At 44.1% G+C, this 144,179-nt stretch overlaps 3 protein-coding genes across 10 annotated transcripts in view; all 3 read right to left on the bottom strand.

Moving 5' to 3' along the window:
• LOC145342851 (tight junction protein 2-like) overlaps positions 1-10,888 on the bottom strand; it is a 122,860-nt gene extending 111,972 nt beyond the window's left edge. Inside the window, exon 1 of the mRNA XM_080188365.1 lies at positions 10,819-10,888. The gene's annotated coding sequence lies outside the window, so the exon portion shown is untranslated. The remainder of the gene's footprint in view (positions 1-10,818) is intronic.
• A 2,520-nt stretch (positions 10,889-13,408) lies between these two features.
• On the bottom strand, positions 13,409-30,832 carry fxn (frataxin). The gene is made up of 5 exons (XM_080189595.1): positions 30,632-30,832; positions 23,609-23,697; positions 21,543-21,663; positions 18,993-19,090; positions 13,409-15,904 (listed from the first exon to the last, which is right to left on the bottom strand). The coding sequence occupies exons 1-5, from the start codon at positions 30,749-30,751 to the stop codon at positions 15,757-15,759; spliced, it is 576 nt and encodes a 191-aa protein (XP_080045721.1). The 5' UTR covers positions 30,752-30,832; the 3' UTR covers positions 13,409-15,756.
• Positions 30,833-37,948: 7,116 nt separating this feature from the next.
• On the bottom strand, positions 37,949-141,077 carry pip5k1ba (phosphatidylinositol-4-phosphate 5-kinase, type I, beta a). Of its 8 annotated transcripts, none has more exons than XM_080188356.1 (17): positions 140,837-141,077; positions 108,169-108,253; positions 106,536-106,625; positions 105,110-105,240; positions 100,561-100,678; positions 95,581-95,733; positions 90,160-90,459; positions 82,558-82,769; positions 77,093-77,176; positions 75,221-75,269; positions 71,552-71,636; positions 69,636-69,794; positions 64,240-64,384; positions 52,155-52,298; positions 50,951-51,068; positions 47,225-47,283; positions 37,949-39,190 (listed from the first exon to the last, which is right to left on the bottom strand). In XM_080188356.1, the coding sequence occupies exons 3-17, from the start codon at positions 106,623-106,625 to the stop codon at positions 39,178-39,180; spliced, it is 1,860 nt and encodes a 619-aa protein (XP_080044482.1). In that variant the 5' UTR covers positions 108,169-108,253; positions 140,837-141,077; the 3' UTR covers positions 37,949-39,177. The 8 variants fall into 8 exon arrangements, with proteins under 8 accessions (XP_080044482.1, XP_080044481.1, XP_080044484.1 ...); XM_080188355.1 differs by lacking the exon at positions 140,837-141,077 and adding an exon at positions 117,652-117,747; XM_080188358.1 differs by lacking the exon at positions 140,837-141,077 and adding an exon at positions 113,378-113,522 and having other exon boundaries at positions 47,176-47,283.
• Between the last annotated feature and the right edge of the window lie 3,102 nt (positions 141,078-144,179).

The following is a 144,179-nucleotide window of genomic DNA, read 5'->3' as shown; positions in this document are numbered from 1 at the left end:
GAGAGTTTTCCTGAACTTTCCTCTGATGTAAAACAATCACCCATTCACAGACCTTATCCGATACAAACTCGCTGAACAGATTTAGGACAAAACCAATGTTCTGAAGTGGTTTTCTGTTCGTTTTGCAATTAAGAACATAAGAACATAAGAAATAGGAGCAGGAGTAGGCCATCCAGCCCTTCGAGCCTGCCCCGCCATTCAATAAGATCATGGCTGATCTGTCGCTGCTCAGTTCCACTTTCCCGCCCTCTCCCCATAACCCTTAATCCCCTCTCCTATCAAAAACCCATCAACCTGCGTCTTAAAAATATTTAGCGAGGCAGCCTCCACCACTTCAACGGGCAGAGAATTCCAGAGATTCACCACCCTTTGAGTGAAGAAGTTCCTCCTCAACTCCGTTCTAAACCGCTCCCCTTTTATCTTGAGGCTGTGCCCCCTAATCCTATTGTCTTTTTTGAGCGGGAAGAGTCTTTCCACTAAGAGTCTTTCAATTAAAGCTTTTTAGTAATGCGATTTGCGAATTAGAATTCAGCATACCAGACTAGGCCAAGTATTACATGTGGCCTTGGAAAAGTGAGGTGAAAATAACCAAAATGAATTTTAAACTTATTTAAATGATGGTAAACTAGTGTCTGTCACAGGCGCTATGGATCAGAATTCACCTCGTTTCTCCATACCTTCCTGGGATTTAGGAAAGTGCACCAGCCAGCGTGGTGTCGGAAAGATATATAACAGGGCAGGAGGAGGGGGAGGAGGAGGAATGCAAGGCCTGTCTTAGCTCAAGTCTGTTTACAATTTATGACTCCTCAGATATTGAAGTAATCTGTGCCCAAATGCAGCAAGACCTGGGCAATATTGAGGCTTGGGCTAATAAGAGGCAGGTAACATTCGTACCACATAAGTGCCAGGCAATGACCATCTCCAACAAGAGAGGAACTAACTAACCATCTCCCCTTGACTTTCAATGACATTATCCGTGCTGAACCCTCCCTCTGCCCCTACTATTAACATCCTAGGGATTACCATTGACCACAAACTGAATTAGACTAGCCGCATAATAGATCATAGAACGCTACAGTGCAGAAAGAGGCCCTTCGGCCCATCGAGTCTGCACCGAACACAATCCCTACATATTATACCCACTAACCTCCACTATCCTGGACAATAAGGGGCAATTTCTTAGCATGGCCAATCAACCTAACCCGCACATTTTTGGACTGTGGGAGGAAACCGGAGAACCCGGAGGAAACCCACGCAGACATGAGGAGAACATGTAAACTCCACACAGACAGTGACCCGAGCCGGGAATCGAACCCAGGACCCTGGAGCTGTGAAGCAGCAGTGCTGACCACTGTGCTACCGTGCCGCGTAAGTACTAATAGAGTCTTGTGGAGAGTAACTCATCTCCTGACTCCCCAAAGCATGTCCACCATCTACAAAGCACAAGTCAGGAGTGTGATGGAATGCTCCCCACTTGCCTGGATAGGTGCAGCTCCAACATCATCAAGAAACTCAACATGATTCAGGACAAAGCAGCCCCACGTGATTCGTATCTCATCCACCACCTTAAACATTCACTCCCTCTGCCACTGATGCACAGTGGCAGCAGTGTGTGCCATCGACAAAATGCACTGCAGCAACTCACTTTTTTAACATTTTTGGCATTAGTGTGAGGATAAGGTGTTCCATTCCAGGTGTGTTTCTAGAGACACACTAAGATGCTTTTATCAAAATAAAGTTTGGTTAACAATACGTTTTAATCACAATGAATTAATTAGCTTAACTGTTACAAAGTGAAATACTTAAGCATGACAAGATACAATTCTTAACTGCTAACCTATGTTTTAGTTCCAATTTAAGCAGTATTCTTTGCATAGACTTAACCTCCTCTTCGAAACCAGTTAGCAAACAACGCAGCCTTACATGTGTTTTATTTGATAACATCTAGAGAGCTTTTTGAGCAATTCTGGAGAGAGAGAGAGAGAGGGGAGCAGAGAGAGACAGAGAGAGAGAGAGAGAGGGAGATCTCTTGATTCTTACAGGACCAAGCAGAAACTAAACTGTCTTTCCCTGCATGAGCTCAGATTAAATCAAACACCCCATTATCTAGGATCAATTATTCTCCTACATTCTCAGCATTGAGCTGCCTCCTTTGCAGACAGATTGGCACCTGGTAAACCAGAGCAGAATTTTAAACATACCTGTCAAGAAACATGCTATAAATACATTTCTCAAAGGCACAGTATATCACACAATTCATTACCTGCCTTATATAATGCTTGACAGTCAATTCATCACCTTAACAACAAATAAATGTTGGAAGAAAATGAGAAAAAGACATATGTTTTTCTTCATACTGCTCTGATTTTACCCTGAGCAGTATCCTAGAAATACATTTATAGATCCTAGAATCCCTACAGTGTAGGAGGAGGCCATTCAGCCCATTGAGTCTATACCAACTCTCCAACAGAGCAACTTACCCAGGTCCAGCCCCCTGCCCTAACCCAGTAACCCCACATATTTACTCCACTAAAACCTCTAACCTATATATTTTGGACATTAAGGAACAATTTAACATGGTAAGAATTCCCAGTGTGCCTCATTGGAGCGATTACCAGACACAATCTGATACCAAGCCAAGTGAAAAGACCCTAGTCAGGTGGGCACAAAGGGGTGAGTTGTATGGAGTGTCTTAAAAGGAGGAGAGAGAGGTGGGGAGATTTAGGGAGAGAATATTAACTCTCTGAAGGCACAGCCACTGATGGTGGAGCGATTAAAATGGGAGTACTCGAGAAACAGAATTTGGGGTGGGGGTTGGGGAAATATCAGAGGGTTGTAGAGCTGGAAGAGCTCACGGAGATGGGCAATGTTGGGGGGGGGGGCGAAGGTTAATTCCTGGATTGCCCATCCCTAGTTGCTCAAGGGCAATTGAGAGTCAACCACATTGCTGTGGCTCTGGAGTCACATGTAGGCCAGACCAGGTAAGGATGGCAGATTTCCTTCCCTAAAGAACATTAGTGAACTAGATGGGGTTTTCCAACAATCAATAATGGTTTTGTGGTCATCAGTAGATTCTAGATATTTTTTATTGAATTCAAATTCCACCATCTGCCCTGGTGGGATTTGAACCCATGTCCCCAGAACATTAACTGAGTTTCTGATTAATAGGCTAGTGATAATACCACTAGGCCATCACTGCCCTGTATGGGCACCACAAAGGGATTTTAAAACAAGGATGAGAATTTTAACATTCAGGTGTTGCCAAAATAGCTCAACAAACAGGGGAGCCCCCTCGCAACATCTGAGCATCTAAAACAGGGAGGAGAGAGTGTCCGTTCTTTCAAACACTTGCATTGAGGTTAGGAGGGTTAAAGAAAGGCCCAGATACTGTTGGACTTAATCACATTGACGAAGATAGAAGATGTTGTCTATTCAAAACAAATCCTTCGAAATGCCGTCTGGCCCAGAGGTTATTGTTCTAGGTCACTGCTAGACATTGCATTACAAAATAACCGACAAAGCCATCTGACAAATCAATACATTTAATTCAAACAAAAAGGCTGAATGACAGTTACTACTCTCTTTAATTAGGAGAGATAGGAAATCACGTTGGGTGAGAGAGAGAGAGTGGGAGAGAGTATGGAAGAGCGATAGGGAGCGAGTGATAGACAGTGAGTGTGAGAGTGTGAGAGAGAGAGAGTGTCATAGAGACATGTAAGATAATGAAGGGGCTAGACAGGGTAGAAGCAGAGAGATTATTTCCACTTAGAAAGGGAACAAGTACTAGAGGGCACAGCCTCCAAATAAGGGGGAGACAATTTAGAACAGAGTTGAGGAGGAACTTCTTCTCCCAAAGGGTAGTGAATCTTTGGAATTCTCTGCCCAATGAAGCAGTGGAGGCTATCTTGTTAAATATGTTTAAGTCACAAGTAGATAGATTTCTGATCGATAAGGGAATTAAGGGTTATGGGGAGCAGGCGGGTAAGTGAAACTGATCCACTTCAGATCAGCCATGATCTTATTGAATGGCGGGGCAGGCTAGAGGGGCTAGATGGCCTACTCCTGCTCCTATTTCTTGTGTTCTTATATTTTTATTACATTCTTATGTGTCATGGCAAAAATCAGAGTATAAATCTCATGTGGTTCTCAGTTTGCAGCTGGGAATTCAAATTCCTTTTTACAAGTTACAGTTCTCTAGAGATCATATCAATCAGTTGCAATAGTGGTGATGTTACTGTTGTGTACAATATGTTTAATTTATCCACTTATTGTTATTCTCTTTCCATTTAATTTCCCCTCCTACCTCATGTCCATCCTTCATTGAAAGGACAGATTGTTCTTCCCCAGCCGTGTTGGCTAATAAATTCATGTAAATAAACTAAATATAATTATATATCGATATAACTTATAGAAACAGCTAGTGTGACTGCACTGCAAAAACAGGTCAGAGGCTGGGAATTCTGTGGGTTGTAACTTTCCTCCTTTTCTCCTCTCAACTCTCCAAGGACAGTTTGGAGATGTGGACTGTTGTTTGATTGGGCTGGAGGGTGTTGGGTGGGGACCATGTCTCTGGGTGGGAAGGTCAGAGGGCAGTCGTCCCTCCCAGAGGCCAACTGAGGCCCTTAGGTGGCCGTTCAAATTGGTTCCTCTTGAACCTTCGGCCAATGGGAACAGTTTGTTGCTTCCTCCTGTCTACATTGAGTAGCTTCCCCTGTTCTTCTCTGAAGCCACACAGTGGATTGGTCATTGGTGATTCTTTTGTTTCTGGTCACAACACCTTTCACGTCTCAGAAACAATCTCTGAACCTTTCTGATAAAGAAACAAGCCCTGCCTCAGCCTGGCAAAGGGTCATCTCGAAATGTTAGCTCTATTCTCTCTCCACTGATGCTGCCAGACCTGCTGAGATTTTCCAGCATTTTGTCTTTGAACCATTGTGTTTAGGCTTTACAGCAGGCACGATCAGTGCCGCCCAATCACAAGGGTGCCATCTGAGCTAATTCCACCAACAAACCTTTCGTTAGAGAAGGGCTTGCTACCTCCCCTCCTTTATATTAAGATAAATCTGGATTCAGATTGAAACAAAGACTTGTACATTTCCATAAATAGATCCAACCATCTTTCCTGATTTGCCGCAACACTAGCCTTGTCCAGTTTTACTTAAGTTTGCCAGACCAATCTTGTTCCAACAATCGTAAAGAAAGACTTACATTCATGTAGCACCTTTCACATCAATGGGATGTCTCAGAATGTTTTACAGCCAATGAGTACTTTTGAAATCCAGGGCCGAGTTTTCCTGTCCCGCCTGTCACGGGGATCGTAGCAGGTGGGACACAGACCACGGGCAGGATTTTCAGGCTATACGATGGGCATAGCAAGAAAATGCTGCCCCCAAGTATCAAAGAACATAAGAACATAAGAAATAGGAGCAGGAGTAGGCCATCTAGCCCTTCGAGCCTGCCCCGCCATTCAATAAGATCATGGCTGATCTGTCGTGGCTCAGTTCCACATTCCCGCCCTCTCCCCATAACCCTTAATCCCCTCGCTTATCAAAAACCCATCAGCCCGCGTCTTAAAAATATTAAGCGAGGCAGCCTCCACCACTTCAACGGGCAGAGAATTCCAGAGATTCACCACCCTTTGAGTGAAGAAGTTCCTCCTCAATTCCGTTCTAAACCGCCCCCCCTTTATCTTGAGGCTGTGCCCCCTAGTCCTACTGTCCTTTCTGAGCGGGAAGAATCTCTCCACCTCTATCCTATCCATCCCATTCATCATCTTATATGTCTCAATGAGATCTCCCCTCATTCTTCTAAACTCTAACGAGTACAAGCCTAGTTTATTCAGCCTCTCCTCATAGCTCAACCCCCTCAACTCCGGTATCAGCCTAGTAAACCTCCTCTGCACTCCCTCCAAGGCCAAAATATCCTTGCGTAAGTGCGGCGACCAAAACTGCACACAGTACTCCAGCTGCGGCCTCACCAATGCCCTATACAGCTGCAGCAAGACCTCCCTACTTTTATATTCAATCCCCCTCGCTATGAAGGCCAGCATCCCATTCGCCTTCCTGACCACCTGCTGCACCTGCAAGCTGGGTTTTTGCGACTCATGCACAAGGACCCCGAGGTCCCTCTGCACCGTCGCATGCTGCAGTTTTTCGCCACGTAAGTAATAGTCCTTCCTACCATTATTCCTACCAAAGTGGACCACCTCGCACTTGCCAACATTAAATTCCATTTGCCAGTTCCTGGCCCATTCGCCCAGCCTATCTAGATCCTTCTGCAGACTCTCCACACGCTCCGTGCAATTTGCCGTTCCACCAATCTCGGTGTCATCAGCAAATTTCGACACCAAACACTCGGTTCCCTCCTCCAGATCATCTATATAAATGGTAAATAGCACCGACCCCTGGGGCACTCCACTAGTCACCAACCGCCAATCCGAATAGCACCCATTAACCCCCACTCTCTGCCTCCTATTTGACAACCAATCCTCTATCCACGCTAACACCCTACCCCCAACTCCATGCCCCCTTACCTTCTGCAATAACCTCTTGTGAGGTACCTTGTCAAACGCCTTCTGAAAATCAAGAAAGACCACATCCACCGGCTCTCCTCTATCCACCGCCCTAGACACATCCTCATAGAACTCCAGTAAATTTGTCAGACACGACTTCCCCTTAACGAAACCGTGCTGCGCCTGCTCTATCAAGCAATTCCCCTCAAGATGCCTCGCTATTTCCTCCTTGATGACGGATTCTAACATTTTACCTACAACAGACGTTAAACTAACGGGCCTATAATTCCCTGCCCTTTGCCTGGCACCCTTCTTAAACAACGGCGTAACATTAGCTGTTTTCCAATCTTCCGGCACTTCCCCGGAATCCAGCGACATTTGGAAAATAACCACCAAGGCATCCACTATCACCTCCGCCATTTCTTTCAGAACCCTCGAATGCATTCCATCCGGTCCTGGGGACTTGTCCACAATCAGTCCCTCCAGTCTGTCGAGCACCGCCTTTCTAGTAACAGTAATGTCATTGAGACCCTCCAGTCCTACCACCTTTCCATCGCTAACACCCGGCAAATTATTCACGTCCTCCTCCGTGAAGACCGAAACAAAAAAGTTATTCAAGACCTCAGCCATTTCCCCATCCCCTACCACTAAGTCCCCCCTCTCATCCTCTAAGGGTCCAACGTTCACCCTAGCCAGCCTCTTCCTTTTTATATATTTATAAAAACTCTTGCTATCCTTTTTTATATTAAGTGCTAGCCCAGCTTCATAGTTTCTCCTACCCTTCTTTATCAACTTCTTTGTCAATCTTCGTTGACATTTAAACCTCTCCCAATCCTCTTCTCGCCCACTACTCTTAGCTACTCTAAACGTCTCCGCTTTTAATTCAACACTTTCCTTCACCTCCTTCGTTATCCACGGCTTATTACCTCTCCTCCTACACTCCTTTTTAACCATCGGAATAAATTTCTGCTGAGCACCAAGAAAGATCTCCTTAAAGATCCTCCACTGCTCCTCAGCAGATCTACCTTCCAACGCGCTCCCCCAGTCAACATTCGTCAATTCTTCTCTCATCCTACCGTACTCCCCTCTGTTCAAACAAAGGACGCGTGTCCGGGTACCCACTTTCTCCTCCTCCACCTGCACCAGAAACTCCACCATACAATGATCACTCTCCCCAAGAGGATCCTTCACTGCAAGGTCCCTAATTCTACCCGCCTCATTACATAACACCAGATCCAAGGTAGCTCGCTCCCTCGTCGGCTCCAACACACACTGTTCAAGGAAACTATCCTGGCAGCATTCCAAGAACTCCTCTGCTTTGTTAATCCATTCTCCCACTTTGAAAGATAATATACAAATACCCCCAGCTCTCTCACTTCTTGCATTCTTTTGTAAACTGCCCCATTTCTTCCCCACCTCTCCTATTTTTCAAATAAATTGAATAAATTATGACTCTTATTAAAATGCCGCTATGATTTATCATCTGCAAGTTTCTCACAGAAATGTCCAGGAGATTAATCCCCAATTCCTGGAGACACCAAGGGGGGGGCACTGGCAAGTTGGCAACCCCACCCTGGCACTTCTGGACTTTGCCATGCCTGTTGGACCAACTTCACCCACCCACCCGACCCCATTGCCCCTGAAACCAAATCCGACCCCCAGTGATAATCAGGGCTGAGTGACCTCATGGAAGAAAATTGGCGATGATAGGGTTTTATCATTTCTGACACCAAGCAGCTGATTAGATCGCCATCTGCCGGGCAAAATCTCTTGTGACTGTGGCTGGTTCTCAGCTGAGCAGCCAATGGTCATTTTGTGGTGATGCTTTCTATCATCAAAACCCAATATCTTTTGCAAACTCGGATAAAGAGCTTCCTCAATGGCTCTGCACAAGAACTGTCTCAGCTCCCAGATGGATTAGTTAATCTCATTCAGGATGGAAGTTGTATCATTGGGTTGTCCTTGGAGTACAGAGAATTCCATTGAAGTAAGAGTGTAGAGACAGGTTGTAGGTTTAACTGGTCCATGCCAGTGCTTGAGCTCCTCATGGGTCTCCTCTCACCCTACTTCATCCAACCTCATCACCATATTCTCCTATTTCATTTCCTCCATGTGTTTATCCAGCTTCCTCTTCCTCTGCTGGGAGTCCTCTGATCACCTCAACCAGCCCTGGTGCCAGAGGGTTCTACATTCTTACCACTCAGTAAAAGTTCACCTAAATTTCCTATTGTGTTTATTTATTAGTGACTATTTCACATTTAAGGATACTGGTTTTGGTCTCGCCCACAAAAGGAAAAATCTACCTGTATTTACATCTTTTAGAATTTTAATCATTGGCACGGTGGCACAGTGGTTAGCTCTGCTGCCTCGCAGAGCCAGGGGACCGAGTTCGATTCCTGGCTTGGGTCACTGTCTGTGCAAAATCTGCACATTCTCCCCGTGTCTGCGTGAGTTTCCTCTGGGCACTCCAGTTTCCTCCCACAGTCCGAAAGACGTGTTAGGTAGGTTCATTGGCCATGCTAAATTCTCCCGCAGTATACCCGAACGCACGACTAGGGGATTTTCATAGTAACTTCATTGCAGTGTTAATGTAAGCCTACTTGTGACACTGATAAATAAACTTTAACTTTATATATACCCACACACACCTATACTATATACATAGCCATGAAGATTGAGTGATGAGTGTGGTTCATTAGCTTTTCTCTATTCTAACCTAATAGTTATTAGTACATACTACAACAACCTGCATTTACGTAGGGCTTTTAATGTAGGAAATATCCCAAAGTTCTTTGGAGGAGTGTTATCAAACACAGTTTAACACTAAGCCACTTAAGGAGACATTAGGACAGGTGATCAAAGCAGGAGCAGAAGTGGAGAGGGTTAGGGAGGGAATTCTAGAATCTAGAGCTGCAGTAGTGGAGAAATGACCAGAAGCTGGAGTTGGAGAGGATTTAGGCCTGGAGGAAATTACAGAGTTAAGGAAGGGCATATGGCATGGTGCCAAACTTTGTTTGATTAAGTTACTGTGACTTGGGAAATTTCTATTGCATTGAAGGAACTACATAAATGCAAGTTGTTGTTGCTATTAGTTGCTGGCTCCAAGGCAGCATTGGTAGATCCCTTGAACAGATTACCTGTTCCTGTTCTACTTCATACGGTGTGTGAAATGGGGAACAAAAAGAAAAGCAGCAAAACTATCTTTAAAGTGAAAGTAACTTAAACGTTGGCTCAATGTGCAAACAAACTGCTCCAACCTTTGGACCTCTCAGTGCAAGCACAAGAGTTTCAATAGGGTTTGATGTATCAATTATCCACAATGAATTACAATGTGGGATGGCCTTCACTGTAAAGACTCAAAATCGAAAAAGGACCTCTCCCCACAAAGTAAATGTTATTTCAATGACGGTTCCTCTCTCAATTGAAGGGACTGAATCTCTGATATTCATAAAAGGCAGCATTGTCAAGTGTAAATATTACACCTGCAGTTTTGCAAGTTGACCGCACATTATCCAGCGCCAATAAAAACAAACTGAACAAAACCGGTTTACATCCTGGGAAAGAGGAACAGGGTGAAAAATGCAGGAAGGACAAAGCAAAGTTTTAAGGTTGCGGATTGTGGGGTGGGAGGGGGGAGGTTTCCATGGCTCTGGCGTCTAACCGTTTCTGCTCTATAATTGGCGGAATTAAATTACCCGAGAAACCGTCAGACTTCTTGTTGAAATTCTGCTTCAGAAAGAACATCCCTGACCAGGCTAATGAAGGCTGGCACAGTGGTTAGCACTGCTGCCTCACAGCGCCAGGGACCCAGGTTCAATTCACGACTTGGGTCACTGTCTGTGTGGAGTTTGCATGTTCTCCCCGTGTCTGCGTGGGTTTCCTCCGGCTGCTCCGGTCAGAAAGGTGTGCTGGTTAGGTGGACCGGCCATGTTAAATCCTCCCTCAGTGTACCCGAACAGGCGCCGGATTAACTACATTGCAGTGTTAATGTAGGTCTACTTGTGGCACTAACAAATAACCAATGGTAGATTAGCAACACTTTCATATGCAGTCAGCACAGGCGATTTGGACAGGTGTTCAATGCGTAATAATAAATTAAAACACTCAGGTATGTTATTAGTGATTGAAGTTATGTAACAATAAGGGATGCTGAAACAGGCCCTTGCAGCAAACACATTCACTCTCTGGAATTTGACAACATTTTCCAATTGTATTTATCTCACAGATAATGCTCCAGTTGGATAACACATCACTATTAATATAAGACAAAGTGAGTGATTTATTTCTTGTCCATACATTGCACTTACCTGTACTGACAGAGCACGCACCTATACAGGTGGAAACCACTTTCGCACACTGATTATTATAAACAAGAAATGCTGCACTTTCTTAACTGCTGCGAGTTGGAGAGGTAATACTCGGAGCTGGTCTCTCTTGAATTCCGGTTTAATTCCAGGGTATTTTGTTTGGCTGGGGACCCACCCGTGTTCAGAAATAGTCCCTCTTCCTGTTTAGCAGTGAAACTGGAGTGACAGGCAGGTGACTCACAACAACTTCCTCTATGAATCATCAGGAGTTTCATTACAGATAAAGCAGCCAACAGGTAGGTTGGGCCAATCCTCTAGCTCCCTGCAGTTCGTGGCTGAACCATTTATGCTGAACTATCATCGATACTGTGTCTGCAAACATTGGATTTTCCAATGGGCACATGATGCATTCCTCCTGTAACTATTTCATAATTCCAGTTAATACCCATAAAAACTTGCTGAAAACACAGGACTACCTTTTTGTTGTGACGTTCGCTACCAAGTTACTACTAAGCCACTAAGTGGTGGGACAGTGGGTTAGCACTGCTGCCTCACAGCGCCCAGGGGCCCAGGTTCGATTCCCAGCTTGGGTCACTGTCTGTGAGGAGTCTGCACATTTTCCCCATGCCTGTCTGGGTTTCCTCCAGTTTCCTCCCAGTCCGAAAGATGTGCTGGTTAGGCTGTGCCAAATTCTCCCTCAGTGTACCTGAACAGATGCCGGAGTGTGGCGACTGGGGGATTTTCACAGTAACTTCCTTGCAATGTTAATGTAAGCCTATTTGTGACACTAATAATTAAACTTTACGCTATTTGTCATCATACTTCACTGATGCATGATACACATGGTGCCAATCTAAGCAGTGACTCAGATGTTCTTGGAAAATTAGTGGCAAGTTTAATTGCAACTGCCGTTATTAGTGCCTAAAAACATTGAAACTTGTGGCTAGGAAGTGATATACTGTGAGTTACTTTTTAAAAATCCTTTCTACAAGATGTGTTGCCAGCATTTACTGTCCTCCCTAACTGTCCCTGAGAAAGTGGTGGTGAGCCATCTTCTTGAACTGCTGCAGTCCATGTGGTGTATGTACACCCACAATGCTGTTAGGGAGGGAGCTCCAGGATTTTGTCCCAGTGACAGTGAAGGAACGTCCAATATAATTTCAAGTCAGGATGGTGAGTGGTTTGGAGGGGAACTTGCAGGTGGTGGTGTTTGCGTGTGTCTGCTGCCTTTGTCCTTCTAGATGATTCCCTGTATTAGTCTTGCAAAAACTTGCTCTCAACATCCCTGTGAGTTTCCTGAAGTTGCTCCTTTTGCTCCATTCTAAGAATATCTCCCTGCAGATATTTTGGGCATGTTGTTGGAACACTGCCAATGACATCATTTCCTGTCCTGTCTTAAAACTCAATCTGCAAGGCCCAGAAAATGAACAATTAAAATCATGAAGTCTCTTTCCTATAAAAATAGATTGTTCCTAGAGATTTTTTCCAAATAAAATCTTGCATTTTCTTTCTATATTTGATATGACCCTAATTTATCCCATTTTCTTCTGCGTTGCTGTTTCTTTCCATATTCTAAATCTCATTAATTAATGAAATTATCATCGGAGCCTCCCATTCAGAAGCTCCCAGATTCCCTGTTAGCTGTTAACAATTTGTATTTGCAGCAATTTGTTGGGGATAATAATAAAATTAAAGTAAAAGTTTATTTATTAGTTACAAGTAAGGCTCACATTAACACTGCAATGAAGTTTACTGTGAAATTCCCCTCATCGCTATACCCCGGCGCCTGTTTGGGTCAATGCATCTAACCAGCACGTCTTTCAGACAGTGGGAGGAAACCCACGCAGACATGGGGGGAAATGTGCAAAATCCACATTAACAGTGACCCAAGCTGGGGATCGAACCCAGGTCCCTTCTGCTGTAAAGCAGTAGTGCTAACCACTGTGCTACTGTGCCACCCAATATGACTTTAAGGGTGAGTAAAAATGTTCTGACAATATTCATTATGAGTTGCTCCACTCCCAGGTATTTATCCATAAGGCTTGGATCTTAGGCACAGTACTCAGAGGCTGTATATAGCTTAAAAAGCACCACTCTGTGGGCATGGGGAAGGCTAAGGAGGCAGACTTCCAGGAGCTGTCACAGCTGGTATAAGGATTGAATCTGTCCTGTTGGTGCCATTTTGCATCATACTCTAGCCATTTAGCCAACTGAGCCAGCCAACCCCTGCACTGCCGTCAGTCTAACAGCACTACAGCAGTGAATATTATTGAAATATAAATCTGAAATAGAAAATGGCACCAAAGGGCATGCGGTCATCGTCTTCAACAAGTCATGATGTGGAGATGCCAGCGTTGGACTGGGTTCTCCCCAGTGTCCTGCTTAGTATTTACCCCTCAACTAAGATTAAAAAGAGCATCTGGTCATTAATCAAATTGCTGCACCCTTCTTTGTGGGTTCAGAAGGGTACTTGTGCACAATTTCAGGCAAACCCTGAAGGTGTCTTCAGCCTTCTCACCCATTAGGCCTGGTGGATATTACATTATGTTAAAAGCAGGAAATAGTGTATGTTATTGATTATACACACACATTACAAAAATGACATGTATATTTCTGACATAATTTAAACAAATTATGATTTCCCATATACAAGTCAGGGTTTTTCATTAACAATCAGATTCTCATAAATAAATAAAGCTTTTTTCTTGCTGGGGCTTGGCCCATTTCCCACTTTATCGCAAATGACTTCCTGAAACTTACATAATTACTGCTCTAAATTTACACTGAGTAGGTAATACGCCTCCTCACAGTTCTGACTTCAAAATTCAGCCCAATAGTGGCTTGTCAGAATAGTTGTGGGTGGAAGGAATACTCGATTCTTCGCCAGCTGCTGAGGGTGGGTGTCGTCCAAGTTAACTATTACACACATTCTTCCAGGGATGTTGAGTTCTCAGTAGGGATGATGGGTGCTGTGTTTTAGTTGACAGTCCAATGTCTCTCAAGGGGAGGCAGTAAACAAAGCTTGGCTTGCCTTTTGGTTAACTCACTACAATAACGATGAAATCACAGAGGGCAAATTGTGGAAAGGGTGGAAAAGGGGGGATGGGGAGGCTTGGAAATTTCACAACCCAAAGGTGAAATAAAATGCAGAAATATTTGACAAGTCTGGCAGCACCAGTGCGGGGGGGGCGGGGGGGAGCAGAGCTGATGGGCTGAATTTTATGAGGAGGAATATTTTTCACCCCACTGGTAGAAAAGGCAGTTTGGAGCCAATTGATTCTAAAGGCGGCTAACCAACAGTGATAACACCCTGGGTGTAATTGTGGGGCATCCAGCCCTCTGGTAAAGGACATCACACCCTCAAGAGCTGCTGACCAATCAGATCGAACTCAGTAGTGGCTGCCTGTGGGACTAGAAGCAGTCCTGCGAGGATCCATAGAGAATGTTCTTGGTCAGGGAGAGATCCAGCTTCCTAGGGAGGGGATGGAGTCGCACAGGGATGCCTCTAATGGGCACAGGACACTCCCTACATGAGGTACCTCTCCCTTACTTCCTGTTTTTCACCTGAGGTGGTGAAGCAACAGGTTATCCTCCCTTTTCTTCTCCAGCTGCACATATTACTGGAACTGGGACAAAAACAGGTCCTTAACAGGCCATTATTTAGCCAGCTAAGGCCCTCAATTGGTGTGAGGGTGGTCAGCCTATATAATGCCTTACCCACCCACTCTAATAGGTTGGGAGTGGGTGGGAAGGTGGCGAGCTGGTTGTCTATTCTAAACCACACCCATCTCCCCTGCCAAATCTGCATTCTGGGCAATAAAACTCCCAATGCTTCAGATCAAAGCCCTTTCATCACCAACTGAGGACTCAGTTTAATTTTAGGATAGGCAAAATAACCAACCACAGCCAAAAAACTGGAAATCAATTCTTTAGGGGTGATTCCTTCTGTCTCATCTCTAATCATTTTGGTTTACTTCAGGTAATTGTACACCCATCCAAACAGCTCCTGTGTTAAAATTGCATCATGGTGCTGAAGGAAAAGCAACTAAAGTATTACCCTACCTTTCAAATGGTGGGTACGTTTGATACCATTTTCCCAGCAGTGATGCAAAGAGAAAATGTGTTGGCATTGAGGTGAAGAGGGGAATTTCAGTGTACAATATAGAAACCTGACTTACTGAATAAATGTGAACAATGAACACAAAGAAATAAAATAAAACTGCTGGTTTCCATGGAGCATTTGTGATTTTAATTGTTGGGTAAATTGACTATCTCAGGTTGAGAGCAGGGAGTTGGAGATGGGGTAGTAATGCTGTGTAATCAATTCTCTGTCCCACTCTCCTGTCGAGTGTGACTCCCCACCAGGAACTTAGCTTTGGGAATTTTATGCATTTGGTTTCTCTTCAATAAATCAGATCAAATTCCAATTTTAAAAAAGATTTTCCAGGTTAACCTACCAACTGGATTTGAGATTTGAACTCTGTGGCTGTAACACTGTAAAATGTGAGGAGACTGGTTAAAATTTACATGAAGCAAGTTAGCCAAACACCCAACATTACTATTGCTTGATAGATTACACATTTATAGATATTTTAAATTTAGGGAAAAAAATCTACCAAATTATTTTGGAACTTTAGTAGGCACTTAATACTATTCACAATTACTTCAGACGCAAAAATAAACTTTTATAACCCCAGTGTACAGAAACAAAATACATCCTTTCATTCATTAACTGTATTGAAGAATCTCCACTCCTTGCAATCAGGAAGATTCCGCTGCAAACAGGCAATTTACTTCAGGATAACATAGATTGATTGCAACCTTTACAGCATCCAGAACCTGTCACAGGAACAAGGCATTCACACATAATAATTACAACAGGGGTGTATCTTATTTAAAACATCTTTTTGGAAACAGTTCTTAGATTTTTCTGCTGGGTCATACATCACTGACGTCTGCGACTGAAAGTACATCCACTTTGGTCTTGAGAGTTGCAGAGAACTCCTTTGTGAGCAGGCCATGTAAACAGATTCCATCGTGAGAATAGACCCATTTCTTTCCTGTCCAGTCATATCGTTTAGGCCCACTGAAGAAAATGCACAGAAAATGATCAAATGAGAACACAAACACTTTTAATCTTTACATCTCAATGGCAGGGCCTTGGTTAAATGAACATTGTTAAACTCTCACCTAACAGACATACAAACACATTCAGTACCTGCCTGTCAGGCGGGTGGGACAGGATTTTGGTGGCAGGAAGCTGCAGCTAGGATCTCACCTGTCTGAATCAGAGAAGGGATGGAGGTGGACAACTCTGGTGAGACCTTGTGGGGAGCAGCAGACTTCACCTCTTCCAAGCCCAGAAGGGGTTTAAACAGACAAAAACTTCTAAGACTCACTATGGCCTCTCTCGGCTTCTCGCATTGTGTTCTGTTCTGCTGCCAGGCTATAGGCTTTGCATGCCAATCCTTGCACATGATTTGATTTATTATTGTCACGTGTATTGGTACACAGTGGAAAGTATTGTTTTTTGCACGCTATACAGACAAAACTACCTGTCTGCCAGATTTCAACATTGGCTTAAAGTGAAATTGCACTATCAGCAAAATATGACAAAGGCATTCCTGCATTGTGACCACAAGTTGACCCACTGTGGCATGCAGGCATAATATATAGGGGAAAAGGAAAGGAGAGAGTACAGAATATAGTGTTACAGTCACATATAGAATGCAGAGAAAGATCAGATTATTGTAATGTAGGTCCATTCAAAAGGTAGCAGGGAAGAAGCTGTTCTTGAGTTGGTTGGCACATGACCTCAGACTTTAGTATCTTTTTCCTGACAGAAAGAGGTGGAAAAGAGTATGAAATTAAGATTATGTCGTGGCGCTGATAGTGTCGTCAAGTTGCAACTTTTGAACGTTAAGTAGGACTGTGTTTTCCTCAACAACGATGATGACTCTGCGATTATGACACGTTGGAGCTGGGAGACAGCCCTTCTCCATGCACCATTCTCTCTGGGTGAGTGGCAGGGGGAAGTGGAGGGGGAGGGGGTTAGAATTCAGGCCATTACAGAGAAAGAAGTAAACATTTTCTACTAGGTTTGAGATAAGAATGGCTGCTGTATCAGGACCATGAAATGGACAAGCTTGAAGACCCTGATGAACAAGAACATTTTTTCATCTTTTTGAGTTGTTGCTGCATTTCTAATACCAAATTTCAATATTGTCATTGCTTTTAGAATCACAGAATCCCCACGGTGCACAAGAGGCCATTCGGTCCATTGAGCCTGCACCAACCACAATCCCACCCAGGCCCTATCCTTATAACCCGACATATTTACCCTGTTAATCCCCAAAGGGGCAATTTTAGCATGGTCAATCAACCTAACCCGCACATCTTTCGGGCTGTGGAAGGAAAATTGGTGCACCCGGAGGAAGCTCACACAGACATAGAGAGAACAGACTCCACACAGACAGTGACCCGAGGCTGAAACTGAACCCTCTGGCGCTGGGAGGCAGCAGTGCTGACCACCGTGCCCCCTGCAACTGACCAACTACAACTCTAGTGATAAGGACATTAAAAATAAACTGAAACAAAAATGAAAGTAATGATGCAGGCTGCTGCAAGGACTGAGGCTGATTTGGTTTCCCAACCTCACGGGGGAAATTACCTGCTTCTTTCTCATTCTGATGGTGCAGAATGAAAGGCAGATTTAAGAAAAACAGATTTAAAAGTATACATTTACTTACAATGTTTCAACTACAATAACACCCTGCCTGTTCTCCATAATAGGTATACTTGTGATCACAGTGCAAGGATCACACTTCCTTTGTCATACATTGCTGATTGGCTCAAAGTGAAATGGCACTATGCTGGAAACCAGCAGACAGCTGATGTAACTCACCTGGTGTCCCTTTGGACACAGTAAAAAGTCCGTCAACACCAGGTTAAAGTTCAATGGATTTATTTGGTAGCAGGAGCTTTTGGAGCACTACTCCTTCATTAGATGACTCACTTGATGAAGGGGCAGCCCTCCCAAAGCTCGTGATTCCAAATGAACCTGTTGGACTTTAACCTGGTGTTGTGAGTCTTCTCACTGTGTTCACCCTAGTCTAACGCCAGCAGCTCTACATCATCCCTTTAGACAGGTGAGGCACAGCTTCTGACCAATCAAGCCATGGCAATGTGTCTGTCACACATGCACAGTCATCTTAGTTTCTTACCCAATGGTTACCATTTTGAAAAGACAAAAAGATCAAAGAAAGGTACAAGTTGGGGTTAGCTGGTAGAAGATGAGAGGCGAGGATATTGACAATCACTTTGGCAGAGCCAGCTCGAGCTTCAATGTGTTCACGCTGACACGCAAGTTGTGAATCTGCATCCACCCTCTCATCTCATGGTCCAGTCCTTCTTCCCTGCTGCCATCAGAATTTTGAATGGACTTACCTCGCATTAAGTTGATCTTTCTCCACACCCTGCCTATGACTGTAACACTACATTCTGCGCTCTCTCCTTTCCTTCTCTATGATGGTATGTTTTGTTTGTATAACGTGTAAGAAACAATACTTTGCACTGTATACTAATATATGTGACAATAATAAATCAAATCAAATCAGACCTCTCCCTCTTTCTCCATCCCAGCCCTGCCTGCTTCACACTGAGCTTGTCTTGTGAAACCTCACCAGGCCCAGCTTTCGACCCTGTACTGTTCATCCTGGGGCTCCTGCAGACAGCAACTCCTGGACCAGCTTCCTGGCAAGAACGTGCCATACTTGATGAGCTGCATCTGCTCACTGATCATGGAGTGCTCAGGGCTGGACAGAGCCAGAGCCAGGCAATAGTAACAATATTAACAAGATGATGTGTGGTTTCCCTCCCCAGAAATTTTCTAGCAATCTCTGCAGGTGGAGCTAATCAGGCTAGAGAAGCAATCACAATTTTATTTTTTCCAAATCACTTCCAGAACACAAAAACTCCAGTGGCCAGTTTGAATGAGAAAATCACTTTTAAGGAATAATTGCTACTTCAAACAGACAAAGTGAAAGAATCTGGTGCTGAAAGGGGAGGCTGGTATACACAGTGCAGCAAAAGGGAAGGAAACATAAAAGCCCATCACCCTACTTGTGCACCACACAATTTTATTTTAAGTGCTTCATTCTGCATTCACTGTATACCTGATGGGTGATGATAACCAGATCTGTCGGTTTGGAGTCTGTTTATTAATCACGTATGTCCCCAGCTTTTCTCCCATGTTTATGGTTATCACACCATTCTGAAAAAAAGTAAAAATACAGTTGATCCGAAGAATATTTAACAAATACCAGACAATCTCCCGTGGCTTTTTCTGGAGTGAGGATGGAGTGAAGAAGTGGGGTTTGAAGACCGGGAATAATTAGAGCAGAGCTCACAGACTCAGCAACAGTTTTAAAATCAAACATTCTTTCCTGATCTTTTTTATTATTTATAATTGAATAGCAGAAACACATGGCCTTCCCAAATCTAACAATTTTGACTAACCTTCAGAAATACCGTAGATCATAAGAACATAAGAACTAGGAGCAGGAGTAGACCACCTCGAGCCATTCAGTCAGATCACGGCTGATCTTTTCATGGACTCAGCTCCACTTACCCGACCACTCACCATGATCATGGTGCACAAGTCGACCCCGTGTATAATATGGTCCTGTTTTGGACTCCAAAATGCACGTTTAAGGCAATGTTAGCGTATAAGTTAACTTCCTGTTTTTCAGCTAATAATTGCATGTTTAGAGCTATACTTGCATTAAGAGTCAGTTTCAACTTTTCAGTTCAGAAATAAATGTTTAGGGTGACAAGTCAGTGCATTGAATCAAGCAGGTGATATGGACCATGTTACCAAGATGCGCAGGAGTTTAAGACATGCACCAGATCAGACCATGCATAGTGACCAACAAACAGAAATCTTCTCACATTTTAAAACAGTGACCACCTGCATAAACAGTTCACATTTTATACTGGCATATAAGTCAACCCCTGTGTATGGAAGGTTTTTTGGAAGTTTCAAAGGTTGATACATATACTGTGAATCCATGGCAGTGACCAATTTTACCATGATGGTCATGGTGGCCGACAGCAGGAAGTCTGTAGGAGCCCACTTTGTGGGATATTTACCAGTGCCTCTGGAGCTTATTGAACCTTGGCATTTTGTTGGGGTCCCCAAGGCCAGGATTGCAATATAACCAGAGTACAAGTTAGGTTAGCCAGATGGTCATAGCTCTTAGCTTCGATCAGTTACAGGCAAAGATTTTCAATACAGCCTGACCAGCCATTCCAGCTGATTTCTGTGCTTTGGAATGCAAAGAAAGTCGGTTGTGTATCTCTCAAAACAGCAATTTAAAATGCAAATATCAATATAGACACAATGCATGTCAACATTGTGCAGGTTTTACTGTGCTGAATATACTTGATGTGGGTATGCCGGCGTTGGACTGGCGTAAACACAGTAAAAAGTCTGACAACACCAGGTTTTAGTCCAACCTATTTATTTGATAATATACTCACAAGCTTTCGAGGGACACCCTCTTCGTTCACCTGACGAAGAGGGTGTCCCTCGAAAGCTTGTGAGTATATTATCAAATAAATAGGTTGGACTAAAACCTGGTGTTGTCAGACTTTTTACTGAATATACTTGACATTGAAATGTTTTATGCAATGTCATGAAAAGAATGGTTCCACATGATTTGCTCCAGTTGAGTGGTCTCAATTGTATGACAGATGTGCTTACACATTATTAGGACAGGAGGGAAGGGATGCCCTGGCGGGGGGAGGGCGATCATGGCATTCGGGGTTAGGGAGGGCCAGAGGTCCAAGGTCTTGGAAGAGAGGGCACCCATCCCAGCTTCCTGCCTGAGATGGAGAATTTTTTCAATGTTTTCCTGCTAAAAATTGAGGCTGAATGGAAAAAGGCCACTTAAGGGCATTAACAGGTGACAGGGTGGGTTTCCTGCCATAGACACTGCCTGCCCAACCTTGGAATTGCGCCTGGGAAGAATCACATCCATGCAATCCCCCTTTTGGGGGAAGAGGAAAATGCTGCCTTTAGTTGCATCAGTAAACTGTTGCAGCTGTTTCCACAAACTAAGATTCTGGTTTCTTGAGCATCCTTGATTTTACTCAAACCACTGGTGGCCATGATTTCAGCTGCTTCAATCCTAAACTCTGGGATTCCCTCCCTAGGGCTCTCTGCCCCCTCTCCAACTTTAAAATGCCTCTTAAAAATCTCTTGACAAAGGATTTAATCACATCCCCTTATATGGCTTGGATTTTTTTTATTGCTCCCGTGAAATTCCAGGGGATGTTTTATTACGTTAAAGGTGCTAAATCAATTGGTTACTGCTATATATTTATATTTAATAATAGGCATATTGTGTTAATTAGTGATGCTGTCTGTGTGTCTATTAGTCCCAGTGTCTGGATGTCAGTATGATTACAAATGTTGAGCATCCAATACACTGAGTGAAATATTGATTAGGAACAATGAGGTCTTGGGTGCGATGAACAAGCACTGGACTTTCACTTGGCACCTTCCTACAGGCAACTGTTACAGGCTTCCTCACATCTGGCTATATTACTAGAAAATTGACAGCAGCCTGCTCCACTTGCACGGCCATCAAACAGAGTGCAAACTGAAAGATTTCATGTGCCTTAAAAGGTGATTGAAATGAGACAATGAAGTGGAGCTTTACCGCAAATGATACATCATAGTCCTTTGGAACAAAAGGCTGATCTCCAAGATCTTCAAAGAAGTCAGCTAAAAGGTCCAGTGTTTCCTCTGCAAGTTTTTCATAAGTGGCCTCATCCAGTAAACTGTGAAGAGGAAGAGTAAGGTGTTAAGCTCAGCAGTCTCTGGTAATGTTTTCTAAATAAACTTTCATTCCTATACAGAGAATGCTGTGGGGTATACCAAAATAATGAACATTTCCCTCTCCTTTCTATTCTGTAGGTTTCTTATTTCCACCTTCTGACCCATGGGGAAAAAACTGTCATTATCTGCCACCAATGTCATTATATGACTGGGTGCACGATGTTGGTTTTGAGTAGGTAAGACCGCTTTCTTCAAACCAATTAAACACACTAAAATTACATGAACAAGTTAGGAGGAATGTGCAAAACTCCTAACAGCAGGTGTCGTAGAGTCACTGCAGATTCAATGGGCCAAATGGTCTCTTCTGCACTATAAGGATTCTATGATTCCAAATACTATAGAGGAAGACATCTGCACATTTGTTTTGTGCTTCAGACCTGTTGGTAGACTGGAAGGAGAGACATTTTTTTGTATATTTCTTTGTTTGATGTCATGAATTGCTGCTCTAGGACATCTTGAATAGGGATTTCTACACACCATGAGCTTTATTCAGCTGACAAAATGTCAGCCCTGCCTCAGAGAGCAACCTGTCCCAACGTAACACTGAGAAGAGCTACAATGTTGGAGGCACTGTTCTACAGCGGATATGTTAAAGAACAGCCCTGTTTACCCTCTCAGGTGGCTATAAAAGGTTCCATGACACTATTTTGAAGATGAGAAGGGGAGTTTTCCCAAGCGTTCTGGCCAACATTTATCCCTTAATTAATAGCATCCCAAAAGAATCTGCTCATTATGATATTGTGTGTGGGAGCTTGCCGTTTACAAACTGGCTGCTCTGCTTTTTTATGTTATAATAGTGACTACACTGCAAAATTATTCATTGGCTGTAAAATGCCATCACATATCTGGAACAATGGTGTCCCACTCGACTGGATAACAGAGATGTTGGAGGAAGTTGGTCTGGTCAATCAGGTCAGAGTTTGTAGACAGGGCAGGGGGAGGAGGAAGAAGGGGGGAGAATACACTGTGGTCACAGTCATGGAGTATCGCATATATAACTTTGATTTGGGCGATTTTGGTGCTATGGCAGGGGTAAGGAATCTGATTGAGTTTCGAACAGGAAGCTGTGGGAAAGATGAGCATGGATTCAGGAGGTGATGTGCTCGAAGACTTTGAAAAGAAATTGAAGATTGGAAAAGAGGTGCTGGTTTGAAAGGCAAGGGATCAAGGATGGATTTTTTGAAGGGAGGTTGCTGACAGTATTTTTGATTGGATACACAGTACTTGAGCAAAGGAATCCATTTGTAATGTCATTTAACATGGGAGCTAGAAAGAGATGTGGGGTGGATCAGCAGTCAAGTGGGATTACAGCCAAAAAAGCAGCAGTAAGGGTAGCATGGTGGCACGTTGGTTAGCACTGCTGCCTCACAGGGTCAGGGATCTGGCTTGGCTCACTGTCTGTGTGGAGTTTGCACGTTCTCCCTATGTCTGTGTGGGTTTTCTCCGGATGCTTTGGTTTCCTCCCACAGTCTGAAAGACATGCTGGTTACGTGTATTGACATTGAGCGTGGCAACTAGGGAAATTTCACAATAACTTCACTGCAGTGTCAATGTAAGCCTTACTTATGACTAATCAATAAACTTTAAAAGATCTCATGGACAAGAGGAACAAAGACTTGAATTGTTAACTTTTTGTCAGTCAAACCCTCTCTGTGTGAGACTGATAGCTATATCAGAAATATGTCAATGGAATGCAGATCACAAAATATACTGAAGCCGTACTAAACGTGAAGGTTTCGTTACTGAGGTACAAGAGAAATGCATGAGCAAACATCAACACATTCAGTTGCATCAGGGAACGTGAAACACAGAGCCACGTCAGTTATTCGCAGCACACAATCGTATACAGCGCACACCCACACACAACCCTTTGTCACTTCAGGATACCTTGGATTTTCCATTCTTCTCAAAGGTGAGGAATGAATCTCTTTTCTTTGGAACGTCAAGCATCTTAATGAACATAAATGCGGGAAACTCTAGAAAAGATAAGGACATGATTGAATTGTGACTTGGATGAATAAAGATAGGTTGACATCCTTAAAACAAAATTTTTCCAATCAATAACTTTAGCAAAAATAAAGTCAGTGCATCTGTAAAACAAGCTTTCATGCAAATATGTCGCTAAAGTGACCAGCCTAAGAGGAATTCCTTTCCTGCATTCTAACTGGCCATTTTAATATTAAATATAAAGAAGATTCTTGTTAAATCCTCCAAGCTCCATAAATTATAACTTGTAAAGCTATCTAGATTTATTATTACAGATTAAAAATTATTTGAAATAATTGGTCAGTGGGTACGTATACTGGCCCAATGTGATATCACATTGCAGGTATCTCTCAGGTTTGACATCTGGCCAGTGATATAGTAACTAATCTCAGTTGGGGCAGCATTGCTGAGTGAACAGTAGCAAGAACTTCAGTATCATGAGATTACAGAGTCATAAAGTCATAGAGGTTTACAGCATGGAAACAGGCCCTTCGGCCTGACCTGTCCATGCTTCTCTTTTTTAAACCCCAGGTTGGTCCCAATTGCCCGCATTTGGCCCATATCCCTCTATACCCATGTTACCCATGTAACTGTCTAAACACTTTTTAAAAGACAAAATTGTACCCGCCTCTACTACTACCACTGGCAGCTTGTTCCCGACAATCACCACCCTGTGTGTGAAACAATCTCTCCCCTCTCACCTTAAACCTATGCCCTCTAGTTTTAGCCTCCATTACCTTTGGGAAAAGATATTGACTTTCTAGCTGATCTGTGCCCCTCATTATTTTACAGAACTCTATAAGATCACCCTTCAGTGTTCTACTCTCCAGAGAAAAAAGTCTTAGTATATCAAGCCTCACCTTATAATTCAAATCATCAAGTCCCGGTAGCATCCTAATAAATCTCTCCTGCACTCTTTCTAGTTTAATAATATCCTTTCTATAATCGGGTGACCAGAATTGCACAGTATTCCAAGTGTGGCCTTAGCGATGTCTTGCACAACTTCAACAAGACCATCCCAACTCATGTATTCAATGTTCTGACCAATGAAACCACGTATGCTGAATGCCTTTTTCACCACTCTGTCCACCTATGACTCTACTTTCAAGGAGGTATGAACCTGTACCCCCTAGAATTCTTTGTTCTGTAACTCTCTCCAATGCCCTACCATTAACTGAGTAAGTCCTGTTCTGGTTCAATCTACCAAAATTCATCACCTCACATTTATCTAAATTAAACTCCATCTGCCATTCGTTAGCCCACTGGCCCAGTTGACCAAGATCCTGTCGCAATTGCGATAACCTTCTTCACTGTCACCTATGCCACCAATCTTGATGTCATCTGCATACTTACTAACTATGCCTCCTATCTTCTCATCCAAATCATTAATATAAATGACAAATAACAATGAATCCAGCACCAATTTATGAGGCACGCTGCTGGTCACAGGTCTGCAGTTTGAAAAACAACTTTCTATTATGAAGATTATGGAGAAGGAGAAAAAAATCAATAACATTAGTTGAGGTTCATGTTCTCAATTGTAAAGTACAGATGTCAGGGTATCTATGAGTCCTTGAATCATTATTTAGGCCTGTTGGGAATGGCCATCACCTATACAAGTGTACTGCAGCATAGAACACTTTAAGGAAAGTATTTTTAAAATTCATTTTACGGGATGTGGGCGTCACTGGCTAGGCCAACATCTATTGTCCATCCCTAACTGCCCTCCATTTCAGATGGCATTTGAGAGTCTACCACAGTGAAGAAATCAAAGACTTAGATTAAGAATGTGGCAATTTAAACCTTGTGAGTTAGTAAACAAATGGTTGGGTTTTGTGTTAAACACTGTTGCATGAAGATGCTGACTAAAACAGCATTATTCACAAAAATAACAAATGTTAATTGCTGACCAAATAAAGTAACTTCACTGCACTGTGAATGTAAGCCTACTTGTGACTAATAAATAAACTTTAAAACTTTTAATTTGTTAGCTTGTTGTATAGTTATACTATTTAACTAGCCCTCCTTAGGTAAATTTTCTCTTGGCGTTCTTTCATGGGCAATGTCCAACCTCCAAAAAATTGCTGAGTTTACCTCCTTAAAATATCCAGAAAAACACATCCCGCTCCGCATTGATGACTACCCTTGCTTCAACCTCCCTTTTTGCTTCAAGGTCCTTGAATGCATTTATGCCCTGATCTCATCTGCCTCTCTGTTCAAATTCCTTCAGTCAGCTTTCTGTCTTATCCACAAAACCAAGGCTGTGCTGATCAAAGAAACCAAGGACTTCCTTTGTGATTGCAATTGCAAATTATCCTTCCTCTGCCTCCCTACCTATCCCCTCGTAGGCATTCCATGCAATGGTTTCTACTCCCCTGCAAAAACTCCTGACTCCTGAACAGTTCCAACATTTTCCATTTATATTTTAGATTCCCAGCATCCACCATGTTTTATTTCTATTTTAATATTATGTTGTGGTGTGTTGGAGTAAATGCTGCCTGGATATGTGTCCCAGTCCTGTTTTGCAGGTATCTGGGAGTATAACACTCAAAGTTTAGTGGGTTGTAGCTGGGATGTATTGTGGAGTTTGGGGATAAGGAATTAACAGGAGAGGTATAATGCTATCAAATTACTGGTCTGCTGAATGAACCCAGGCAGTTTTACTTAAACAAATCCCATTGCATTGAACTTATAAATATTGTGACAGGTCAAATTTCTGGATTTTATGCACAGCAGTGAGTTCAATCCAAAAACATTCCAATTCTTCATATCCTCTTTCATGTATTCACGTCTCCACAAGTGACGTACATATGCAAAATGTGTCACACTAATGTGTCACACTCTGCCATGTGCAGGCGAAGAACCTAATAGTCAAAGGGATATGTTATTATTTTGCAGTGGGAGTAGGTTTGTACAGTGCATTTTAATTGCAGTGGTTCTATAAAGAAAGAAAACACCTACAGGAGAGATACAGGGTGGAATTTTCCCATCCCTCCTGCCACGGGAATTGTAGCAGGTGGGACATGGTCCTTACAAAGGTCTGTTGACCTTGGGTGGGATTTTCTGGTGTTGGGGCAAGTGCCGTCCATAGTGTACGTCTGTTGTGCAACTGCCTTGAGTAAAATGTCTGTGCAAAGCTCCATCTGGTGGAACATAGAGTAACTAAGGGGAAAGATGTACCACTAGTAAGAGAGTTGCTAACTGGACAACACAGATTTAAAGTAACAGACAAAAGAACCAGAGGTGACATGAATAAGACCAGCAAGTTATTATGATTTGCAATGAACTGCCTGAAAGACAGTAGGTTTCAAAATGGAATTAGATAAATACTTGAAGAGGGAAAATATGCAGAGCTATGGAGAAAAGAGCAAGGAGGGATTGGAATTAATTGGATAGCCCTTTTAAAGAACCAGCACTTGTGTGATAGGCTAGATGGCCTCCTCCTGGGTTTTATATCTGTGATGATGGCGACTTGATACCTCTGTGATGTGTTTAGTTTGTGAGACTCCCTCTGTTGGAATATTACAGTTTTCCAAGGATGATGACTTTGAAAGTGACATTTTTTGCTGCCAATTTTGAAAACTGGATCTTTTGCGTGTTTTCATATTTAGCATCAGAGTCAGGTCCAAAGTTAGAGTACGAAGAATGTTGGGTAAATTCAAAGAATAATCAGTACAGATTCCATTTTTACTTTGACCATTCCCAGAGATACAATCAAAAGATTAATGACACAGTTAAAGTAAACAAGAACTCATATTTATATAGCCCTTTTAACATAGAATAAAAATCTTCTTGGGTGCTTCACAGAGGCATAATCAGACCAAAATGGATGTCAAACTAATGCAACAGATATTAGGAGGGAGTCAAAAGTGTGGTCAAAAAGAAGGCTTTAAAGAAGAATTCTAAAACTGTGCTTAATGGGGCTCAGTGGATAGCATTCTCTGGCCTTTTAATCAGCAGATTGTGGGTTCAATCCCCACTCCAGAGACCTGAGCACAAAATCCAAATTGACACTCGTAGTGCACAACTGAGGGAATGCTCAGTGTTAAGGGTTGCTGCCCTTCAGATGAGTGGTTAAAGCAAAGCCCGTCTTCCCTCTCAGAGGGATATGAAAGATATCATAGCCACCATTTTGAAGAGTAGGCGAGTTGTTCCTCAGGATCCTGGCAGATCTATATCCCTTAATTAATCCCACAAACACAAACAAGTGTCAGTAATGTGACTGAGCCCATATTTGTAGATACTGTTGCCAAAGGGCCAAAATTCAATTGATAATTATCAAAAGGGTCTCAATCACATCTCTGAGGTTTCCACAATCACATCAATTACTTGCATTTCTCTTGCAATTTTAATGTAGCACAGAAACCATTATCAAACAGAATTTGGCACCAAACCATGTATGGAGTTTTTGGAAGGGCGACTGATAGTTAGGCCAAAGAAGTAAGCCTTTTGGAACATCATAAAAGGAAAGAAAGGTAGAGAGGCAAAGAGATTTAGAGGGGGAATTCTGAGTCTTAGGGCCCAGACAGCTGAAGGCACGGTTGTTAATGGTGGTTTGATGGAATTCAGATATGCTTGGAGCGAGAGCTGAATGACAGCAGAGATTCTGGGGGGCTGTGCAATGTTACAAATATAGGGTACAGTCAATCTCTGAATTTTGGCTTTTAAGAATTGTATATGTGCAAAGTTGACTTTTAAGTAACCACTAATTCTCCAAAATCAGCCTTGGAACATAACCACAACTATCGAGCTGTTCAGCAATATAAATAACAATCCCCTACACCAGACCAAACAACGCATCTTATAGATAATAACATTGCAGAATTCTGCAATTATGATTCAGTAGAAACTGAGTTGACCCACTTCAGCAATTGAACTCAAAAATCAAGGTTGACACTCCATTACAGTACTGAGGGAGTACTGCATTGACAGAGGATCAGTACTGAGGGAGTGCCATACTGTCAGCGGGTCAGTACTGAGAGAGTGCTGCACTGTCAGAGGATCAGCACTGAGGGAGTGCTGCACTGTCAGAGGGTCAGTATTGACGGAGTGCCGCACTGTCAGAAGGTCAGTACTCAGCGAGTGCTGTTATGTTCTATGTTCTGTCAGAGGGTCAGTACTGAGGGAGTGCTGCACTGTTGGACATGCTGTCTTTCACAAGACTTTAAGCCAAGGCCCTGCTTGCACTCTTAGCTGAATGTAAAAGATCTCACGGTGCTATTCTGAAGTAAACATAGTAAGAAGTCTCACAACACCAGGTTAAAGTTCAACAGGTTTATTTGATAACAAAAGCCACTATCTTTCGCAGTGCTTGCTGCTCCTTCGTCAGGGCATATAAAGACACAAACTCAACTTACAAAATAATGGTTGGAATGCAAGTCTTTACAGGTAATCAAGTCTCAAAGGTACAGACAATGTGAGTGGAGAGAGGGTTAAGCACAGGTTAAAGAGATATGATTCGTCTCCAGCCAGGACAGTCAGTGAGATTTTGCAAGCCCAGGCAAATCATGGCGGTTACAGATAGTGTGACATGAACCCAAGATCCCAGTTGAGGCCGTCCTCATGTGTGCAGTACTTAGCTATCAGTCTCTGTTCAGCAACTCTGCGCTGTTGTGTGTCGTGAAGGCCACCTTGGAGAACGCTCACCCGTTATATATACCCTGTTTGTGAACAGAACTCCCACTCACCTGACGAAGGAGCAGCAAGCGCTCCGAAAGCTAGTGGCTTTTGCTACCAAATAAACCTGTTGGACTTTAAACCTGGTGTTGTGAAACTCCTTACTGTGTTTACCTCAGTCCAACGCCAGCATCTCCACACCATGGCTATTCTGAAGAGCAGGGGAAATCTCCCTGGTGTCCTGATCAATATTCCTCCCTCAAACACAAATAGATAATCTGGTTATTATCACATTGCTGTTTGTATGCAAATTGGCTGCTGTGTTTCCTACATTACTAGTCCATCTACAATATTTCAAAAGCACTTCACTGGCTGTAAAAATTTGCATGTCTGGGGGCTACAAAAGGAACTGTATACACTTTACACATCTGGGAGAGATGTGAACTCCAGATGGAACGTCCCAGCTGAAAGTTGGCACGCTTGACAGTGCAGCAGTTAATCAGTACTGCACTGGCACTGTCAGTGGTGAGGTGAGGGCAACTTGACAACGAGGCAGCATTTGACCAGAATGTGACATCAAAGAGCGCCAGCAAAACCAATGTCAGCAGAGAGAACTGTCCTACGGTTACAGAGTCATATCCCACACAAAAATGGTTCAGGAAGATGGCACACCGTTACATTATCAGAAGAGTTACGGGTGGAAATAAATCTTGGCCTTGCTAGTGGCAAATACAACACATGAATCAATATGAAGTGGGTGCTAACTTTTAGGTGCGACATTAAACTGAGACCCTGCCTGCCGTCTCAGGTGAACATAATGAGCCAACATTTTGAAGGACAAGGGAGTTATGGCTGATATCTTGGCGAATATTCATCATTCAGCAGCTCACACTGCTGTTTGTGGGATCTTGTTGTGTTGGGGAATTATTTTGGGAGAGGGACTGAACAGACTCGATGGGCCCAATGGCCTTTAAGTCGGAGTTCCTGTCACATGACCTCAGGCCGCCCACATGCCCCGCCCACCAACACGCTATTGGCTATCCAAACGAACCAATCACAAGCGCCAATGTCCATGGAGTAACCAAACCGCTTTAGGAAAGGGGAAAGAGGGCGGGAGCTCCGACAGATGGACGTGTCGTTGGACCAATGGGAGAACGCCTGGCTGCGAGCAGGGGGACCAATTGGAGAGCTCCCGGCGGCGAGTGGGGGGGGACCAATGGGAGAGCCGCGCCAGGGCAGGGGGCGCGAGCCGGGGTTTAAATGCCGACCCAACGGCTGCAACGGCCGCTGGGCGCCGCCAATACTCACCCTGCTTAAAGTGCTGAGTGAGAGAGCGGAGGCGCGCTGGAATCCCGGGGCGGCCGTTACTCTGGGCTGTCTGCTCAGGTGGCGGAGGCAGAGCCGGCCGCAGTTCAGGAGGCCCGCCATTCACCAGCGGGTTGCTCCCAGCGATCACATCGGCGCTCCGCTGGCAGTGCCTGGCAGCCGGACGGCGCTTGCGTGCTCGGAGTCAAGGGGCGGGGCGGGGCGAAGGCCAGAATCACGGTGCAGGAATGTACGTGCGGGGGAGGTGGCTACGTCACGTAGAGGAGGAGGGGCGTGGCCACTAAACGTAAGGCGGAGGGGCGTGGCCACGTCGCGTATAGGCGGAAGGGCGTGCTTTAGGTGCAGTTGGCCCGCCTCCCCAGGACTACAATGCGTAGAAAGTATTCTTTCTGGTTGTAACACAGCTTGGTATGGGCTCCTGCTATACCCAAGATCGCAAGGAACTACAAAAGCCCAATCCATCACACAAACCAGCCTCCCATTCATTGACTCTGTCTACACTTCCTGCTGCCTGGGGAAAAGCAGCCAACATAATTAAGGACCCCAGGCACCCCGGACATTCTCTCTTCTTCCATTGGGAAAAAGGCACAAAAGTGTGAGGACACGTATCACCCAACAGAAGAACAGTTTCTTCCCTGCTGCTGTCAGACTTTTGAGTGGACCTACCTCGCATTAAGTTGACCTTTCTCTGCACCCTAGCTATGACTGTAACACTACATTCTGCACTCTCCCCTTTCCTTCTCCATGAACGGTATAGCAAGCAAGAAACAATACTTTTCACTGTAAATACGTGTGGCAATAATGATTCGAATCAAATCAAAATTAAGGAAGTCAATGGGAAGCTATTGAGAATGAAGAAGGGACCATTCTGGAAATGGTCAGCAGGCCAGGCAGCACCTGGGAAGGGAGAAACAGTGTTTCAGGTCTCTGACCTCGCACTATCTATTTTTGTTTCAGATTTTCAGTAGCTGCAGTGTTTCCTTCTCCCAAAGAGGAAAAAATAAGCCTGAGGTAGATGATATTCTCTTTCACTAATGAAGGAATCAGATTTAAACCCCTAAGTGCTGAAGGACACCATTTGGCCCATTGAGTCTGCAATGACTCTGACAGAGCAGCTCCCCCTCACAGATCCTATCCTTGTAATCCCATCTATTTACCCTGCTAACAACCACCCCCCAACCTACACATTTTTGGACACTAAGGGTCAATTTAGAATGGCCATTCCACCCAACCTCCACATCTATGGATTGTCGGAGGAAACCCATGCAGACACAGGGAGAGTGTGCACAGACAGTGACCCGAGGCTGGAGTTGAACCTTGGTCCCTGGCACTGTGAGGTAGCAGTGCTAACCACTGTACCATGAAAAGCATCAGGTGGAGCTAGGACCATGGTGTAAAGGCTAAAAGCAGATCTGCCATGATCTTATTGAATAGTGGAGCAGGCTTGAGGGACCGAATAGCTTGGTCCTGCCATTAATTCCTGTGGAAAATAGGAGCAGGCCATTCAGCCCTTCGGGCCTACTCTATCATTCAATATGACCATGGCTGATCCTCTCCGCAATCTAGTGCTTTCCCCATACCTCTTTTATCTAGAGCTCTATCTAATTCCTTCTTAAATATATTCAATTAAATGGCCTCCAAAGCCTCCTGTGGTAGAGAATTCCACAGGTTCACCATCCTCCGAGTGGTGAACCTGCTCATCTCAGTCTTAAATGGACTACCCGATATCCTGAGATTGTGACCCCTTGATCTAAATTCCCACCCACCCCCTCCGCCCCACTGCCTAGCCAAAGGGAACTTCATCCCTGCGCCTAGTCTGTTCAGCCCTGTCAGAGTTTTGTACATATGTTTGTACGTATGAAATTCTGATCCACATACTAATATTACATTTATATATCACCTTTCACAACCTCCCAAAGTGCTCATAGCCAATAAGTACCTTCTGAAGTGTAGTTACTGTTGCAATGTAGGAAGGGCAGCAGCCAATTTGCACATGGCAAGCTACAAATACGATAGTGACCAGATCATTTACTTTTATAATGTTGGTTGAGGGTTAAAATGGACTGAGTGCAAAGTGATCCAATCTGGAACAATTTTTAAAATTTCATTTATAGGATGTGGGCGTCGCTGGCTAGGCCAACATTTATTGCCCATCCTTATGATTGCCACTAGGATGATTCTGAGCAGTGGGCAGCCCTGTATCTGGTGGTGCTTGATAAGAAATCTTGACCCACTTCTTGCAAATCTAAGCTCCACCCAGGTGGGGTGTCTAATGAGTGTGGTTATGACTAGGCATTCTGTGCAAATGCTCCCTTATTTCTGAGATACCATCCTGTTTTAACTGCAGTCATGTATAACAAATATCCTATACATGTAACTTCACAATCTTGTGCAGCTGAGAATTATATAGTTAGTTATGTAAGTTTGTCATTTTATGTTGTAGATTTTATGACTTATTAAATTTTAGTTGAGGTTATTGCAGGTATTTGGCATTTCAAGTCTTCTGGAAACCCTACAGTGCAGAAGGAGGCCATTCAGCCCATCAAGTCTGCACAGATAACAATCCACCCAGGTCCTAGCCCCGTAACCCCCCCACACATTTACCCTGCTAATCCCTCAAATCTATGCATCCTGGACACTAAGGGGCAATTTAGCATGGCCAATCAACCCAACCCGCACATTTTTGGACTGTGGGAGGAAATTGGAGCAGCCGGAAGAAACTCACACAGAGAAAGTGCCAAATCCACAGTGACCAAAGCCAGGAATCAAACCCAGGTCCCTGGAATTGTGAAGCAGCAGTCTTAACTGCTATACTGCACAGTAATGATTGTGCAAGTTGTCTGTTGATTTATTTTCTCCATTCATTCCCCCTCTCTTCCCTGTGGGAAGGCCTATGAAGCCTAAGGGATTGAAATGGGGTCACACTGAAGAACAAGTTTGGGAAGCGCTGTTTTATGAGTGAAGTGAAATATTGCAGAGGTACTAAGCTCTGTGTTGCTGAACTAATAATGCAGAGGGCCGAGTGCATAATCCAGAGAGCAGGAGTTCAAATCCCATCATCACCTTCCAAAAATCTGAACTTGAGATTCAAGAAAATTTGTAGTTACAGGCAGATACCAATAGAAGTGACCATGACACTGTCAGGTTGCCATTAAAAGCCAACTAGTTCTCAATTATTTATAGGGGTGGAAATCTGTTACCATCTAGTTCTACAACAATGTGGTTTACTCTTAATTGCCTTCTGATGTGCTCTAGCAAGCCATTCTGTTGTGTTGGCTAACACTTGTAACCAGCCAGCTATTGTCTAATACAAAAATGGCCAAGTAAAGAAAGGGACACTAGTATCGCCTGATGGCAAATATGCCTAACTTCAGGACAGGCTGACAGTGTGCAGCTGCAAGAAAAAGTGATCTATGTTTACCTGCGACAAATGGCTTTGGTTTTACGATGGGTAATAAAGTCAGCAGGATACTAGACAATGGTTGTTTGCAAGGGGGCAGCTGTAACAACACATCCATGTTAATAAAGTCATTCTAAGTGACCAAATGGACAGAAACCAAATACAAATGGAGCCATAAGTTTGATTTCAAGTGCTAAAGTAACTTTGGCACTATCCTAGGATGATTTGCCTCTAGTACATGCTTGTTCTTGAGCCAATCTCGAAGAATGGACATTGGAGTTTTGAAGAACAAAATCAGAAGGGAGGAATCACAGAACAAAGGAACCTCAAGTCCCTCCCTCTCACCCACACACATCCTCTCTTTCCCCCCCCCTACATATATTCTCACTCACACACACACACACACACACACACACACACAAACTTTCTCTCTCTCCTCCCCGACACACATTCTCCAATCACTCAGTGAGCTTTGCTCTGGCTTGCCTGGGCTTCGCTCCAGCCTATATATGGACCCTGCTCCCTGGCACCTCTGCTCCTCACCCTGGCACCTTTTCTCTGTTTCCAGTGTCCGTGACCTTATTGTCCCTGGGCCCTGCATCCCGGAACCACTACTCGCTGCCCTGTATCCCAGCACTTCCACTCCCCTGGGTACCAGTCCCTGGGCCCCACACCCTGGAAGCTCTGTGCTGTGCCCTGAGTCCCAGCACCCCTGAGCCTTGCTCTCAGCTGGTGGCTCACTGATCCTCAGTTCTTGACTCCCCAAGGCCCAGAATCACCACCGCTGGTGGTGCTCGCTGCTCCTCCTGTCACTGATCACTTCTCGCTCACATTTGTTGTTGATGGGCTCGCTAGTGAGCCCACCAGCAGCAAACACGGGAATGAAGTGATTGGAGGAGCAGCTCCAAGCAGATTTTTCCATTCAAACCGACCTTACTGACCAGCATGCTGTAGACTGGCTCCAAAAACTATATAGAGGAACTTCAAGAGCCACGGAGAGCCCTGGGGATGCACGTTTGACAAGTCTGAGCTAGACATGCAGGAGAAAGGAATAAAAGCATTTGGTGACAGGTGCGTTGAAGTAGGGTGTGAAGTGATTGTTGCGGAGCACAAGCACTGGCAGAGGCTTGTTGGGTCAAATGGTCTGTATCCGTGCTGCAAATGTTAACAACACTCATATCCTGAGAATGAATTTAGAAAAAAGAATCTCCCAAGGCTCATACTTTCAGTGCAATGGTCCAACACACAGATTTCTCTCAAGATATCTAATTGAAGTTACCATTTTGGGTGGCATGGTGGCAGTGGTTAGCACTGCTGGCTCACAACAGCAGGGACTCTGGTTTGATTCTGGCCTCGGGCCACTGTTTATGTGGAGTTGCACATTCTCCCTGTGTCTGTGTGGGTTTCCTGCAGGTGCTCCAGTTTCCTCCCACAGAACAAAGATGTGCAGTTAAGGGGGTTGGCTATGCTACATTGACCCTTGGTATCAGGGGGGATTAGCAGGGTAAATATGTGGGGTTACAAGGATAGACCCTGGGTGGTATTATGTTCATTGAAGGCTCAGTGAGCCAAATGGCCTCCTTCTGCACTGTAGGATTCTATGATTCTTTGGGTATTCATTCAGAAGTCATTGAAAAACTAAAGAGTCTCTGCTGTTCTTGCATCATTGACAACATGTCATTATCAAGTAAGCATAAAGGCCAATTTATCATCATTTGGAATCTTGCTTCCTCTTTACGTACTTCTGTTAGTTCCACACTGCGTGGTTTTGTACGCAAGTGAATTCTAATCTCATAAGTATGCTCAGATAATTGTCTCTTAAGAATCATTAATCAGCAGAGGACATTCTTGTATCTGACAGCTCCACCAAATTGGTGTAAGGACATTATTCGTTTTGTGGGGTTCGCTTGCAAGGCAACATATTAACGATATAGCTTGTACTACCGAGCCAGGGCAGGATGAGGGTAAGTGGTGACAATGTCATGGCTACATCATCTTCGCTGACTTTGAGGATTTGGCCTTATGTTGGCTCTCAAAGCTCACACAGCTAGTCAAACTAGAGACTAGGATAAACTTACCTTATTGTAGAAAAGGTTAGTTTCCCTTGGCTTCACAATAAAACACGGCCAGACACCACTGGATTGCCTTCATCGAAGATCTTGCTTCAAATGGTCCAAAGCAGTGTAATTTCCAAAAGATGTGACCTGTCCTCAGATTGCCCCAAGGCTGCGATATGGTTCACTGTGAACCTTTTTTACCCTGTTGCAGTTGAAGAACTAGTCCAGGCATTAAAATCCAGATTCTTCCCTCTATTGGTCAAAGGGAGCACATTTTCATGCCCTGAATTGTCAAGGTATAATGGCACCTAACAATTACAGAAATGGTTTAAAGAAACTCAACACTGGGCAGAAAGTCAGTTCTGGACATAGTGAACTGGGGTTAAAGGACATATCCAAATGCCACCTTATCATTAATGTAAGCATTGAAGGGACATGATGTGGAGATGCCAGCGTTGGACTGGGGTGGGCACAGTAAGAAGTCTCACAACACCAGGTTAAATTCCAGCAGGTTTATTTGGAATCATGAGGTTTCAGAGAATAGCCCCTTCATCAGATGAATGGCGAGGTGGTTCACAAACATGGCATACGTAGACAATTGTGTCTCTGTCTATATACGCCGTGTTTGTTTAAAAGTTTATTAGTCACAAGTAAGGCTTACATTAACACTGCAATGAAGTTACTATGAAATTCCCCTAGTCCGGCACCTGTTCAGGTCAATACACCTAAATTAGCACATCTTTCAGACCATGGGAGGAAACTGCAGCATCAGATATGGGGAGAACGTGCAAACTCCACAGTGACCCAAGCCCAGAACTGAACCCAGGTCCCTGGCACTGCGAGGCAGCAGTGCTAACCACTGTGCTACTGTGCCGCCTAGAGAGTTGAACCCACCTCTCCACTCACCTGATGAAGGAGCAGTGCTCCAAAAGCTTGTGATTCCAAATAAACCTGTTGGACTTTAACCTGGTGTTGTGAGACTTCTTACTGTGCAGGGATCTAAACAGGTTAAATGAATAGGCAAAAACACAGTAGATTGAAAATGATGCAGGAAAATGTGAAGTTTTTTACTTTGGTCAGAAGAATAAAGGAGCTAAGTATTATTTAAATGGAGAAAGAATGCAGAAAGCTGCAGCACAGAGGGATTTGGGGGTCATTGTACATAAATCACAAGAAGAACTAGTATGCAAGTTCAGCAGATAATAGGGCAAGCAAATGGAATGTTGGCCTTTATTTCAAAGGGAATGGAGTATAAAAATAGTCTTGCTAAACTATATAAGACACTAGTAAGACTGCACCTGGAAGACTAACTATTTGGTCCTCTTATTTAATAAAGTATGTACTGGCATTGGAAGCAGTCCAGAGAAGACTCACTAAGTTTCTCCTGGGAGGGATTTTCTTATGAGGAGAAATTGAACCTATTCTCATTGGAGTTAAATGACAGGTGACCTTATTGAGATGTACCGGATTCTCAGGGAGCTTGACAAGTTAGATGCTGAGAGGGCCGATTTCCCTTGTGGGAGAGTCTAGGATGAGAGGGCATAATCTCAGTGTAAGGGGGTCATCCATTGAAGACAGAGATAAGGAGGAATTTCTTCTCAGTGGGTAGTGAATCTGGAGAATTCTTTACAGCAGAGGTTGGGTCATTATGTATAGTCAAGGCTGAGATAGACAGATTTTTAATCAGTAAGGGAATCATAGGTTAAGGGGGTAAGTGGCATTGAGGATTACCACATCAGACCTCAGTGAATGGTGAAGCAGACCCTGATGGGCCCAATGGTCTACTTCTGCTCCCGCATCTTGTGCGGGTTGCAAATCAGCAAATAAGTTTCTGGAATCAAGTTCGACTTTCTCTTTATTTATTCTCTGCTGGTCATTTCTTTCCAAGTGCTTTTTTTTTGAAATTAATTCAAAACATTGGTCGTGGAAACTGAAACTCAGTTTGCCTGGGATGCTGTTTAGTGCTAAACCATGTCCACCAGGGGATGCCAAACATCTCCCCTTAAACCTCTCCTCGATAGAAGAACAGCTACAGCAAGACATAATTTAAATAAACGTAGAGGACCAACAATTGTGTAACATTGAAATTATCTGAACATGATTGCTGAAAGGAATTTTGTCTTTTTTTTACAAATGATTCTAATTCAGGATGGCAGCGAAACTCGGAGTCCTATACAATCTACATACATGATATGCAGCATAAATTTCAGCAGGCCATTCAACACTTTACACTGTACATCTCAGAAGATAATTTTGTCACACAATTCCTGTACAATACTTTGAAGTGGACATCAAGTTATAGGAAGCATCTCTCAAGCCAAACTCCTTTACAATTTTAAAGATATTTATTTACAAGAGACCTTAAAGACCACCCTGAAAGGCTTCATTAAAATAGACCTTTTGTCATTTTTTTTTAAAATAGATACTGAGATGATGTACACACATTTCTGTAAACTTTTTTTTCTGTTTCAAACTGACAGGTAGGCAAAACTAGGGCTTCTAGAGTAACTGTTAATGGGAGTCATGTGCAAACTTTGCAATTCAATGCAAGTACAAAGTAGACATCTTTTCTTTCCAAAGGCTGATTAAAAGACCGCTTCTTAGGAAATTTAGCAAAATAGAACAGTTAACATTTACGCTTTTTAGGCATAAGTGTTTTTGGCATCAGAGAAAAAACTTTTTTTTTTAAACTGCCAGACACTGAAATGTATGCAATTGAAGTAACAAAATATAAATCTGGTAGAATTTCAGAACCAGTAAAAATGACACAATCTTTTCAGTTGTGGGATCACAAAAGTGGGGTGGGAGGCAGGGAGGAAATAAACTGCATTTCATATAGCAGCAAATACAGACTTGGTGCTGAAATGTAAAATGTTCCTCGTGAACCCTGTACTGTTCAATGTCGGTCAACAAAGTCCATGGCACTTGTCAGAATCCTGGTCACCGCACAGGATTCCCGTTTAAATTCTTCATTAGCCGGAGTGTACAAAGAGTCCCTCACTTCCAGGTGAAGGGAATGCTGGGGTTGGATTGAAAAAGTCTTCCCCTTGCCCAAACATTCAGCTCATTCTTCATGTTGATTTACTAGGTTTAGAAAAAAAAATCGTGAGACACTTTGAAAGGGAAATAGTCATTCTGCATAACTTTACACAGAATGAAAATGCATAGAATCAGAATCCTTGCAGAAGGTGGCCATTCGGATACACCGATAACAAATTCACAGAGGCCTTATCCACGTATTTACCCTAAGGGGCAATTTATTATGGCCAATCAACCTGACCCGCACATCTCTGGACTGTGAGAGGAAACCACAGCACCTGGAGATATGTTCTCCCTGTGTCTAGGTGGGTTTCCTCTCACAGTCCGAAAGACTTGCTGGTTAGGTGCATTGGCTGTGCTAAATTCCCCTTCAGTGTACCTGAACAGGCACCGGAGTGTGGGGATTTTCACAGTAACATCATTGCAGTGTTAGTATAAGCCTTGTGACATTAATGAATAAACATAAAACTTAACCCACGCAGACACCAGGGAGAACTTACACAATCTCCACACAGTCAGTCACCCAAGGCTGGAATTGAACCCGGGTCCTTGGCACTGTGAGGCAGCAGTGCTAACCCCTGTGGCACTCTGCTGCCTTGGGTCGCTGGCGCTGTGAGGCAGCAGTGCTAACTCACTGTGCCATGCTGCCCCGGGTCCCTGGCACTGTGAGGCAGCAGTGCTAACCACTGTGCCACCGTGCTGCCCTGGGTCCTTGGCACTGTGAGGCAGCAGTGCTAACCCACTGTGCCACTGTGCTGCCTTGGGTCCCTGGCACTGTGAGGCAGCAGTGCTAACCACTGTGCTGCCCTGGGTCCCTGGCACTGTGAGGCAGCAGTGCTAACCACTGTGCCACCGTGCTGCCTCGGGTCCCTGGCACTGTGAGGCAGCAGTGCTAACCACTGTGCTGCCCCGGGTCCCTGGCACTGTGAGGCAGCAGTGCTAACCACTGTGCCACCGTGCTGCCTCGGGTCCCTGGCACTGTGAGGCAGCAGTGCTAACCACCGTGTCACCGTACTGCCCTGGGTCCCTGGCGCTGTGAGGCAGCAGTGCTAACCACCGTGTCACCGTACTGCCCTGGGTCCTTGGCGCTGTGAGGCAGCAGTGCTAACCCACTGTGTCACCGTACTGCCCCGGGTCCCTGGCAATGTGAGGCAGCAGTGCTAACCCACTGTGTCACCGTGCTGCCCCGGGTCCCTGGCGCTGTGAGGCAGCAGTGCTAACCACTGTGTCACCGTGCTGCCTTGGGTCCTTGGCGCTGTGAGGCAGCAGTGCTAACCCACTGTGTCACCGTGCTGCCCTGGGTCCCTGGCGCTGTGAGGCAGCAGTGCTAACCACTGTGCCACCATACTGCCCTGGGTCCTTGGCGCTGTGAGGCAGCAGTGCTAACCACTGTGTCACCGTGCTGCCCTGGGTCCTTGGCGCTGTGAGGCAGCAGTGCTAACCCACTGTGCCACCGTGCTGCCCCAGGTCCCTGGCGCTGTGAGGCAGCAGTGCTAACCCACTGTGCCACCGTGCTGCCCCGGGTCCCTGGCACTGTGAGGCAGCAGTGCTAACCACTGTGTCACCGTGCTGCCCCGGGTCCCTGGCGCTGTGAGGCAGCAGTGCTAACCACTGTGCCACCGTACTGCCTTGGGTCCTTGGCGCTGTGAGGCAGCAGTGCTAACCCACCGTGTCACCCATTTGGCCTCTTTAAAATAATTCATTGTAACAGTTCAATTTGCAAACCCTTTGGCCAAGTAGTGTCAACAGGACTTGGCAATGCTGGTGTGACAAGAACAAACTTTTGTTCAAAGCCAAAGTTGAAAGGTTAGGTTTTTTTTCTAATTTTAATAAAACTCTACATATTTTGGATATCTCAAATACTGTGGTTTGTGACAAGTTACAGCTTGGCTAAAATGTGCAGCTACGATACATATAGCTGTTCTGTGCGTCTTTGTATCAATTTAAATGTATTTCTTTTATCTACTTGGTAGCTTGCTGCGGACAGAGCAAGATTAGTTGCTCCCTGACTAATGCAACATTTCCTTTGCTGGTACAGACTGTAAGAAACTTACAGTTCTGCCCTTAAAGTAACCAATTATAATTCAAAAATATTCATTTATAGACCACAAACCAGTTGACCAGAAACTCAACTGGACTCACCACATTAACACAGTGGCTACAAGAGCAGGTCAAAGGCTAGGAATACTGCAGCAAGTAACTCCCGACTCCCCAAAGCCTATCCACCACCTACAAGGCACAAGCCAGGTATGTGATGGAATACTCCCCACTTGCCTGGATGGGTGCAGCTCCAACAACATTTAAGAAGCTCGACACCATCCAGGGCAAAGCAGCCCACTTGATTGGCACCACATCTACAAACATCCACTCCCTCCCTCACCAACGCTCAATAGCAGCAGTGTGTACCATCTACAAGATGCACTGCAGCAATTCACCAAAGATCCTTAGACAGCACCTTCCAAACCCATGACCACTTCCATCTAGAAGGACAAGGGCAGCAGATACATGGGAACACCACCACCTGCAAGCTTCACTCCAAGCCACTCACCATCCTGACTTGGAAATATATTGGCCATTCCTTCGCAGTCGCTGGGTCAAAATCCTGGAATTCTCTCCCTAACGACATTGTGGGTCAACCCACACTACACGGACTGCAGTGATTCAAGAAGGCAGCTCACCATCACCGACTCAAGGGCTACTAGGGATGGGCAATAAATGCTGGCCAGCCAGTAACGTCCATGTCTCATGAATGAATTAAAAAATTACAGTAAAACATTCCTCATCACGGTCCAAATCTTCTGATCTCCGACAATCCGGAGGCCAGATGTACAATTTATAATGGCCCAGTGATATTATCCTCCAACCCAACCTCGTTGCTGAAATCCCTCACCCTTGGCACCCCTAGTCTTTGCCATTTCCACTGAAAAGGTGATTGCCTGGTTGATAAGTGACAGGAGCACAAAATTGGTCACTTCCCTTCCAGGCCAAGGTGTTCAGCTTCTGCTCACAGGTTCCTTCCCAAAGGGAAGCATCAGAGATCAGGAAGTGTGGAGTGGAAGCCATCCCGTGGAGATTCATGTTAGTGCTCTAACAGTTTTCTGTCCTAACCACATTATTCTCAGAACGCTATCTGTACAGGGGAAAACCATTTCACGCCTTGCTGCTTAAACTAATAAGAACAGATACTACACTTGACCTTAGCCAAAAGGCCAATCACATATTATATTCTGCAGCTTGCAAATGCGGCCCGTGTTTGGAACCTCGATTATGACTTGCCACATTTTGGCAAAATGCTCACAGTCATTCTGCATCGGTGTTTAACAAGGATAAGCAGAGGTGTGTACTGCTTGTGTTATCTTAGTGTGGGAGAAAGGGGTGGAGGGGGTGGAGGGGAGCAGAATACTATCTGGATGGGGATACAGTGGCCAGTATTCTGCAGTCTCGTTCATTCTGCTGCCGTCAGTGAGCACGGAGAATTTGGCACTCAGCTAAATCTCCATTCACTGCGGCGGGACTGGAGAATCTCGGCCACGGGCGAGGTCGGAGAATAACGGCCCGAGTCAGGTTGATCTCAAATTCATGAACCAAAATGCAATCAGAAAGACTCAAAACGGAAGATGACCTTCAAAGGTTTTGCACAAGGGGCTAGCTTTGGGAAGTCATCGATTGGCCGTAGAACAGATGGTAAATGGGGATACGTTTCAGTTATTGGGAAGACACAGTTTAGGAGCTTTGACAAAGGGTCACCTGGGTCAGCTCTTTTCTCTCCTTACAGATGCTGCCAGACCTGCTGAGATTTTCCAGCACTTTCTCTTTTCAGATTCCAACACCCGCAGTAATTTGATTTTATAAAGTACAGGTTTATGTAAAAAAAACCAGGCTGGCTCCCATGCGTGCAGAGATGCAGCAATGTTTACATGTTTTGGACATAATGGCAAGGCTGAGACCACTTCACCTCCCTGATCAATCCCTGCAACTAATGTACGGGCAGATTGTTATCTCAGTAAACAAGAGTCCATTCTGATGTAAAACTGGGATACAGGTGATATGAATGTGGAGTCGGATTCCTCATTTTTCAAGCCTTTGAGGTGGAATCCAACAGGCAAGTTATTTCCACCTGTATATTCTTGTTTATGTTAAACAACCAGTTTGGATTGTTCTCACACATGCTGGCTCATGATGAATGAGGGTATATTGCCTTACACTGAAATAGTTCACTCATAGCAGAATATCGCTAGGCGTAAACACAGTGTTGAAGGCACCACGAGAAACTTCATTCCAGCCTTGGAGGTGACCAGACAGGTTTTCAAAATTTATCAGTGTTGTACTCAAAACATCAAAAGCATAATTACCTCACAGTCTTAAATTACAGAACATGGTCCGGAATGCGATAGACACATTTTTAGTCTCTTTTGCTGTCCACTTTGGTTGGGTTTGCTCATGATGATCTAAAGATTCAGCTGTTGCATTAGGAGAACCGTACTCTTTCATAAGAACCAGCCAATCCTCTCCTCCTACCATCCAGGACAAAGCAGCCCGCTTGATTGGAACCACATCTACAACCTCTCCCCCTACCGTGCACTCTGATGACCTGACTGACCATTGAGTCAGTTTAGCTCAGTTGGCTGGACAGTTGGTTAGCAATGCAGAGTGACAGCAGGGGTTCAATTCCCACATCGGCTAAGGTCATTCATGAAGGTCCCACCTTCTCAACCTCGCCCCTCGCCTGAGGTGTGGTGATCCTCAGGTTAAATCACCACCTTTGACGGGGAGAGCGGCTTATGGTCATCTGGGACAATGGAGACTTTACCTTTCACAAATGAACTCTGCAGAGCTGCAGGATTATTGGAAACAGCTCAGAAACATTTGCCTTTTCAATCCATGAGTGAACACAGGCTAAAAACACTGATCATCTGCTCCAAAGGTGCATTATTGGTGACTCAGTAAACATTTGACTAGAAGGTGCGACTATTAATGATCCTCCCAATTATTAACCATCAGTATAATTTGTCCACCGCTCTACTGGTCTCAAATTCTTTACATCATTCATGGCTTTAACTTTGCACACAAAACGTTCTTGATTTTAACTCAGACAAATGCTCTCAAGGTTGAGCTTCTTGGGTGCAAAGTCCTCAGACACTGATAACTTCTAGCCCAGAGCCTCAAAGCATTTCATGTTACGACATGTACATTGGCCAAAGACCACTTCCAGTCTTCATTTTATGGACTTGCTGAGTTGGAATTTTAATTTAATTTGCTCTCTTAAAAAAACGCAGTTGTGCAATGACAAATCCTTCGCTCTCTTGTTCAGGTGAGCAGAAAGATCAGCAGCAAAGGAGGAAAAGAAAACCTGTGCTTTTGGAAAATCGTCATGGGATCCCTATGTAGACGGAGGCCATTCAGCCCATTAAGTCTGCACCAACCACAATTCCACCCAGGTCCTATTCCTGTAACCCTTTACGTTTACCCTGTTAATTCAAAAAGCACTAAAGGGCAATTTAGCATGGCCAATCAGCCTAACCCACACATCTTTGGACCGTGGGAGGAAACTGGAGCATCCGGAGGAAACCCACACAGACATGGGGAGAATGTGCAAACTCCAAATTCAAATGGAATGCCAAACTGAGCCTCCGCCGCCCCTATAGGGTGGAAGAAAAAGATTCCAGGGCCATTATTTTGAGGAGGAGCAAGGAGTTGGCCAGTGTTTACCCCTCAGCCAACATCACCTAAGATGACCTTAGCATATGGGCAACAGGGTGACACAGTGGTTAGCACTGCTGCTTCACAATTCCAGGGGACCTGGGTTCAATTCCTAGCTTGGGTCACTGTTTGTGGAGTTTGCACATTCTCCCCGTGTCTGCGAGGGTTTTCTCCGGGTGCTCCAGTTTCCTCACACAGTCCAAAGATGTGTGGCTTAGTTTGATTGGCTATGCTAAATTGCCCCTTAGCGTCAGGGGATTAGCAGGGTTACGGGGATAGGGCCAGGGTGGGATTGTTGTTGGTGTAGACTTGATGGGCCGAACAGTCTCCTGCACTGTGGGAATTCTATGATTATCCCATTGTTGTTCGTGGGATCTTGCTGTGCACAACATTCACTGTCATTTCCTGTAATGCAGCACGTTCCATCATTAGCCGAGGGGTGTATGGGATATCCTGAGGCAGGAGCTACAGAAATGCCAGCAGTTTTATTTTCTTTCAGCGAAATCACACAGCAGGAATGATGACAATGCTTCAGACATCAATCCACAGCCGTGGGGGCGACAATGTCACTTCTTTCCAGAGCCACCAGAGGCAAGTTTAAATATTCTAATGGAGTTTGTTTCCCGTCGGCACTCCCTGTGTACCAGCACTGAAATATTACTCCAACAGCCAACAAGGAAGTGACCTCGCTGTTGTGTGAAAACCCATATATTGCCCTCGTAAATCTCACCGCCCAAACAGCAAACCATAGCACACCTGAAGGCATTTAGTTATCTTAAAGAATTAGGCTGTCTGGAGAAGGATTACGCCAAGTTTCTGTGGAAACCTGGTTGCTTGACATAGATTCCACCTTAACTCCTACTGTCATACCAATGATCTGTTACATCCAGATTTCTGCAGCTCCTTGCAGGGAAGGGCTGTTTGATAAAATACCTAATGGAGACTCTCAGATTAGAATCTTATCTCACCTAGCCATCAGAGGTCGGATATGGCACAATTTGTGTTGATTTACACAATTTTTCATTCGTGGTGGCACAGTGGTTAGCACTGCTGCCTCACAGCACTGGGGACCCGAGTTCGATTCCCGGCTTGGGTGACTGCCTGGCGGAGTTTGCACATTCTCCCCATGTCTGCGTGGGTACTCCAGTTTCCTCCCACACTTGAAAGATATACGGGTTAGATTGATTGGCCATAATAAATTGACCCTTTGTGTCAGGAGGATTACACAGTGTTCTGGGGATAGGACCTAGGTGGGATTGTTATTGGTGCAGGCTTGATGGGTCGAATGGCCTCTTCTGCACTGAAGGGATTCTGTGATTTACTGCACTATAATACCTACATCAACTGGGATACTCAGTGCGTTACTAAACTAGTTTCAACTGGTTAGACGGCGAGGAATCTAGTAAGAATAGTATGTTCATCTTTAACGTAAGGGTGTTGGAGTAAGGTTACTGCAATTGTATGGGGCTTTAGGGAGACCACATCTGGAGGACTGCATACAAATCCTGGGTTCCAAGGAAGGTTACACTGTGAAATGGAAGTCCATTAGATTGCTTCCTGGGAGGTCCAATGGAGGAGAGATTGAGTAGAATGGGCCTATACTCTTTGGAGTTTTGAAAAATGAGAGGTGATCTTATTGAAATGTACAAATATATTTAAAAATCTTTGATAACTTGATGGTGGAGCAAGCTGCCAGAGGTAATAGTAGAGGCAGGTACAATTTTATATCTTAAAAAGCATTTAGACAGTTACATGGGTATAGAGGGACAATTGGGATTCACTTAGAGGTTTAAAAAAAAAGGGCGGCGTGGACAAATGGATGTAAAAGATCCCATGATGTTATTTAGACTCAGAGTAGGAGAGTTTCCTCAATACCCTGGCAAGTATTTACCGTTTGAGCAATGTCACTAAAGCAGATTCTCTCCTCATTATCTCAGTGCTGTCTGTGGGAGCTTGCTGTGTGTAAATTGGCCGCTGTGTCTCCTACGTACAGCTACATGCATGCTAGGAATGGGTTAACTGCAACCTTCCACTTTAGACCTTATTTGTGTGTTAATTGTTTAATAGTACTCACCGGGATATAGAAAGGGGTTAGAGGTGGCACAGGGTGTTGGGTGTGTGGAGTTGTAACAGAGAATAAAGTGAGTTTGTGAAGAAATTGGACTTGCAACATCTTTTATTGCTGGACTGCAACTGAGAGGCTTAACAACGCACGCTAAGGAATGCGAGCCTTTTCTAGGTGGAAGAACGAAGGGAAATAAAATCAAGTAAATCCAGGAACACAAACTGATGAAGCAAATTAAAAGAACAAAACAGAACTGATGAATTACCATAAAATCCAAATTCTAACTCTCACCAGTGCACAAATCACTCCCTTACTTTAGGGTCGATGCTTCAGTATAATTCCAAGGAATCACATTCATGTTTAAACTGCTCCCCTATATTTACAGGACATAAAAACATGCATGAAGATGCGACTTATACATACATCAGATTTCATGCTGCGTAAAAACATGCGGAATTATTCACCGCTTTGAGAAATCATTCATTCGATTCGTTTTAAGAAAATCAAGAGGTTGCAGAGCGCACATCTTCATGCAATTTTCAATCAATCTGCTTTCAATCGCATCAAATTATCATGCAGAAAGAAAAAACGGTTTCTGAACATTTTCTGGGGCCTCCTACGTTATTTCCCACTTCTTCTTAAAACGGACACTTCTGAACGTGGTACCATTTTGAACACAAACATGACCCGATATTCCCCGATGACAAGGTAAACTCTACCAGCATCAATTCGCATTGGCATTAGCAGAAAGGCAACCTCGGCACAGAGACAGGAGAAGCCTGGTGAACTACTCGGTGAGATCACGGCTCAGCTATGACCTAACCCATTCATGACCTCTAACCTCAGCCCCTTCGGCTAACAAAATCTATCACTCTCAGGTTTACAACTGATTCACTGTCGTTTGTCAGAGGGGGTTTTAACTTCCATCTGTGTGTAAAAGTGATTCCTAATCTCACTCCCGAGAGGCCAGCTCTAATTTTCAAACTATCCCCAACCCTCGACCCCAACAGCACAGAAAGTAAATTCTCTCTATCTACCCTATCTTTTCTCTTAACACTTTAAACTTCGATGAAACAGTGGATAAAAGCAAATTACTGCAGAAGCTGGAATCTGAAACCAAAAGAGAAAATGACAGAGGGTCATCTGGACTCAAAACGTCAGCTCTTTTCTCTCCCTGCAGATGGTGCCGGACTTGCTGAGATTTTCCAGCATTCTCTCTTCTGGGTGGCACAGTGGTTAGCACTGCTGCTTGACAGCTCCAGGGACCTGGGTTTGTTTCCTGGCTTGGGTCACTGTCTGTGTGGAGTTTGCACATTCTCCCCGTGTCTGTCTGGGTTTCCTCTGAGTGCTCCAGCTTCCTCCCATAGTCCAAACATGTGTGGGTCAGGTTGATTGGCCATGCTAAAGTTGCCCCTTAGGGTCCTGAGATGCGTAGGTTAGAGGGATTCGTGGGTAAAATATGTTGTGATTTGGGGGTAGGGCCTGGGTGGGATTGTGGTTGGTGCAGACCCGATGGGCTGAATGGCCTCTTTCTGCACTGTAGGGTTTCTATGATAAAGTGGCTGAACTGCGAGTGAGTGGGTTCTGTCCATCTGTACTAGCTATCTCTCTCTCTCTCTCACTTTAAAAACTCATCTAGCTCGAGTTCCATTCCGATTTCCATTCATTTCCTGCTTTATTTCTGGTTGGTTTAGCTCAGCTGGATGGATGGCTGGTTCATGACACACAGCGACGCCAACAGCGCTGGTTCAATTCCCGTACCGGCCCAGATCATTTATGAAGGCCCCGTCTTCTCAACCTTGCCCCTCACCTGAGGTATGGTAACCCTCGGGTTAAATCACTACCAGTAAGCTCTCTCGCAAAAAAGGGGGGAAAGCAGCTTGTGTAACAAAAACAGCAAATGCTGGAAAATCTCAGGTCTAACAGCATCTGTGGGGAGAGAATCGAGCCAACGTTTTGAGTCTGGGTGACCCTTCGTCAGAACAACCTAGGGTCCTCTTGGATTTTTGACAACTTTCATTAATTTCTGGTTGGCTGGAGAGATAATGGATGACAGAAACTTACTCTTCATCCAGGTATTGTTGTTTGCCACCTGGAGATGCATATAGCACAGAGCTTGTCCTTTCATTCTGATCAGAGAATAGCATTTAGAGACAAGTGCAGTGAGTAAGACCTATGAATGTACACTCACACATTCAAATGAATGGTGAAAGAGACATTTGATTCCCAATGTGCCACTGGTTTTTAACCATACTGAAATACCATTATTTGAAACACTTTTCCATCCAAATTTATAAAAGTAAGATTTTTTTTACTAGTATCACAAGTAAGGCTTATATTAACACTACAATGAAGTTACTGTGAAATTCCTCTAGTTGTCACACTCTGCCGTCTATTCCAGTACACTAAGAGAGAATTTAGCATGGCCAACGCACCTAACCAGCACGGCGTTCAGACTGTGGGAGGAAACTGGAGCAAACCGGAGCAAACCCACGCAGACACGGGGAGAACGTGCAGACTCTGCACAGACAGTGACCCAAGCTAGGAATTGAACCCATTTCCGTAAGACATACGAGCAGAAGTAGGCCACTAGGCCTATCGAGTCTGCCCCGCCATTCAATCATGGCTGGTATTTTTCTCGCCCCCATTCTCCTGCCTTTTCCCCATAACCCCCGATTCCCAGGTCCCTGGCACCACGAGACACCACTATGCCACCACACTGCATGGTGTGGCTTCCATCCAGCATACTTCTGACAGCACTTTGAAAGATGCACGGCAAATACTAATTTCCACGCAAACTCTATCACTGGGTATGCGTGCTTTGTGTGTCCAGCTTCGGTTCGGCGGGTTACACACTTCTCTGAGCCAGAAGGTCACGGGATCAGAGACTGGAGTGCATAATTTAGTCCAAAACTTCCAGTGAAGCAGTACAACACTCTCAGTGGTGCCATCTTTTCGATGGAACACTAAACACAGGCCTCTTTGCCCTGTTCAGGTGAACGTTAAATGATCTCATTGGCACTATCTCAGAGAAGAACAGGGGGAATTCTTCATGGTGCCCTGGTCAATATTTATTCTTCGACCATCACTGATACAAGCTGCATCTCATTGCTGCTCGTGGGATCTTGCTGTGCTTCCTACAGTGGCTATAATTCCGAAGTGCTTTGGGACAGCCTGAGATTGCTAACGGTGCTACATAAATGCATGCTCTATTTCTAGTCATACACAATTTTCTTTTAATCTGATTAATAAGACTGAGGTCGGGTCTGTTTGCAGGACAATAGCAACAGCTGTTTACTCTCCAGTCAGCGTTCAGCACTTGCTTTGCGTTAAGGCTGTTGAACGCTCAGTAAAACAATAATTTTACAGGATAACACGTTGCATCCAAAGGTCATTTGTAATTGATGAGCCTTCAAAACAGACACAGTACAACACAGAGTGAAATAAAATCAAACGTGACCAGAACTGCACTAAATTTCTTACAGGCTCCTTCTCAACTCATCCTGAGCTTTTCATATTTGTGGATTTGAAAAAAAAACTTTGACACTGTATTTAACCATAAGTTATGTGTGGTTCTGTCAGCCCCCATCTCTCCTCCCCCCACCCCATCCACCCATTCACCATCTGCCTCACAAACGGGGTCAGGATACGCGGGGGCATTAGTAGCGAGTTGCCAAAGTGCCCACATTGGCACTGATCCAAAATTGTTAGATTCTTTTGCCAAGTTAACAGCAAAGGACATCTCCTCAAATTGACCCACCCGTCTTTTAGTTCAGCTTTCATAAACAGGAGGAGACTAAACAGCGTACGTGCCATTCACCTTAATTAATACTTCGTAAAGAAATATCGTTTGATTAAATAACAAGTTCAGTGATTTTCAACAAGCCACTGATCAATCTGAATTAAAAAGAAAAATACTTTTGATAATTGTCAGGATTGCATTTGTGATTCAATCACATGATTGGAATAGAGCAATCGCAACAGTAAAGCAGCCACCTGACTGGCTGGTGAATACACGGACCCTGTGAACAGCTACTTACCAAGTGAATGTCAAATTCTGAATCATCATCATTTTCCATCTCTAGTGTGCTTTGCTCCAACGTTAGACAGATTGCACTGTCTTCCAAAGTGACGGTGGAGCTCGTCGGATTCTCTTCCCTGAAATCGCAATTTAAGAAATAATTAATAAAGGAAATTTACCAATAACATCTCTTTGTGGTAATGTGTGAAGCAAAGGATTTTTTTAAAAACGTACTTAATAAACCATTGCATTTGATGTTGAATGAATATCAGCGTTGGCTCTCAGCAGGACAGAGATGCAATCACCATCTGTAAGTTTAGGTTTATTTACTGGTGTCACAAGTAGGCTTACATTAACACTGCAATGAAGTTACTGTGAAAATCCCCGAGTCGCCACACTCTGACGCCTGTTTGGGTACAAAGAGGAAGAATTTAGCATGGCCAATGCACCTAACCAGCATGTCTTTCGGAAATTGGAGCACCCGGAGGAAACCCACGCAGACACGGAGAGAATGTGCAAACTCCGCACAGACAGTGACCCAAGCCGGGAATCGAACCCAGGACCCTGACGCTGAGAGGCAGCAGTGCTAACCACTGTGCCTGTCCATGAGGGAAATGTCAGGAGTGGGATATTGGAATAACTGGGAAAATGAGAAAGGGCAAGAGTAGAGGTAGGTTTTAAATGCAAAAAAAAATTAAGTCGTCAAAATATTTTCCAACGCAGGAAATTATATTGGGGATGAGGATGAGAAACAATTCAATTTAAAAATCTCAAGCAAAATAAGTAGGATAGTGGTGTATATTAGTAAGATGTTGTTTGAGACTTTTTAAAAATAGTATCTTGTTTTAAAGACATAACTAATATTTTCACTTAAATATAGGATACATCTGGTTAAAAGCTGGAATATGTGAATTTAAATAGGACTGTGTTTAAATGAGATGGGCACAGTATGAAGTTTTACAACACCAGATTGAAGTCCACCAGGTTTATTTGGTAGCACAAGCTTTTGGAGCACTGCTCCTTCATCAGGTGAGGAAGCAGATGAAGGAGCAGTGCTCCGAAAGCTCATGCTACCAAATAAACCTGTTGGACTTTAACCTGAGACTTCTTACTGTGCCCACCCCAGTCCAGTGTCGGCAACTCCACACCATAAATGAGCTGCATTAGGCCAGATACCTGGTTAAGAAGAAAAGACACATACAACCCTTAACATATCGACTCACTGGGAAAGACTCCAATTATGCACTAAGGATAACGACAACATGGGCGGGATTCTCCAGTCCCGCTGCAGTGAGCGTAGATTTGGCCGAGTGCCGAATTCTCCATTCCCGCTGGCAGCTGGGCAAGAACGGCCAGAGAATTCCAGCCTGTAATTTAACACGAGTAAAGGGAACTTTCACAACCATCACACCAAAGTGCAACACCAGCATTTAAACTGTGTTTGTTACTTCATGAGGAAGATGATATACATTTCCCAAAATATTATACACATTTCCTGAGAGTCCAACCACTGCAAGTTGCTGCTATTGAAATTTGCTGATTTGCAACAAGTTAGCTAACACTAGGTGGGGGAATTTGATGCAAAATGCTTGCCTGCACACATTTTTAAAAGGAATTATTGGATGCCATGGAAGACGGCGGTACAGAAATTGCATCACGGATGACAGTGGAAATACATTCATTTCAGGTGGACTTCCTTGGGCCACTTTCTCAGCCACCAACTACACCCGGTTGGTGGGGATTTTTCCTATCGATGAGCTCTCCTCTTGTACGACCAACACAAGGATCACACAGCCACTCTTTCACTCTGGATTCTAATTCAAAGTCAACACAAAAAAAAACCCCAAAAAGAATTGCATCACTTGCTCATTTCAGGAAGCCTTCGACGGTTTTTGAATAGCTCTTCGTCTGAGTGGGGACACAAGATTTTGTTCGAAACTAGTCTTCTTTATCTCTTAACTGAATGGTCGAGTCTGCAAACTCTACCACTTCATTACTCTCTCCAAGTAGCGAACGCTGAAATCCAACAGACGATCCTTTGTAGCACTGCAGCTGTTGCTTTGCAAACAAGCACAGCATCGAGAATTTCTCTTTTGGTATCAACACCAAATTAATGCCAAATCTTGTGTGTGTAATTGTAAGTCACGAGCAAATAGATACAATGGGGAATTACCACTGCAAATCGGAAAGGAGTTACTATGACTTAATAAATGTAACGGCGAAAATGGAATGGCGGGGGGGGGAAGCTACAAACCCTTTTAGGATTGATTTTGCAAAGAAGCTACGGTATTCATATGTAAAATATCATCTCCAACAAAAGATGTACACATATTCAACCGGTGCCACATCAATTTTTAACAGGATGTCAAAGTGCTTAGTTTCTCAGCTGTTCTTTTGAACAAAAGAGTTTGAGATTGTTCCGGTGTTCACAAGAAGGCAGAAACCTCCTGAAAGTGGTGTGCAATGCTTTGAGAACATTTCCCTCAAATAACCCACATTGAATAAATTCCCAGGTTGAAAAAGCGTGGTTTAACCTTCTATTAAAATCTTCATGCTTTAAGGAATAAGCAACTATTTAGACAGCAGTTTCTTAAAGTTAAAAAATAACGTAAGGGAATCAAACAGTGATGTTCTTTCCTCAAGAACACAGTAAAGAGAAAAGTATCACTAATTATTGTGACATTTTGTATCTTTGCCCCATTTCCAAGTCAACAGTTACAAATACTGTGGCTACAAGACGTTAGAAGCTGGGAATTCTGCAGTAACTCACCTCTCCAAAGCACGTTGCTGGTAAACTGGTGCGACAACAATAATCTGTCCCTCAATGTCAACAAAATGAAGGAGATTGTCATCGACTTCAAGAAGCGTAAAGGAGAACATGCTCCTCTCTACATCAACGGGGATGAAGTAGAAAGGGTCGAGAGCTTCAAGTTGTTAGGTGTCCAGCTCACCAACAACCTATCCTGGTCCCCCCATGCCAACACTATAGTTAAGAAAGCCCACCAACACCTCTACTTTCTCAGAAGACTAAAGGAAATTGGCATGTCAGCTACAACTCTCACCAACTTTTACAGATGCACCATAGAAAGCTCTCTTTCTGGTTGTATCACAGCTTGGTATGGGCTCCTGCTCTGCCCAAGACCGCAAGGAACTACAAAAGGTCATGAATGTAGCACAATCCATCACGCAAACCAGTCTCTCATCCATTGACTCTGTCTATACTTCCCGCTGCCTTGGCAAAGCAGCCAGCATAATTAAGGACCCCACGCACCCCGGACATTCTCTCTTCCACCGGGAAAAAGATACAAATGTCTGAGGTCATGTACCAACTGACTCAAGAACAGTTTCTTCCCTGCTGCCATCAGACTTTTGAATGGACTTACTTTGTATCAAGTCTTCCTCTACACCCTAACTATGATTGTAACTCTACATTCTGCACCCTTTCCTTTTCTATGAACGGTATGTTTTGTCTGTGCAGCGCACAAGAATCAATATTGACACGTATGAACATAGTGAAAAGTAATGAATCAAATCAAATCAAGGCACGTCAGGAGTGTGATGGAACGCTCTTTAGTTGCCTGAATGAATGCAGCTCCAAAAGCACTCAAAAGGCCCCACACCATTCAGAATTAAGCAGCCCTGCTTGATTGTCACCCCATCCAATACTTTGAATGTTCTTGTCCTCCACACTGATGCACTGTTGCAGTGTGTGTAACATCTACAAGACGCAGAGCAGCAACTCGCTAAGGCTCCTTCAACAGCATCTTCCCAAACCACAACATCTACTACCTGGAAAGACAGGGACAGCAAACATATATGGAAACCACCTAGTGCAAGTTCCCCTCCAATCACACACCATCCTGCGTTGGATAGATCTTGACATTCCTTCACTGTCGCTGGGTCCAGTTGCTGGAATTCCATCCCTAACAGCACTGTGGGCGTACCTACACCACATAGATTGCAGTGGGTCAAGAGATCAGCTCATCACCACCTACTGAAGGGCAATTAGGGATTGGCAAAGAATGCTGGTCTAGTCAGCGACATCCAGATTCCATGAACAAATGAGTAAAAGTGGCACAATAGAAATGGATAGACTTTAGAAAGTAGATATATTTTTATTGGTAAAGAGAGAGAATTCAGTTGGTAGAGGGAGCAGATATAAAATGACAGCACAGAAGTCCATTCAGCCCATCGTACTTGTGGCAGGTATGTCTGGAGATTAGCATCGACTTTACATTAAAGTGCGAAAACATTACAGATAGTTAAAATTGGAAGGTGAAGGAAACGTTGGCACGTTGGCATGGAGCAAGACTCAAAATTCACAATGTAGGAAGGTAGGTTAGTGTGCACTGCAAACAACTTTCAGTAAACGCAAGACATTTTGGAGCCAGAAATACTCCTGCTACAACAACCTTCCTGTGGTGGAAGACAGCTGCTCAAGGCTTGTTTAGGTGATAAGACCTGGAGACGTCAAGTCTTGGCTCAGAATCTCAGCAATTACTAATTTGCCTGGGGGGGATCTGGAGCTGGAGGAACATCCATCTGCACCAAACCCTCCTTCAGGGAAGCAAATCTGGCATCCTGACCTCACCCGCAGGAGACTCCATACCCACAGTTATGAGGTTGACTCTTAAAAGCCCTCTGAAATTGTCTAGCAAGCCACTCACATATTGCGTAGGGTAGGGTAAGAATTGTTGGCCATGCCAGTGATGCCCACGCCAGTGATGCCCACATCCCGTAAATGAATAAAACAAAAAAAAAGCTCTTCCATCTGATGTTGAACAGGGAGATTTCCCCATTTCCAGTCTCTACCACCCAGTGCACTTGAAGACCCAGTCTGAACCCATTGTGCAGGTAGTTTGAACAATGGAGAGGGGTTGAAGATAGCTGGGGTGGGGTGGGATCTGGGCCCTTTTGATTGGAGCAGAAGTCAGGTAAACTAAGTGCTGTTTTGTCCATGCACAATTCTCAGTCTATACTGGATGATTCCATTGGTGGAATTGGTATGTGTCCTGACCCTGAGTACTCCAACATGCTCGTACATCCATAGAATCCCTACAGTGCAGGAGGCGGCCATTTGGCCCATCAAGTCTGCACCAACCACAATCCCACCTAGCCCCTATCCCTGTAGCCCCAGGTATTTGCCCTGCTAATCCCCCTGACTCAAAAGGGGCAATTTATCATGGTCAATCAACCTAACCAGCACTTCTTCGGACTGAGAGGGGAAACCGGAGCACCTGGAGGAGACCCACACAGACACGGGGAGAACGCACAGACTCCACACAGAAGTGACCCAGGGCTGGAATTAAATCCGAGTCCCTGGCACTGTGAGGCAGCAGTGCTAACCACTATGCTGCCCCTCAGAGTGTCTGGGACTCTTATTGGGCCCAACAAAACGAAACAGGTTCTGGCCTTCTCAAAGCAGCTCTTGGTGAAGTGATTGGTCACTGTGAGGACACTTGCCTTCCAGGAAAGAGGTCACTTTTGTCCTTAATCGTGTGTTCTTCTGTCGAGCCCCGGAACGTAGCCACAGTGCAGTAAAGATTTACTAGGATGCTACCGGAAGTTATGAGGCTGGATAGACTAGGACGTTTTCCCTGGAGCACAGGAGGCTGAGGGGTGATCTTATAGAGGTCTATAAAATAATGAGGGGGCACAGAACAGCTAGATAGTCAATATTTTTACCCAAAGTTAGGGGAGTCTAAAACTAGAGGGCATAGGTTTAAGGTGAGAGGAGAGAGATACAAAAGTGTCCAGAGGGGCAATTTTTTCCACACAGAGGGTGGTGAGTGTCTGGAACGAGCTGCCAAAAGTAGGAGTAGAGGCAGGTACAATTTTATCTTTTAAAAAGCATTTAGATAGTTACATGGGTACGATGGGTATAGAGAGATATGGACCAAATGTGGGCAATTGGGATTAGTTTAAAGATTTTAAAAAAGGGCGAACATGAACAAGTTGGGCCGAAGGGCCTGTTTCCATGCTGTAAATCTCTATGATTCTATAACATGAATTTGCCACTCAACCCCTCCATCCAATGTGTTCCGCCATTCAACTAGAATAAGGCCAATCAGTATCGTCAGAGTTTCACATTGTCAAGTGACCTAAGCACCAGAGCTTCTTGGGTAAGTATGTTTCTGATTTTTACCATCTACCTGTGGGGGATCCTGTAGTTCCTCAACCCTGCCCTTTAACAGCTCTCTGATGCCCCGGTGGCGGTAACATTGGCACGCACAACTTAGTTAACAGCGAGAATCCTCACTGCATTAAGGTGCTGAAATGTCACTGTTCCGCAGCGGAATTGTGAACTTTCAGCCTCTCTATCAAATAGAGTGGGGCCTTTTACTAAACAAAAGGCACTGTACAGATGCCAGTTTCTCCAGCTGGCGTGCCAACACTTACTCAGTTGCTATGTACTGAATGGAGTTGCAATCTTTGTTGCTATGAGAAGTCCGGAGGTCACGAGGAATCCTGTATAAATGCTGCTCTTTCTAACCTCCACAGAGTGGAGGAAATCTGTAGGGGAATTCCAGGTGGGAAATCCCTGCTAACATTACTACCACAGAAGGGGATAAAGAAAACAGGATACCATAGCTTTCGTCCCGAAGGGCTTAATGACAGTGGGGAGAAAGGTTTCGGCAAGGGCACTGGAGCGTGGCACTCTGTGCTCATCATATTTCCATAGTGGTCTTAGCACCCAGCAACTCTGAATGCTTCCCTTTCCCATCCATATAAAGTGGCATGGGCAACACGACGACACAGTGGTTAGCACCGCTGCCTCTCAGCATCAAGGACCCAGGTTCGATTCCAGGCTTGGGTTACTGTCTGCGTGGAGTTTGCACGTTCGCCCCGTGGGTTTCCTCCAGGTATTATGGTTTCCTCCCACAGTCTGAAAGACGTGCTGGTGAGCTGCATTGGCCATCCAAAATTCTCCCCTCAGTGTATCCGAACAGGTGTTGGAGTGTGGCAACAAGGGGGATTTTCACAGTAATTTCATTGCAGTGTTAAGGTAAGCCTACGTGATGCTAATAAACAAAAAAACAAGTGGGGGCAAAATGTTTGGGAGTGGCATATAACATGCATGATGAGTATCTAACATGCATAATGAGTATCTTGATGTTATTTGCATGCACCTGGCTTGAGCTGATGGATCCTGCTTCCAGCAATTAAAATCTCAATTAGAAAACTTGGGCACATTGAGGCCGGGCAGGGTTCTGTCCTAATGGCCTTCTGACTAATTGTCTGATCAGCAATGCCTCACTTTATGCTCAGATGTTGGGTCTTCTCAATTGGGTAGCAGTGTTGCAATAGAGGCAAAATGTTATGCCAAGATTGCAAGCGGAACAAATCCATCTTTATTTGTCTTTCAGATGCTTTCTTCCCCTGAACTGAGCAAAAACATTGGAGATCTAATTTGAGCATTAACCCACATGAGCATTCCTCAACCATTTTACAGATCGCAACAAAGAAGCTGTCAACAAAAGTTTATTGCAATTAAAAATGGTACTTTGTCTTCAAAGCAAGGAAACTCGGTCATGTTTGTGGCAATGACACTTGTCATATTCCCAAGGGTAGGTAGTGAAACAAGGTAGAGTAAAATGTACAGGACTGGTTATCCAGATTACTCAATTAATTACACATTTATCTGTTAATAAATACATTTTTAAAATAAATAAATCAGTACTACCCGATTGGTGTAAAAACCCATCTGATGCAACACAATCTGATTGGATACTAAACTTTCACAAAGGGAACTCGCAATCACATGGACAACAAAAACTAGCCTTCCTGTGAATGAATAAAACCAATAACTTGTGGGCAGCACAGCGCCAGGGTCCCGGGTTCAATTCCCAGCTTGGGTCACTGTCTGCATGGAGTTTGCACCTTCTCCCCATGTCTGCGTGGGTTTCCTCAGGCTGCTCTGGTTTCCTCCCACTGTCCAAAGATGTGAGGGTTAGGTGGATTGGCCATGCTAAATTGACCCTAGTGTCAGGGGAATAAGCAGGGTAAATTTGTGAGGTTATGGGGATGGAGCCTGGGTGGGATTGTGATTGGTACAGACTCAATGGGCCGAACGGCTTCCTTCAGTAGGGATTCTACACAGCATCTTTAATACAGGAAAACATCCCAAAGCTTTCCTCCAGAGCTTCATTAGGTAAAAGTCACCTTGGAACTAGAGGAGGAGGCGATCTAAAGGGGACAGATTTGAAGGAATGTAGAGTTCCTGGAAGGCACAGATAGGGTTGACAGTCAGAATCTTTTTCCCAGAGTTGAAATGTCTAATATTAAGAGGTGTGCACTTGAGGCGAGAGGGGAAAGTTCAAAGGAGATGTGTGGGGCACTTTTTTTTAAACAGAGTGGTAGGTGTCTGGAACGCACTGCCACAGGTGGAGGGAGCTATGACAGAGGTGTTTAAAGGGCTTTTAAATAAGCACGTGAATATGCAAGGAAGAGAGGGATATAGATCAAGGGCAGGCAGAAAGGATTAGTTTTATTTGGGGTGATGTTCAACACAACATCATGGACTGAAGAGCCTGTTTCTGTGCTGTATTCTGTTATAGGGCTGAAGGAGGTTACATACATAGGAAGGGGTGACAGTACAATGGAGGGATATGAAAAAGAAAACAAAAATGTGAAAATTTAAGCATAGCTGGACTGGGAACCAGCGTCGGTCAGTGAATAAAGACTGAAGAGTGAATGGGACTTGGCACAAAGATAATGGATATGCAGTAACCTCCTGTGGGATAGATCATTCTGATCTTTAAGGCAAGACTTTCAGTTTTTGTTTATCAAGGTTCTCCCCTCTCAAAGTAAAAATATATCCTTTAAATAAAAGGAATATCACCACACAATCCCTTTATTGCCAAATGTAGCAATGCAGCCACGTCACTTGATTCTTAACATGAGCATCACTGGCAAGGCTAGCATTTATTGCTTGCTCTCTAGTTGTCCAAATGGGCTGCTGGACCACTCCAGGGGACAGTTAAGAGTTGGGACTGAAAGCGCATCGAGGCTCAATGATACAAGACTGTAAGTAGATTTTGTAAAGAATAGCAAATAAACAGAAAGTACATTTGGTTTTCTGGGTTTTAATCTTGCTTTGCAAAGACAGCTATTCTTCATCCTTCCATTCACACCTCCTCTACACACATCTTTTGTTTCTCTGTTTGTTCCATCATTACGCTTTGGCTTCGCACCACAACTCTTTCATCAGTTGATCTCTTCTGTCCCATCACAAACTTTCCCTTTTGTTCTTTCTACATCCCCTGTTTCACTTCATCAGAACCTTGGATATCTCTAACTTTCTCAGTTCTGATAAAAGGTCATCAACTTGAAAAGCGGACTCTGTTTCTCTCTTTGCCGATGCTGCCTGGTTTATTGAGTATTTTCAGCATTTTCTGTTCTTATATTCAAACAAAAAATGAACTTGTAACTCTCAAATCATCAAAGGTGGAACAATAACTCCCATTCTCTGTATTAGTCTGATCGCGTAGCTACTGCATCACCGTATCCTTTTGTGTCATGATCTAAGTTATAAGAAGCCTATCTTGAAAGTTGGGAGAAACTTCAAGTGCGTTCAACCTTGAATTCCCTTTAATGATGGGAATCTTCACAATATAATGATGCCCTTAAAAGTTTATTTATTAGTGTCACAAGTAGGCTTACATTAACACTGCAATGAAGTTACTGTGAAAATCCCCTAGTTGCCACATTCCGGTGCCTGTCCGGATACACCGAGGGAGAATTTAGAATGGCCAATACACCTAACCAGCACGTCTTTCAGACTATGGGAGGAAACTGGAACACACAGAAGAAACCCATACAAACGCAGGAGGAAACGTGTAGACTCTGCACAGTCACCCAAGCTAGGAATCGAACCTGGTCCCTGGCACTGTAAGGCAGCAGAACTAACAACTGTGCCACCTATTTGTGAAGATTCATATTTTTAAAAAAAATCAGAATCACACGGACAATAATAACAACAACTTGCATTGAAACAGTTCCTTTAATGTAGTCAAACATCCCAAATAGCTTCACAGGAGTAATCCTCAGACACAATTTGATCCTAAACCGTATGAGATATTAGGACAGGTGACTAAAAGTTTCACCAGAGTGCTAGGTTTTATAGAATGTCATATAAAACTGCACTGGTACCCATGCAATCAGGGGTAGTAATGGTGTATATCCTTTCTGACTTGTGCAGAGTCTGAAGTGGGATTATAGTATTGGAAATTGGGTCACAAATCAGCGTGATCTCAGTGAATTTTAGAATAGGCTCGAGGGGCTGAATAAACTCTTCCTGTTCCCGCTGATCCTAATTGGAGAAGCCCTAACTTTCCCTGGTGACTTTAGCAGGTCTCCAATGGGAAGTACCGCAACTTTATCCCCGTCGCGTCAGTGTGAATGCTGAGCCGATTGGCGAGGTTCTGGAGTCTTGTGGAGGAGCAGGACAATTCAGGCATCTACTTACTGTCCAGATTGCTCCTTGCTAACTGTGAGTTTCACTGCTAACCTTAAATGCATTTTTGTCAAATTCTCTCAATGGACTTGAATTGCAGAAAGAAAATAAAATTGGGTCCCTGCAGGTTAAACCCAGAGTACCAGGACGTCAAGCAATTAGATTTTTTAAAATGCAGAACATAAACTTAATGTTAACTGTTTCTCCGTTAACACTGAATGAAGTAACCTGGAACATATGCATAAGAAGTACAAAAGTCTCGCAATTTAAATGGCTTTTAATTTTAAATAAAAATCCTGCAGCAACTGTAAAGGAATATAACGGAACAGACACTTAATCATAGAACAAATACTGAAGAATTCCGAGCACAGTTGTAAAAAGCTTATACCATATGTGCAAAACACTTTCACCCCTAAGGATAATACATTAAAAGTCAATTAGTACTCACATTTCTCTCTTTAAAAAAAACTGTTCAATGCCTGACAGTTGGAGTCTGTTTATGAACTAATTGATTTGAGGAACTTTAATTAATTACCTGTTCTGACAGCTTTGTAAACTGAATATTCAAATGCTGGAAATGTGGCAAAGGAATGCTGGTGAATCCCAGTTTTAACTGTCATACAAGCTTCTTCCACTTCAGAAAGAATCATAAAATATAAATTGCTCTCCAGTGTTTATTAGCTGTCTGCTCAACCATCTTGACAGTATCCATCCTGGAGCAATAGGAAGAGTGGGAAAGCTTTGATACAATGATATATCTGTTGGGTTTCCCTTTTGCAAGAATGGAGGGTACTAATTCTTTACGTTTGGTGCTAACTAGACATTGATGAATATTCACCCAGCATTAGGACCAGGATTAGTAGATAGAAGAGTCCCATATCTACCATCTTTGTTTGCCTATTGGAGATCAAACCCAACAACTGAGTCAACACCAAACTCTGAAGGACAGTCTACCATTGGTGGAAAATTAATTGTCATTCAAATTTTCCATTGCACTTATCCACATTTCCGACTTTATAATTTCTTCAACCTTCCATCACGAACCCACCCTTTGTGGTCTGCAGGTTTTCTCCCCCACTTTGTACTAAAGGAAGGCGAAGTTCAAGTATCCTCATGCTGGTGAGTGTAAAGTTAACTGAAGTTAGATAAAAGCCCGAGTCAATAGAAGCAAATCACAAACGTCTCACGGCTGTGTCAATTTGCGGACCTGGGGCAACAATACACAACAGGATTCGTTCACATGATTTCCAGAGCTCTCGGAATTCCAGCTCCTTCAAAGGAAGGGAAGGGAACACTTGGAGGATGGATTCTTCAGCTTGCTCTCTGGGCTTTGGCAGACAGGTTCCTTAATCCCAGGATTACCTTCCATATAAATAAGAATTCCCAATCTTCCCCAGACACTATGCATTTTGGTTCAAGATTTTGAGAGCCTTCAATGAGGATTTGGGCTAATTGATTCAGGATGGTTGGGTCCCATCCAGTGTTTAGCAGATACGTTCTAGAATAGGCTAGTCTTTTCTTTGTCCTTCCCCACCTCCATCAATCTGTTTCTCGTGACAATCTGTGCCCAATTCTTCACACCTGAAGAATCACAGGTGTGTTTTGTATTACTCAGATCGGTGCTCAAGCCAGTGCCAGCTCCAACCGAAATACTCATGTCAATAATCATAACATGATTTCCAAACATGCACTGAGGACTTGGAGTGGAGTAAATCTTCCCCTGCGATACCATAATACATGCCTAACCTGCGATCAACAACACAGATTGTGCCTCTGTGGCTTTACATATCCTACACCAAACACCACTGTGGGACCTGACCAAGTGAAAAACAATTAGATTCTAAATGAAGAGCACTTGTGTACAACCACAATAACCAGTGCTCTAATCAGAGATGTATTTGCTATATTCAAAACTAGGTTTCAGAAGTGAAAGAATGGAGTTAAATCACTGTGTCAGCCAGTGTCTTAGTGTTTCATATCACAGAGCTGCATCACAGTCCCGGTAGCTTCACTGCTAACCTGTATTTTCAGCATGCAGAACCTGGATAGTGGATGGTAAATGTGCCATATTCTTTAAAACAGAAATGCATTTGGCAAGTAAGCACAAAGCACGCTACGGGTTGTGAAATTAGCATTGTGCACTTCCTCAGTAAGTGACTTGTCAATGTTATAAGCAACCCAGCAGCTCCAATAGAATTCACGACATTGTGCGGCATCTTATACATTAGTGTTTGCCAGTGCTCCAATTAAGCTTGAAAGAAAAAAAGCTGCAAGACATAGAATACAGGCCAACGCCAAACTAAACCGGTTTTCTGGGGAGAGGAACATTATTAACAATCCAGGATGCAAGTCCTGAAAAGTTCTTGTTGACATAGTTAACATGTAAACTATTGACTTTCAGGTTCTTACGAGCGCACATCTCCAAGGGCACTTCCAGAACAATGAAATACACTTTACACTTCCCAACTGCTGCCAACTTTCAATCTCAAGGGAACAGGAACGGCAGACGTAACAAAGCCAGGGATAAAATGTAGTGATCTACTTCCTATTCCCTTATCAGCAAGAGGGATGAATATATCACAGCATTACATATATTCCCCGTAAAATTTTATATCAATTTGGTGTTTTGAAACATGTAGGATAGTCCACATCTCTAACAAAGCCAAAATTGATCCATGTTAAACCGTCTGGTTATACTTGTACAGACACATTGGTGAAAATACTCTAAACCAACCCAGCATTTGAGGGTTCAACATCAAAGTAACACCAGGAAATTTTGTTTTAATACTTTACGATCTGTAAAGTTCAATCCTCAAGAGCAGGAATACTCAACAAAGTAATAGGAGTCGTACTTGTGTGAAGAGTTTGCAGTTCCTTCAGATGGAGTCTGTTCATTCATAAATAATGACGTTGACGAAAGTGTTGTTGCTAAGGAGGCTGCTTCAAATAGAGACGTCGTACTGGGGAGCAGGTCCGGTCGTCTGCGATACCCTATTGCTGCAATAAAGAAAATAAAAGGTCCAACTTACTCTAAAGATTTCAAAAAGAGAGACTATTAAAATATCCAATGAGCCTGATGTATGAACTTGTTTCAAATAAGTCTCTGTAATCTCCTCCACCTCTCCCCACCTCTGTAATAATCTCCATCTTGCACCCCTCCCGTCTCTGTAACATTCGTCACCTCCCACACCTCTCCCCGTGTCTGTAACTGCCTCCACCCCTCCCCGTGTCTGTCACCGCCTCTACCTCTCCCCATCTCTGTAATAATCTTTACCTCGCACCCCTCCCGTCTCTGTAACATTCGTCACCTCCCACACCTCTCCCCGTGTCTGTCACCGCCTCCACCTCTCCCCATCTCTGTAATAAGCTCCATCTCGCACCCGTCCCATCTCTCCACCTCCCACACCTCTCCCCGCGTCCGTAACTGCCTCCAGTCCCCAAGATCCAGCAAGATTTCTACCATGCTCCAACATTGGTGCTTTTGCATTCACAATTTCCTTCCCTCTTCCAATAGTGGGTGTACCTTCAGCCGCCGAAACCTCAACCTCTGGAATTCCCTCCTTAAACCTCACTCTCCTCCTTCAAAATGCTCCTTAAAATCAACTAAAGATCCTTAGATACTCAAGATTTTCAGAAGACATTTGATAAGATGCTTCATCAAAGAAAATGAAAGCTCATGGTGTAGTGGATAACATATTGGCATTAAATAAAGATTGGCTGGCTAACAGGAAATGGAGAGTAGGCATAAATGGGTCTTTTTCTGGTTGGCAGTGTCATTTTTGCTGGATATGGAGTGATCTGCCCAAAGACCATCTTGAGAGGGCAATGCATAGAATCCCTACAGTGCAGAAGGAGGCCATTCAGCCCATCGAGACCGCACTGACAACAATCCCTCCAGGCTCTATTCCTGTAACCTCACATATTTATCCTGCAAATCTCCCTGACACTAGGGTAAATTTAGCATGGCCAATCAACCTAACCCCATCTTTGGAGTGTGGGAGGAAACCGGAGCTCCCGGACGAAACCCATGCAGACACAGGAAGAATGTGCAAATTCCACACAGGCCAGAATTGAACTCAGGTCCCTGGCGCTGTGAGGCAGCAGTGCTAACCACTGTGTCACCCCATGGAGTGTGGAGCGAGTAAGACTGCAATAAATATCCATGTTCCCTGGTGCCTGTCTGTGGAGTGAGATCTTGATATTCACCCCAGTAGCAAAGAATGTAACAGGTAGGATGTGATAAGTGTGTGCACAGGGATTGGCGCTGGAACCTCAACTTTTTACAATTTATATGAATGATTTGGATGAAGGAACTGATGGGTATCATTACTAAATTTGCTGATGACACAGAGAGGGGCAGGAAAATGAATCCAGAAGAGGACATAAAGAGGCTACAAAAGGGAAATCAAGGTTAAGTGAGTGAGCAAAGATCTGGCAAATGGAATATAATGTGGGAATATGTATAATTTTCTATTTTGGCAGGATCAATGAGAAAGGAGCACATTATCTAAATGGTGAGAAATTGCAGTGCTCTAAGATGCAGAGGAATCTGGGTGCCCTAGTGCATGAATCACAAAAGGTCAGCACACAAGTCCACCGACCCACCTTGGTTCCACACCCTTGCCGAATACAAATCCATCAATCTCAGTTCTAAAAATTTCCAGTTGATCCCTAGCCTTAACAGCATTTTTTAGGGAGGGTGTTCTAGATTTTCACTACTGCTTGATTGAAGAGTGATGGCCCCCTGGGAAATTAAAGGGGAAGGCATGGCCTAGTGGTACAATCGCTGGACTAGTAATCCAGAAACTCAGTTAATGTTCTGGGGATCTGGGTTCGAATCCCACCACAGCGGATGGTGGAATTTGAATTCGATTTTGGGGGTGGCACAGTGATGAGCACCGTTGCCTCACAGCGCAGCGGCCCAGGTTCAATTCCGGCCTCAGGTCACCAACTGTGTGGATTCTGCACTTTCTCCCCCCATCCTCTGGTGCCTTCCCACACTCCAAAGATGTGCAGGTAAGGTTGATTGGCCATGCTAAGCGTCAGGAGATTAGCAGGGTAAATAGGCGGGGGTTATGGGAATAGGGCTTGGGTGGAATTATGGTCGGTGCAGACTTGATGGGTCAAATGGCCTCCTTCTGCACTGTTGGGATTCTATGGATAAAGCTTTGTGGATTATGTTATAGATTTAGCAGGTTAATGCAGAGAGTTGCGGGAGAATGGAATACTCTGGCCCTGGTGAAACAACTGCATCTTCTGTCTGACTAACAGACGGATGTTTTAAGAACATATGAATAGGGTAGGAATAGAGGGATATGGTCCCCAGAAGGATAGGGGATTTTAATTAATTCGGGCAGCATGGTCAGTGCAGGCTTGGAGGGCTGAAGGGCCAGTTCCTGTGCTGTAATTTTCTTTGTTCTCTGAATTGGAACAGTGGGGGAGACGATAGGTGCAGTGGGAGTAGTTTTGGATTCGTACACATACATAAACTGCTGAATGGTGTCCAAACACACCCAGCAGTCGCTACTGTGCCATCTGGATCCTTTTAACGAACAAAAAGGCAGCACAGCTAATTTTAATTGCACAATGACACAGTACAAGCGCGCACCGAAATAGCAACAGTAAAATAAAAATAAACGTCTATTATTTAAGGCACGTCTGCTGACCAAAGTCTTTCAAGTGCAGTTTGTCATCAAATCTTTACAGCGTGCAGAGGAGACAGACTGAAAGCAAAAGAGTGAGAGGCAGCATGAGGATCGGAAAGAATTACGCAGCGAGTTGTTGTGATGTGGAATGCGATAGTGGCAGCCAGAATTGAACCTGGGCCCCTGCGCTGTGAGGCAGCAGTGCTAACCAGTGTGCCACCCCCCTGAAATGATAGTGGAAGCAGATTCAAAAGACAAATTAAATAGGAAGAATTGGGAGGTTTTTGGGGCTTGAGCAGGGGGCATCTGGACTAATTAGATTCCTAGAGTTACATTTTTCCTCCAACCATAAAGGTCCAATGCCCAACAACATGGGAGAGTTCTTTCAGGTCCATTTTCCATTTAGCCTCCTGAAAAACGAGAAGAAAGAATTTTCCGCTCCGGGAGAAAGCCAATGGATTTTCGGCTGCCTCTTCCCACCAAGGGCAGAACTTGACAATCCTAAACTAATTTCAGTTTGAGGTCTGTTGTAGGTAAAATGAGACTGTTAGTGAGTCAAAATAGAGTGGGTTTTATTTCAAAACTCTGGGGTGTATTCCAGAATTTTGGGAGAAGCAGGGACTACCAAACTTCTCACAGAACACAAACACAAGTGGGCATTTATACATCATGAGTCTCAGTGTCAATCACGACACAAGTTTCCCATTCCGGCCAGAACTCCGGGTCTCCCTTCCTTGGTTGTGATGCAGCCCCAGATTTAATCACAATTTACTGTCCAGCTGCCGTCATGACACAGGCTTAAAGCAGTCACGTTTCAAAACCCCTTCTGCAGCAGTACTGGCACCCCTGTCTTTGAAATTACTTGTGTGATCGTGGCTGTCCCAGCAGGACTCTTCCTGTTAAAAGCCGGTATCGCGATCTGCCATCAGCAGCTGTCAAAAGCCGGAATCGAAAACTACCATCTGTGTAACGATGTCCAACTAACACACAGGTAAGATGTGCAAAGTCTACAAAGTAACAGCCACATGAAACTAACTGTCCTTGTAAAAATGAAAGTTAAAGCATGTAATACTTGAACAAATAACTTATATTACTGCCAGAAGCACTTAAGCAATATAAACTTGAGAAGATCAGTCATGATAAAGGGTTATGTTTGTGACATATTCTAGGTACAAAATCTATTAACCCTTTCCCTACTTCAGGTGATTACTACACACACTCAGCCGTGTACAGCTTCTGGCCTCATCCAATACCATGGAAATCTTTGAAAAGACTTAGCTCATTTACAAGCTCAGTCAGATTACATGTTAGGTGTTCAAGCAGAAAATGTTTACGAACAAATGGATTAAAGAGGTTACACGTCCTAGAGTGCCCCATTGTCAGAGAAAGAAAATCATTCATACAGGGCTATTCCACATTGGATATGCTTGGAACTATCCTATGTTTAAATAAACAAAGGGAATTTTGATTTAAAAGCTTATAAAATATTTTGAGGTGAAGCTTGCCATGTTCCCAGAAAAGGAAATGCTGAATCTAAATTCTGTTTGCAAAGAAGATTAACTAGTTAATCTTCCATTTACAAGGGGAGAGTAGCTGCATATCAGTCTTAGAACTCCCAATAACAAATATTGGGCTGTAACTTCCCACTGTCAGACTTGGGGGGGATGGGGTGGGCGGTGTAGGGGTACCCTATAGATGCGCTGGGGAATCCCTCTCTGAACATCTCAGATAAGCACTTGCACAACAATTGTCCAGAAGCACCCTGACCTCATAGGACACCTGCCCCCTCCCAACCCGCTTGGATACCACCACCACCACTTCCTTCCACCACCATTTTCCTTGGACACTGACCATCTCCCTGGCCTGTCATGTTCAATCAGACTGTTGGACTTTTACTTTCAAACTGCTCGACAGCAACCAGTGCAATAAAAAAAGGCGGCGTAACGTCATAGAGATTTACAGCATGGAAACAGACCCTTCAGCCCAACTTGTCCACGTTACCCTTATTTTTTCAACCACTAAGCTAGTGACAATTGCTCGCATTTGGCCCATATCTCTCTATACCCATCTTACCCATGTAACTGTCTAAATGCTTTTTAAAAAGACAAAATTGAACCTGCCTCTACTACTACCTCTGACAGCTTGTTCCAGACACTCACCATCCTCTGTGTGAAAAAATTGCCCCTCTGGATACTTCTGTATCTCTCCCCTCTCACCTTAAACCTATGCTCTCTAGTTTTAGACTCCCCTACCTCTGGGGGAAGATATTGATTATCCAGCTGATCTATGCCCTTCTTTATTTTGTAGACCTTTATAAAATCACACCTCAGTCTCCAATGCTCCAGAGAAAAAAGTCTCAGTCTATCCAGCCTCTCCTTATAACTCAATCCATCATGGTCTCATTCAAGACAAATGTCTTAGACTTTGACACTTGGTGTTGGAGACAGCTACGCTGCCTAGATTTTACCCCGAGACTGGACGAGACAGGTACCGGAGAAACTTGGTGCAAATAAGCGGATACAGCAGTGGCAATGCGACACTGATCATCATTGAGGAAATTAGCACACCACATCACTAATTTAAACCCAAGCGCAATGCCTCACCTTCTCCATCAAGGCTACAATAACTCCTGGTTCCAGATAGCAGCTCATTCTTGCTCTCAGTCGCATCCAGTATTGGTCCAGAGGACATAACCTCCTGTCCTATGTATTTAATAGCCGGAATGGAGTTACGAGCTTTCTTCGAAGGAGACGGCCGCAAAGCTGTGGAAGTGAAAACAGGACAACTCAACAATTCCATTTGAAAGACAACTTAAAATAAATAAATTAATCCCACAATAAGGCAGCACTGAATACTTTCCTCTTGGAGAGGAGGCAGCAGTTGGTTCTCATTGCTTTAAAAGTTTTATTAGTGTCATAAGTAGGCTTACATTAACACTTCAATGAAGTTACTGTGAAAATCCCCTAGTCGGTGCACTCTGGCGCCTGTTCGGATACACTGAGGGAGAGTTTATTATATTAGGTTGAATGGTAATCCCCTTAGTGTCTCATTATGTGTAGGTTAGGGAATTAGCGGGGTAAGGGTTATGGGGATAGTGCAGGGGTTGGGGAGGGCTGGACAAGATGCCCTGATGGAGAATCAGTACAGGCTTGATGGGCCAAATGGCCTGATTCTGTGCTTCATGTTTCAATTCACACGGTCTGGAACCCTTACTGTGTATCCATATTCAGGGCAAATCTGCTTCAAGGACTACAGCTTCATCGAGTTATTTATTTAGTGAGATAAAACCAACTTCTTTTAAACTGTAATGTATTCCTCACACTCCTCCCAGGTTGCACAGACCAGACTGCATTCCCTGATATAGGTCAGGTCTCGTCAATTGATACAAATATTCACCATCATCGTTCTTTCAGGGATCCACATATCACCTGCCTCCATTTACCCTTCTTTTTCAGCCAGTCATCAGCGGAGAGTGAAACAGAGAGAACGGTTCAAGTCCAATATGCCTCTTCTTCAGAAGATAATCCCTCACTCCACTCGCACTCTGTACCTGGAAAGACTTGGTTACCTGAAAAGACTCACATTCCAACTAAAACCTACCTCTCCACTCACCTGATGAAGGGGCAGTGCTTCCAAAGTTCGTGATTCCAAATAAACCTGTTAGACTTTTAACCTGGTATTGTGAGACTTCTTAAGGAGTCTCGCAATTCTAAAGTATGTGCCTCTTCTTTAGAGCCAAGTTCCAGCTCTGAAGAGTCACATTGGACTCAAATCATTAACCGCTCATTCTTCTCTCCACACAGATGCTGCCTGACCTGCTGAGATTTTCCAGCACTTGTTTTTCTTTCAGATCTCCAGCATCTGCAGTATTTTGGTTTTATTTTACGGATTTAAGGTAAGTAACCAGAGGAAAAATAAGAAGAATTTGTTTTCACGCAGTGAATTTTAGAACCCTACAGTGCAGAAAGAGGCCCTTCGGCCCATCGAGTCTGCACCGAACACAATCCCACCCAGGCCCTACCCCCATATCCCTACATATTTTACCCGCTATCCCTCTAACCTAAGCATCCTAGTACACTAAGGGGCAATTTTAGCATGGTCAATCAACCTAACCCGCACATCTTTGGACTGTGGGAGGAAATCGGAGCACCTGGAGGAAACCCACACAGACACGACAGTGACCCGAGCCGGGAATCGAACCCAGGTCCCTGGAGTTGTGAAGCAGCAGTGCTAACCACTGTGCCACCCAGTGAGGTGTGATGAACCAGACTGTGAGAAGCTGGTGGAAGCAGAATGGATAAGTAGCTGACAAGCTAGAACTTCCATGTCTATGAAGAAGGAAAAGAGTGGGACTGACTGGATAGCTCTTTCACAGAGCTAGCACAGCCACGATGGGCCAATTGGCCTCCCCTCGCGTTAGCTGGTTCTATAAAAATGCACGCAAATATATTCAGTACTTGTCAGCATATTAAAACAGGGAAGACAACAGTGAAACATCAAATATTTTCCTGATACTCACATAAGGTCTTCTTAAATACTCGACTACTCATGAACTTCAAAAACCGATCAGCGTAGAATCCTGGTCTATGGACCGATACAGAATCCTGTGGAAAGATAAAAGAGATTTATAAATAATGAAGCACAAACGCCCCACCACAATACGGCTCAGCGAGACTGTCCCCAGAAACTGTGGCAAAGGAACGGATTGCACGGGGCTCCAAGTAGATGTTGGCCAGTTTTATCTTCCTTGACATTCGTTTAGGGATGTTCTATCAGGGGGGCAAACTGCACAAAGTCACTCCTTGCAGTCTGCACGGCACTGGGGATGTACTCAGCCATTGCGAAAGCCTCCTGAATTGGCCAGTGACCATAAAGTAAGTTGTCTTACCACAGCCCACTTTTCCCCAATTTGATAGAGCTCAGCAATGGTGCAAACTGGGGCAGCACGGTGGCACAGTGGTTAGCACTGCCATCTCACAGCGCCAGGGACCCGGGTTCAATTCCCGGTTTGGGTCACTGTCTGTGTGGAGTTTGCACATTCTCCCCATGTCTGCGTGGGTTTCCTCCGGGTGCTCCAGTTTCCTCCCACAGTCTGAAAGACGTGCTGGTTAGGTGCATTGGCCATGCTAAATTCTCCCTCAGTGTAACCCAAACAGGTGTGGAGACTAGAGGATTTTTTTTTTACAGTAACTTCATTGCAGTGTTAATGTAAGCCTACTTCTGACTAATAATAAACTTTTAACTTTTAAAATTGGACACTTGCCTTCCTACCCTTTAGGATCCCTACAGTGCAGGAGGTGGCCATTCGGCCCATCGGGTCTACTCTACTGTTTGTGCTGCAGTGCGCTCTGTCAAAGAACTGTCACATCTGAATGGGTAAATTCCCATGCTAAGAACTAGAGTTGAGAGATGTAGTACTGTGAATTACTTTTAATGGTATTCCTAAACAAATGACATCAATAAATAGCATTAATACTCTGGCAGGGAAGGCGGTGACCTAGTGGTACTATGGCTAAATTATTAATCCAGAAACTCAGCTAATGTTCTGGGGACCCGGGTTCGAATCCCACCACGGCAGATAACGGAATTTGAATTCAGTTTTTAAAAATCTGGAATTAAGAATCTACTGATGACCACGAAACCATTGCTGCTCGTCGGAAAAACCCATCTGGTTCTCTAATGTCCTTTTAGGGAAGGAAATCTGCTGTCCTTACCCGGTCTGGCCTACATGTGACTCCAGAGCCACAGCAATGTGGTTGACTCACAACTGCTCTCGGGTAACTAGAGATGGGGAATAAATACTGGCCCAGCCAGCAAAGCCCATGTCCCAGGAATGAATTAAAATAAAACAGTCTTCCATTCTCAAACTGACGTTGCCCAAGAAAATGTTTCTAATCTCAGTGTCATCACCAGTACTGACTGGGATCAATTCGCCTGTTTCTGAATCTCAATCTCCTTTATTTGAACCGAAGAGTGAGGTTAAAAACCTAGTTACAACTTGCTAGATGACATTCCGGATAATATCACTGTCAAACATTGTCACATTCAATCTGCCTTTAAATAGATGATGCAGAATGCTTTCCACTGAAGCACTAGCTATCCAATATAGGCGGCACGGTGGCACAGTGGTTAGCACTGCTGCATCACAGCTCCAGGGACCGTGGTTCAATTCCCAGCTTGGGTCACTTGTCCGTGCGGAGACTGCACGTCCTCCCCGTGTCTGCGTGGGTTTCCACCGGGTGCTCCCGTTTCCTTCCACAGTCCAAAGATATGCGGGTTAGGTGGATTGGCCATGCTAAATTGCCCCATAGTATCCCGGGGTGTGTAGGCTAGCGGGATTAACAGGGTAAATATGTGGAGTGACAGGGATAGGGCCTAGGTGGGATTGTTGCTGGTGCAGACTCAATGGGCCGAATGGCTTCCTTCTGCACAGTAGGAATACTATTGATCCTATACTTGGAACACCAGAATGGAACATTTATTGGACAATCGGTTTATTTTAAATGGACAAACACTGAAGCTTCCTAACAGTGAGCGCAGTATTTATAACATAGTGCTGAAGGGGTTGATTATTTGAAGGAAAATGATGACGAATAGAATGGAAGATCCCATTTGATACTCAAACCAAATCTTCACCAGAATCTTTTGGAAATATGATTTGATTTATTATTGTCACATGTATCAACGTACCGTGAAAGGTATTGTTTCTTGTGCACTAGACAAAGCAGAAAGGAGAGAGTGCTGAGGGTAGTGTTACAGTCATAGCTAGGGTGTAGAGAAAGAGCAACTTAATGCGAAGTAGGCCCATTCAAAAGTCTGACAGCAGCAGGGAAGAAGCTGTTCTTGAGTCGCTTGGTACGTGACCTCAGACTTTTATATCTTTTTCCCAAAGAAAGAAGGTGGAAGAGAGAATGTCCGGGACGCATGGGGTCCTTAATTATGCTGGCTGCTTTGCTGAGACAGCGGGAAGTGTAGACAGTGTCAATGGATGGGGGGCTGGTTTGTGTGATGGATTGGGCTGCACTCGTGACCTTTTGTAGTTCCTTGTGGTCTTCAGCAGAGCAGGAGCCCGTACCAAGCTGTGATGGAACCAGAAAGAATGCTTTCTATGGTGCATCTGTAAAAGTTGGTGAGTGTCGTAGCTGACATGCCAAATTTTCTTAGCCTTCTGAGAAAGTAGAGGCGTTGGTGGGCTTTCTTAACTGATAGATGGTGACTGGCCATAATAAGAGAAATTAAAAAAAAAGACAGGATGGCCCTGAGTCACTGTCTGTGTGAAGTTTGCACATTCCCCTCGTGTCTGTGTGGGTTTCCTCCAGGTGCTCTGGTTTTCTTCCACACTCCAAAGATGTGTGGGTTTGGTTGATTGGCCATGCTAATTTAACCCTAGCTTTGGGGGGATTAGTAGGGTGAATATGTGGGGCTACGGGAATAGGGTCTGGGTGGAATTATGATCGGTGCAAACTCGGTAGGCTGAATGGCCTCCTTCTATAATGCAGGGATTCTACGATTTGACATTCTAAACAACTGAAGACAGCAATCATCACAAAACTGCAATCCTACAAAGACTGCAAATCAGAAAACAGCGAACAGGATGATGTAACCATGAACACGTTGAAAACATTCACACACCAGGACTAACTAGAGCTCAAACCATGTCACCTTGCATGATATCCTTCACAAACAACAAGCAATTTTCTCACAGCTTATAAAAGGACAGTCAATAATAAATCCAATATGGAATTCAGGAGAAACCTCTTCACCCAGAGAGTGGGGAGAATGTGGAACTTGCTGCTACTGTGAGTGGTTGAGATGATCAGTTGTTGTGTTTAAGGGAAGCTAGATGGAGACTTGAGAGAGAAAGGAATAGAAGGATACGCTGAGAGGATTAAATAAGTAGGGGTAAGAGGAAAGTCAGGAGACTATGGACAACTTAGGGTGAAGTATATGTTCTAAATCTGCAGCCCTGGTGGTATGAGTGCAGGTACTGCTCAGCGAATGATCACTTTTGTACCCTTACTAACTTACACAGAATTACAATGATGGAAATATGCTGAGTGTTTCCTTCAACTCTCTTGCTCCCCTTTGGGGCATTATCCTTTTGTCTCTGCTATTAAATACATTTAGTAATTACAACCGTTCACTTAATGCTACTTTAGTCATAAAGATAAATGAAATATAAACATACGCCATCATAGACAAGAGCTTTCCAAGAGTGTTCCAGCTTCTTAATGAACCTGTTTGGAGAAGAAATTAATTAGTTAAGTACTTAAAAGCTGAAATTAATTGCAGCTATGAACTGCTGCTTCGAATAAATAAATTAAAAGGTTTACTACGCTGCGGTAGAGATTTATCATTGAAATATTGCAACTTAAAAACATGAACAATAAATTTACTTTTCTGAAAAGGAGACGTTCACAGAATCCCAACAGTGCAGAAGGAGGCCATTCAGCCTATCGAGTTTGCACCGATCACAATTCCACACAGACCCTACTGAGGAAACCGGAGCACCTGGAGGAAACCCACACAGACACGAGGAGAACATGCAGTATCTGCAGACTGTGACCCGAGGCCAGAATTGAACCTGGGTCCCTGTAAAGCAGCAATGCTAACAATTGTGCCACCATGCTGTCCAATTTCTGTGCGAAAGATGACATCAGCTTTATAGAGCCTTAGTTAAGCCACACTTGGAATATAGTGTTCAATTCTGGTCACCACACTACCAGAAGGATGTGGAGGCTTTGGAGAGGGTACAGGAAAGATTTACCAGGATGTTGCCCGACATGGAGGGCATTAGCTATGAGGAGAGGTTGGAGAAACTTGGTTTGTTCTCACTGGAATGATGGAGGTTGAGTGGTGACCTGATAGAAGTCTACAAGATTATGAGAGGCATGGACAGAGTGGATAGTCAGAAGCTTTTTCCCAGGGTGGAAGAGTTAAATACTAGGGGGCACAGGTTTAAGATGGGAGGGGCAAGGTTTAAAGGAGATGTACAGGGCAAGTTTTTTTTTACACAGAGGGTGGTGGCTGCCTGGAATTCACTGTCGGGGAGCTCATGGAAGCAGATACGGTAGTGACTTTTAAGGGACACCTTGACAAATATATTAATAGGATGGGAATAGAGAAGAAATGTGGTCCTCAAAAGAGTAGGGGGCTTTACTACAATCAGGCAGCATGGTCGGTGCAAACTTGGAGGGCTGAATGGCCTGTTCCTGTGCTGTGATTTTCTTTGTTCTTTGTATGAAACAGCCTCCCAGTCTAGTCTGTGTTTCCCTATCTTTGACCCTAACATTGGCATTTCCCTTTGTTACTGTTGCCTGGTGAATTCTCACTATTGGCTGCACCCGGGTTTGTGAGACTAAAATGTTCAACTCAGCCCCACTTAGCAGGTTTGAGCTGAAGACTGGGGGAGTGATCTAAACCGGTTTGCCCCCAGATCCCCACTAAACCAGGCCAAGAAATCTCAGCAAATCAGCTCCATCAGGGATTTCTATTTCTTATCGGCTGGATTTGTCTGGGATGAACTTGTATGGATCTCACTGTCCTGTCACAGTCAGAACCCCAGCGTCTGAGAGTGTTGGCAATTTCAAGTAGGTGTGCAAATGAAATGAAAACATTCGTTCACTTGGGTGACTCAGTGGTTCGCACTGCTGCCTCTAAGGGCAAGGGATCCAGGTTTGATTCCCGGCTTGGGTCACTGTGTGTGCGTGGAGATTCTGTGATTCAATCTCCAGGATATTCACCAGTCTGTGGTCGATTAAGGAAAAGCTTGGATATTTCTGTCGTAAACCATTTAAAATTAGAAGGATCCAAGACCTTAATAACCAACGTGGGCCTGGGTGAAGGAATAGGAAAGAGGAAGTACTGAATCAGAGCCTAAACTTTCAGGTTTCAATTCAACGTCCATCCCCATTTTGGCAAACAAAACCTTCAAGACATCAATAGCTAACTTGTAGCTGTGCTGTGTACGCAATCCTCACTTTCACTCATGTAAATGGCCAGGCTGGGACAATGGAAACACAAATCCCACAGAAAATAATTCTACGCATGCAGTCAATACCTGTAAGACTGTAGGATATCGATAATGGCCATGTAAAGTAGAAGTCTTTCTCCTTTACTGTTTTTGGCTGGTATTCCACCCATCCTGCAACAAAAGAAGAAGAATAAGTAACAGGAAAAGATAAATAATAGCTGCAATTATTTGACAGAGGAGGTGGACGGGGAAATAAAACAGACATTTTTTTACTTTGCCCATATCAAACTAGTCAACGGATTCACATCTCAGAGGATTTTCCTGTACTGATGGTCAGACTTGGTGTATAACAGGCTGGCTGGATCATAAATCAGAAAATCCCTATTGTGCAGAAGGAGGCCACTCAGCCCATCAATTCTCCACCAGCTCTCTGACAAAGCATCTCATCCAGGTGCTCTCTCCTGCCCTATCCCTGTAACCCCACACACTTACTGCGGCTAATCCACCTAACCTACACATCTTTGGACACTGAAGGGCGATTTAGCAAGGCCAATCTATCTGATTCAAGCCAAGGATTTACCAAATTAGAATCATGTTTTATCACCATCTCTAGTCTAGAGAGGCAGTAAAGAAATTGCATTGATATGGTGCCTTTCACAACCACAAGGTAACTCAGAACTTTTTTTTACAACCAATGTATTCGATACTCTGATGTAGGAATTGCTTACTTATTGCCTACTCAAACTTACTCACTCTCACTCACAATTGGAGTTAGTCTCCAGGAATTCTTGGCCCAACAACTGATTCACCAGGAACGTACTGAACTCAGGGTTAAATTGTCAATACCCATTTGATTGTACAAAACTGGAGAGTTGCAGGAAAAAAATACTTTTTTTTTAAGCATTTGTCATCCTGTACTCATCAGGTCATTCACAATCATCGCCACACCCACAAGCCCCAATCTATCACTCCCCTTCTCCTTCTTGGGGATTGAGCCCTAGGGTCCCCCACTGAGTGGGCTTGAAAAAGGAAGAAATTCTTCGGAGATCCTGTTATTAAAGCCAGCAGAATGTCTGTGTCCCTGACCTTGCTGCCAATAACAAGACCAATGAGTGGATGCACTGAGCTAAGAAGTGAACACAAAGTAAAGCAGCAACAGCTGCTCCAAAGTGAAATAGGTTTACTGTGCTGGCTAAACTAAAGAAAATATATATCCAAAAAAAAACAGCACATTTTTCCATTCATTTAATCTCCGTGTACAACTGCATTATTCTAACATAATATATGAACGTCAGCTTAAATCGCTTTGAACTCCCAGTCCCATCTTGATTTTAATTAAGACACTTTGGCAAAATCAAACAGCCTATTCCACATAATTGTCTTGAAAGCAGCAAGACTTGAACAGCAGGTTTGGTGTAAAGATTCGCATTCTAATCAGCATTCTGTAAACTGTCTGTGCTTTATATGCTCTGTCTGAGGCCAGAACTCTCCATTCACCTGACGAAGGGACTAACCCGAAAGCTTGTGCGTTTACTATCAAATAAATCGGTTGGACTAAAAACCTGGTGTTGTCAGACTTTTTACTTGATTGGTAAGAGCCAGGAGAAGCTCTTTGTCGAACAGCCCATGACAGAGATGCAGTTAAAAGAAAGTTAATGAGTAAAAGTGAATTCATCCCATCAACCCTTTCGATCCAAAAATTTAACCAACCTAACCTTGAACTGCCTTCTGAAATATCCAATTACATTCAGCATGAACGATTGAGACAGACTAATAAACTAAAATGTTTATCATCTTTGTGTCATAAACTTTTGAAAAACATCATCTTTGTGTCATAAACTTTTGAAAATCATTTGTAACATATAAACTTGTGAAAAAAAAGTTTATATGTTACAAATGTACTTTTTCTTTCAACTGATTGTTTAAGCAATATTTCGGACTCAGCTTATCTACACCATTAGATACTTGATATGTTCCCCCACTTAAATACGTCACATATCTTCCACTTCAACTCTACCCTAAACTCTCTAATCTCTCTCGTAGCTCATCGTCCTCAGATAGGAATCATTTGTGTTTGCCTTTTAGAAAGGCTTTCTGAGATAACACTCTCACATCAGGAACTGTGAAGTCCTTAATCAGCTAAACAATAGTGAGATATATACCACAATTTATCGAGCAATAGGTTGGAAATCAGTCTAAGTAATGCCAGGGCAGCACAAAGTTTATTTAAGAATATAGTTAACATGTATAGAAAGCAAATTATCAATACTTTTTTTTATATCAATTACAAGCAAAAACTAACAAAGAAAATACCCACAATAATGCATTAACACTGAATTGAATGTTAAAACTGTTCCAACAAACCAAAACCTCTCATAAACAAAGCCCTTTTCACAGGTTTAACGCAGCACAGATTAACATTTCACTTGACTGGAATTGAGTCTTCGAAACCTGCACTTTCCTTCCGGAAGGCAAAGCGTGAGATAACCAGCAGATTTTCCAAATATAACAAGGAGACGGAGAGAGAGAGAGAGAGAGACAGAGAGAGGGAGAGAGACTTCAGCTTCTTTCTTGCTCGATGTCCCTGTTAAAACTGAAAGCTAAACTGCAGTCTCAGAACTCTAAAATCTGAAATCTTCAACTCGCTGGAAAGAAAACAAAAATCCTACAACATTTGACCTTTACTCTTAATGATGCAGGATCCTAAAACTAATCCCAGAGTTAATACAAACAACCCTATTTACCAATTTGGCTGCCTGGGTTCCCCCCCACCCAGCCCCGAGTGCTCGAGTTTCCTCCCACACTCCAAAGACGTGTGGGTCAGGTGGATTAACCGTGCTAAATTGTCCCTTACTGTCTCAAGATACGTAGATTAGATGGTTTAGCCAAGGGAAATGTGTGGGGTTGCAGGAATAGGGTGGAGGAGAGGGCCTGGGTAAGACACTCTGTCAGTCAGACTGTTGGTAAGACTCAGTGGGCCGAATGGTCTCTTCTGCACTGTAGGGATTCTATGATTTTATAAAGCAAAAGCAACAAAACTTGTCTGAAAACCAGAGGTGAACCATTTGAAAATAATGGACGACAAAAACGAAGTTGTTAAACTGGACTTAACCATGGGAGACAGTGCGAGGGGACCAATTGAGTCAGATCCTAATATCAGCAGGAAATGAGCTGAAGTCCCATTCAAGATCCTGAATTTCCCTGAAAATGTAGATTTCTGCAACGCCACAGTTTAGATGCCAGTGTAGGTGCCAAGGATTGAGGGAATTTGAGTGTGAGTGAGCGATGCCTGCTTTTGCACCAGGCCCAAACATCCTCAAATCTTTTGTATTCATTCCAGGGAACAGTTTTCAAAATCCTGTTCTGACAAAAGGTCATCCAGACATGAAACATTGGCTCTAATCTCTCTGCACACAGATCTGCTGAGATTTTCCAGTATTACTTGTTTTTATTTCAGATTCCAGCATCTGCAGTATTTTGCCTTTATCCAAAATCCTCTGGAGTTCATCGACACAGCAACATTCCCTGCAAAAGTATAGAATAGAAACCCCACAGAGCAGGAGGACATTCAGCCCATCATGTCTGCATCGATGACAATCCCACCCAGGCCTTATCTCCAAATCCCTACATATTTAACCTACTAATCCCCCTGAAACCAAGGAGTAATTTAGCATGGCCAATCACCTAACCTGCGTATCTTTGGAGTGTGGGAGGAAACTGGAGGAAACCCACATAGACATGGGGAGAATGTGCAAACTCTGCACGGTTGGTGATCCGAGGCTGGAATTGAACCCAGGACCCTGGCGCTGAGAGGCAGCAGTGCTAATCACCGTGCCACCTAGTTTATATAACAATCCAAACTTTACACTAGCAGAAAATCTATGCCAAAAATTTTAGTTTCCATGGAACCCAGAATCATATTTGTGGTCTGTAACAGCAATTCACATTATTCTTATTTCTCATCAAGACCCAAAAATTAATTTTCTATACTATTATGTATTGTTATGGTCACCAGGATGATCCGCATTACTTAAGGCAAACCTTTAACTTGACCTCTTGTTATTCAAGCAGACAATTGTATGACTCCAGTCGAGATTAACTCAGTGCAGACAAACATTAAACCAGAGGATTTCTGGTTGGTGTTTGAATTGAGGTTTTCATTCTCGGAAGGTGGGCATTCCCAGCCAGGCTAGTGTTTCTTTATTTTTTATTCTTCATGGGGCAGCATTTATTGCCCATCCCTAGTTGCCCTTGAGAAATGGTGGTGAGCTGCTTTGCTGAGCAACTGAGGGTCTTGCTTGGCCATTTCAGAGGGCACTTGAGAGTCAACCACATTGCTGTGGCTCTGGAGTCACAGGTAGTCCGGACCAGGTAGGGGTGGCAGATTTCCTTCCCTAAAGGACATTGTTGAAATAGATGGATTTTTCCAACAATTGACAATGATTTCATGGTCATCAGTAGATTCTTAATTCCAGATATTTTTTATTGAATTCAAATTCCAACAATCTCCATGGCGGGATTCGAACCCAAGTCCCCAGAATATTAGTTGAGTTCCTGAATTATTTATCTAGCGATAACACCACTGGGTCATGGCCTACTCATTGCCAATTAATGGCTACCCCCCAAGGTCTACCATCTTGGTATGGAGGGGAGGTCCTATGAGGAGAGACTGAGGGATTTGAGGTTGTTTTTGTTAGAAAGAAGGCGGCTAAGAGGAGACCTTATTGAAACATATAAGATGATTAGAGGTTTAGATAGGGTGGACAGTGATAGCCTTTTTCCTCGGATGGAGAAAGCTAGCACGAGGGGGCATAGCTTTAAATTAAGGGGTGGTAGTTATAGGACGGACGTCAGAGGTAGGTTCTTTACCCAGAGGGTGGTGAGGGATTGGAATGCCCTGCCTGCTGCAGTTGTAAATGCACCTAGTTTGGGGGCGTTTAAGAGATCCGTGGATAGCTTTATGGATGGAAAGGGATTGGTTTAGGTTAGGGTCATTGCTTTTTAATTGGTCGGTGCAACATCGTGGGCCGAAGGGCCTGTTCTGCGCTGTAATGTTCTATGTTCTATCTTCTTGCCGTCTGCTAGAACGGTCTGGTTTGCTAGAACTCTTCATTGGGCAGTTAGGCATCAAAGTCAACCACATTGGTGAAAAACTGGAGTTACATCTGGCACCAACTTCAGGGTCACCTTATGAAGAAAAGAAAAAGCATATTTCCCAAACTAGGAATAAAAATCAAGTTCTCAAAAATGGCCACTGAGGGATTTGAAATTGATAAAGCTGGAATTTAAATGAGCAGCTAGTTTCTTTTCTTCCCCCTTTCTCTTTGACCAGTGCAAACGGAGTGGGCTGAATTGCCTCTTTCTGTGCTGTAACTTTTCTTTAGTCAATGGTTAGCCCATTAACAAAGCATAATCATTCCATTCCTGTGTGCCTGTCTTCAGATGGAAAGCGAAGCAGTTATGTTACTACCCCATGACCCATCTGTGTATAAATTGGTTTCACCGAGGAGAATATTGGCCAAAACACAGAAGAAGATTTTGACAGGACTTACATATCATCCGTTCCAACAGATTCCCCCGATTTTGTCGCGCCCTGTATAGATTCCAAGGCTGTGGAGTACAAGACCTTCTGCGCTCCGGGGCGTTTCCCATCCGAGGCTGTCTGGAGGTTCTCTGCTTCCTTCTGTTTCTCTCGGATCGCCAGGTCCAAGTTATGGATTCCCAACAGCAGGCTGTAGTCCATGATTTTGAAACTCTCCAACACCTGATGGCATAAACATGCCCAGTTATCATCGAGCTGCGTGCGGGAGGAATCGATAGTTATTTCAAGTTTGGACACATTCACTGAGTCACCCAAATCATTGGCTTCGGGATATTGCTAGTGTTGTGGTTCAGGTTAGAAATTCCAAAGTACTTAATGGAGACCGCATGAAGATTAAGCCTTGCAACGTGCCTTTGGCTCGGATGAGCATGATGTAATTAATTTCAGGTATGATTCAGGGGCGGCACGGTGGTTAGCACTGCTGTCTCTCAGCACCAGGGACCCGGGTTCAATTCCAGCCTTGGGTCACTGTCTGTGTGGAATTTGAACGTTCTCCCTGTGTTTGCAGGGATTTCCCCCCCCGGTGCTCTGGTTTCCTCCCACTCTCCAAAGATGAGTAGGTTCGGTGGATTGGCCATGCTAAATGAATCCTTAGCGTCCTGGGATGTGATAGGTTAGAGTGATTAGCAGGGTAACTAAACGGGGATAGGGCCTGAGTGGAACTGTTGTCGGTGCTGACTCAATGGGCCGAATGGCATCCTTCTGCACAACAGTGTTTTTATGAACTCTCTAGAGCGCTTTTATCAAACAAAGTTTATTTAAGAATATAGTTAACATGTATAGAAAGTTAGCAATACCTTTCATCAATTACAAATAAAAAAACAGAAAGAAAACACCCATAACAACACTGAATTGAATGTTAAAGCTGTTGCAGCAAACCAAAACCTCTCATAAACAAAACCCTTTACACATGCTTAACACAGCATAGATTAAAATCTCACTTGACTGGAATTGAATTTTTTGAAGCCTTCATTTTCCTTCCAGAAGGTAAAATGTTGCTGTGAGATAACCAACAGAATTTCCAAATAGAAGAGAGAGAGAGAGAGAGAGAGAGAGGGAGACTTCAGCTTCTTTCTTGCTCGATGTCCCTGCTAAAACTAAAAAACTCGTGCAGTCTCAGAACTCTCAAAACTGAAACCTTCAACTCACTGGAAAGAAAAACAAAATGTCCCAAAACACATGACCTTTTCTCCTAACAATGCAGGATCATAAAACTAATCCCAGAGTTAAAACAAACAACCCCATTTACCAATTAAGAAGCAATAAAAGGACTCATCATAAGTTCATAAGATAAAGGAGCAAAATTAGGCCATACAGCCCATCGCGTCTGCTCCACCATTCGATCATGGCTGATATGCTCCTCATCCCCATTTTCCTGCCTTCTCCCCATAACCCTTCAACCCATTACCATTTAAAAATCTGTCTAACTCCTCCTTAAATTTACTCACTGTCCCAGCATCCACCGCACTTTGGAATAGCGAATTCCACAGATTCACAACCCTCTGGGAGAAGTAGCTTCTCCTCAACTCTATTCTAAATTTGTTACCACTTACCCTAAGACTATGACCTCTCGTCCTAGAATGCCCCACGAGAGGAAGCATCCGTTCCACCTGTACTTTACCCAAACCTTTTAACATCTTGTATACCTCAATTTGATCTCCCCTCATTCTTCTAAATTGAAACTACCTAAACGGCCTAAACTGTTCAATCTCTCTTCATACAACAAACCCCTCATCTCTGGAATCAATCGAGTGAACCTCCTCTGAACTGCCTCCAATGCCACTCAAATAAGGGGACCAAAACTGTGCATGATACTCCAGCTGTGGCCTCACCAATGCCGTGTATAGTTGCAACAACACTTCCTTACCCCTATATTCCATTCCTTCAGCTTTAAATGCCAACACTCCATTCACCTTTTTTTTATTATCTGCTATGCTGCACGCTAGTTTTCTGTGACTTGTGAACGAGGACACCCAGATCCCTTTGCACCTCTGATAAATAACATCACAATCACCTCAAAACTTCAATATTTCTGTTAACAAGTCACAAAACAAATTCACGCATTAGATTCCTTCCCCTCCTGTCCAACACCATGCCCTAAGTGGGGATTAGCGACTGTGGTCTTCCTTCAATTGGCCCATGATTACGCTTGTCAAAGTGCTGCAGTGGTTTGCCGATGCCTTGTGCAGCATGGCCGATCGGGAATATCTCCCTCTCTTACCGCCAAGTTTACTGGAAAGATTTACAGGCTGATGATTCACCCAAACAGTCACATTATGAACAGATCTCCTGCAGCCATCGGGTCCTGAATGCAGAGCTTTAGGTCCAGAGACAAGGACATCACAACCCCCTGGGCCTCAAGACCTCCTAACCATTGTTGGATTTTCCCAACAACTTCCTAGAGGGCAGATTCTCCTCTTTTGGAATAGCGTGTACTATATTGCCAGAGTTGGGACTAATAAATGTAGATCACCATCCCAACTTCTTTGCTGTTGTCTCTCTGCTGGAATGCACGGATAGATTTTAAGGTCACCATCAGTGCCAGCTTTTTTGCCCAGTTTAATTTATCCCTCTAAGTCATCTGCTGAATTATAGAATCCCCACTGTGCAAAGGAGGATGTTCGGCTTCTTGAATCTGCACCAACTCGCCAACAGAATACCTTAGAAATCCTCTCCCCTGCCCTATCCTTGTAACCTCGCACATTTCCCATGGCCAATCCATCTAGCCGGCACATCTTTGGACTGAGAGAGAAAACCAGAGTACCCGGAGGAAACCCATGCAGAGGAGAACATGCAAACTCCACACCCAAGCCAGGAATTTAACCCGGGACCCTGGTGCTGTGAAGCAGCAGTGCTAATTGCTATGTTGCCTTAATTGGCGTTGCACCCCACCTCAGCTCCACTATTAATATATTCTTCCTGATGTGTGGTACCTAAAACTGAATGCAGTGACACAGATACAGCTAACCAAAGCTCTATACAACTGGTTTGTACTTCCTTGAGTATAGAAGATTGAGGGGTTTAAAGGATTTATGCAGCAAAGATGGATAATGTGGAGTTAAGTGGCAGAGCAACCATGATCTCACTGAATGATTGAACAGGCTCGAGGGAAGTGTGCCTATTATCTGATAGGATAGGGATGGAAAAATTAGTCTCTTCTGGCAGTGGTAACACCAAGGAAGGGACATTACCAAAGCATTGGTTAACCTGATCACAGAGGTGTGATCTCCAGTCTGGCCCATCTCCATCACTGTTCATGCCCCTAACGCTCTCTCTCTCTCTGTCTGTCTCTACCCCCCCCCACCCAATTATTACCTTCCATACATCCTCCTCTGGACTTTGTTGCTCTCTCCCAGGCACTTGCTATTAGTGTATGGAAGGTAATAAATCAGTAAGGGACACAAAGCTGAAGAGGAATTAGGTACAGTGCAGGAGAAGCGATGATATTAACTGTGGCTACAATTGCAAGAGGTACTTCATAGAATCCCTACAGTAAGAGAGGCCATTTGGCCCATCGAGCCTGCACCGACAATCCCACCCGATCCTATAACTCCATGTATTTATCCTGCAATCCCCCCAAAACTAGAGTCAATTTAGCATGGCCAATCCATCTAAATCAGCAGATCTTTCAGACTGTGGGAGGAAACCAGAGTACCTGGAGGAAACCCACACAGACATGAGGAGAATGTGCAAACTCTGCACAGACAGAGACCCAAGCCAGGAATTGAACTCGGGTCCCTGGCCCTGTGCCACCATGCCTCCTCCTTTTTTACAAGTGCTTCATTGGTTATAAAATGCTTTGGCACATTGAGGATGGCAATGATGAAGAGGGATAATGTAATCTTTTTGCCAGGGGTAAAAGGAGCAAAATTAGCACGTCAGGCAAGGGAAAGAGCAGAAAGCTGGAGAATGTAAAACTGCCGTGGTGAAAGAGTTTGTTGTGCTCAAGTTAGACCACACAGAACACACAAACTCAAAAAACCTTCATAAAACAAATATCGAAACCTGCATTTCTGCCTGGAATACTATGTTCAAAAAAGTGTGACTGTTTCTTGAACATTCCTTTAAGCTCCTTTTAAACAGGGAAGCAATTGTTCCGAGCAGACAAGAACTCTTTCCCTCTCCTCCCACTTTCCAAGACCTGAACCTGTTGCAGTGTTAAAACAATCACTGCCTTCTCAATTCATTCCACTGGCATCACCTTTCACAAAGAAACCCACCACGGGTCACTAAACATGGAGTATGAACAGACTAATGTACCAACACCTACACATTTTTCATTCAAATATGTAAACAAATCAAGTGGATTGTACTTTCAGGGACATGGAGTAGATTTTGCATTCCCCTCTCATTGTTCAGCTGTGGGGTAAGAGTGTCGCTGGCTGGGTCAGCATTTATTACCCATCCCTACTCGCCCTCGAGAGGGTGGTCGTGAGTCGTCTTCTTGAACCGCTGCACTCCCTGAGGGTAGGTATACCCACAGTGCTGTTAGGGAGGACGTTCCGGATTTTGACACAGCGATAGCGCAAGAACGGCCAATATATTTCCAATTGTTTAATTGTCCACCACCATTCGTGACTGGATGTGGCAGGACTGCAGAGTTTAAGTTAAGATTAAGTTAGTTTATTTTTGTCACAAGTAGGTTTACATTAACACTGCAATGAAGTTGCTGTGAAAATGCCCTAGGCACCACACTCCTGCGCCTGTTTGGGTACACTGAGGGAGAATTTAGCATGACCAGCACATCTTTTGGACTGTGGGAGGCATCCAGAAGAAACCCATGCAGACATGGGAAGAATGTGCAAACTGGGAATCGAACCTGGGTTCCTGGCGCTGTGAGGCAGCACTGCTAACTACTATACTGCCGTGCTGCCCCACGATTTAGTAGTTATTGTTTCTGTTCTGCAGGGAAGATGAATCACTTGCAATCTTATAATGCCTTTCACAACCTCGGGACAGCCAATATACTGACTTTCAAACACAGTCACAATCGCAATGGAGGCATTTTTCAGAATTTGTTTCCTTCAACATGTTTATCTATTAATTATGAAGATGATTGGAAGGAAACACTACTTGACAGTCACTGTTTAACAATAAGGGGTTGCCCATTTACAGAGTGTAAAAGTACCCCACTTCAGAGACCCCTTAGTAAAGACAGAAAGGTGTTCATTAATAACAGTTGATCAGCAGACTCTCTGCGGCAGGGCTCCCTATACACTTACTGCCGAACAGAGCTCCACCCGTGAGATCCCCATTCTGAGACCCAACTGGTCTCCCAATCCAGGTGACCCTCAATCTGCTGTGCTGCCCTTAAAGGGACAATCACCACATTCTCTGAGAGGGCTGTCTCTCTCTCCGGAACGCTCTTCCTGAAAAGGCGGTGGAAGCAGAGTCTTTAAATAGTCTTCAAAAAGTGGATAGATTGGTGGGCAGCAAAAGGGGGTGGTGATCGGGGAGAGGGCTGGGGTGGGCAGGTTGTGGATCAGAGGTGACTATCAGATCAACCATGGTTTTATTAAATGGCAGGGTGGGTTCGAAGGGCCACATGGTCTACTCCTGCTCATGTGCGTCTGTTGTAAGAACCGCCCAGCAGTCATTGAGAATGTTCCCTTTCGAATTAGCTGAGAGAAGACAGGATGGTGCAAGGATGGGCCTGTTGACCAACCAATGGCAGGCGTATTGAGGTGGGGCCATGGGAGTGAAGGGTTCCAACCCACTCCTCGTGTGTCCAGGAATTGATGACTAATCTCCAGAATAAATGCTGGGAGTGGCACCCAGGAGAAGAACGATAGGGACATTAAGAAGTGATTTTCCATTATCTCTTCATCACCTTCATTTATTGGTTAGATCAACAGGCAGGGGGTGGGGGCAGCAAGGAGGGCTGAGTTGGGCGACTGATGGCAGGAGTGTGGGACGGGGGGGGTACAAGACAGTTAAAGTCAGGAGGTTATGTAATGAAACCACCAGGAATACATGCAGCCCCGTATTGCACTAACGACACACGTAACAATTTCAAATGAAAGATTAGGGAGCAGGATGTTAATTTTAACTTTCACCGGGTTAGTTAGGGTCATACAGTCCCAACAGTACAGAAGAAGCCATTTGGCCCATCCAGTCTGTACCAACCACAATCCCACCCAGGCCCTATTCCCTCATTTACCCTGCTAATCCCCCTCACATTGGGGTCAATTGAGCAAGGCCGGTCAACCTAATCTACATATCTCTGGACAGTGGGAGGAAACCAGAGCACCCAGAGGAAACCCATGCAGACATGGGGAGAAAGTGCAAACTCCACACAGACAGTGACCCAAGTTGGAATCGAATCCGGGTCTCTGGCACTGTGAGGCAGCAGTGCTAACCACTGTGCCACCATGTCACCCCTCCCAAGAACATGGAAAATACATTAGCTTTGAACTTGCTATTATGTTGACGAATGGAAACGGGTCAAGTCAATTGGTTTTTTGTTACATCAGACTCAGTTTTCATTTCCTTATTGGTGGAAGAAGGTTAAAAATCAGCCCATTTAGTTTTTGGAAACTGAGAAACTCAGATATCCCTCTGGATAGAACAAGGAACTTAGTAAGGATTGAGTTACAAAGCTTTCATATCTGACTGGTCTTAATTTTAGACAAACCCCTTTCCTTCCTACACCTTGAACATTACCTGTGTTTAAATTCTTAATGGCCCAGGTTTTGCAGTGGGGGTAATGTCAAAATCATTAGTATTTGTAGTCATTACTCCTTTGAAATTGTCAGGAAGTTCTGGATCCTGTACATGCGCAGAGTAACATGCCGTCAGCTGTTTGCTTTTACAAAAAGGTGGACAGACTGGAACTTCCACTCTCAGATTCACTGCAAAAATCTTTGAAAAATGTATGACTTGTTGAATGAAGTATAGACTAGTTTTTAAGTGTACAAAGTTCAGAACTACTGTTAACAGCTTCACTGACTCTGAAAGAATAGTTTTATATCTGTTGAGTTGAATTTTTCCATTGCAAGCAATTCCATGTTTTTAAATATTAAAAAAACCTGGTTATTTTAAACCTAGGTTAGGTGCATTGGCTGTGCTAAATAGTCCCTCAGTGTACCTGAACAGGTGCTGGAGTGTAGCAACTAGGGGATTTTCATAGCAAACTTCATTGCAGTGTGAATGTATGCATACTTGTGACTAATAAATAAATAAAACTTCTCCCAATGTCCAAAGCCCAATCATTTATGTTGTTACCTGTTAAAAAAAATAAAATTAAAATCGTGAAATGCCAGTGGCTTTTACTTCCTGGTTTCCTGTCTGTGAAAATCCTTCAATGCGATTGGCTGCTTACCTTTCCTGATGGTATTAGGATGCCTGGAGGTCCCATTGACTTGGCCAGATAGTTCTATTGACGCTGACCACAAACTCTGGGCTAACATATCTTACTGAAGTTGAGCACAGTGCGGATACATCAATGTTAAAACCTCCTCACATTTTGGCCAATTCATATTGTCCCAAGATGTACAACATGCTTTCTGATGACAAACAGCAACACCAGTAAGTGTGTTAAGTTTCTACGTACCCGACAATCTCTCTCAAGTGTTTTAATCAACGCATTATATGTTTCAGCATCAAAAAAAAGGCCATCGGGTGTCTCCTGTATAAAGTCCAAGTCCTTGAATGTGGGTATATCTTTTTCTCGCTCCTTTCTTGAGGCTCTCCGTTTGTACGTCGACCCTTTCAAGTCGTACTTGTGATGCATCCTCACGCAACGTGGCAACACATTATTCATAACCACAATTCTTATGTTAGTGCCTCCCGACTGCATACAGTACAAGCCGTAAAACTTTGGCAAAAGTGTCCTAGGATTCTGGTTTAAATTCTGCAAAGAGAAACACTGATTAAAGGACCACGGCTGCACAGGGTGGCATACAATGATCAAAGGCAAGTCCAGCACTCACATAACAATCAATGAGACCAATAAAGTTTATTTTAATTGAGTGCAGGCTTGAAACTTGACGTAAAATTCATTATAAATTAGGTATAAACGTACTCCCAAGAACATGGAAGGTACATTAGCTTTGAACCTGCTGTCATGTTGACTAATTAAATCTGGACTCTTGCCTACAACAATAGTGGAGACTGGCCTCATTATAAAATGCACGTTTGTATGGATTATCCATTAACCATGTGATAGTTAGTGCTACATCTATCTTCAGCAAAAGCCTTTCAAGTTTTTTTCTCTGGATTTTGTCTGGAATTGCATTTGGCTCAGCTGCCTTTGAATGCACCTCCTCAAACGCTGATTTCTACTTAGACTCAAAAGATCTTTCATTTCTTTTTCTGTAAATTATTGATCCGGTGACAAGGCTCCAACTCTGCTCCCTGAGCCAGAACTTCAGACTTGCGATGACAGAACAGAACGCACGGCTTACAAATATCTTCGAGAAGTGCGTCAGATTCAATCAGTTGCCTACTTGAAGTGCTATAGTCTTGGCATGAGGTAGATGTGTCCACCATTTTATTCATAGCCAAAAATGAACGACTGGTAAATAAAGATGGAGAGAAACATAACTCTTAGCAAAGGAAAAGCGGAGATGAACGATGCAGAAGTGCAAGGCTCAAAGTGCTCTCGGTGTGTGGAGCTTTATAAATATGTTTCAACAAATACAGGTATGTTGTTAAGAAGACATATGGAGCTAGCAGATGGATATAGATAGATTGAGAGAGTGAGCAAAAATCTGGCAGATGGGGTACATTGTGGGAACGTGTGGAGTTGTTCACTTTAGCGGGAAATTTTTTTTTACTTAAATGGAGGATGGCCGCAGAATGTCGAGGTGCAGAGGGATCTGGGTGTTCTAGTGCATGAGTCACAAGGAGTTAGTGTGCAGGTGCAGCATGTAATCAAGAAGGCAAATGGGCTGTCATCCTTTATTGCAAGAGGAATTGAACATATTATGCTTCAGTTACACAGGGCAATTGTGAAACTGCATCTCGAATACTGTGCACAGTTTTGGTCTCCTTAGTTAAGGAAGGATATAAATGAATTGGAAGCAGTTTAGAGATTTATTAGATTGATATCCATCGAGTGGGTTGTTTTTTGAGGGAAGGTTGGAAAGGCTGGGTTTGTTTCTATTAGAGTTTAGAAGAGTGAGGGGTGATTTGATTGAAGCATACAAGATCCTGAAGGGTGTTGACAGGGTAGATATGGAAAGGATGTTTACTCTTTGCATGGGGAATGTGCAATTCAACACAAACAGATCATCTTATTGAATGATGGGACAGGGCCAAGGGGCCGAACAGGCTGCGTTTGCTCTTATTTGGTACGTGACAAACTGGGAGCTGCACTTCCATTAAAGAAAGAAGCCACGATTGAAGAGAAAGTAACTGAATGTTTAGATGCATTGCAGGATTGACAGAGGATGTCATGGTACGGCTAGATTTCTGCTTCCAGGAGAAACTCTGCTGACCTTCAACAATGCGATGGGTATTTAAACAATTGACTAATCCCCCAGATAGGTTTATTCAGCTCCACCTCTCAACAGTCGAAATTAAAATGGAGAGATCTGTGCTCCTCAATAACTTCTAGAATCATAGAAATGCTACAGGAGGCCATTTCGGCTCATTGAGTCTGCACAGACCACAATCTCACCCAGGCCCTGTTCCCATAAAGCCATGCATTTACCCTGCTAATCCCCCTGTCAATTTAGTGTGGCCAAATCAACCTAACCCACACATCTTTGGACTGTGGGGGGAAACCGGAGCACCCGGAGGAAACCCATGCAGTTACAGGGAGAATGTGCAAACTCCGCACAGACAGTGACCCGAGGCTGGAGTCGAACCCGGGTCCCTGGCGCTGTGAGGCAGCAACGCTAACCACTGTGCTGCCATGCCGCCCATTCTGGGGAAACAGCTCAAAATCCAAAGATCTGAATTCCCCGGGTTCAATCCTCATTCAGAATTAGCTGCTTTTGTCAGGAGACTGTTGCTAGGGCAATTGTATTAGGGATGGAACATTGGCCGAGAGTTTGTACCAATGGTTATCTCACCCATTGAAAGGTGTAGGTGTGGACTTGGGACAAGGACAGAAATATTCCCTTGAATAGCTTGTGGAAATTGACCATCAAGAGTCTTCCAGAAACAGCAGCCACTGGGGCAAGGAAGGATATTGGTAGGCAAAAAGTAAAAATATTATCCCTACGATACCAAAACCAACATGTTCCACTTACACAATCCCAAATGTTAATGTGCAGAAAATCTCAGCCAAAAACATGCACATTGTAGAGGAAACAGATAGTATTTTCCTTCAGTTCTATAACTCCAGAGTCACCTCAACTGCGCAAAGGTCTTTACTGGGAAAATATTAGGTTTGATTAATTTCAACTTGAGGTTAATTTAAACTATGAAATAGAATCCATTCACCCCTGCCCCGTTTCCCCCAGTGGGCGGCACAGTGTAACACTGGTTAGCTCTGCTGCCTCAGCTCCAGGGACCTGGGTTCAATTCCCAGCTTGGGTCTCACTCTGTGTGGAGTCTGCATGTTCTCCCCGTGTCTGCGTGGGTTTCCTCCGGATGCTCTGGCTTCCTCCCACAGTCCGAAAAGTGTGTGGATTGGGTTGATTGGCTAAATTGCCCCTCAGTGTCCTGGGATGCGTAACTTAGAGGGATTACGGAGATAGGGCCTGGATGGGACTGGTGTCGGTGCTGACTCAACAGGCCAAATGGCCTCCTTCTGCACAGTAGGAGATTCTATGACTTCCTTCACCAAGCAAGAGGTTTTTAAAAGGGAAGCAACGCTTGACTTTCTTGAACTCATGACAACTGCTCCACTCAAATTGCAGGTGAAGTTTGACAATTCTTCCCTTACACAGAGGCAGCTTGTTCTCCTTTGAACAGAGAAGGTTAAGAGGGGTTTTGATAGAGATGTGCAAACCTATGCAGGATTAAGGCAGATTAAACAAAGAGAAACTATTTCCACTGGCAGCAGGTTCAATGAAGCAAAAGTTGCCAGAGACCATGAGCTGCTTACTCCTTTTTGAGACAGAGCTGTCTGGTGGTGATCTAACCTGAGGATCGCCACATCTCAGGTGAGGGGCAAGGTTGAGAAGGCAGGGCCTTCACAAATAACCTCAACTGGTACGGGATTGAACCCACACTGTTGGTGTTGCTCTGCATTACTAACTAGCCGTCCAGCCAACTGACCCTCCCAATCCCAGAGACTACAAATCAGATTCAACAGGGAACTGGATAAATATTGAAGGAGGAAAAATTGGGGGACTGTGGGACCAACTGGATAGTTCTTTCGATTAGTTTTCTCCTGTGCTGCATCACTACGGCAATGCGCATAAAGGCAAATGATAAATTGAGTCATTATGACGCATTGCCACATTTTTTCATTGCAGCAAACACTCTCTGCCAAGGCTTTGCAGCCAAATGGGAACGGGACTCTGACACTGAAATGTTATGCTAAAGAATGTCGATCGGGCAACATACTAAATAGAAGCAGGGAAGCTGTTTCCACTGGTGGGCGAAACTAGAGCTAGGGGGCATAGCCTCAAAATAAGGGGCAGCAGATTTAGGACTGAGTTGAGGAGGAACTTCTTCACACAAAGGGTTGTGAATCTGTGGCATTCCCTGCCCAGTGAAGTAGTTGAGGCTACCTCAGTGAACGCTTCTAAGGCAAGGATAGATAGATTTTTAAACAGTAAAGGAATTAAGGGTTATGGTGAGCAGGCGGGTAAGTGGAACTGAGTCCACAAAGAGATCAGCCGTGATCTTATTGAATGGCGGAGCAGACTCGAGGGGTCAGATGGCCCACTCCTGCTCCTAGTTCTTATGTTCTTATACTACGCCAGGAAATTCTCATTGAATGAATCTTGTGACCTACAGAAAAAACTTTACCTATTTGCATACATCCCTCTAAAATAAGCTATTATCAGTAGGCAAAATGCACTTACTATTCAAAATAGAGAAGACATAACAGCAAATTTTGTAGTGTTGTGAAAAGATTATCTTCTGCTGATGCAAAACCATTGACACAGACTCAGCTGCCAAAGTCCCTAAGCTCTGGAATTCACTGCCTAAATCCCTCTGCCTCCAATACTCCTCTCTTCACAATGCTCCCTAAAACCTGCTTCTGCCTAAAGATGTGTAGGTTAGGTGGATTGGCCATACTAAATTGCCCTTCGTGTGAGGGGGACTAGCTAGGGTAAATGCTTGGGTTACATGGATAAGGCTTGAGGGGGGAGGGGAGGGGGGGGATTGTGGTTGGTGCAGACTCGATGGGCCAAATGGCCTCCTTCTGTACTGAAGAATTCTATGATTCTTTGACCAAGCTATTGGTCACTGGCCAAATATCTCCTTATGGTTTCAGCATCAGGTTTTGGCCAAGCAGTGCTCTGGTGAAGAACCTTGAGACATTTTGCTACATTAGAAAAGGTGCTGCCTACACATCGCAGAGGGAGGCCATTCAGTCCATCAAGGGTAATCCTGTTCATCCTCTGCCCAGCTTTTGCCCTATATCCCTGCAGTTACTTCCCCTTCTGGTATTTATTCAATTCTGTTCTGAAAGCCATTTGAATCTGTTCCACCATCAAGCATCACAAACATTGAGTTAACATAAAACATCATCCAATCAGTTTTAGAATATACTTTGCTTTTCTTAAGTTTACACGCGCACCATTTTTAATTCTAATTTGAAACAGAACAAAGAACAAGAAAATTACAGCACAGGAACAGGCCCTTCAGCCCTCCAAGCCTGCACCAACTGAACTAAAACCCCCTACCCTTCTGGGGACCATATCCCTCTATTCCCATCCTATTCATGGATTTGTCAAGATGCCCCTTAAAAGTCACTATCGTATCTACTTCCACGACCTCCCCAGCAGAGTGTTCCAGGCACCCACCACCCTCTGTGTAAAATAAAACTTGATCTGTTAAACTTGGCCATTCCAACATACTAACTGTACAAAGTTCAGGAATCCCCAAATATCTGAACTCTTACCATGTAATAACCTGGTAACAACTTCTGCAAGAACTCAGCTTCTTTATGCTGTACAGTCTTTATGATGAATTCATCATCACTTGTGACGTAAAATAAGGACCCACTGGCGCCAGGATTGGAAAGTTCGATCAGGGGTTCATTGCATAAGGAATACTGCAAAAAGACAGATTAACATGCTTAACTTACTGAAGCATTTGCAATGAGATTTCATGAGCTGAAATTTAAGTATCCTTCAAACATCTGCAATATTATTATTAATTAAAATACATCCATGAGTTGACCAAAGCACGGAATTAAAAAAAAGCATCACTCTTTAAATACAAACTGACTTTACTAGAATTAATATACAACATTGCAAAGGTCATTCAGAATAGTGCACATTTTCTAGGCTGTATGGAGGTAAGTGTATCTTTTTAAATCCAATCTACATCAAACAAGAGCAAGTTCTATTTACATAGAATCTATATATATTCTATTTACATAGATTTATACAGATATTTTTAGATATAGATACTATTTACATAGTGCAGGCGGAGGCCATTTGGCCCATCGAGCCCACACCAACAATCCCACTCTAGTCCCATCCCCATAACCCCACATATTTACAGTCTTAATTCCCCCAGATGCTAACAGGCAATTTATCATGGCCAATCAACCTAACCAGCACATCTTTGGACTGTGGGGGGAAACCAGAGCACCCAGAGGAAACCCACGCAGACATGGGGACAACATGCAAATTCCACGCAGTCACCTGAGGCTGGGATTGAGCCTGTGTCCCTGGCGCAGTGAGGCAGCAGTGCTAACCACTGTGCCATCATCTTGCCCCGTAAATTTTTAATTCCTGATTTTTATACAATTCAAATTTCACCATCTGCCATATTGGGACTTGAACCCAAGTCCCCTCAGCATTATCCAGGGTCCTTGGAATGCTAATGCAGCGACAATAGCACAATGCCATCGTCTCCCATACAACAGATATTTGTGCTACAAATTAAAATTTAAGAAAAAAAATAGACAGAATGAGTTCAAACTATATATGGTCCTAATTTGTTTTGGGACTGGTTCTAGTCTGGAATGCACATACCAGCTCAAAACAAGCCAAAGTTGACCGACAATTAATCATTCAAGGATTTGGAAAATAGTTTAAAAAGTAGCTGAACTAATTAATGTTTCAATTTTCCATACTTCCAATTTCAAAGGGCTCCCACTCAGCTTAGTGCACTCAGAGGACAGAGTAAGTAGACAAAAGGAGAATATTCCAACTTGGACTGTGATTGCTCCCTACCCTGTAATAACAATTAGGAACTCATCTCTGCTGGGGTGGACTTTTCATGTCAGGTCCTGTTAGTTAGACCATTACCCTCAGCTACAGCACATCTTGCAGTAACTTGCTGGATCTGTGGGCTGGTCACAGTGCAGGGAGGGTGATGATAAGTCCCGCAGTCTACTTTCTTCACCAACGAGGTTTAAGGATTGAGAAAGAAATAGAGGACCAATTGAGAAGGAAGTCGGGTGAATGAGTGTCAAATCAGGTATACGAAGGAAACAAGATTGCAACAAGATTAAATTGCTCCTTTTCCAGGAGGAAGAGGTGATAGACATTGCATTAATAATTCTGTAAAAGGGATCCTTGTGTTGTTAAGCGCAACTCCTGCCATAAGAATTGGCAATTAATGCACAAATCTAATGAGTCCTTAAATAACTGGGAGGTTAAGGGAGGGAGAACATTGTCAGCTGGTTAACAGCAGAGGGTATAAGTGAAAGAACTTGTGGTTCACAATTCACCAGATGTCTCTTTCTGGCTGTCACCCGCATAGCGTTTTGTGCACAAAATGTTATTTTGTCAGCAGGGCAGTACAGTGGCACAGTGGTTAGCACTGCTGCCTCACAGCGTCAGGGACTCCAGTTCAATTCCTGCCTTGGGTCACTGTTTGTGTGGAGTTTGCATGTTCTCCCCGTGTCTGTGTGGGTTTCCTCCGGTTTCCTCCCACGGTCCAAAAGACATGCTGGTTAGGGTGCATTGGCTGTGCTAAATTCTCCCTCAGTGTACCCAAACAGGCGCTGGAGTGTGGAGGCTAGGGGATTTTCACAGTAACTTCATTGCAGTGTTAATGTAAACCCACTTGTGACGTGGAGATGCTGGCGTTGGACTGGGTTGGGCACAGTAAGAAATCTCACAACACCAGGTTAAAGTCCAACAGGTTTATTTGGAATCACGAGCTTTCGGAGCATTGCCCTTCATCAGGTGATGAAAGAGCAGCACTCCCAAAACTCATTGGACTTTAACCTGATGTTGTGGGACTTCTTACTAAGCCTACTTGTGAGACTAATAAATAGACTTTAAAAAAATTCTGAGCCTAATGCACAAAGCAATTATTTTCCCATCACATCCACATGTGAAAAATAAGCAGCATCGGGGAAGATGGGGTGAGTGCCCAGAGGAGAAAGCAATGTGGCCAAATTCCCCTCCAACTCCATTTTCAAGTTTGCTGACGGCACCACTGTAGTGGCTCAGATCTCAAACAACAATGAGACAGAGAACAGGAATGAGATAGAGAATCTGGTGAACTGGTGCGGTGACAATAATCTCTCCCTCAATGTCAACAAAATGAAGGAGATTGTCATCGACTTCAGGAAGCGTAAAGGAGAACATGTCCCTGTCTACATCAATGGGGACAAAATAGAAGTGGAGGCGTTTCAGGTTTCCAGATCACTAACAACCTGTCCTGGTCCTCCCATGCCAACACTATAGTTAAGAAAGCCCACCAATGCCTCTAACTTCTCAGAAGACTAAGGAAATTTGGCATGTCCGCTACGACTTTCAATAACTTTTACAGATGCACCATAGAAAGTGTTCTTTCTGGTTGTATCACAGTTTGGTATGGGCTCCTGCTCTGCCCAAGACTGCAAGGAACTACAAAAGGTTGTGAATGTAGCCCCATCATCTCTCAAACCAGCCTCCCATCCATTGATACTGTCTATACTTCCCGCTGCCTTGGAAAAGCAGCCAGCATAATTAAGGACTGCACGTACTCCGGACATACCTTCTTCCATTGGGAAAAAGATCCAAAAGTCTGAGGTCACGTACCAACAGACTCAAGAACAGCTTCTTCCCTGCTGCTGTCAGACTTTTGAATGGACCTACCTCGCACTAAGTTGATCTTTCTCTACACCCTCGCTATGACTGTAACACTACATTCTGCACTCTCTCCTTTCCTTCCCTTTGAATGGTATGCTTTGTATAGCGTACAAGAAACAATACTTTTCACTGTATCTCAATGCATGTGACAATAATAGATCAAATCAAAGAGTTCAAAGAAAACTATCACCATCTTGTGCACAATGATAATCTCCTGCTTGGCAAGAAAAGTTATAAAAGGGAAACTGCATGTGTATTCATAAAAACCCAAGATATCCAAAGGCATCACTCCTACATTAGATTGATTCAAAAAGGTCCATCCCTTTTTGAACGCAGTATTCCCATCATTCAGGCTGCTTCCCATATCTATATTCCTTCCTTGTTCCTGACAGGGATTCAATAGTCTATTGTGTCTATCGGGTGACACGGTGGCACAGCTGCCTCACAGTGCTGGGGACCCGAGTTCGATTCCTGGCTTGGGTCACTGTCTGTGTGCGTTTGCACCTTCTCCCCGTTTCTGCATGGGTTTCCTCCGGGTGCTCTGGTTTCCTCCCACTGTCCAAAGATGTGTGCGTTAGGTAGATTGGCCTTGCTAAATTGACCCTTAGTGTCGGGGGACTAGCAGGGTAAATAATTGGGGCGATAGAGATAGGGGCTGAGAGAGATTGTGGTCGATGCAGACTTGATGGGCCGAATGGCCTCCTTCTGCACTATAGGGTTTCTACGCTGGACCTTTCCAGGTCTACTCTGGAAATATATTCACACCCGTACTGTGTTTCTGGTGACATTTTGGAATTACCTTTCTCATCTCGATCATCATAACCTTTTAAACGATACACTTCAATACTCCGACACATCTCTGCGGTGAATTTATCTGGATCAAATTTGTTAATTCCATTTGTAATCTTTAAAAATTCTTCTCGTAACAAAACCAGCTCAAGCGCTTTAATCCAGCTATGCCTCAACCACACTTTGAAATTTCTCCTGGTTTTCAATCTTTCGGTGATCTTGCTCCCACCCCTGTTGTCTCATCCCGATAAGATGATGGCACAGTGATAATTTCACTGGAACAGTAAATCCCGAGGGCCAGGCGGGCATGGATTCAAATCACACTACAGGCAGCTGGAATAACATCTGGAACCGAAAGCCAGCCTTGGTAACGGTGAGCATCAAACCATCATCGATTGTTTTAAAAACCCACCTGGTTCACCGATGTCCTTTAGGGAAGTAAATCTGCCATCCTTACCCAGCCTGGCCTACATGTGACTCCAGAGCCACAGCAATGTGGTTGACCCTCAACTGCAAACGACCCAGCAAGCTCTTCAGTTCAAGGGCAATTAGGGATGGGAAACAAATGTGAGACTTGCCAGTGATGTCCACTTCCCATGAAGAAAACAACCCAAGGTATCTGAGCTCCTCTAATTCTATCCCCTTATCCCTTTAATGACTTTGTGCTTCTGCCTTGGGTTCAAATTCTAGAATTCCCTAGACGCCTCTGCCTCCGTTAAGATGCTACTTGAAATTTCTCTCTTTGCCCAAGCTTTTGCTTTAATGTCTCACCTGGTTCCATGCCAAATTCTGTTTGCTACATGCTTTTTGAGATATGTTCAAACACTTTGCTATGTTAAAGCTCTTCTGTCAATCCAAATTGTCTTTGGCATTATTGCTCAACTCTGACATCAGTATCCAAAGATTAATTGGCCAGAATTGCAGTAACTCTGATGAGGTCTAAGCAATACCTCGTACAGCAAGTGGCCAATTTAATACTACATTTTTCTCCGTGACCTTTCTGAAAGGTAAAATTGCTGAGTTGCAAAAGCCACAAAAAGGAAGAAACTCACCAAATAATCGTCCGGCTTTATGTCAAAGAGTTCTCGGAAATAGCGGAATGCTAATGGAGCATAGGTCTTGAACCTGAAGTCTGGATAGCGATGTGCAGGCGTAAGATTGCTTCCTTCACTGGAAACCATGATGAGGAGACAACACAGTGTTTTAACAGGAACTAAAGCAGAATTCACATCAACTGATGATTTTTAATAATATTCATTCACTGGATGTGTGTCCCATGTCTAACCGCCCTCATGGACATCTTGGATTGGACAAGAATGGTCAAATGGCCTCTTTTGTTCTGTAACTTTTCTATCGTTCAAGGTGATGGTGACAAGCTGCCTTCTTGAATCGCTCAGTCCCTGTGGCATTGGTACACCCAGTAAGTCGTCTCACAACACCAGGTTAAAGTCCAACCAGTTTATTTGATAGTAAACCCACAAGCTTTTGGAAACGCTGTACCTTTCCGCAAGCTTGTGAGTTTACTATCGAATAAACTGGTTGGACTTTAACCTGGTGTTGAGAGACTTTTTACTGTGTTTACCCCAGTCCAACGCCGGCATCTCCACAGCTGTGGTACACCCACAGTGCTGTTAGGAAGGGAGTTTTAAGGTTTATGTGGTAGAGCGCTTGCAAGGCACTGTTCAAGGAGTCTTGGCAAGTTAGAATCATAGGAGAGAATCATAGAATCCCTGCAGTGCTGAAGGAGGCCATTTGGCCCATCAAGTCTACACTGACAACAATCCCACCCAGGCCCTATCCTTACAACATCACATATTTACCGAGCTAATCCCTCTAACCTATACACCCCAGGACACTAATGGGCAATTTAACACAGCCAATCCACCGAACCTGCACATCTTTGGAGAACCAGAGCACTCAGAAGAAACTCTCGCAGACACGGGGAGAATGTGCAAACTTACAGTCACCCAAGCTGGGAATCGAACCCAGGTTCCTGGAGCTGTGAGACAGCCGTGCTAACCATGGTGCCGCCTATGTTGCTGCAGCTCATTTTGGATGGAGCTGTGGTGCACCAGTTGGGGAATGAGTGGACGTTTGAGGTGACGGATGGGACACTCATTTGGAGACCTGGTAATTCTAGTAACTCCAGCAAAGCCCATTGACTTGTTAGGAACACAAGACCCTCCTGTGTTTGGACTGAACTGGCTTGCCCACACATTGTGGATAGCGTGTGTTCTGTTCACTGTGGGCGGAGGACAAAGGGTTTTGAGTCACAGGTGAGCTTGAGGTCCTATTCGAGCTGTTCTCTCCACCCGGTCATTTCCCTCCCCAGGTTCCTTTTCATTGCCCCGGGTTCCCCCGCAGCTTAACCCTCTACTCTCCCCCTCTCCACTTCCCCCTTCTGTTTGTGATCAATTGGTTAGGCCCTTTTCAAATTAAGTGCCATGGCTCATCCTCCTATTTCAGCAGTAGGATTGAAGTGGAAAATGTTACGACAGGGACAGGAACACTGCCATCGATCCCTGGAATGAACAGGCAAACGTGTGATATATAAATAAACATGAACGTTGATTTTTCTGCCAAAGTTCTGTCTTCATAAAAAGGTGAAGAGGAAAAGGGTTTACAAATCTAAATGCTAAACTCTGCTTCTAAACACAACAACTTGCATTTTTAAACTGAAAAAAAATTCAGGCAGGCAAAAATCAGGAAAATCAAAATAGCTTGGCTAAAGAGATGAAGAAATAAGCAACTGTTTTCCACACAGTATTTTGCTTCAATGTTCAGCGTTCCTATCTAAATTTAATGCAAATTTGAAGAAGGGTGCCACAGTGGCTAGCACTGTTGCCTCTCAGCACCAGTGATCTGGGTTCAATTTCCAGCTTGGGGAACTGTCTGGGTAGAGTTTGCACATTCTCCCCGTGTCTGCGTGGGTTTCCTCCAGGTGCTCCAGTTTCTTCCCACACTCCAAAGGTATGCAGGTTAGGTGGGTTGGCCATGCTAAATTGAAGTGGAGATGGACTGGGGTAAACACAGTAAGAAGTCTGACAACACCAGGTTTGAGTCCAGCCGATTTATTTGTTAGTAAACTCACAAGCTTTCGGGGCTTGTCCCTATGTCAGGTGAATGGAGAGTTCTGGCCTCAGACAGAGCATATAACAGCACAGACAGGTTACAGATTACTGATTAGAATAAATTGTCTGTGCTGTTATATGCTCTGTCTGAGGCCAGAACTCTCCATTCACCTGACAAAGGGACAAACCCCGAAAGATTGTGAGTTTACTATCAAATAAATTGGCTGGACTTAAACCTGGTGTTGTCAGGCTTCTTACCATGCTAAATTGCCCCTTAATGTCCCAAGATCTGTAGGTTAGGGGAATTAGTGGGATAAATGTGCAGGTTTACACAGATAGGGCCTCTGAAATGCTCTGTCGGAGAGTTGGTGCAGAGTTGATGGGCCGAATGGCCTTCTCCTGCACTGTGGAGCTTCTCTGATTCAAGATCTTTTCTTTGGTTCGATATGAAAATGCAAAAGGACAATACTGAAGGAGAAGATACATCAATCAGAACAAATAGCTACGGATGAAGAAATGTTGCCAAGACCATGACGAAAATAAATGTAGAAAATGTCGTGGGTCTGATGACAAAGAATGTTGAAGTGAGATGGAAATCAATGAGTAGGAGTTTTGTAGAAGTGTGATACGGAATCAAACTGTTAACTAGGTTTCTCTCTTCACAGATGCTACCAGAGCTGCTGAATATTTTCCAGCATTTTCTATTTTTTTTATTTCAGATTTGCAGCAGCCACAGTATTTTGCTTTTATTTATTTAATGCGCAGAAGCTCCTTGTCTATGTAAGCTGTGTGAGGGGACTGGAGCTCTGCTCACTCAACAGTGCCGAAAGGGATAAGCCAGGTGTCGATGGAATGCCAGACATGTCGGGGTTTTCATCCCAGCAACTAGCTGAGGTCGCTTTGTTTTTAATAATCAGGGTACCACCCGCTTGGAAAACCCAAAGCAAAATAACTACTAGATGTGACTACGCAATTGGGCAGCACAGCACTTGCTGAACAATCCTAAGTGTGCCGATGGCTACGCTAACATTTAAAATAATCAGTCGCTGTCCATTTACATACACTGGAGTTTGACATTCCTTAATACTGAGGAACCCATTCTCTGCAAACAAAAGGAATACACATTCAAGCCGAGTGCCTTTCTGAATTATCCGGGAGATTGAGGAGTCTATAGTTTGCCACTGTTTTCTTATTGGCCTCAGCCAATAAGAGCCGAGCGGCCAACCAGTCAACACCTTTTTGTCCTGAAGTATAAATTGTTGTGAAGGTTTGAAATTTGGTATTCTTGCATTTGTCCTGATGAGCGCCAGATGCAAATTTCGGCAATGTGTCTCTCTTTTCAGCAAAAACACAACAGGTCAACTGTAATGGCCAGTTAGCCTAACAATAGTAATGGGTAAGCTTCTGCACCTCTTACTTTGGGATGAAAGGAATATGTGTCTAGAAAAAGGGAAGGACAAACTGATAAAGCTGTTAACAATACCAAAACATGAACAAGGGATGGCCTCCCACCTTACCTTGGAGAGGGAAACTCCTTCCCTTCATTGCTACACACAGAAGGCACATGGGGGAATTAGGATAAGCAACTGGGTTAGCTCCAAGTCAATTCTTTGAGGGCTGCTGTTACTCATCTCTGAGAAGGAGACACTTGTGGAAGCAACAGATTTGGAATCAGCATGGGTTCTGATTCAAGGGGGTACCAGTGTCAGCTTCTTGTAATGGTTGAGAGGGCACAGTGGTTAGTGCTGCTGCCTCACAGCGCCAAGGACCCAGGTTCAACTCCGGCCCCAGGTGGCTGCACATTCTCCCCATGTTTGCGTAGGTTTCCTCCCACACTCCAAAGGTGGTTCAGATTAGATTGATTGGCCATGCTAAATTGCTTCTGGTGCCAGAGGATGAGCAGGGGAAATACATGTGGTTCTGGGGATGGGGCTTGGGTGGGATTTTTGGCAGTGCAGGCTCGATGGGTTGAATGGCCTCCTGCTCCACTGTAGGGATTCAATGATTCTTTTGCTGAAGTGAAGAGGGGGTCGCTGCCGTTTGGTATGGGTGGGTTTTATTGGTGACTGCCTTTCACACGAGGCTGTAGAATCCAAACACCGTTATTCTCATGTTCAATGGAGATAAAGACACAGGGGATTGGGACATGTGTGCAGGTTGCCCATATGGACTGATTGGACCCAATTGGCTTAATTCCAAAATGTCATAGCCACTGATGCAGTATAAACCAATCGAGTTAATAAGTTTGGAAGACTGCCTCTTGTGTTTATTATTAAGTGTAATTAATGCACTGATTCACGGATGATATTTTCAAAGCCTTGCAGATCATTGGGCAGGATATATTTTCTACATGAGCAAATCAGTAACTGCACTCAGGAATCAAACAAAGCAAATTCATCATTAATCTTCACCAAGCTTCGTCTGGAGGACAGCCACAAAAGACTTAAAATATCTGCACTGCAGTCCGTTTCAGAATTAAGGGTGGAAAAGATAGAAAAAGGTTTCTTTTTAATATCAAATAAAACCCAACCTTGGTAGAAAGACACTTTCGACAACGTAGAAATCTTGCATAAGCACATCCCTGCCTGGTTTCGATGTGAGGTTCCCAACTGCGTATCCTATTCCAAGTTGGATAGAGCCTTGGAGTGCAGATGATGGTGTCTGCGGCAAAAATAATATATTTTTTAAAAACCGCATGGTCTCGACATGACCTATTTGCAACCAACCCTCCGCACGAGTCCAAGGCCGTTTAAAAGTAAGATCATTTATAAATCAGAACAAATGTCTGCCACAACACAAAATACAAAATATTCCAGCCGTGTAACTATGATACTAGCCACAGCAATAACACACCAAGCTTGAATATCCTACTCATGAACCAAGAACAACAGAAGTTTGCATTCTCTGACTACCCTCCTTCAAATCTCAATCTTTAAATAATCCCTTAAATAAATAGAACAAGACTGTAATGTTCTATCCCAGAAAGCCAACTGGTGCAGGATAGAACTGGAGCCAATATTTTCACATTTGTACATTTTATATAAATTTGATATATGTAAATAATATAAGCCGATACCTATGTAACATATACATACGCTCTTTTATATTAATTTGTGGGAGATGGGAGTCATTGGCTGGCCAGCATTTATTGCCTATTCCTCCTCGAGAAGGTGGTGGTGAACTCCCTTCTTGAATTGCTGCAGTCGATGTGCTGTGGGTTGATCCATAATGCCAGGATTTTGACCCAGCAACTGCGAAGGAATGGCAATATGCTTCCAAGTCAGGATGGTGAGTGGCTCAGAGGGGAACTTGCAGGTGGTGGTGTTCCCATGTGTCTGCTGCCCTTGTCCTTGCTAGATGGAAGCGGTCGTGGGTTTAGAAGGTGCTGTCTAAGGATCTTTGGTGAATTGCTGCAGTGCATCTTGTAGATAGTACACACTGCTGCTACAGTGGTGGAGGGATTAAATGTTTGTGGATGTGGTGCCAATCAAGCGGGCTGCTTTGTCCTGGATGGTGTCAAGTTTCTTGAACGTTATTGGAGCTGCCCCTATCCAGGCAAGTGTGGACTTGTGCCCTGTAGATGGTGGCCAGGCCTACTATTTATTTTTAGAGTTCTACATTACATGTGTACGCCTACTAAACAACAGGTTTTAGGCTGTTTTTGTTAATATGGGGCTCAAATGGATCCTGACTGAATGCCCACCAAGCTTCAAACCATTAAACACCATTATTAAACAACTAATGCTCAATACTTACCATTCAAAATCCTTACCCAAAGAGAACCAACCATCTCATTTAGAATAATATGACTGACGGGACAAAGTAACTCATGGTTACTGCTCAGTAGAAAGTGAGGAGAGTGGTGGTTAACAACAAAGGCCGTTTCTCAGAGCAGATGTGACAATAATGGTTGAAATTATATTCAGCCTCTTGCATCCATTGAAATTTTTTTTTACCTTTTTGTAAATCTTCTCCCGAGAGTTGCCTTCACCACTGTGCCCGTTTTGCCGAACTCCTGTATTTCTGGTTTCAGTCACTGAGGTCATCTGAAAAACATATCATTGAAGATTTAATTAATAAAAGATCTTTAGATATGTAAATCCATTAGCTGTGGTAAAGTTTTATTAATTGGCATATTATAAAAAATACACAAGTGATTTGGGTGATCTCGCTGTGATGGCCTGCCGTGGGTTAGGAGGGCAGAGAGATTCCAGGCCGTCGAGCTGTTCTGGGGGGCCAGATTTAATGGAGGAGACAGGGGTCTTGCCCACTGAATGGGAATCCTACAGCGCTCCTTTTCAGGGAGGCCCATCTCAGTTCTGTGCCAAACACTTCATTGAGCAGCAGCAGCTCTTCCCCGGGATCAAGGACATCGGGGTGACATTCCCACTTGCCAAGAGCTACCAGCTGGCTGGAGATGGGCAGCTCTTCAAGTGCTCAGAAAACCACTGGGAGGTGATGGCTGCTGCTGGTAGTGCACCCACCTGAGGTTTGTCGTTGGACCCAGGCATAGGCAGGCGACGTTGGGAGCTGGGCACTCGTGTAGGGAGAGGGCCCCCCCCCTCTTTGTTTCTGATGTTGAGCCTCTCAACATGCCGAGCAGAAGCCTACCAGGATTTATTTTTTGGGGTTTCTTCATGGTACGTAACCCCGCCCCATCCACCCACTGGGTTAATACCAGCAGTGGCAGGATGAGGTTAAATGGGCATTAATTGTCCACTTGGGGTTCTCAAATGATGGCGGGTCTGGAAGGCCGTCCACCCCAGCCTGGACTTCACCAGGGCAGAAGGTTTTGGGGAGCGGAGGATTGAAAGAGAAGATGACAGGGTCCCTCTCTGCCACCAAACTTATCATGGGGAAGGACATCAGATTACGTCCAGAAACTGGACTGCTTGAGACTCTCTATGTTTGGGGTCCTTACGAGGACTTGAGGGTAGTTTTGGCTTCTCACTAGAGCACACAAACTTGGAGAAGCTGTAATTATGGTCTTGGAATGAATTACTAGTAGCTTCTAAACAACTTTTGGATATGGTGGCACAGTGGCTAGCACTGCTGCCTCACAGAGCTAAGGACCCAGGTTCAATTCCCGGCTTAGGACAGCGTGAAGTCTGCACATTCTCCCCATGTCTGTATAAATTTCCTCCATGTGCTCCGGTTTCTTCCCAGAGTCAGGACACGCTGCTTAGATGCACTGGTCATGTTAAGTTCTCCCTCAGTATACGCGAACAGGCATCTCGAGCCTGAGAAGAAAAGCAGCCAGCATAATCAAAGACCCCCTGTACCTCGGACATTCTCCCTTCCACCTTCTTCCATTGGGAAAAAGATACTAAAGTCTGAGGTCACGTACCAACTGATTCCAGAACAGCTTCTTTCCTGAAGCCACCAGACTTTTGAATGGACCTACCTCGCATTAAGTTGATCTTTCCCTACACCCTTGCTATGACTATAACACTACATTCTGCACTCTCTCCTTTCCTTCTCTAATGAACGGTATGCTTTGTCTGTACAGCATGCAAGAAACAATACTTTTCACCGTATACTAATACGTGTGACAATAATCAAATCAAATCAACTTCCTCCATTTGTTACCTTTCTTGATGATAAGGTTTCCAAGTCATCTGACGTTTTTCATGACAACAAGTTCCTTCATTTACAGAACATATAGTTCTAGCACCTGTGGATCAAAATGAAACACGTCTGAGAATTGGTGCAAAATCAATAATAACAACTATTCACATTAACACAACATCTCAATGGACGAAAACACCCCAAGGTGCTTCACAGGAACAGTTACGATGCCACGTTCAATTCCTAGGAAATAGGACAGGTGACCAAAAGCTTGGACAATGATGCAAGTTTTAAGGAACTTTTTAAAAAGGAGGACAGATTGGTGGAAGGTTTAGGGAGGGAATTCCAGAGCTTAGGGGTTCAGGCAGCTGAAGGCACGGCCACCAATGAGGAAGTGATCGGGGGCTGTGATAGAGGTCAGAATTGGAGCGCAGAGATCTGGGATGATGATGAGGTTGATGGAGGTTACAGAGATAGGGAGGGGTGAGGTCATGGAGGAACGTGAAAATGAAAAGGTGTTGTTGCCGGACTGGGGGCCAATACAAAATCAATGAACGTGATGGGTGATGGACAAAGGGGACTTGGATCGAGTGAGGACATGGATAACAGCAGAGCTTTGGGTTGAGCTCAAGTTCGTAAAGGGTGGGAGATGGAATGCCGTGTAGGAGAGCATTCGAATAGCTCAACGTGGTGTGACCAAGGCGCACACAGCAAATGATTTACCACTCGACAGAAAGCTCCAGCAAGTGACATTTATGTTCAGTGGCTTTTAACTTTTTGTTTTGATGCCCTCCTCCTACTTGGCATTTTTGTTAAAAGGTAAAAAGGGATTCCTCCAGAACGCGGGTCATATCGAGAAATGTCAAGAAAAGTCAAAATGCTTGAAATAAACTTGAAAGGGAAGCAGTTGAAAGGCAATTAAATGGCAGTAACAAAGTGACTTCACAGCTTGCAGTCTCTCGGAAGGGTTACCAATAATCTCACAATAAAATTCAATAATGCTGCGTTTCGTGACAGATCTGACAGTGCAGGCAGGAGGAACACAATCATTAGAGCGTGTTCAGTAAATAGTCTCACATCACCAGGTTAAAGTCCAACAGGTTTATTTGATAGCACATGCTTTCGGAGTGCTGCCCAATCATCAGGTGATCGCAAGAGTTGTGTTTACAAACAGGGCACATACAGACACAAACTCAATTACAAGATAATGGTTGGAACGTGAGTCTTAACAGGTAATCAAGTCTTTACAGGTGCAGACAATGTGAGTGGAGGGAGGGTTAAGCACAGCTTAAAGAGGTGTGAATTGTCTCCAGACAGGACAGTTAGTGAGATTTTGCAAGCCCAGGCAAGTCACGGGGGTTACAGATAGTGCGACATGAACCAAGATCCCAGTTGAGGCCATCCTCATGTGCGCAGAACTTGGCTATCAGTCTCTGCTCAGCGACTCTGCGTTGTTGTGAAGGCCGCCTTATTGTGTGTAGATACACAAGATTCTAATTCTTTTAGAAATTTGAAGGAAGGTAGTGCAGAAAAACATTGAAATAATTTTATCAATAGCACGAAGGCTCATAAGAACATAAGAAATAGGAGCAGGAGTAGGCCATCTAGCCCTTCGAGCCTGCCCCGCCATTCAATAAGATCATGGCTGATCTGTCGTGGCTCAGTTCCACTTTCCCGCCCTCTCCCCATAACCCTTAATCCCCTCTCTTATCAAGAACCCATCAACCCGCTTCTTAAAACTATTTAGCGAGGCAGCCTCCACCACTTCAACGGGCAGAGAATTCCAGAGATTCACCACCCTTTGAGTGAAGAAGTTCCTCCTCAACTCCGTTCTAAACCGCCTCCCCTTTATCTTGAGGCTGTGCCCCCTAGTCCTACTGTCTTTTTTGAGCGGGAAGAGTCTCTCCACCTCTATCCTATCCATCCCATTCATCATCTTATACGTCTCAATGAGATCTCCCCTCATTCTTCTAAAGGTTCATTTTACCAAAAGCGCTGTTTGAGCTATGGTTACACTTCGTAAAACAGCAGCAGTTTTCAATACTTGCAAGATAATTGGTGTCCGAAATGGAGCTTCTCATAATTCACCATAGGAAATTTAAAATTTATAATTTTACATCAAGAAGCATTTTTCCCCCAAGTCTTTTAATTGTCCTATTGTGAGTGGTAAAGAATTATGACAGACAGGGAAATCTGTTATATTGTAAAATCTCTTCTGAGATATATCTGGATTGTTAGGTCACTGTGATAGCTTGATGATCAGAAACATACACGTTGTCACTAGATTATCAATAACCTTTGAACAGAATTGATTTAAAACGACACATTAAGTTATGATGATCTGGAACACACTATCTGAAAAGGGTGGCAGAGCAGGTTCAAGAGGGGTTTTCAAAGAAAGAGAGAGAATTGGATAAATATTTGAAAAGGAAAAAAATTGTCGAATTGTTGGGAAAAGGGCAGGAAGGAGTGTACGAACGGATAGCACTTTCAAAGGGCTAGTACAGGCAGGGAGGGCTGGATGGCCTCCTGAAAGAATCTATATACTCACTGATTTCGATACTTTAAATTGTTTGAACCCAAATGAGTTGTACTGTAAGTGGCTTGGCAGAGATACAAGTGGATCCAGAAAACCACCATGATATTTTGATTAACAGTACATATCTGTATTTACGCTGGAAGAGTATCAGAGGCTTCATCAAGAAATAAACCTTAAGACTATGGCAGATGGACAAAACCATTCCAAATAACTATGTTACTGATGGTGATTTGATGTTCAGTTTTAGGAGAATTAGCAAGTGTTTTCTTACTGAAATGATTTCATAGAATCCCTACAGAAGCCATTCGGCCAATCAAGCCTGCACTGACAGCAATCCCACCCTATAACCCACGTATTTACCTCGATAATCCCCGTGACACTAAGGGTCAATTTAGCACGGCCAATCCACCCAAACTGCACATCTTTGGAGTGCGGGAGGAAACCGGGGCACCCGGAGGAAACTCATGCAGATATGGGGAGAACATACAAACTCCACACAGACAGTGACCTGAGGCCAGGATTTGAATCCAGGTCCCTGGTGCTGTGTGGCAGCAGTGCTAACCACTGTGCCACCATGCTAGATGAAATGTGTCCTACTGGCGGCTAAGAGGGGACCTTATTGAAACATATAAGATGATTAGAGGTTTAGATAGGGTGGACAGTGATAGCCTTTTTCCTCGGATGGAGGAAGCTAGCACGAGGGGGCATAGCTTTAAATTAAGGGGTGGTAGATATAGGACGGATGTCAGAGGTAGGTTCTTTACCCAGAGGGTGGTGAGGGATTGGAATGCCCTGCCTGCTGCAGTTGTAGATGCGCCTAGTTTGGGAGCGTTTAAGAGATCCGTGGATAGGTTTATGGATGGAAAGGGATTGGTTTAGGTTAGAGGGTCATTGCTTTTTTAATTGGTCGGCGCAACATCATGGGCCGAAGGGCCTGTTCTGCGCTGTAATGTTCTATGTTCTATGTTTTCCTACTGCTGTTTTATTTTTAATAGACAATAGCACTTTTGGTTGTTGGAATAAAAAGGTACAGTATCAACCTGGATATAAAATTGGCTGAATAACAGGAAGCAGACTAACAGTTAATGAGTATCTTTCAGACTGGAGGAAGCTTTGTTGTTTTGTTCCCCAGGGAATCGGCTTTCGGACCCTTGCTTTTCCTGATGTATAGTAATGATCTTGAACTTGGCGAATAGGGAACAGTTTCATAGATTTATAGACGACACAAAACTTGAATATATTGTAAACTGTGAAGGGGACAGTGCAGAACTTCAGGAGGACAGAGACCAGTTGGTGGAGTGAAAACAGAAGAATGCTGGAAAATCCCAGCAGATCTGACAGCATCTGTGGAGACAGAGTAGAGCCGACATTGAGTCTTTTGTCAGAGCCCTGGGCAGTCAGATCTGCTGAGATTTTCCAGCATTTTTCTGTTTTTGTTTCAGATTCCAGCATCCGCAGTAGTTTGCGTTTATCTCTTGGTGGAATGGACAGAAAGGTGGCAGATGAAGTTTAATGCAGAGAAGGGTGAGGTGATGCATTTTGGTAGGAAGAACATGAGACAAAAATAAAGGGTGCAACAGAGTGCAGGAGCAGAGGGATCTGGGTGTATACATGCATAAAACATTGAAAATGGCAGTTTCTGCTATCATCAGACTATTTCGAACACAACAGGTTCGTTTAGACGCAGTTGCCTAGAGGAACGAGGATTTCCCCGGTTAACATTATGTCTCTCGATAGCAGGGATATTATCTCATTATTAGTTCTCTGGAGTGCCAGTTAATTTTCAGGAGGCCACAAATCATATTCGGTGAAGCCATTAAACTGTAACAGGATATCGGGCCGAATAAGGAGGAAAATGAATAGGTCACGATAAAAGGCCAAACTTTTGCTCACAAAGTTAAAAAAAATCACCAGAATGAAAAGTACAAATTCAATGTCAAATTTTTCAACGAATAGCAAATGAAGGCAAATTACCAAGATATAAAATAACCAGAAGCCCACACTAATCAAAGTGTAAACTAATGTAAGAACATAAGAAATAGGAGTAGGAGTCGGCCATCTAGCCCTTCGAGCCTGTCCCGCCATTCAATAAGATCATGGCTGATCAGAAATGAATCAGTTCCACTTTCCCGCTTTCTCCCCATAACCCTTAATTCCCTTGTCTATCAAAAACCTATCTACCCGTGACTTAAATATACTTAGCGAGGTAGCCTCCACCACCAACGGGCAGAGAATTCCAGAGACTCACCACCCTTTGAGTGACGAAGTTCCTCCTCAACTCCGATCTAAACTGCCCCCCCTTATCTTGAGGCTGTGCCCTCTCGTCCTGCTGTCCTTTCTAAGCGGGAAGAATCTCTCTACCTCTACCCTATCCATCCCCTTCATTATCTCTATAAGATCCCCCCTCACCCTTCTAAACTCCGAGTACAGACCTGGTCTCTCTTCATAGTCCAACCCCCTCATCTCCTGTATCAGCCTAGAACTAACAGACTATAGATTTGTGCCTTAACTTGATGCTACAGAATTCTTAGAGATCCCACTTATGTACCTTTTTAATGAAACCTGCGTGCTTTGATGTTATGATAAATGAAATATTGATGATTTGGTACCTAATATTTCACAATTTACTGCCCTGAAAGAAAACGGACTTCAAAACCAGACACAGTACGCCACGTTAGAATGGCAAATTACCTCTCGTCTTCATCAAATTGTAAAATCGGAATACAGTCCCAAAACGCAGCTGGATACATAGGGATTTTTTTGAGCATCAGACGATATCGTAGGTTGTTACACTGCACAAACTTTTACCGGCGCTAAACAACTTGCCCCTAACTTTTGCTAAGCACCTTTCGTCTCGTGAAGCCACATCATCATCTAAACGACCAAGGAGCAAAAACTGTATGATTTACAGCGGTTATGCAACATACCCAGCAAGTTTTTGATTAAGATACCAAGTTCCTCAAACAATTTATGGCAAAATAAGTACAAAGGTGCCTTGATACATTCACAGAATCATTAACAAGTTTCTAAATGAGCAAGACAAATTGAAGGGCAGCTTTACAAGATACAGTTTAATTTTAGTGCGTGCTGAATAAAAATAAAAGCACTCGAACAAGTTGTTCAGTCCTTAGTTCTGAGAACTCTCTCTTTTCCATCCCACTACAACTGCAAATATTTTATCCGTGCCGATTTCAAATGAGGGCAAAATAATTCCAAGGTTCTCCGGCAGGATTGGCTCTTTCACTGCTCGACAGAAGCAACAGAAATAATTGCTTCTTAAAGGGGGTGGCACAGTGATTAGCACTGCTGCCCCACACTGCCAGGGACCCGAGTTTGATTCCCAGCTTGGGGTAACTGTGTGGAGTTTGCACGTTCGCCCCGTGTCTGCTTGGGTTTCCTCCGGGTGCTCCGGTTTCCTTCCGTACGCCAAAGATGTGCAGATTAGGTTGACTGGCCATGCTAAATTGCCCCTTAGTGTCAGGGGGACTAGCTAGGGTAAATGCATGGAGTTGTGGGGATAGGGCCTGGGAGGGATTGTGGTCCCTGCAGACTCGATGGGCCAAATGGTCTCCTTCTGCACTGCAGGGTAAATATGTGGGGTTACAGGGACAGGGCATGGGTGGGATTGTTGTCGGTGCAGGCTAGATGCATTGGCCATGCTAAATTCTCCCTCAGTGTTGCCATACAGGCGCCAGAATGTGGTGACTGGGGGATTTTCACAGTAACTTTATTGCAGTGTTAATGTAAGTCTACTCGTGATACTAATAAATAAACTTTTAACTTTACTTTTAGATGAGCTAAATGGCCTTCTTTGGTTGGGATTCTATGATGATGGCAGAATGACTGAAAAAAAAAATCCCACTTGTTTTAAAACGTTTAGCAAGAAGGTGAGTGTGTCTCCCTATCCAGGATAAACATAATAGGTGTCTTTTGCTAATAAGAACTCTTTGCCTCTGGGAATTGGACAATAGTTTTCCTTGCCCACATAATGTTGGGGACAAGGTTCCCTATACTGGCCACCCCCCTGGTTGTGCAGAGAGGGCAGTAATTGGGCTTGAACAACTACAGTCCTTGATGAGGAGGATAGAGTGGCACGGAGAAGGACATGACTGTTCTTGTCTGATTTGATGATAGAGGTCACAGGGTTGTGAGATGCTTAAGTTATTGCATTGTGTTCTCCAGTCTGACACATCACGAGCACAATGTGTCCTATGGCAGGAGGAGTCAGACGTGGAGTTCAATGCCGGATGATCCAGCTTTGCCCTGGATTGGGATGGCTGGCCCAGTTACACCTCTAGATGCTTACTGGTTGTACTTTTTAAAAACATTGCCGATGAGAACTGCATTGCACTGACGTTCTTGGCCATTTGTCAACCCAATCTGGGTCCTTCCAGCTCTGCTCTGGGGGCAACACATGATGTTTGGAGTGTTTACGTCCTGCACTTTCCCTTGAAGACATACTTCCAAAGGGAAAATTTTACACAAGAAATAGGAGCATGAGGCCATTCAGCCCTTTGTGTCTGTTCCATCACAATACAATTATGACTGGTAATAACTTCGAAGGCAACTCATTGTGGCTTCCAGTTCTTGAGGGATTGTTACCAACAATATTTATATATGTACAAATTGCAAAATACATCTCCTCTCTTCTCCTCCCTGGCTCTAACTGAGGTTCCTCCCCAGCCTGAGCCACACGCCCTTGCAATCAACTAGTTCAGCTTCCTGTGCTGCTTCTCCATAGGATCCAGCCCGATCACTTGACCTCAGGAATGACCGCCTTAAAGGAGCCACGCTACCACGTACCTCACCGCCACCTACCCGCGCTATCCCCACATCCCTCAATTCTGAGTGCTCAAAAATTTATCGATCTTTTTCCTCGAAGACTGAGCACCCACTGCTCTCCAGGAAAGAGAATTCCAAAGGTTTCCGATACTCGAGTGAAGAAACCTCTCGTCTCAGTCCTTAAAAAGCTGACCCCTTATCCCAAGACTGTGCCTCACGTATCAAACTCCCCGTGAATGAATGAGGCACCACGCAGAACTAAATGGATCTAAAGACCAAGGGCGAATAAGACATGATCAAATCAGAAGTCGCATACTCAAACAACAGATGGTTACAGATAGAATTTCTCCGAGGAAAATGGTTTATTGTCACAGCCACGTTAATAACTCTTGTCAACTTCTACTGAAATTATTGTAAATACCTCTCTGTTATTTAACCACCCCCACATCTTCATCTGTCACAGCTTACCCTCTGTTTCAGCTTCTCTGCCACTTGGCAGTTCACACCCTTTATTCTACAGGCTGCCATTAGCAGCCTTTCCCCTCGTTTCTGTGACTATGGCTCATCTTTCATTCCCTCCCCCCCTGCAGTTTAAATATCTCCACTTTCTGTGCCTTTTAGCTTTGACAAAGGGTCATCTGGACTCAAAACATCAGCTCTTTTCTCTCCTTACAGATGTTGCCAGACCTGCTGAGATTTTCCAGCATTTTTTCTTTTGGTTTCACTCTCCATTGTTTATCTGTTTGGTGTTATAGTCGGATATAAACGTTACCAAATGAAGCAAAGGGAAAGAAGTTGGAACAGTTTTCAGAAAAACTAAAACTTGCAACACTATAGTGCCTTTCCTGCTCGCATGGTATTGCAAAAAGTTTCATTCCCAAGAAGTGTAGTCGCTGCCGTAATTTTTTAAAATTCACTCATGGGACGTGGGTGTCACTGACTGGCCAGCATTTATTGCCCATCCCTTGTTGCCCTTGAAGAACCGTTAAAGATCAGCCACATTGCAGTGGCTCTGGAGTCACACGTAGGCCAGGCCAGGTTATGGCTGCAGAGTTCCTTCCCTAAAGGACATTAGTGAACCAGACGGGTTTTTTCCAACAATTGACAATCGTTTCATGGTCATCAGTAGATTCACTCGTAGCCTAGCGATAATACCACAAGGCCATCGCCTCCCCTTGATAGAGGCAGACAGCGGGGAAAGTGATGGCCTCGTGGTATTATCGCTAGATTATTAATCCTGAAACTCAGCTAATATTCTCGGGATCTTGGTTCAAATCTCACCACGGATGGTGATGGAAGTTGAATTCAATATAAAAAAAAATCTGGAATTATGAATCTGCTGATGACCAAGAAACCATTGTTGGTTGTGGGAAAAACCCATCTGGGTCACTAACGTCCTTACCTGGTCCGGCCTACATGCAACTCCAGGGTCGCAGCAACGTGGTTGACTCCCAACTGCCTTCCAAGGGCAACTAGGGATGGGCAATAAATGCTGGCCAGCCAGTGACGCCCATGTCCCACGAATGAATAAAACAAAACACTGACTGGGCTGCTCATTTGCATAAGTGACCTGAGCAAACTTGTATTCTGCATGGACAGATAATGGAAAAACACAGTAAGAAGTCTCACAACACCAGGTTCGAGTCCAACCAGTTTATTTGATAGTAATCCCACAAGCTTTTGGAAACGGTGTTCCTTCGTTACTATCAAATAAACCTGTTGGACTTTGACCTGGTGTTGAGAGACTTCTTTGTGTTTACCCCAGTCCAGCGCCAGCATCTCTACATCAGATAATGGAAACCCCGGGGTATCAGAATGGGGGCACCTTGTGCCTTCACGCATTCTTCTCCAGTTTCCCTAAAGGCAGACCGAAACAGTTTGCAAGATGAAGCCAGTTGATACATCACATCGAAACAGGAAGCATACGAACTTTCTGAAGTGTACACAGCATCATCCTGCTCCCTGACTTACACATGATATGTGGTACAGGACTGTGCTCAACCCAGCTATTTGCATAACAAAGTGTGTCAAATTAGTTGCATTTTTAAAAACCTTTACAGTAGACATTAACCCTTGAAATCCCAATCAGAATCAATCATTCAATTCCCCGTATTTGCTACTTAATCACGATATCCGACACCATCTACATTTCATGGTTATTTTTGTGTCACAAGTAGGCTTACCTTAACGCTGCAGTGAAGTTACTGTGAAAATCCTCTTGTTGTTACACCGAGGGAGAATTTAGCACGGCCAATGCACCCTAACCAGCACGTCTTTCTGGCTGTGGGAGGAAACTGGATCATCTGGGAGAAACCCACGCAGACATGGGGAGAATGTGCAGATTCCACACAGATGGGAATGGAACCTGGTGCTGAGAGGCAGCAGTGCTAACCACCGCGCTGCCCCCACTTAAAAAAAAACACCAAACATTTTCCACTGACTGGACTTGCAATTGGCCAAATTTTTCTAGGTGGTACAGTATGATTTTTCAGTTTTAAAGACAGCATCCACGTACCCTCAATGCCACTAGTCCCATCTCATTCTATCCAGCCCCTGAACTGCAGCGCACTAATACAATTATCACTGTTACGTTCTCCCAGTACAACCCAGTGAAGGAAGTGGGGCTGTGAGACAGTCTGTGGGAAAACCCATGCATGCTCTAAGGCTGATTGCTCAATTATCGATGGAAGGAACTAAGTGTAAATGTTAAGACGTGTGAGTAATCACACGGCAAACGATGAGGATTACAGAGCTGAATACAATGTCTAGTCTGTCCAGTTAACAACCTGACTTACCTACAATCTGATTATTCTTCATCATTTGTTACAGAATGCTTTCAGCAAGCAGTGAAAACTACTTCTAGACATGAAACATATATTACAAGAGGTAGTACTAATAACGTACACAAAAAGCAGAATACTGCAATGCTGGAAAAACTCAGCAGGTTGGGTAGCGTCTGTGGAGACAGAGACATTTCAGCTTACCAGTTTGAAACACTGACTCCTTGCTTTTCTCTTTCCACACATGCTGGCACACCTGAGTGTTTCCAGCATTTTCCGTTCTTATTACTAGTGCGTCATGTTCAAAAAGCCTCAGCCTGCATTTATATAGCACCTTGAATGCAGCAAATGTCCCAAGGTGTTCAACGAGGGTGTCATCAGATGCAATTTGACATCAACCACACACGGAGATATAGAAACATAGAAGAAAGGAGCAGGAGGAGGCCATTTGGCCCGAGTCTGCTCTGCCATTCATCATGATATAAGAACATAAGAAATAGGAGCAGGAGTAGGCCATCTAGCCCTTCAAGCCTGCCCCGCCATTCAATAAGATCATGGCTGATCTGTCGTGGCTCAGTTCCACCTTCCCGCCCTCTCCCCATAACCCTTAATCCCCTCTCTTATCAAAAACCCATCAACCCACGTCTTAAAAATATTTAGCGAGGCAGCCTCCACCACTTCAACGGGCAGAGAATTCCAGAGATTCACCACCCTTTGAGTGAAGAAGTTCCTCCTCAACTCCGTTCTAAACCACCCCCCCTTTATCTTGAGGCTGTGCCCCCTAGTCCTACTGTCTTTTTTCATGATCATGATTGATTGTCCAACTCAGTAGCCTAATCCTGCTTTCTCCCCATAACCTTTGATCCCATTCACCCCAAGTGCTATATCCAGCCACCTCTTGAATACATTCAATGTTTTGGCATCAACTACTTCCTGTGGTAATGAATTCCACAAACTCATCATGCTTTAGGTGAAGAAATGTCTTGTCATCTCCATTCTAAATGGTCTACCCTCTATCCTATGACTGTGACCCCTGGTTCTGGACTTCCCCACCATTGGGAACATCTTCCTTGCATCTACCCTCTCTAGCCCGCTTAGAATTTTACAAGTCTCTATGATATTTCCCTCATTTATCTGAACTCCAGTGAAAACAATCCTAATCTAGTCAATCTCTGCTCATACATCAGTCCCACCACTCTCGGAATCAGCCTGGTAAACCTCTGCTACTCTCCCTCGAGAGCAAGAACATCCTTCCTCAGCAAAAGGAGACCAAAACTTCACACAATACTCTAGGTGTGGCCTCACCAAGGCCCCTGTATAATTGCAACAAAACTCTGAGTCCCCGTTATCTGGCTCATCATCAATTCTCCCAGAATGCAGATACTTGAATCGCTATCTTGCTCCAAGTCCCAATCACCCACCTGAATTTATAATATATCACCCTTTATGAATGTCACTCTTCGGGGCAGTTGATCAGAGGAGGTTTTGAGGAGAGGAGGGAGAGAGAGAGAGATGGAGAAGCAGAAAAGTTTCAGGACGGAATTCCTGAGCTTAGGGCCCAGGCAGCTGAAGCCAAGGATACTCGATGATGGAGTGGACCAAGTCCAGAAAGATCAAGAGACTGGAATTGGGAGAGGACCAATATCTTAGATGTTTGTCGGAGATTACAGAGATAGGAGGGGTGAGGTCATGGAAGGGTGACTTTTATAAATTAAGGTATTGTCAGACTTGGAGCCAGTGTATCTCAATGAGCCCTGAGGTGGGTGAATGGGATTTGGAGCAAGATTCGGGAGTCAGTGTTCTGAGAGAGTTGATGATGAGCCAGATAGTGGAGACCCAGAGTATGTCTGAAGTGCTTAACCCAGCGTTAATTCAACCTGGTGGTTATTTATAAATATCTCCCAAAGGTGCATCCTGGGAGCTCTCCTTTTTGCTGTGTATCCATTTAGGTCTAATTTATTTTTGAATATTTAGTGTTTCCGTCAAGAGGAACAGATCACACGCTAAGGTAACCTTTGAAGTGGAAAAAGAGCAATTTAAAGATTTACAATGAGAGTAAAAATAAATTCACAAAACATTAATCTGACAAGCCTGTAAGTGGAGACTCCTGTACACATGTTTACATACAAAGAGGTAAAAGGAAAGATAAGATGTTATTACACAGAATTTACAGAGATAGCCATTCAGCCCAACTGCTCAATGCCAGTGTTAATGACCCACATGAGTCTCCACCCACCCTACTTTATCACATTTCACCATCTTAACCTGCTGTTACTGCCACCCTCATTGGTCAATCTAGCTTCCCCTTAAATCTACCGACATTTTTCACCTCAACCACACCCGCTAATTTAATTTGATTATTGTCACACATTAACAGTGAGAAATATTGTTTCTTGTGAGTTATACAAAGCGTACCACTCACAGAGAAGGAAACAAGGGAGTGCAGAATGTAGGGTTACAGTCGTAGTTAGGGTGTAGAGAAAGGTCAACTTAATGCGAGGTAGGCCCATTCAAAAGTCTGACGGCAGCAGGGAAGAAGCTGTTCTTGAGTCGGTTGCTACATGACCTCAGACTTTTGTACCTTTTTCCTAAAGGAGAAGGCGGAAGAGAGAATGTCTGGGGTGCGTGGGGTCCTTAATTATGTTGGTTGCTTTTCTGAGGCAGCTGGAAGCGTAGACTGAGTCAATGGATGGGAAGCTGGTTTGCGTGATGGATTGGGCTACGTTCATGACTTTTCGTAGTTCCTTGCGGTCTTGGGCAGAGCAGGAGCCCAGACCAAGCTGTGATACAACCAGAAAGAATGCTTTCTATGGTGTATCTGTAAAGGTTGAAGAGAGTTGTAGCTGACATGCCAAATTTCCATGGCCGCAAGGTCCACATTCTCGCTACTCTCTGGGTAAAGAAGTTTCTCCTGAATTTCCTGTTGGATTTATGAGCGACTGTCATCTTATGTTGATGGCCCCCTAGTTTCCATTTCCACAAGATTGGAAACATCTTCTCCATGTCTACCCTGTCAAACTACTTTCCAATTTTAAAGGCCGTAACCACCCTTTAGAAGGCCCTTCCCTTTCCTTTAAAAAAAGAGAAAAGAGCCCCAAGACAAGCACATCTAAAACTGTTATAAAACATCAAGAATGGTTTTAAAAGGACAGATTTGGAAAGTGTGGGAGAGCGGCCTAAAAACGCTTCCACACAAATTAACCTTCACCCGATACAAGCAAGCTTCTGTCAGTATCGGGGATCATGGGCCACTTGGCCCATCAAACCTGCACTGACTACAATCCCACCCAGTCCCTACACCCTTATCCCTACATATTTACCCACTAATCCCTCTAAACTGCGCATCTCAGGACACTAAGGGGCAATTTTGGCATGGCCAATCAACCTAACCTGCACATCTTTGGACTGTGGGAGGAAACCGGAGCACCCGGAGGAAGCCCACACAGACACGAGGAGAATGTGCAAGTTCTACACAGAGAGTGACCCAAGTCTGGAATTGAACCTGGGTCCCCGGAGCTGTGAGGCAGCAGTGCTAACCACTGTGCCACCCTATAACTGTTGCGTTGATACAGAGGCCAGAATTTTACCACCCAGCCCCACCATGATAAACAGAGTGGGCGCGGGGTGGACAATGGGAAGGTCAGTTGATCTCGGGTGAGATTTTAGGGTTTCGGGACGAGTGAGGCTATAAAATCCCACCCAGTGTCTTTAACCAGTTAATTATCCCAAGGGCTGTGATCAGTGACTAAAGCAAAACCACCCCCTCAAGAAGAAAGGTGCTACTGTATAAAAAATACCCAGTGACGCCTGTTGCCATGGCATCATGTGAGAGGTATTTGCATAAACAAAGAACAACCTTGACAACTGTGTCTCGGTGGGGGGGATTCACCTGCCTCTGAATCAGAAGGTCAAGCCTCACTCCAGGAACTTGAGCACACCTGGGCTGACTTTCCGATGCCAGCCCTGAGGAAGGGCTGCATTGTCAGAGGGCCAAACCTCCAGACGAGTTATTCAGCAGTCTGCCTTCCTCGGAGGGCATGAAAGATCCCCTGAACCTGAGACAACTGTTGGCAGGGTTTCTCCTTGCTGCTGCACCAGCAGACTATATTTCAAAAATCGGAGTAGCGATGTCAGTAAACTGCGCAATTATTAGACCAAGTGATTCCATCATCGTTATCTTGGACGTTCCTGGTTTCTGGCTTTAATGGGATTTTTCCCCTAGTTGGGTGCATTAGCACGTTGGACTGTTTGTGTAGGTGAGCTATCACAACGGAATTCAAATGTCCCTCGATGAAGACTTGGGGCTTTTGTAAAGAAAGGAAATTTTGCAATCTTATTGCAGAGCTCAGACCACCGGAGGCAACCTTTTGCCCACTGTGCCTGTGCTAGTCCGGTTAGTCCCACCCCCGTTCTTTTCCCTGTTTCCCTGCATATTTTTCCCTCTTTGTGTTTATCCAATTTCTTTTTGGAAAGTTACGCTTGAACCGGCTTCTCCTGCCCCTTTCAGGTGGCACCTTCCAAATTGCAGCAGCGTGCGGTGTTTAAAAGGGTGGCAGAGTGGTTAGCACTGCTGCCTCACAGCGCCAGGGACCCGGGTTCGATTCCAGCCTCGGGTCACTGTCTGTGCGGAACCTGCATGTTCTCCCCACGTCTGCGTGGGTTTCCTACCACAGTCCGAAAACGTACAGATGGTGCACTGGCCATGCTAAATTGGCCCTCAGTATCGGGGGATTGGCAAGGTAAATATGTGGAGTCTCGGGGATAGGGCCTGGGTGGGATTGTTGTCGGTGCAGACTCGATGGGCTGAGTGGCCTCCTTCTGCTCTGTAGGGATTCTAAAAAGAATCTCTACATTTCCCTGCTTATTGTTAAGAGTTTACAGCTCGAACCCCAGCGCAACAGTAAACATGATTGTGCGTCATTTGTTTGAAAACTTCATAACTGCTCTCAACTACTTAAAAAATAAACTGCCCGAGCATTTCACATGAGATACAATGAAGGAAGTGTCAGATGTTACATTTACAATAAAAACGCAGTGTTTCCTTTTCCAAAATTAATCTGCAGGAATTTAAATCAAATGCCAAGACCGGCTTTTGGTCGAAAGTGCAAGCATTATCCGGACAGAGAGTTATACACGGATATAGGACACAATGTTCTGGCTGTTATAGGATAACATTAAGATTGCCTAACTTAGTAAAACAAAGTTAGCTGGGGGGGGCGGTTGGTGGGTGCGTGCATTGTAACTCAAGGGCAGATTTTAGGCAAAACACACTTGGAGGGGAAACAGTCCAGCCCCTTGGTTATTTTAACTCCTGGATGTCTCTCACTGCCAGCCGGATTAGGGAGGTGATGGTGGCGTCAGGAACATGGGGAGTTCCTGTAATGGGCGCAGGGTGAGTGTCCAGGGAACACAGGGCGACCATCACTTTCCCAAAGGAACACTCCCATTTGCAATGTGGGGAAAGTGTGAAATAGCCAAGTCAGCAGCTATTTTTAAATGGGATTGAATAGACTGAGTCTGTACTCGTTGGAGTTTAGAAGGATGAGGGGGGATCTTATAGAGACGTATAAGGTAATGAAGGGGATGGATAGGGTAGAGGTAGAGAGATTCTTCCCGCGTAGAAAGGAAGCAGGACTAGGGGGCACAGCCTCAAGATAAGGGGGGGGAGCAGTTTAGAACGGAGTTGAGGAGGAACTTCTTCACTCAAAGGGTGGTGAATCTCTGGAATTCTCTGCCCATTGAAGTGGTGGAGGCTACCTCGCTAAATATATTTAAGTCACAGGTAGATAGGTTTTTGATAGACAGGGGAATTAAGGGTTATGGGGAGAAAGCGGGAAAGTGGAACTGATCCACTTCAGATCAGCCACGATCTTATTGAATGGCGGGGCAGGCTCGAAGGGCTAGATGGCCTACTCCTGCTCCTATTTCTTATGTTGAAGTTTATTTATTAGTGTTACAAGTAAGGCTTACATTAACACGGCAATGAAGTTACTGTGAAAATGCCCTAGTCACCACACTCCGGCGCCTGTTTGGGTACACTGAGGGAGGATAATGGGAAGTTGACCTCGAAGTGACCAACGCACCTAACTAGCATGTCTTTCGGACTGTGGAGAGAACCCGCAGACTCCACACAGATGGTCACCCAAGCTGGGAATCGAACCTGGGTCCCTGAGTCAGCAGTGCTAACCATTGTGCTGCTACAGAATCCCTACAGTGCAGAAAGAGGCCATTCAGCCCAGAGTCCACACCGACTCTCCAAAAGAACATCCCATTCAGGTCCTCCCCTCATCTCCGTAATCCTGAGCATTTACCATGGCCAATCCACCTATCCTACACATCTTTGCGGGAGGAAACTGGAATGTGGATTGAGAGAATTTTGTTGAAGGGAATGAATGCTCAAGGCTCAAAACATTTACAACCTTTCCACCTCACAGAACTGGATCTAAAAAATCGTGACTACCTTCTGGTGCTGATCTAGATCGCAGATCCCACTGGGGAATGGAGTGAGAAGACAAGTCCACATAGCAGATCATGGAATGTATTGTTCATCATCATTAAGCCCTGCTTCAAGGAGGAGTGATAACCACTCCCTGAGACAGACCGATATAGGTCAACAACAAAGGGTTATTAACGCAAGCACTAATAACCCATAATGCTTAAAACCACATCCTTCCATATAAACATTTATAGCACCAGAACTTATCCATTTCCAATATTTCCAGAAAGTTAAGTCTGAGAAAAATAATGTGGAACTCGATTCCCAGCTTGGGTCGCTGTCTCTGTGGAGGTTGCACATTCTCCCCATGTCTGTGTGGGTTTCTTCTGGGTGCTCTGGTTTCCTCCCACAGTCCAAAGACGTGCAGGTTAGGTGGGTTGGCCATGCTAAATTGACCCTTAACGTCAGGGGGATTAGCTAGGGTAAGTGCATGGGGTTGTGGGGATAGGACCTGGGTGGGATTGTGGTTGTTGCAGACTCGATGGGCCAAGTGGCCTCCTTCTGCACTGTAGGATTCTACGGAGCTGGTAGAAGTGGTCAGGGCGAATAGTGGGGAATCTAAATGATCAGAGAAAGGGATGGGAGGAATGATGATAGGGGGAGTGAGGTGAAAAGGGATGCGAGGTGGCTTGTGGAGTTTAAGCATCAACAGTGAGCAATTGGGCTGAATGGCCAGTTTCTGTGCTGTGAAATTGTTCACGTACCTTGCTGTTAGTTTGTAAAATTAATCGTCGCATTAGAACATCACTGCAGAATTTTAGTGGGATTCAGGTCTGCAGTCAGCTCCCACTAGACCACAGGAAATAGGAACAGGCGTGAACCTAATTGACCCAGGCAGCATGCTCTGCAATTCAACGTGATCATGGCTGACCTTGGGTTTCAGCTCCTTTCCTGCCTGCTCCCCCATCCTTCAATTCCCCCAGACACCAAAACTCTGCCTCTCAGCCCGAGATGTATTCAACAATGGAGCATCTACAACCCTTTGGAGTTTCTCATCCCATCTGCCCCTTATCCTAACACTGTGTCCCAGTGTTTTAGATTCCCTGGCCCAGCAGGAACAATCTCTCAGCGCTCATCCTATCAAACCCCCTCGGAATTTTGTAAGTTTCAATGAGATTGCTTCTCATTCTCCAGAGAATTTGAATCCAAATTTCTCAGCCTCTGATTGGGAGCAATCCAGTGAACCTCCACTGTATCACCTCCAATACAAATCTGTCCTTTCTTAAATATGGAACTACGCATGGTATTCCAGATGAGATCTCACCAAAACCCTGTAGCAAGATTCCTTTATTCCTGTACACCGATCCCTCCCAATAAAGGCCAACATTCCTTCAGGGAATGCTTAACTTATGACAGCGAGTTTTAAGGGACTTCTCGACGGGCGGCATGGTAGCACAGTGGTTAGCACTGCTGCTTCACAGCTCCAGGGTCCTGGGTTCGATTCCCGGCTCGGGTCACTGTCTATGTGGAGTTTGCACGTTCTCCCTGTATCTATGTGGGTTTCCTTCGGGTACTCCGGTTTCCTCCCACAATCCAAAGATGTGCTGGTTAGGTTGATTGGCCGTGCTAAGAAATTGTCCCTTAGCGTCCAGGGATGTGTAGGTTAGAGGGATTAGTGGGTATAATATGTAGGGATATGGGGGTGGGATTGTGGTCAGTGGAGACTTGATGGGCCGAAGGGCCTCTTTCTGCACTGTAGGGTCCTATGATTTCTATGATATATGTGAATAGGATGGGAATAGAGGGATTATGGTCTTGGAAGAGTAGGGGTTTTAGTTCAGTTGGGCAGCATGGTTGGTCCAGGATTGGAGGGCCGAAGGGCCTGTTCCTGTGCTGTAAGTTTCTTTGTTCTACAAATGGGAAGAGGTGTTGAGGAAGTGGGGGACCTTGGAGTGCATGTCCACAGGTCCCTGAAGGTGACAGGACAGGTGGACTGGGGAATGAAGAAAGCAGATGGAATGTTTTCCTTTACTGGGCAAGGTATTGAATACAAAAACAGGAATGCAATGGTGGAACCGTACAAAACGTTGGTTAGGCCACGGCTGGCGGTTTGTGTACCGTCTGAACACCACGTTACAGGAAGGACATCATTGCTCTGGAGGGACAGTGCAGAGGAGATTTACAAAACTGCTGCCATGGCTTGAAAACTGTAGCAACGAGGAGAGACTGGAAAGGCTTGGGCCGTTTCCTTGGAATAGAAGAGGCATAGGGGTGACCTAACTGGATCATGAGGGGTCTAGACAGGAGGGATGGGAAAGAGGTGTTTCCCTTAGCTGAGCCTCAATAACCAGGGGATATGGATTTAAAGTGATTGATAGGAGGATCGGAGGGGACACGAGGAAAAACCCTCTTCACCCAGAGGGTAGTGGGTGTCTGGAATTTGTTGCTTCATTTGGTGATCGAGGCTGAAACATTTAAAAGGTACCTGGATCCATATCTGAAGCAACTTGCAAGGCGACAGAGCAGAGGTTAAAATGAGTGGCTAGCTTCATTTTTGGCATGATGCAGACATGATGGGCTGAATGGCCTCTTCCTGCACAGTAACTTTCCAGTGGTTCTATGCCTTTTGTAAAATTCCTGCGCCTCCACAATGAAGGTTATGGAGTCCTACGATGCCAGCTTCAGGTTGTCAAAAAAATACAGCAAATTGATTAAGCTCTGTTGGAGGGCTGGCAGCGGAAATATTTCAAATGTATCTTGAAATCATGGAATTAGAACGATAGAAGCTTCGAGTTGGCGGTTTATCTTGCCCGAGCAGGCTTTTTGAAAGAGTGGTCGTGCTTAGTCCCACAGCCACTGCTTTGTGTCTGTGGCTCCAACTAAGGATCTACACCAGTAAATCTGATTCAGTTTTCGGAATGGAATCTTCCTTATTCACCTGGGGAAAGTTGCACATCATCAATGTCTGGATCAATTTCCTGGCATTTGGATCTGTTCTCGTTCCTATCGATTACACAGAGCATTGTCTCCAGATTAAGGCGATTGCCCCCAACTACGATAGCACGTTATTGATTTAGTTAACACTAATGTTAACAAAACGCAATGTAATCTGTTTCCTCTGAAAAAGAAAGAGAAAGGCTCTAAAATTGCTTGAATTAGAAGCTACCTTCACTTCAAAGAGGGTTCCATATAAAAATAACAACATTCATATTAAATATGAAGATGCTTCCTCCATATAACAAACTCTCAGATATTGTCACCTTGTCCCCACTTCCCCCTGTGGTGCTGGGCACCTCCAAACCCGCCTGCAGCAAAGGGAGAGGAATCAACTTCAGAATGCTTTCTAGTCGCAAAAACAATCAAATCCCATCAATGTACTAAAGACCAACAGTCCTACATAACATCTCCCGTGGTCCAAGAACACCCCAAAGTGCAACACCTTTGCAGTGAGTGCAGTCACAGTAACAAAGGATGGGAAGAGTGTCTAAGTGGGATTGTGGTCAATTCAGACTCGAGGGGCCGAATGGCCTCTATGTACTATAAGGATTCTACGATTCTGGCAGCCAATTTACACGCAGCAAGCTCTCAAAAAAAATCACGCTTGATAAAATGCTTTAGTGGTGTCAACTGAGGAATAACATATTCGAACAGGACACAGGGGAGAGCTCCCCTGCTCTCCTTTAAAACAAAGCTGTGTAATCTGAAAGACGGCACTTCCAACAGTGCAGCACTCTCTCAGCAGTGCAGGTTCAGCCTCTACTATTGTGCTCAGGTCCTGGGGTTGGTCTTGAACCCACAGCTTTCTAACTCAAAAGGTAAGAGTGATGCCCACCGAGTCACGGCTGAGCATCAACCGTGCCCACATCAGAATTTATCGAAAATTTCTGCAACATCATTTTCAGTTTATTAAGCAGGATAATGTAACAATTCGCAACTGGCATCAACCTTGGTCATCAGCCAGACACTTGCAGCAGTGACAAAAGTCAACAGTTTGAAGGCTGCTGAGAGAATTTAATCAAGATTCCAGTGTGGTTTAGGTCATCACAACATGGTGTGTGTTAATAAGGCTGCTGGAATGATAAAGCAAGAGGCCATTCAGCCCAAAGTGCCTGTGCTGGACCTTTTAAAGGGCTATCCAATTTTTAAAAATCCTTCCATGGGATGTGGGTGTTGCTGGCTGGGCCAGTATTTATTGCCCATCCCTGACAACATTTAAGAATCAACCACATTACTGTGGAGTCACATGTAGGCCAGGCCAGGTAAGGACATTAGTGAGCCAGATGGGTTGTCCCAACAATCGATCATGGTTTCACGCTCATCGTTAGACTTTTAATTCATTTACTGAATTCAAATTTCACCATCTGCCATGGTGGGATTACAGGTCCCCTGGGTCTCCGGATTGCTAATCCAATGACAATACCCCTGTGCCAATGCTTTCCCTGATTGGTCCCGCACCTCTGCTCTTGATAAAGGCACAACATTTACAGGTTAATTTAAGTATTTATCTAGTTCCCTTTTGAGAGTTCCTGTTGAATCTGCTTCGACCATTCTTTCAGTCAGCGCATTCCAGATTACGACAGTTTGCCTGCTTTCTATCCCCATCTGGCACTTTTGCCAGTTATCTAAAATCTGTGTCCTCTGGTTACCGACCTTCCTGCCATTGGAAACTGTTTCCCCTTATTTATCCTAAAAAAAACCTCTATCAAGTGAGATATTTTCTCGTGTGCAAAACATCTCGGGATAAGGCACGTAGACATTGGTTTGTTCCAAAGAGAGGACTCTTTTGACCTTGCAGCTTAACTGAAAATGCTACAGAATGGAAGAAACAGTTCAGAAATAGTGTTGCAACCAGCGTAGCTTTGGCAATCTCTATTACTTTGAAGACATCCCATATTCAAATCAAAGTTGCTGCTGCAGTCTAGCTAATTTAAAAATCTACAAGTGTACAAATGACTTGTTTTTTTTCTGTAGTTTATGTCTTTATGTTTTAAAGCGAAGATCCTATACACTTTAGTCTTCATCTCAGGAACGATGCCGCTCCTGGGACAATTATCAAACTTTTTTGAACTTGGACGCAAAGATTAAAACTCATATCAAAGAAACCGATATAAATAAATGTTTGCAGAAATTGCTTCTGGGATTTCTCTCAGGGGAGAACAGTAAGGGTTGAAGTGTCTCCCAGGGGAACCCTTCACATCCCTCAGAAATGAAGGCAACCTGTTAATTGGTGAAGAATGGTGTAATTAAAGTAAAAAATTGCCACAAAGGTATAGAAACAGCAACCCTGCTGCCATCATCCAAGAAATCTCACTCCACTAGAAGGAATTAGCCTTTTGCAAGCAAATGAACAGTTCCTTTGTTCTCCATCATCTCAAAAGATGATCAATTGCAATCTGAGAGACAACTGAGGTAATTTAACTAAAACATGACAGGAATAAGTACACATTAACATCTCAAAGCTTCAAATCAAGCCTTTGAAACTCTAACTAGACATCAATTAATGGCACCTTGACTTGTCCTCTATCTCTTCAAGTCTTGTTCCATGGTCTTTGACCTTTCACCTCTGTTTCCCCGAAATGTGGGTAAGAACCTATAAAAATATACAAGTTCCTTCCTGCACAAAGTGCTCAGTAATACAGGCAAGCATTTGTTTATTGGCAGCTCAGCTGCCAAGGCCACAAGCTTTGGATTTCCTCCATTGACCTCTCCGTATTCTCTCTCTCTCTCCTAGAAAGAGAGCCTCTGGCACCTGCCCTACCATTGCATTATCTGGCTCGGATTTAATACTCCTACAAAGCACCCTGGGATGTTTTAACACTATAAAGATGCCATATAGATAGCAGATATTGCTGTTGGAAAGAAGATTACATTTCCCCATCGATTGACAGGAAGGACAAGGTTATCAAACTTTCTTGAACTTAGATGCATAGAATAAAACTTACATCAAAGAAACCGATATAAATAAATGTTTGCAGAAATTGCTTCTGGGATTACTCTCAGGGAGGAGAGCTGTAAGGGTTGAAGTGTCTCTCTTTGGGTGTAGGCCTGGAGGTCATATGACTTCCCACCACTGAACCTCTCCACCACCCGGCATCAGTCCATCACCCAAGCACATCGCTTTACCCACTGGATAAAGGGAACAGACATTTGCTTGGTGCCTAATTAGATTAATCTCAACTGTTGGTGAAACAGACACTCACCTTTAAGATTTCTGTGACTATGTGTTCAAAAAAAGCTCAACTTTGCGGCATGGTAGCACAGTGGTTAGCACTGCTGCTTCACAGCACCAGGGACCTGGGTTCGATTCCCGGCTTGGGTCACAGTCTGTGCAGAGTTTGCACATTCTCCTTGTGTCTGCGTGGGTTTCCTCCCACAGTCCAAAGATGTGCAGGTTAGGTTGACTGGTCATGGTAAATTGCCTCTGAGAGGTGTAGGTTAGAGGGATTAGCAGCTAAATATGTAGGGATATGGGGGGTAGGGCTTGGGTGGGATTGTGGTCGGTGCGGACTTGATGGGCAGAATGGCCTCCTTCTGCATTGTAGGGTTTCTATGATTTCGTGCCACTATGATTTTGCTCTTTTTTAAACTGCATTCCCAACAGTGTCCTGGAGATTTAATTTCAATCCCTGGAGATACCAGGGCAATTCTGGGGATTTGGCAACTCCCATTAATTGAGTACCCAATTGGTCTCTGTGCATGTAAACTAGCTAACTAAACTAGCGTGAGCGACAGTGGTATAGTGGTGAGCACAGCTGCCTTCCAAGCAATTAATCCGGGTTCGATTCCCAGCCATCACAATGGGAATTTATTTAAGATCATTGAGTGTCTTTAAGACAGAGATAGATCGGTTCTTGATTAATAAGGGGATCGGGGTTATGGCGAAAAGGCAGGAGAACGGGGGTGAGAAAAATATCAGCCATGATTGAACGGTGGAGCAGGCTTGACGGGCTGTGTGGCCTAATTCTGCTCCTATGACTTATGATCTCAAGTCTTTGAGAGACCCAAGGTTCTTAGTCCTTGGTTTAAAAAGAAAATGCAGTTTAAATATTGGAAATAGAAAAACAAACAGTACTGTAAGCGATGGGATAAGGCAATGAAGGAGAAATAAATTATTCAAGTCTTCACAAAGTTGTATCGCATTCCATTATTGATACATAGAAAATATGGAACACACTGTTTTCTTTCTCCAACTATATCCCGCGGTTACCCCAGTTGTCCTGATGGGTTAGTGTCACTTAGTCCTTGTTCCCCCTCACACCCATCCAAGTTTCCTTGACTTCACTTGTGGGTTTGCCAACCATCAACGATTGCCCCGAAGTCTCAAGAAATTGGGAAGCAATCTCCAGACACGAGGAGCAAAACCCAAAAAATATTTTTAAAAAATTGACAGAAGTGCTTTAGAAGAAGTGTTTTTTTTTCTTGAACACGTCTGCTCATTCACCCATCAGGATATTGATGATGAGGAGATGTGTTGGACTGGGGTGGGCACAGTAAGAAGTCTCACAACCACAACAGGTTTATTTGGGTAGCACGACCTTTCAGAACGCTGCTCAGAGAACACTGCTCCAAAAGCTCGTGCTACCCAAATAAACCTGTTGGACTTTAACCTGGGGGTGTGAGACTTCTCACTGCCTCAGGATATTGGGAGATGTTTGAGGTCAAGAATCATCCAATTAAGCAAAGAAGGATTTTGCTCCCCAGTTGGTTATGGTATCATCTTTCACCAGTTGCATCATCTTTCTTGCTTTGTGTCATAGAATGCTGCAGCGCAAAAGGAGGCCATTCGATCCATCAAATCTACACTGACCACAAACCCACCCAGGCCCTAACCCTATAATTTACCCTATCTAGTCTTCCTGACACTAAAGGGGCAATTTAGCATGGCCCATCCACCTAATCCGCACGTCTTTGGACTGTGGGAGGAAACTGGAGCACCCGGAGGAAACCCACGCAGACACAGAGAGAACATGCAGACTCCACACAGACAGCGACCCAAGCTGGGAATTGAACCTGGGCACTGTGAGGCAGCAGTGCTAATCACTGTGCCAATGTGCTGCCATTTGAAGTCCCGCTCCATTTCCTCCAAGTTATTAGAACATGCCCGCAGAGTTCTTTTTCTTGGCATTGCCAGCCCAATAAGATTGAGATCTTGAACAGGACAATCAAGCTTCCTGACTCAGTGCCAACAAAATAGTGGGGAGCAGCAGAAGGATGAACTTCTAATCTTTACAGAGCGATCTGATAATCCTGCAGAGCCTCAGATACACTGAGTATTGTCTCAACTATCCCCTGGCCCTCAGCACCAAGCAGTCCCACAATCCCAGGCCTGGATCCCCTCACCCGATACTAATTGCAAATAGCTTGTCAGTGGCAACGAAAACCGTAATTTATAAAAAGGCAAACTAATCAGGATTAAAAAGTCCATCGTAATCCACACATTCACCACCCTCTAGACAAAGAAATTTCTTCTCACCTCAGTTCGAAAGGTTTGCCTCTTATCCTCAAACTATGACCCCTAGTTCTGGACTTCCCCATCATTGGGAACATTCTTTCTGAATCTACCCTGTCTGATCCTGTTAGGGTTTTATAAGTTTCCATGAGATCCTTTCTCATTCTTCTCAACTCCACTGAATATGACCCTGACTTTGTCTCGCCTCCTATTACAGACCTGCTATCCCGGGAATCAGCCCGGTGAACCTTCATTCTAATCCCTCTATAACAAGGGCATCCTTCCTCAGATAAGGACATCAAAACTGCACTCAATATTCCAGGTGTGGCCTCATCAATGCCCTACGCAATTGTAGCAAAACATCCCTATATTCAAATCCTCTATGAAGGCCAACATACCATTTGCCTTCTTTACTGCCTGCTGTACCTGCGCGCTTACTTTCAGCGACTGATGCACGAGGACGCCAAGATCTCGTTGTATATCCACCTCTCTCAATTTACACCATTCAAGTGACAATCTGTCTTTCTATTATTGCTACCAAAGGGGGTAACCTGACATTTATCCACATTATACTGCATCTTCCATACAGAAGCCCACACATACAGCCTGTCCAAATCACGCTGAAACATCCTCATAGCTCACCCTCCCAGCCAGCTTTGTATCATCTGCAAATCTGGAGACAATACATTCAGTTCCCTCTTCTAAATCATTAACGTGTAATGTGAACAGTTGGGGTCCTGGCACAGATCCCTGTGGAACCCCACGAGTCACTGACTGCCAATCCAAAAAAGACCCATTTATGCCAACTCTTTGCTTCCTATCCATCTCAAGACATTACTTGCAATCCCAGGTGCAAGATTTGTGAGGTTTTTCACTCCTGTGTCTAGAATCAAATACAGGAAGTGTAAATGGAAAACTACCATTTTGCTTATCTGAAAAGCTTTCATCCAAACTACTAGTGTTCTCATTTAATCACACAAAAAGCAACATCTACAGGTCCAATTGAGATCAGATAAATACAAACTATACAACATTACCGTCAGATTGCGAACACACTAACATAATATTCTATAAGTGCAACCCGCCACTCTACTGGGTGCCAAACGAGAGGGATGCTGACTTGTGCAATAGTGTCCAAAATATCCCCAAAAATAGGTAAACTAAAATAGGTTTGTGGCCAATGCAAAGGGAGTAACTAAATATAAAATTGACAAATTTTGCAGGAAGATAATTTTTTTCAAAATGGCAGATGGGCTGGGGACACTGGCATGTCAAGTCAATTGGCCCAAAGATTCCAAAGTAAGGATTTCTACGATTTCGACGAACACCACATTGCAAATTCCTTCAAGCGTTTTCAACTTTTGACTGAGGGGTAATTTAGATCGTTTTGTGAAGATTAAAACGTTCACTTTTGTAACTTTGGAGCAGCATGGTGACACAGAGGTTAGCACTGCTGCCTCACAGCACCAGGGACCCGGGTTCAATTCCAGCCTCAGGTCACTGTCTGTGTGGAGTTTGCACATTCTCCCTGTATCTGCGTGGGTTTCCTCCGGGTACTCCGGTTTCCTCCCACATGCCAAAGATGTGCGGGTTAGGTTGATTGGCCATGCTGAATTGCCCCCTTGTGTCAGGGGGATTAGCAGGGTAAATTTGTGGGTTTACAGGGTTAGGGCCTGGTCGGATTGTTGTCAGCGCAAGCTCAATGGGCCGAATGGCCTCCTTCTGCGCTGTAGCGATTCTATGATTCTAACTGCTCTCCATTTTTCAATAGACATCGGATCCTGAAGCATGAAGGCCCGGTTTTAAGATCTCATTTGGCTTGTATTCAAAAAAAGTAGCATCCAGGCATTTGTATAACATTTAACAAGCTCAATGACCCAAATACTTCAGAGAAGAAATGGATGTCAAACAACAGCAGGTAGTGGCTGAAGTTGTGGTTGGAGAGATGGTCTTAGCAGAGGTGTATGGGAAAGAAAAGCGCCAGTCGGAGAAATGAAGCAAGAGTGTCCAACGCAATAAGGAACTCTGGGGGTGGGGGCGGTGGGGTGCAAGGCAAGGCATCACAGGGATTTGTAAACCCTGATGAGGGTTTTGAGTTCCATGTCTTTGGGGGTCGAGAGAATCAGCAAGCACAGGGTAAGGGAATAAGATGGAATTTAGGACTAGAACATAGAACATAGAACACTACAGCACAAACAGGCCCTTCGGCCCACAAGTTGCGCCGATCACATCATCACCTACCAACCTACAGACCTATCTATAACCCTCAATCTCATTAAACCCCATATACTCATCCAGGAGTCTTTTAAAAGACCCCAGCGAGTTCGCCTCCACCACCACTGACGGCAGCCGATTCCATTCACTCACCACCCTCTGAGTGAAAAACTTACCCCTAACATCACTTCTGAACCTCCCTCCCCGCACCTTAAATCTGTGTCCTCTCGTAGCGACCATTTCAACCCGGGGAAATAGCCTCTGAGAGTCCACCCTATCTATTCCTCTCAACATTTTGTAAACTTCTATCAGGTCGCCTCTCAACCTTCGTCTCTCCAGGGAAAAGAGTCCCAGCTCCCTCAACCTAACTTCATAAGGCATGCCTCCCAGTCCAGGCAACATCCTTGTAAATCTCCTCTGTACCCTTTCAATAGCTTCTACATCTTTCCTATAGTGAGGCGACCAGAACTGCACACAATACTCTAAATGAGGCCTGACAAGGGTCTTATAAAGTTCCAGCATTACCTCCCGACTCCTAAACTCAATCCCTCGATTAATGAAGGCCAGTACACCATACGCCTTCTTGACCACCTCCTCCACCTGCGAGGCCGATTTAAGAGTCCTGTGGACCCGGACCCCAAGATCCTTCTGCTCCTCAACACTACTCAGACTTCTGCCCTTGATAGTGTACTCGTTCATCCCGTTGGTTCTGCCAAAATGGACAACTACACATTTATCCGCGTTGAAGTCCATCTGCCACTTCTCCGCCCAGTCCTGCATCCTATCTATGTCCTGCTGCAACTTTTGCCATCCTTCCAGATCATCCACAACACCACCGACCTTCGTGTCATCAGCGAACTTACTTACCCATCCCTCCACTTCCTCATCCAAGTCATTTATGAAAATGACAAACAACAAGGGTCCCAGAACAGATCCTTGAGGCACTCCGCTGGTGACTAGTTAGTATTTAAGTGGAACGAGGACTGGCAGCCGAGAGATCAGGCCGACTAACCACTAAAATAAAGAGAAATATTCCAATGGGTGCAGGGAGAGGAAGGGAGTGGATTGTGGAGAGGTGACAAGGGAAAGAACGGAGAGATCAGTGTATTGAACACAAAGCAGAACGAATATTTTTGACCAGGGCAACCTTCAATGCTATAGGCAGGATCACAAACAGATTTGAGATTAGAATAAAGAATCGGAAAGGCGATTGAGAAACTGAGTGGTGTTCATGGAAATCATAGAAATCCTTACTTTGGAATCTTTGGGCCAATTAACTTAACATGCCAGTGTCCCCAGCCTTTCTGCCATTTTGAAAAACAATTATCTTCCTGCAAAATATGTCAATTTTATATTTAGTTACTCTTTGCGTTGGCCACAAACCTATTTTAGTTTACCTATTTTTGGGGGTATTTTGGACACTATTGCACAAGTCAGTTTCCCTCTTGTTTGGCACCCAGTAGAGTGGAGGGTTGCACTTATAGAATATTATAGATAGCGTGTTCGCAATCTGACGCTATCATATCAGATTTTACACAGGATGGCAGCAGCAGCCTCATCTCGGAAAGGGACAACCCCAGCCAACATAATTATTTGTGATCCAGATATTTCAACTCTGGGTTAACAATTAAATCCGCGCCCTTTCATCCACTTTGAAAACATTTAATGAGCTGGCGTTCTTTACATTCCAGTCAATTTGCCTATTAAAAAATTCACCTTATTTCATAATGATGAAATCCACATGATTACAACAAATAGAAAAGATGCTCATTAATTCTTCAGGAAGCTCTCTGCAACATCAAGGGTAATCGTTACCAAGTCAAATGATAATTTTGCTGCAAAACGCTTTCTGTTTGATCTAGCTTTATCCCTCGGCTCTTTGGAAAATGAAACACACTTTGATGCTGGCACACTATCCAACATCAAAACCCAGTGTGGAACTATCAGCTCCGGGATCCGGCCAGCTATTTATAGATCCCTCCTGCCCTGCAGGAGGCCAGCTAGTCCACCGTTCCCTACGCCAACACTCCATCCAATTATCTCCCTCTCCCCTTTCTCCGTAGCCCTGCGTGCTTTTGCCCTTCGTGGTATCTATTAGTGTGAACAGAAGACAATGCTTTGCTAGAAGCTTTAAGATCCCAACAACCACCTGAAGAGAGGGCAAGACAACAGATTCTTAAGAAAGTGTTGGCACAGAATGGTGCCGGGGCATGTACGCACACCCTACAGGGGAGCTATTAAACATCACATGGTAAAGATTGAACTCAGTCTCAAAGTCCTGGAAACACTCACGGAATCTCTCTGGGATGGAGTTCGAATCTGATGCCGGGATTAACGGTGCGGCTTTCGTGCAAGATTAAACCACGCCAAGCTTTACAAAAACCGGTCACATGTAGAATGCAGACGACTCGTTCATTGACAAAGTCCTCAAAATATTGCGAGGTCTATTTCGTCACCTTTGACTTTTCCAAAGCAGAAAACGCCTGCATGGTCCTTTCCGCCAGGCAACGAGCATTTGATAATCAAATACTCAAAACACTGCAGGCAAATAATCACACAGGTAGTTTGGTTTACCAGAAAAGCCAATTCACATGTCGTGGGTACGTCTCATAGCATGACAGTTTCCCAGAAACGATCTTGACAGGTTTCGGCATTTAACAATTTCCTTCTGAGAAAGAGGAGGAAATAAAGAGAGACTCTCATTTCTTTGCCAACTTTACAGCCAATTAAATACTTCAAGTGTAGGCACTGTTGCAATGTTGGAAACACAGCAGCCAATTTGCACGCAGCAAACTCCCACAAATAGCAACATGATAATGACCAGATTGTCTAACTTAGTTTCTTCCTTGGTGAATTTCGTTGAGAGATAAATATTGGCCACAACCCCCTCTCACAAAAGTGAGAGACAGTGCTAGCCTCAACTGATACAAAGACAGAGAGAGGAAATCGGAGGCGAGAGAGAAAGATTAGAAAGGACATACATTCTTGATGCTGAAATTCCTCACTGCAGGAGGTCAGAAATGTTGAATTTATATTGAAATTATAAAACTCAATAAACCATCCTCTGCAGTTGTAATTTTACAGAATTATGCAGTATTTGAAGAGACCAGCACTAGTAAATCGAGCCGGTTAGGCCCAAAAAGGTAGTCAGGTGATTCTGAAACAAATATTTCAAATGGCTTGTCGCATAATAATGTCTAATTAAACCAGAACAAACATCTGAAGCAATTCGCAGCACATTAGCAGCAGGTCTGGTATCAAGAAGAAACTTTATCTACTATGCTTCAATCTTGTAATACTCACAGCAAACAGCACTAATGAACCTGCGCAGCGGCTCATCGTTCTGTATTTTGGAAGAGTTATTTCAGGGGTCATAAATCAAGCGACAAAGTTCACCACTCACTCAGACTGGCAAACAGGAGCACACCAGGCTGCACAAATAACAGAAGCTGCCGAGGTTTCGTTGATTTGCGTTGGACTTTTCAAACTTCGAGCTAAGCTGTTCTTTCGCCCAGTTTTTGAATCAAATCCCAGATCCTTCCTCCCCCAGCAGTCTGATCCTTGGATAGCACGATGGGCTGAGTGGCCTTCTGTGCAACCCGCCACTCTACTGGGCGCCGAACAAGAGTGATAATTATAGAAACATAGAATCCTACAGTGCAGAAGGAGGCCATTCGGCCCATCAAGTCTGTACTGACCACAATCGCACCCAAACCCTATCCCCGTAACCCCATGCATTTACCTTAACTAGTCGCCCTGACAGTAAGGGGCAATTTAGCATGGCCAGTCCACCTAACCTGCACATCTTTGGAGCACCCGGCCCACACAGACACAGGGAGAACGTGCAGGCTCCACACAGGCAGTGACCCAAGCCAGGAATCGAACCTGGGTCTCTGGCCATGTGAGGCAGCAATGCTAACTTATGCAATAGTGACCAAAATGCTCTAGAAAATAGGTAAGCTAAAATAGGGTTTGCGGCAATTGCAAAGAGATTAACTAAAAACAAAACTGACAAATTTTGCAGGAAGATAATTTTTTTGGGGAGTTGTTTGGAGTAGGAAGGCCCAGTAACATGTTGCTACTAGATATAATGCCAAGAGGCGATTGGAAAATGCTGGTCTCTGAGTAACATGCTATCTGCATTACAGGAAATACAGATAACAAGTGACAATTCTACCAGTTCGGATCTCCTATCTTCAATTGTTCCAAAATAGAACATTATGTCTGGTTTCAAGTCATTTGTAGTTTTATTCTCAACCTGAGTCACACCTGGTATTAATTGATTAATCTTCTCCAGCCTATTTGGATTAAGCATTCCCCCCACCCCCACTCCTTTGTCCACTTGTTACTGATCAGGGAGAAGAAAATCATTTCGCTTTTAGTCTGATTAGTATTCTTTGGATGCAAATAATTCTCGGGATCAAATGATTCAGGTGTCGAAGGTCACCAGGAAGGGGATAACAATGAACGAAAGCCACATTACACGCAGCGACTTGTCACACCTTCAAAACAAAGACACGCCCCTCACGTAACATAATGCTACAAAAGTGCAGCTGCCAACTCTGGAGCGACTGTATTCCTGGAGGTTTATCACATGACCTCCTGCTGCTACCGCACCTCAACACATGCCCCATTTGCCCCCCAACATGTCAATCAACGCACCCTGCATTCCCCATGGCCAATGAGGGAGTGAATACTCTTGGGTGATTCTCAACACTCACGTAGACTATTTCATCCACAGATTCCAATATTTTTCTGACTTCCTGAAAATAAAACACAAAAGCATCCTTCCAACGACTTATCTCCTTGCCATCGCTCACAGCAGTGTCCGGGAGATTAACTTCAATTCCCGGAGATCCCAGACCATTCCTAGGCAACTGCCAATACCCAAGTGCAACCAATTTACGCACAGAAAAATCTCACAAACAACAATGTGAAATACATCCATTTCTTGGGTGGCTATTGACCTGGGAATAATGTTAGTTGTGAAACGGAGAGATACCTCTAATCTATACTGAACTACAGTCATGGGATCTTAAAAAAAAAACAATTTGAACGTGGCCTTGGTTTAAAGAGAGGGTCGACAGAGTGTGCGCGAAGGGGGGATGTGGGAGGGAGAGAAAAAAATAGATAAAATATTGATATCTTGAAATAGAATCAGTAGATTCTATTTCAACATCTTAATTAAACATCTTAATTAACAGCGTGGACTTTTTTTGGCCAATTGCTCTGCAAATCCAGCAAGTTCTTCCAAGAAGGTGGAGAAGCTATTTTACTTGGTATAAAACAACAAGCACAGAGAAGATTGACCAGCACATTCTGGCGATTATAAGTCACAGTGTAACTCTACATCCCTGAACTGACTGGTTAATTTGCTTATTAAAAGCAGCCCACGTCATTCACACACCAACCTCTTTGCAAGAAGAATCCAGCCGCTCATTAGCCAAGTGATAAAAACGATTGCTTATCTTATAAAAGCAACCTCTTACCTTGGCTGATATCACCCGATAACCTCGCTCTCTCACGAGCGTCTGCCTCACACTCCCAAAACACTCCAGGGACTGACTTTGTCATGGACAGTTGGGAGTGAAAATACCAATGTTTTTACAACTCCGATTGCTATTTGCAACTCTCTCTCTCATTCCACTTTCACTCATTCTGTCCTCACACGAAGAACAAAACAAACTGTTTCTGTGCCAAGTGGCTTTCACCCACCGTCTCGAGACTGACTCAAGCCTTCACTGTCAAAATACTCTGTGTACAAGAATAAGTTGCTTGTTTTGCTAATGGTTAATAAACAAATATTAATTTTTGACCAAAAGGTATTCGCTGTTGACGAGCTGAACCATCAGGAAAGCTTGTACAACTTGAGACCAGGAACTGATTATCAAACAGGAATACTCGACTTTCTGAAATAAGGAGTTTGTAGCAGTAATGGTGACCGATGGCAGATGGTTGCTAAAGCCCACATCAGGGTTTCTTTAAACAGGAAGGAAATCTGCCACCTTTATATTGTCTGATCCACATAGAATATCAAAACCTCAGCAATGTGGATGACTCCTAACTGCCCTCTGAGTCGGCAGGTAACAAGAGGGAGCACAATTCGAGATTCTGTCTTAGGAAATGAAGCTGGGCAAATGGATGAGGCAGCAGTAGGGGGAGCATTTTGGATATATTAATCAGAATATAGGTACACTGCAGCAGGCGACGGTGCAGAGGGACCTCGGGGTCCTTGTGCATGAGTCGCAAAAACCAAGCTTGCAGGTGCAGCAGGTGGTCAGGAAGGCGAATGGGATGCTGGCCTTCATAGCGAGGGGGATTGAATATAAAAGTAGGGAGGTCTTGCTGCAGCTGTATAGGGCATTGGTGAGGCCGCAGCTGGAGTACTGTGTGCAGTTTTGGGCGCCGTACTTACGCAAGGATATTTTGGCCTTGGAGGGAGGGCAGAGGAGGTTTACTAGGCTGATGCCGGAGTTGAGGGGGTTGAGCTATGAGGAGAGGCTGAATGAACTAGGCTTGTACTCGTTAGAGTTTAGAAGAATGAGGGGAGATCTCATTGAGACGTATAAGATGATGAATGGGATGGATAGGATAGAGGTGGAGAGACTCTTCCCGCTCAGAAAGGACAGTAGGACTAGGGGGCACAGCCTCAAGATAAAGAGGGGGGGGGGGCGGTTTAGAACGGAGTTGAGGAAGAACTTCTTCACTCAAAGGGTGATGAATCTCTGGAATTCTCTGCCCGTTGAAGTGGTGGAGGCTACCTTGCTAAACATTTTTAAGACGCGGGTTGATGGGTTTTTGATAAGAGAGGGGATTAAGGGTTATGGGGAGAGGGCGGGACTGTGGAACTGAGCCACGACAGATCAGCCATGATCTTATTGAATGGTGGGGCAGGCTCGAAGGGCTAGATGGCCTACTCCTGCTCCTATTTCTTATGTTCTTATGTTTATCATCTTTATGGAAAAGATGGAGCAGGAGTAAAAGTTCTAAACTGGGGGAAGGCAAATTTTACAAAGCTGAGAGATCAGCTGGGCAAGAGTGGACTGGAAACAGCAATTAGAAGGGAAATTGGTGTCAAATCACTGGGAGGCATCCAGCAGAGAGATTCTATGGGAAGGGTGTAGACACGTCCCCATAAAGAATAAATGTGGCACTGCCAAATCTACAGCTCTCTGGTTAACCAGAGGCACACAGGGGGTGGGGAAGATAAAACAGAAAAGGTACTACCACCTCTGCAATATCACCAAGCTCATTTGTCATCCTGGCTTACAAATCTCTCCACGGCCACCCCCATCCCCCATCCCACATCCCACATCTACTCTAGCCAGGCAACCGTCTGGTATATCTGCATTCCTCCAATTCTGATATCTTTAGCATCCCTGGTTATAATCGCTCCACCCTTGCCTTCAGCTGCCTGGCTCTGAAATGTAGAGTCCCCTCCCTGAACCTCTCCAGCTCCCTCTGTTAAGGCATTACTTACAAGTTACCCATTCGACCAAACATTCAACCACCAGCCCCGCCGCGTATTACACGGATAAAAGATTAACAATGTGGACTCACTTGAAGCAGCTATTGTTCAACGTTCTTTAGGGCAACACAGTGGCACAGCAGTTAGCATTGCTGAGTCACTGCGCCAGGGACCAGGGTTCAGTTCCTGGCTTGAGCCACTCTCTGTGCGGAGTTTGCATGCTCTTCCCATGTCTGCGTGGGTTTCCTCCAGGTACTCCGGTTTCCTCCCACAGTCCAAAAGACGTGCTGGCTAGGTGCATTGGCCATGTTAAAAATTCTCCCTCAGTGTACCCGAACAGGCACCAGAGTGTGGTGACTAGAGAATTTTCATGGTAACTTCATTGCAGTGTTAATGTAAACCTACTTGTGACACCAATAATTAATAATTACACCTTCCCATCAGACAGGGCAGCTTTACACTCCCTCCCCACTTCAAAAAAAAAATCAACATATTTTACATTTTATTGTACATTGTCAATTTGCCAGAATACAATGACTAAATTAATATTAATCTGTAATTTAATAGGTTGGGTTGCATTTATTTTTGCTGTAACCACAACCAAAACATACATAACTGAAACTATCCGAGTAATTTACATGTAAATAAAAAAATGTTTTTCCCCCAACACAATACGTGCTCAACAAAAATATCATTTGACAAAAGAAAGATATTTTTCTTCCTTCCTGCATTCTTTTAATTAATTGTTCTGGTTTCTCTCTCTCTTTCTGCTGGGTATCCCCCTTCATTTCCATTAGCTTAGCTCCTCACTCTCAATGCCAATGCCTTGTGTCAAACTGAGCTTTGGACTACCAAATCCACTTCATATTTAAAAGCAAACTACCACGATACTGAATCTGAGATTAAAACAGAAAATGTCGGAAAATCTCCGCAGGTCTGGCAGCATCTGTGGAGATAGAATAGAGTAAGAAGTCTCAGACACTGGGTTAAAGTCCAACAGGTTTATTTGGTAGTAAACGCCACAAGCTTTCGGGGTTTGCCCCTTTGTCAGGTGAATGGGAGTTCCGATCACAAACAGAGCTTATACAGGCACACACAGAATACTGATCAGAATGTGAATCTTTATAGCTAAAAACTCATTCTAAATCAGTATTCTGTAAACTGTGTGTGCCTTTATATGCTCTGTTTGTGATCAGAACTCCCCACTCACCTGGATGAAGGGGCAAACCCCGAAAGCTAGTGGCGTTTACTACCAAATAAACCTGTCGGACTTTAACCTGGTGTTGTGAGACTGCTTACTGTGTTTACCCCAGTCCAACGCCGGCATCTCCACATCGAGACAGAATAGAGCCAATGTTTCGAGT

This window comes from Carcharhinus amblyrhynchos, chromosome 5, assembly GCF_965287045.1.
Source record: "Carcharhinus amblyrhynchos chromosome 5, sCarAmb.v2.hapA, whole genome shotgun sequence".
NCBI lineage: Eukaryota > Metazoa > Chordata > Chondrichthyes > Carcharhiniformes > Carcharhinidae > Carcharhinus > Carcharhinus amblyrhynchos.
The sequence above is the reverse complement of the archived record's forward strand: the minus strand, read 5'-3'. Positions and strand labels throughout refer to the sequence as shown.

Excerpts from the sequence above, each read along its gene's own strand:
- fxn (XM_080189595.1), bottom strand. The coding sequence starts at position 30,751 with ATGGCGGGCCTCCTGAACTGCGGCCGGCTCTGCCTCCGCCACCTGAGC. Across the intron at positions 21,664-23,608 it reads AGAAGAATGGAAAATCCAAG|TTTACTGGATGAGGCCACTT; the intron begins GTATCCTGAAGT and ends TCCTCTTCACAG. Across the intron at positions 19,091-21,542 it reads ACTATGATGTATCATTTGCG|AATGGTGTGATAACCATAAA; the intron begins GTAAAGCTCCAC and ends ACTTTTTTTCAG.
- pip5k1ba (XM_080188356.1), bottom strand. The coding sequence starts at position 106,625 with ATGACCTCAGTGACTGAAACCAGAAATACAGGAGTTCGGCAAAACGGG. Across the intron at positions 77,177-82,557 it reads TCTGTTGGAACGGATGATAT|GATGGGTGGAATACCAGCCA; the intron begins GTAAGTCCTGTC and ends CTTTTGTTGCAG. Across the intron at positions 47,284-50,950 it reads CAGAATTTGACATTCACTTG|GGGAGCAGTTTAAACATGAA; the intron begins GTAAGTAGCTGT and ends CTGTAAATATAG.